The sequence below is a fragment of the Coregonus clupeaformis genome, chromosome 16, assembly GCF_020615455.1.
Source record: "Coregonus clupeaformis isolate EN_2021a chromosome 16, ASM2061545v1, whole genome shotgun sequence".
Taxonomy (NCBI): domain Eukaryota; kingdom Metazoa; phylum Chordata; class Actinopteri; order Salmoniformes; family Salmonidae; genus Coregonus; species Coregonus clupeaformis.
Window position 1 is genome coordinate 44,212,187 of NC_059207.1, and position 136,454 is coordinate 44,348,640.

A 136,454-nucleotide genomic window follows, 5' to 3' on the forward strand; every position below is an offset into this window, starting at 1 on the left:
GTCGTCTTCTCTCTTCCACCCACCCCAGCACAGGACGCAGCTCTGCGTCCTCCTCCTGGCGACGCCTCCACTCCCCGACGTCCACAGCCTCAAGCTCCCGGCACTCTGTCACCCTCAGCTGACTCACCGTGGCGGTGACTCCCTCCTCCATGCACAGTTCCCTCTCTCGCTCCACCCGTTTGGCGCAGTACCCACAGCCGTCCTCAGCACACGGGCGGCGGGACAAGGCGTCTGCATTGCTGTGTCGAAGGCCAGCCCTGTGCTCCACCTGGAAGTCGTAGGGTTGCAGCTCCTCCAACCAGCGGGCGATCTGACCCTCTGGCTCCTTGAAGGAGAGAAGCCACTGCAGGGCGGAGTGATCCGTCCGCACCACAAACGGCAGGCCCCCCAGGTAGTACTTGAAATGGCGTACTGCTGCCACGACAGCCAAAAGCTCCCTCCTTGTCACGCAGTAGCGTTTTTCAGCCTTATCAAAAGTTCTGCTGTAATAAGCTACTACGTGCTCCCCGTCAGAACCACGCTGAGCCAGCACGGCCCCCAAGCCCTCATTGCTTGCGTCTGTGTCCAGGATAAACGGACGGTTCGGGTCTGGTGAGGACAGGACAGGGGCCTCCACCAGGGCACGTTTGAGGGCCTCAAACGCCCGCTGGTGCTCTTCGGTCCACTGAAAAACAGTGTCCTTCTTGAGAAGGTGGTTCAAAGGAGCTGCTATCCCCGCAAACCCTTTCACAAACCTACGATAGTAGGATGCCAGACCCAGGAAGCTCTTAACCTCTTTTTTTCCCCCTTGGAATTGGCCACCCCCTCACAGCCTCCACTTTGTCTGGCATCGTGCTGATACCCTCACCACCCAGCTGATGACCCAGGAACGCCAACTCCCTTTGCATGAAATGGCACTTTTCCGGGTGTAATTTTTAGCCCCGCCCCGAGATCCTCTCCAGCACTCGCCTAAGTGCCCCCAGTGCCCCTCAAACGACGTGCCGTGTACCAATATGTCGTCTAGGTACACGACACACTCGTCTCTCGGAACCCCCGCCAGCACTCTGTCCATGAGCCTCTCAAAGGTGGCAGGAGCATTACAAAGCCCGAAGCACAGCACCTTGAACTGCCAATGGCCCCTATCCGTGGAGAAGGCCGTTTTTCACGTGCCCCAGGCGAGAGGGGCACCTGCCAGTAGCCACTGCGCAGATCAAGGGAAGAGAACCACGAGGACCCTCTGACGTGGTCTAGCGACTCATCGATCCTCGGTATGGGGTAAGAGTCTTTAGTGGTGACAGAATTTAGGCCCCTGTAGTCCGCACAAAACCTAAGTTTACCCCCTTTCTTAGGCACCATGACGACCGGCGCGGACCATGGGCTATCTGATGGCTCAATGAAATCAGCCCGCAACATGTCAGCAATAGCTGTGGCTGCTGCTTCCCTCTTGGCAAGGGGAATGCGACGGGGCCGAATTTTAATGGGTTGGTTGTCCCCAGTGTCGATGTCGTGCTGAACCAGGTGCGTTTGCCCTACCTCCTCTTCTCCCCAAGCGAAGCTATCTTTAAAGTCAAACAGCAGCTGCTTTAACTGTCTCTGTTGTCTCTCGTCCAGACCTTGACAGTTTTTCAGCCACACAGCCTCAACGGCGTCGATAACTTCCTCCTTCCCCCCGTCGGGCTGATGGGGTGAAGGAGCCAGTGTGTTTTGGGCTACTGGGATGCCTGTGCTTGCACCATTATGGGGAGTGAAGGTCGTTGCCGCCGGAGACAGCTGCTGGGATGGCACAACAACCAAGGGAGCAGCCGGGACGACCAGTGGAGTTTCGGCAAGCTTGGAGGAAGACGGAGGGACAGCCCTGCCCCCTGCTGGCCCTCCCGGGCGACATTCCCACTGTAGGCCCCCGACAGCCTCAAAGTGCCCGAAGCTAAGTCCAACTGAGCCCCACAGTTTTTCAAAAAGTCCATTCCCAGTATACAGGGGTCCTGTACCGCTGCTACCCACACCGGACACCCCACAGTTCTCTCCCCCACAGTCACAGACAACCGACACTTCCCTAACATGGGGGCTAGCTCCCCCGTGACAGTCCGTAGCTGGACAAGGGTCGGCTCCACCCGCACCCCAACAGGCAGTATGTCTGGTCTCACCAGGGTTACTGTAGAGCCCGTGTCGACCAGGGCCAAACATTCCACCCCCTCTACCTTGACGATGACATTGCAGAAGTCCCCAATGGTGGTACGTCCCACCACAACTACCGGACTAGGAAACACGGTGGCAGCTACACCCTGGGGAAGCAGGTCCCCACCCTCTTGCCTGCGCTGCTGGGTACCTCTTCTGCTTACTGTGGGTTCGGGGCGGAGGGTGGGCCCGCGCTGCCCCCTGCGCGAGAACCCGCTGTCGTTTCCCTGTTGACTGGAGAATCTGCCACACTCCCGCTGAATGTGGCCAGGCTGGCCACAACCCCAGCAGACAATGGAAGTTGAGCTGACACTGCGATGTTGTCTGGAGCCCCTCTCAATGACAAGCGAAGCGGTCTTGACTAACCCGCCCAACTCGTCGACCCACTCTGGTTTGGTGACCCCCGGCACCCCGGCCGCCGCTGCTTTCACCTCTGGTTGACTGGCAACCTCCACTCTCACTCCCTCACCCCAGATCAGCTCCCTCTTCCTGGCTATCTCCACTGCAGCCCGCAGAGATGCTGGGTCCGACATCTGAACATGCTTACCCAGTTCGGTGGGGGAGAGCGCTCTAATAAAACTGTCCCGTGCCAGCTCGTCTTGCACCCCAATCGGCATGGTTGCATAAGCCCGCCTGGTCAGGCTCAGAATATCACTTGCCAACGCCTTTAATGATTCCTCCTGAAGTCTCTTTTTGTTATTCAGTTCAATCCGCAGCATGTTGGGCTGTGCATCGCTGCCGAAACGGCCCCCCAATGCCTCCACTAGCGCACCGTAGTCGCCCCTCTCGTCCGGGGCTAGCGTTAGCAGGCATTCCGACGCCTCCTCTGCCAGGCTCAGGGCAAGCTGTAACCCTTTCGTCTCGTCAGACCACCTCCCGGCTCTAGCCAACAACTCGAATTGAGTGAAAAAAACTTCCCATTTACCTTGTCCATTGAACTTTGGAAGTTTAGCCGCTACCGTGGCTAATGGCAATAGGGCGCTGCCATCTCTGTTTACATAAGGAGGCCCAGCCATTTCCGCACGCGGTGACGTCGATATCTCCGTCGCCGTGACGTCTGTTCTGGTCGAGCGGTTTGAAGGAAAACCCGCCCGTTCTGCCATCTTGCTGACTGACAATTTAACTTCCGCCATGTGGCTCTCCAGCTCTTCTACAGCCGTCATCGACTGACCCTCCCGACCGGGTACACCCGAGCCCACAACGGACACTTTGTCCGACTCTTCCCTTAACTTTCCGCCTCGCCCCGATCATCATGACCGTAGATGCGAGTCACGCTAAAGCTAACCACGGCCTATACTGAAACAGCTAACTCGCCTAATCTCGATCTATCCCGTCGTTCGAAAGCACTTCTGACACCAATGTAATGACCCAGCTGGGTCATAAAGTAAAAAGAGAGACGGGCACCAGGTGTACAGGCAGAACACAGGTTTATTCCTGAATGGGCTATTGTTCAGGCCACAGCCCACGCCGCTAAACCTCGAACATACACAAATATAACATGTCAAATCAAGGGTCCCGAACAGAAGAGAGAGAGATGAGACCGTAACCCCTATTTAAGCATTCCAAAACTCCGCGGGATTACCCATCATACCCCCCCAACCTTTCCATCTGTCCTGGCATATTTAACCCCTGCTAGCACCCATGAGAACGATAACACACCCATGAACACAGAACACAATACAGGGTCGTTACAATACTTTGTATACCTCATTTACTCAAGTGTTTCCGTTATTTTGGAAGTTACCTGTATGTGCACATACATAGCATAAATCAAATTGTATTGGTCGCATACACATATTTGCAGATGTTATCGCAGGTGCAGCGAATTGCCTACTCCTACCTTGACTAATACACCATTTCAGTTCCTATTTTACAATCCCAACATATTATCTCACTACTAGCCACTTTTCAAAGGATGGGGTAAAGGCATATTCCCAACGTCTCAGCACTTGAGCTTGCAGAAATTGGAAGGGGAGTGGGCGCCTGTCACGTGCCTTTATTTCACTTAAGGAAAATGAAGGGGTAGGGGCAGCGGAGGGGTACATTGAGGACATCCGATTTTTTGTCTGCATTGGTAGGCTATTTGTGGGGAGATCCTATTGGTCAGCTGTAGGGCTTATAAGTAGCAAATGTATTATTTTGTAGAATACCGTAAGCAACATTAGAGCTTCATAAAAATAGTATTCTCACAGAGCTAGACTAATTATGTTTTGGACTATTTTACTTAGCGGAAGCGTAGCGTTTTGGTTCAGTAGTGTTGTTTGGGTGCTATTGAACGAGAGCAGCCAGTGAATTCAGGGGATATCAACGCAAGCCGGCGAGACCCCTATCATTGCACATCATATTTTACTTTTGGGGGCGATTTGGGGACTTGTAATACAATACAACAGTCATTCCTCCTCGTGTCCCCTTCCCCTTTCCTTTTCTCCGGACATTTGAAACATAGAAAGCCTCAAGAATGGCTCAGATACTGCCGATACGATTTCAGGAACATCTGCAGGTAAGAAGACGCTAACAGCCGGGGAAAAAAACATTACAGATGCATTTTCGCGCAGTTCTTCAGCTTTCCAGGCCCGCACATAGAAACACAACTACGCATTTAAATGGAATCTTACATGGGGCTGTAGCCTGCAGGGAGAATGCTCAATATAGCCACAGGCCTAGCTAGCTAGCTTGTGCAGGGCAGATGATGACTTGTAAAAATTGAACAGTCAGATCGTACTGGGAGGCTATAGTCTGCTTATTGCAGACCCGAAAACACAGCCAGTGATTTACGCCGCAGTCTGTTCAAGTGGAAAAACGTCGCTGTCACAACTCAGAGCCTACCGGTTAAAGCCCGAAACCGCAGTGTTTTGACACTTTGATGCAGTGATCTTGGCACTGAAGTGGCAACATTATTACTGAACCCTACATGACACATCAGATGTAACGAATGCGTGTAAAATGTATACAATGTTACTTCATAGAATGAGTTAGAGGAAAGTTAATCGGATCGTAAATCATAGCGCTGTCCACTCAACTAGAATCAAGATCTCGTGATAACGGTTTTGGTCATTGTTCTGAATCTGAATCGATTGGTTATTTAGGCTATGTTGCAAGATTTATGTGCATAATTTAGGTCTAGGCTGTTAGTTAATGAGCCATAGGCCTACACAATTAACTATTGTTAGAATTGAGTGATTTGAGATGAATGCAGTTAGATAAACTGTGTTTAGTATGTGGCTAGATTATATGGTTATATATTTTTGTTGGAGAACCCCCTCATCTACTAACCCGACCGGTAAACCTCTCCATATGCGTAATGGATCACCTCAATGCGGTAATGTCAATTTTGGTTAAGGTTCCGATCTTGCCTTCGGTTTAATCATTCCCCCCTAGCTGCCCCGGCCAGGTTTCTTGGGACCAAAGTGCAAGTTTCTTGTGATGAGCTGGTTCGAGCCCTACTCTGGTCGTTCCCCCCTCATTCATACAAATGCATCAATTGAAAGGCAACACACCATTATTTTAGGTATTTAATTCAGATTTGATCAGCCATATCTATTAATTGATAGTGTATCCATTTAATCCTATCCCATGTATGCTGTGCTTGGTAGGCCTCTGTGATTCTAGGTAGCTCCAGCCGAGAGAAAAATGGCCAGAATAAACGGAGGACTTTGGGCCTCAAGTTGCTTAGCTTTTTTCGCCTGTCTTGGTATTTATGGCCTCTGCGCATTAAACAGTATAGTCTGGGTGGGTTTAGGTCTGAGTTTACATACACTGCCCTGTAGACACAGATGAGACTGGCTTTGTTGTTTTAACTCTATGTAGAACTACTACTATAATACACTATATATGCAAAAGTATGTGGAGACCCCTTCAAATTAGTGGATTCGGTTATTTCTGCCACACCCATTGCTGACAGGTGTATAAAATCGAGCACACAGCCATGCAATCTCCATAGACAAACATTGGCAGTAGAATGGCCTTACTGAAGAGCTCAGTGACTTTCAACGTGGCACTGTCACAAGATGGCACCGTTCCAACAAGTCAGTTCGTAAAATTTCTGCCCTGCTAGAGCTGCCCCGGTCAACTGTAAGTGCTGTTAGAACCGTCGGGAGCTTCATGAAAATAGGTTTCGATGGCCGAGCAGCCGCACACAAGCCTAAGATCACCATGCGCAATACCAAGCGTCGGTAGGAGTGGTGTAAAGCTCACCGCCATTAGACTCTGGAGTAGTAGAAACGCGTTCTCTGGAGTGATGAATCACGCTTCACCATCTGGCAGTCCGACGGACAAATCTGGGTTTGGTGGATTCCAGGAGAATGCTACCTACCCGAATTCGTAGTGCCAACTGTGAAGTTTGGTGGAGGAGGAATAATGGTCTGGGGCTGTTTTTCATGGTTCGGGCTAGGTACCTTAGTTCCAGTGAAGGGAAATCTTAATGCTACAGCATAAAATGGCATTCTAGACGACTTTGTGGCAACAGTTTGGGGAAGGCCCTTTCCTGTTTCAGCATGACAATGCCCCCGTGCACGAAGCGAGGTCCATACAGAAATGGTTTGTCGAGATAGGTGTGGAAGAACTTGACTGGCCTGCACAGAGCCCTGACCTCAACCCCATCGAACACCTTTGGGATGAATTGGAACGCTGACTGCGAGCCAGGCCTAATCGCCCAACATCAGTGTCCGACCTCACTAATGCTCTTGTGGTTTAATGGATGCAAGTCCCCGCAGCAATGTTCCAACATCTAGTGGAAAGCCTTCCCAGTGGAGTGGAGGCTGTTATAGTAGCAAAGGGGGAACCAACTCCATATTAATGCTCATGATTTTGGAATGAGACGTTCGACAAGCAGGTGTCCACATACTTTTGGTCATGTAGTGTGTATGCCAATTTAGCAGACGCTTTTATCCAAAATGACTTAGTCATGCGTTCATACATTTTACGTATGGGTGGTTCTGGGAATCGAACCCACTACCCTGGCGTTACAAGCGCCATGCTCTACCAACTGAGCTACAAAGGACTGTGTAGAACTATTACGCTGCTGGACTTTTCACAATTGTATAAGGCTAGCCATAAACAGAGCACCCTCAATAAACATTGGCCTATACACACACACACACACACACACACACACTGTTAATTAAGCATTGCCAGTGTCGCATTGTGTGGGCTTGTAATTAACACAAAGCTGTGTTTGGCGTAATTCTCCTTTTTCCCAGGCTTGACTGACTGACCCTAATCTAGGCCGTGTGTGTGAGGTAGAGGTCTTCTCGGGTCCAAAAAGTTGGACCCGAGGACAATCAGACCTGGATGGACCCGAGGACAATCTGATCCGGACCAGATCACTTAAAAGGGGGACTCGTACCCGAACAGACCCGAGAAACATCAGACCCGAACCCAAATGGACCCGACAACAATCAGACCTAGACCCGACCCGTACCCTAACTGGTCCAGATTTAGATCGGACCCAATTGGACCCAAGTGACAAAAAATGTGTTTATCAGCCAAGTTGCTCTTCAGGAAGTATTCACACCCCTTGACTTTTTCCACATTTTGCTGTGTTACAGACGGAATTTTTTATTGATAACATTTTGATTTTGTGCCACTGATCTATACACAATACCCCACAATGTCAAAGTGGAATTTTGTTTTTAGAAATGTTTACAAAAAAATTAATACATTCTAAGCTGAAATGTCTTGAGTCAAGTATTCAACCCCTTTCTTATGGCAAGCCTAAATACGTTCAGGAGTAAAAATGTGCATAACAAGTCACATAATACGTTGCATGAACTCACTCTGTGTGCAATAATAGGGGTTAACATGATTTTTGAATGATTACCCCATCTCTGTACCCCACACATACAATTATCTGTAAGGTCCTTCAGTCAAGTAGTGGATTTCAAGCACAGATTCAAGCACAAAGACCAGGGAGATTTTCCAATGCCTGGCAAAGAAGGGCATCTATTGGTAGATGGGTTAAAAAAAAGCAGCCACTGAATATTCCTTTGAGCATGGTGAACTTATTAATTTAGCTTTGGGTGGTGTATCAATACACCCAGTCACTACAAAGATACAGGCGTCCTTCCTAACTCGGTTGCCGGAGAGGAAGGAAACCGCTCAGGGATTTCATCATGAGGCCAATGGTGACCTTAAAACAGTTACAGAGTTTCAAATCAAATCAAATCAAATCAAATTTTATTGGTCACATGCGCCGAATACAACAGGTGCAGACATTGCAGTGAAATGCTTACTTACAGCCCTTAACCAACAGTGCATTTATTTTAAACAAAAAAAAGTAAGAATAAAACAACAACAACAAAAAAGTGTTGAGAAAAAAATAGCAGAAGTAAAATAAAGTGACAGTAGGGAGGCTATATATACAGTAAAATAAAGTGACAGTAGGGAGGCTATATATACAGGGGGGTACCGTTGCAGAGTCAATGTGCGGGGGCACCGGCTAGTTGAGGTAGTTGAGGTAATATGTACATGTGGGTAGAGTTAAAGTGACTATGCATAAATACTTAACAGAGTAGCAGCAGCGTAAAAAGGATGGGGTGGGGGGGCAGTGCAAATAGTCCGGGTAGCCATGATTAGCTGTTCAGGAGTCTTATGGCTTGGGGGTAGAAGCTGGCACTCCGGTACCGCTTGCCGTGCGGTAGCAGAGAGAACAGTCTATGACTAGGGTGGCTGGAGTCTTTGACAATTTTGAGGGCCTTCCTCTGACACCGCCTGGTATAGAGGTCCTGGATGGCAGGGAGCTTTGCCCCAGTGATGTACTGGGCCGTACGCACTACCCTCTGTAGTGCCTTGCGGTCAGAGGCCAAGCAGTTGCCATACCAGGCGGTGATGCAACCAGTCAGGATGCTCTCGATGGTGCAGCTGTAGAATTTTTTGAGGATCTGAGGACCCATGCCAAATCTTTTAGTCTCCTGAGGGGAATAGGCTTTGTCGTGCCCTCTTCACGACTGTCTTGGTGTGTTTGGACCATGATAGTTCGTTGGTGATGTGGACACCAAGGAACTTGAAGCTCTCAACCTGTTCCACTACAGCCCCGTCGATGAGAATGGGGGCGTGCTCAGTCCTCTTTTTTTCTGTAGTCCACAATCATCTCCTTTGTCTTGGTCACGTTGAGGGAGAGGTTGTTGTCCTGGCACCACACGGCCAGATCTCTGACCTCCTCCCTATAGGCTGTCTCATCGTTGTCGGTGATCAGGCCTACCACTGTTGTGTCGTCGGCAAACTTAATGATGGTGTTGGAGTCGTGCCTGGCCATGCAGTCATGGGTGAACAGAGAGTACAGGAGGGGGACTGAGCACGCACCCCTGAGGGGCCCCCGTGTTGAGGATCAGTGTGGCAGATGTGTTGTTACCTACCCTTACCACCTGGGGGCGGCCCGTCAGGAAGTCCAGGATCCAGTTGCAGAGGGAGGTGTTTAGTCCCAGGATCCTTAGCTTAGTGATGAGCTTAGAGGGCACTATGGTGTTGAATGCTGAGCTGTAGTCAATGAATAGCATTCTCACGTAGGTGTTCCTCTTGCCAGGTGGGAAAGGGCAGTATGGAGTGCAATAGAGATTGCATCATCTGTGGATCTGTTGGGGCGGTATGCAAATTGGAGTGGGTCTAGGGTTTCTGGGATTATGCTGTTGATGTGAGCCATGACCAGTCTTTCAAAGCACTTCATGGCTACAGACGTCAGTGCTACGGGTCGGTAGTCATTTAGGCAGGTTATCTTAGAGTTCTTGGGCACGGGGACTATGGTGGTCTGCTTGAAACATGTTGGTATTACAGACTCAGTCAGGGACATGTTGAAAATGTCAGTGAAGACACTTGCCAGTTGGTTTAATGGCTGTGATAGGAGAAAACTGAGGAGGATCAACATTGTAGTGTATATGCGAGATATGGGGGATTGGAAGTGATGCAGACAATTACATTGATGGAAGTTACAATCTACCTGCAATATTAAAGCTGATCTACCCCCAGAAAAAGAAAAATAATAATACATTGTAGTTACTTCACAATAATAACTTAAATGACAGAGTGAAAATAAGGAAGTCTAGGGGAGGGAATGGCCGGCAGGGATGTAGCTCAGTTGGTAGAGTATGGCGTTTGCAACGCCAGGGTTGTGGGTTCGATTCCCTCGGGGGGCCAGTATGAAAAAATTAAAATAATGTATGCACTCACTAACTGTAAGTCGCTCTGGATAAGAGTGTCTGCTAAATGACTGAAATGTAAATGTAAATGTACAGAATGAAAATATTCCAAAACATGCATCCTGTTTGGAATAAGGCACTAAAGTAATACTGCAAAAAATGTGGCAAAGAAATTAACTTTTTGTCCTGAATTCAAAGTGTTATGTTTGGGGCAAATTCAACACAACACATCACTGAGTACCACTCTTCATATTTTCAAGCATGGTGGTGGCTGCATCATGTTATGGATATGCTCGTCATCGGCAAGGACTAGGTAGTTTTTGTAGGATAAAAATTAACTGAATAGAGCTAAGCACAGTCAAAATCCTAGAGGAAAACCTGGTTGTCTGCTTTCCAACAGACACTGGGAGACAAATTCACCTTTCAGCAAGACAATAACCTAAAACTCAAGGCCAAATATACACGAGTTGCTTACCAAGACGACATTGAATGTTCCTGAGTGGCCTAGTTAGTTTTGACGTAAATATATTTGAACATCTATGGCAAGACTTGAAAATGGCTGTCTAGCAATGATCAACAACCAACTTCACAGAGCTTGAAGAGTTTAAAAAAGAATGGGCAAATATTGTACAATCCAGGTGTGCAAAGCTCTTAGACTTACCCAAGAAGACTCACAGCTGTAATCGCTGCCAAAGGTTATTCTAATATTTTAAAAATATATATAATTTTTCTTCCACTTTGACATTACAGAGTATTTTGTGTAGATCGTAAAAAAAGAAGACAAATCCATTTTAATCCCAATTTGTAACACAGCAAAATGTGGAAAAAGTCAAGGGGTGTGAATACTTCCTGAAGGCACTGTAGGTCTTTATATGTTGGCTCGGCCTTCTATAAGTCAATACATTTGCCTTGTTAGCGTAAAATAAATATGCTATAGGCTAGGCAGAGCTGTGGTCGGATCCATTCGGGTTCATCAGCTGTAGTTACATAGACCCGATGACAATCAAACAGGACCCGACCTGGACCGAGGGAAAAGTTTGCATTTTGGACACGGACCCTCTCGGGTGTTTTGGTGGACCCGTGAATACCTCTAGTGTGAGGGAGAAAGAGTGTGTGTCTAAGTAAATTGATTATTGACCTATGCCCTTTGGTAGTTAGTTTACAGTGCAGTACAGTGTGTGCATTAGTCTATTAGCAGATTCATGATTATTCTGGGGCTCTGTCTGGGACAAATTATGTTCTGCATTATGTAGGGCGGGCATTGCTCAAAGCACCCACTCTCTGCTTTAGCTCAGTGGGCTAATGCAGTCATAAGTCTCACAGAAGACCCAAGTTTAATACCCTGTGATTTAGCCGCAGCCTGCTCTAGTAAGACGGAGATACAAGGGGTTTAGCCAATTATAAAAGGATTGGATATAGGGCACTTCGAGCAAATGCCAGATGGGCTGGTCCATCTTTATCCCAGTGTGCTTGTTTAATTATTAAAAAAATTCTGCAGAAATATTGATCATTATTTGGCTAATAATGGGGGCCTTGAGAAAAAATTGTCTGGTGTGTTAGAAATGCCTGGGCCGATTTCTGGTCCCAGTCCGTCCATGTTGCCTGTCCACCCTGCTTTGTGATATTACTCTACACAGAGGCTGGTACGGATAGCCCAGCATATCACTGGGGGCGAGGTCCCAGCCATTCAGTATATACAAACCAAGCGGTGTCTGTGGAAGGCCCGAAAAATAGCCAAAGACTCCAGCCACCCCTGCCATAGATTGTTCTCTCTGCTTCCGTCCGGCAGGCGGTACCAGAGTAACAGGTCTTGGACCAACAGGCTCTGAGACAGCTTCTACCCCAAGCAATGACACTTTTTAAACAGATAGACAATAGCTGCCCACCCCCACCAAAGACTATATGCACTGACTATGCACGCTTACTGGTCTCTACCCACACACTCACACACATAAACTCACATATACACACACACACTCACTACCACGCAGACACCCACCTACCACTTATGCTGCTGCTATATTGTTTATTATTATAATGATTATTAATCCTGATACCAGTCACTTTCTCCTAATCTCTGCCTAGATATGTACATACAGAGTGGGAAATTAACTTTTTGGTGCAGTGGAGTGGCTGGTAAAATTTGGCCATCCACCAGCCACTCCATTTCTTACCAGCCAACACTACACCCCACACTTTCACCACTGTAGCGTTGAGATTCTCTCTTCCAGACTGCCACACACACACATTTGTTATTTTACATGTGGGCTCTGGATTGGAGACAAATAATGCTCCCAAATGCTCTATGACCACCCGCTAATGTGGCTATTTTGTGTGTTTTTTTTGTTTGTTATACTATATTGAATACTGCATTGTTGGGAAGGGCTTGCAAGTTAAACATTTCACTGTACTTGTGCATGTGACAAATAAAACTTGAAACTACTAACAGATGAGCAGCTTCCTGCTCTTGGCGGTTGCTGTTCTCTAATAGACAGATGCGGTAAGCAGGCCCATTTAACCAAGCAAACCACATTAGGGCAGGAAGGGGAGGTGAGATGATCATGGTCATCAGGCCCAGCAGAGCACCTCTGGCAGCACAACTGTCGCCTGGAACTTCTCTGTCTGCACTGCGACTAATGGCTGGAGTACCATCAGTTAGTCATATTGCTGCATACTATCCCCCTGCACAACACCTTGGTAAGCCTAAGTAATGAACCTCTAAAAAGAATGCACACACCACAGTCTCTCAGCTGAAAAAATGCTCCTAACTGGAATGAGCTGTCCTAAAACTATAGTCTGTTATTGTTGGCCTATATATGACTATTATAGCAACAGTGGTGATACTGAAGATGGCTAACATGCCATTAAACTGACAGCTATAGTTTTACTGTCATACAGTAGTCAATCTTTAACTCAAGTGGTACAGCTGCTTACCATTTTACAGCAACAGGGTTGGAGTCCCTAAGGAGCTACTGGGGGGGGTTACATAAACACAATTAAAACCAGAGGAATGCAGCAAACACCTCGTAGCTGTGTTCCTAGTTAACACAATACACACAGGACTAGAGTACATGCACATGTAGGTAGGCCTGCTGCCTCAGAGAGGATATTTTCTTTTTATCTATTTGTTAATTTTCTTTTTAACTGCATTGTTGGGAAAGGGCTCGTAAATAAGCATTTCAAGGTAACACTTGTTGTATTCGGCACGTGACAAATACAATTAGATTTGGGCTAAACAAACACAACGATGGATTACACTCATAACCATGGTCAGCATCAAATGTGAAATTGTAACACAAATGTCAATGGAGGAATGGTGTGTGTGAGACTGTGTGTGTTGGTTGGTTCTTCAATCCATGGAGGGACCTAAAGTCCCCACAAGGATAGTAAAACAAGGAAAATTCTGCCTATTTAGGACATTTCCCATGTCCCCATGAGGACAAAGGCTATTTTAAGCTTAGGGTTTAGGGTTACGGTTAGGGTAAGGGGTTTGGGTTACGGTTAGGGGGAAAATAGGATTTTGAATGGAAATACATTTTAGGATAGAAGAACAAAACGTGTGTGTGCAGGTGCAGGTGCAGGTGCAGGCACTGGGGCTGTGGAAACTGCGTGTGTCAATATGTGCACCACACACAGACTGGGTTCTGACGACACCGGGGGTGTTTCTCAATATGCATACTACCATACTACCATGCATCGATGCAAGCTTCAACTGAAAATAGTTACTGGATTGTTGACGTAATGTGACGCCTAGACGTAACCACGTAAAAACGATGGAAAATGTTATTGAAATCAATGGTGGCTGTTTTGCAGCTGAAGCGAGAGAAAATAAACTCAGACTTCCGAATAAAATGTTGCCCATTCACATCTCATATGTTGCCTGACTACAATAATGTAATCAATTCATAAATACAGACTGCGCTAATTTTGGCATGTTTACCTGCCTACAATACCCACTGTAGTGTGCGTAGATCGCATGACCATAGTAAGTCAATAGGGCTAACTGGCTATCTAGCTACCCATGAAGAATTGACAGCTTGTCATCTACCTTGCATAACATTAGTTTTAGGTCGTTTTTGCCCTTTAAACTAGCTGGCTAGCTAGATGATTACTATTCACATATAGCTAGCTGATAATTATTAAGTAAAACGTTTGCTTTGTGTATGTCTTGTTTAGTCTCTATTGCCATTATCCTGGCTGGAAGAAGGTTCAGTGAATGGGAGGTGCAGCGTGAGGTAACACAGTAGCGGGAGTGTGAGTGCTTCTCAAATGTAATGTTTTATGCGTTCTCCACACTCTCATCCTCACAAGAATGTACTAATGAGAACGCCCTCGGAGAATGCACTCTGAGCATAAGAGTGTGGAGCACGGTAGTACGCATATTGAGAAACACCCTGGGTTGTGGTTGCGAGTGATTTAGTCTGGAATGTTCTATAAAGGAGGAGGGGGGTGCTTCCGGTGACTCAGCCACCCCACCCTAACCCTTAAACAAGCACTGTATTCCAGGAATTCTCTCTCCAGACATGGTATGCAGTGCTTGCATACTATGCACACCCCCCCTCCCCAATTCCCCTAGCTTACTCACCTTCGCTCCCATCTTACTCAATTTTATCCCTCTTCCTCATTCTGGGGTGTATCCCAAATGGCACCCTATTCCCTCTAGTGCACTAGGGTTCCATTTGGAACGTTGCCCTACTCTCACTCCCATCCTGCACCTTTACTGCCTCCCCTCCTCAGCCCAGCTGGCAGCTACTCCCCTGGTCCCTCTTCCCTGTATCATTACCTCTTCCTTTACATCTCTATCCCCCCTCCTCCTGAGAGATCTGGCAGGCAGTGGAGATATCTCCTCTTTTGGTCTCTCCTCTCTGATGTTATCGTCTGATTTGGTGCTCCATCCTAACCCCTGACCCCCTCACAGAGCTAGCTGAGGCCCAGTGGAGACCTAGAGACACGAGTCAGTTTAGTGTTTTTCCCCCATCATGGTTAATGTTAGGATATGGGGAGGGCAAGGTGATCCTAGATCTGTGCCTAAGGTCAAGAACAACTTCTACCTGGAATTTAGCCAGTATCAGTGAATGCTAGTACTGAAAATGGATGAAAACCTTCAGGTGGTATGTTGTGGTTGTAACCAACCATGTTCAGTATTCACTGATATTGGCTATATCTTCAGATCAAGAGGCTTCTTCTCATTAGGACAATGATATGCTAAATGATGGAGCTAATTTACTACAGAGAATCAGGGTTTCCTATCTGGAGAACTGTCTCTCTACAAATTATGACCTGCTGGGAAAGGAGATCACATCTCACGCTAGATCAGATCTGTGTCCCAATTGGCAGCCTATTCCCTATATAGTGCACTACTTTTGAGCAGGGCCCTTGGGGCCTTAACACACTAATGAATAGGGTGCCATTTGGGAGGCACCCTAGAGATCAGGGCACATTCTCAGCCTACTCCGGGATGCCCCCTGTGAACCCACTAGCAGAGGTCTGTGCTGAATCAGTCAGTGCTTATGGTTAAACTGTACATGTATTTTACAGGCTGTTCTTTACATGGTTTTACTTAGAAATAACATAACATGGTAATTACATAATTACATAGTTATTACTGTTCCGCGTCTGAGATTCTCTAAAACAAGCACCACTATGTACAGTTTTGTATTTCGTAGTGTTGGGTTATTTGAATTAAATAAGCAGCAGAAACTACTGCTGCATGTTATGGTATAATGCCTCAGTAAAAGCTAAACGAATAGCAGCTGTCATTGCAAATAAAGCTTTCCAGAGTCAGCCTAATATCCTGTTGTTGTCTATGTCTGCCTGCCGTATGCTATGCCCACACTGTTTCCATGGCCTGACTGTGCTGAATGCCACCACCACCTAACCTTCTTGGAAACAACATTTAAGAAGAAAATTGGACCAGAAGGGAGTTATTTTAATAGAGGTAGCAATTTTGGTACTAACTGTTTTCCCCACCTTAAAGCAAATGTCAGCAACTGGTGCCTTTGTTTTTTCCTATCCTTTTTTCATGGAGGTACGAATCTCACTGTTTTCACAAGCACATGGAGTAGCCAGCCAAATAGAAAAGTAGCCAGGCAGGCTCCCCCGGGTTGGGGGGGTGTTAAGAATTTCTGTTTGCCTAAAAAGCTCTACTTTGGTGGCCTCTGGTACATTCTAATGCTATATTGTATTTTCATCCAGCAACTATCAGGAAATAACACTGATCAAATGTTCACACTTTTCATCAGCTATTGTACAAAAGTTAATTTTGACTGCACTGGGCCTTTAAAGAATCCTGTAAGTCTGATGGCTTCCACAGGCTTCAAGCTTCCTTCTCAGCTATCCACAATACAGGTATGATTGAAGAACGAAGCAGGTGTTAAACATGGGCTTTGCTACACAGAAGGCAGCAGTCGACTACTTAATTGTCAACACTTTGATTAAATCAGTAGACCTATATCAATATCTTTGAAAATACCATAAACTGTAAGTATCATTAGCTTTTAAAACAAATCTGTTTTCTTTTATCATATTTTGTACCAGAGTGAGGCTATCTCTCCACTAGCCTACCTGTTGTTCCTGCAGGGAAGAGGGTTCACCATCTTCATCGAATGTTTTCATAATTTATCTGCAGATAGGCTAATCGCCAAAAAGCCTACCAGTATGAAAATGAGGTGGCCAAATGAACAGCTCTCTTTCTGATGGAATTTGGTAGGCTACTGACTAGTCACTCACTTTAACGCCACTGTCTGGCAAGTCCTGGTGGACTTCATAAGAAAAATACAAATGACATATTTAGTGTACTTGTCCGGATCGATGCCATCAAATCAAATTTTTTCAAATCAAATCAAAATTGATATATAACTACGTTGTATGATTTATGAATGGCAAGGATATATGAGATCGACTTTATTCAGTCAGTTCGACACTTTTTATAAACTAGTCAAGCTTGCTGTTCGTCAATCACGGCACAGTAAATAGCCTATGCAACCCCTCTGTGGCTGCATATGAAACACGCCAGGGTCCAAAGCTATTATTTTTTCCCCCCACTGGCCAGATTGGGCCAGTTGACCAAAAATCTACTGTCCTGAACAGAATTTCTACTGGCCCGGACATGGTGTAGTTCTTAAATGCATTGTGGTCATGCAGTGCCTAAAGGGTGGCATGCGTTCTCTCTATATTCAGCTATTAATATAACATATTAATAACATTTGGTTATTACATGTATTAAAAAGCTGTGCAATATAATTTAGCATTGCAAGTCATTACTCGATTCTTTAGAATTGTATTAATTGCATTCATTTTTGTTTCTAAAGTATGTCATTTTGACATTTGAAAATAGGACGCAGCCCCTTTTTAAGACAAACGTTCCAAAAGCGGTATCGACATGGCTACAGTAGGCTAGCCAAGAGGAATGATAGGTGTCTTTTTTTGTAGCTTTCTTTTTGCAGACTATCAACAGGAGCCAGCACATTGCTAGTATTTTTACTTTTGTAAATCACTTTACCTTAAATAAATCAGCTCAGCGAGTAGATTGCTGGGCGCTTATTTTTGCTCAGGACAGCTTGCATGTGCTGTGTGAAGGCATCAACGCATGACGGCTATTGCTGGTGAAGTGATTTGCGGGGAGCTTGGTGGTGCTTGAATGAACGGCCAATCAATTGCTCAAATACAAATTACATGACATTTACGGGTGTAGTCATCAATGGTTTTCAATGGTAAACTGCGACAGGGCAGGTACATGTTGAACTGGAATGCAAAAATGCGTTGAAAAGTTACTGCCCTGACAAGATCCACTGGCCCAACACATGTTTTTACTGCGGGCCATCATTAACCTCTAAAAGTCTACAATGGATCATTTAGCTAGGCTATTTCATTTGGAATTTTAGGACCTCTTTAGGTATAAAAAATATACAAAACGTATTTGATAAATTATTGAATTTGTGCTTTACTACTATAGCCCATAGAAACGCATTTAATAACACATTCATAAATGGTAAAAAAAAGAAAGTCAGAAAATAAATCATAAGGAATAAGGTTTTGAAGTGTCTGCCCTAAATCTAGGATATATATAAGAAAGCTCAGGAAATATTTTTTGGGGACACATTTTTAACCGCTTATATTTATGTCCCGTGACTGAGAAGGCTGCCCTTTCCACATTGGGGTCATTAATTTGTAGCCCAAACTATTCGGATGCTACAGACAGAAGTTGGCAATAAAGCGTTACCGACTTCAGGCGAGTCCTGTGGGGCTTGTGGGGGTCGTAGAGCAAAACGGAGAACACCATCGTGAAGGCCAAACCATTAGGATGTTACAGACGTTTTCGTGAGAAGACCGATTTTCTGCATGTCTCATGGTCTGAGACACCGCTGTAGCTCGGCCACCTTCCACCGCAGATGCGGAAGGCCGTGAAACGGATTTTAATAGAGATGTTTGTATTATGTTACTTAGATTGATGCACGGGTGCGTCAATAGACTTAAGGATTTAATGTCGGACCCTGCACGCGAAAGAAAATAAATAAATATGCCAGAAAACAATAGGCTAAGTGGATTTCGACTCATCATTACCGCATTATATTAGGCTCTATGGGACGTGCAAATTCATGCTTTCTCCCTCGGTCTAGAAATTCGACTGCAATCACAGCGCGCACAGCACACACACCCAGGTATCCAGAGGCGGGACAGACAGCAGTCTTTCAAACCAGCAGTGTCTCCCTGTTATCACTATTTTTGTGACTGGCAGGCGCCTGTCCTATCAATAGATTACTAGAAGATGCATATCGTTCATTCTAGCGGGAGAGGGCTTTGCAGACTATTTTTCTGACTAGCGAAATGAAAAGTAGCCTAGTTAATTTAAGCTGAAAAGGCCTCGACTCTGTAATTGGCTGTGTAGCCGTCAACCGGTGCTAGTGGAAAACACTGGTGTTCTCTGCAGTTGTACCCTAATCTCTTTACATTGCGCCACTGACTGCACTCCCAATTCCAAACCAAACTCTAGTCTGTATCCCCTACCCCTAAACACTGGTGAAGCCCTAAAGGAGTGGTTAGATATGAGCAATAATGGCACACATTTCAACTATCCCAAAAGAGTTCAAATTATACCCAATCCGTTGAGACGGCTGTGTGTGTTGCGGTGTGTTTCAGCTGCAGAACCTGGGGGTGAACCTGGCTAACATTGGTTTCAGCTACCTGACCATGGAGTCTGACAAGTTCATCTGCATCCGGGAGAAGGTGGGCGAGCAGAACCAGGTGGTGATCATAGACATGGCCGACCCCAATAATCCCAGCAGACGTCCCATCTCCGCTGACAGTGCTATCATGAACCCTGCCAGCAAGGTCATCGCCCTCAAAGGTAGGCTACCACCACGACCCCACAACCTTATGGTTGCCTTCCAAATGGCACTCAATTCCCTATGTAGCACACAATTTATGACCATGGCCCATAGGGCACTATGTAGGGAATAGGGTGCCATTTGGGACTCACACTATGACCATATGACCCCGCTCCCTGACCTGGGCTCCTTATTCCACCGGTGTAATAACAACAACAAAAACGCTCTGTTACAATGCACTCACTAAGTAGTTACTTGTTAATCCAATGCGGTTACTAGAGTAATTGCAGCATTACTACAGTACACAGGTATATGAGCAGCCTATTTCATCATGTTTGTTCTGAAAAAGTTCCCTAAAAACAATAGATGTGTCTGCTTTAGCGTGCATAGTATTCACACATATTTTAACATAGTTGTCAAAAGCAGTGTTGGGTGTATCTGTGTTATAATGCACTATTCCCTCCCATGCTATAAATACCAGGAGTCAGTGCACTCAGACATATTGCCTAAATGTACTAAATTGGTCATGTAAATGGATTTTCCGCCACTGCTTCTAGCCCTTAGAGCCACAACGCAAGCGCTTTAGCCTTCATGTCTGTATCGGTTTGCCTTACTTCTGATGCTTTCTCTTCAGACTTTGCACAACTCTCTCTACCTCTCTTCCCCCTCGTTTTTTCTTTGACTGACTCTTTGCTTTCTTCCCCTTGCTTTCTGTCATCTATCAGAGGGTGAGTCTTTCTTTCTTTCTTTCTTTCTTTCTTTCTTTCTTTCTTTCTTTCTTTCTCTCTTTCTCTCTCTCTCTCTCTCTCTCTCTCTCCATGAAGTCTGCCTATCTCTCCTTCTTCATCTCTCTCTTCCTCTTTTTCTCTGACTGACTCTTGGCTTTCTTTCCCTTGCATTCTGTCTTGTCACCTCTCAGACGGTGAGTTCCTGTCTGTCTGCCTGTCCGTCCGTCCGTGGTGTCTTTGGTCATCATGTCTTTCTCATAAAAGCTTCACCACCTTCTTAACCCACTGAACTCATGTATTCTGGTCACTTCTGACAAGTAACCGGATCAATGAGACTGTTTTGTGGACAGACAGAGGAGCATTCGATTCTGTACATTTGAATCCACACATTGTAACTGTCCCACATGGTAACCCCCCACACCCCCTGACTGTGACCTCTCAAGATTTAGAACTTTTCAGTTTCAGTCAGAGTTCTCCCAAAACAGCCCCCTCCCCCACACGCACACCCTCACATACTTTTATGAGAACCATACACGTGTTAGCATGACCTGTTGTATGCTGGTAGACTGTGTCTGGTATGCACCATCAGATATCATACACACTGGGAGGTGTGTGTGTGTGTGTGTGTGTATGTATGTGTGTGTGTTAGGGCTGGGCAGTAAACCATAAAATAAATGATATAAGGGCATTCATTCACGGACTGGTTTGGATTTTTACTTTACCTTCTATAACTGTATTTTAATGTTTGAATTGTTAGATTAAATAATTCAGTAATGACTCGAAAAAATTATGGCAATCATCTGTTTTTATCGCTGGTGAGAAACTGCTAACAGCTGAGAAGAGAACTGCTAGCTAACTTGCAAGCACGTCAATAACAAACGTCTGACTACCCCTAGTGGCGGAAGTAAGAACTGCAATTGAAGTCAGAGGAGAATGATTGTTCTGTCAAGGATGTTTTGTTGTTGATGGGAATAGCGGCACACTAAGACAATGGAAACATGACACAGTGTGTAAATGATAGCAAATGAGTGCAGGAAATGAATATTTTGCCCATATTGCCCAGCCCTAGTGTGTGTGTAAGAGGTTTTCGTCTCCAGCCCTAGTGTGTGTGTAAGAGGTTTTCGTCTCCAGCCCTAGTGTGTGTGTAAGAGGTTTTCATTTCCAGCCCTAGTGTGTGTGTAAGAGGTTTTCATCTCCAGCACTAGATCTCACTCTACAGTGTACCAGGTATGTCGTACCTCTTCACCTACATGTTATAGTCTCTGTGAAACCAGTTCCGTTCCTTGCTCACTGTCTAAACCTGAAACTACAGTAATAGTTTCATCTTCAAATGCTGTCCCTTAGGCTTAGTTCCATTTAAACTGGTTGTGATATGGGAGGTTAGTAAAGTATGGAGTTTGATTTCCACACTGATTCCTCTCCGCATGCCAGAGACTAGAACAGTTCAGTAGTAGGCATCAACACTGATTCTAGTAGCCTTTTCTCACTTTTTCTTCTAAATAGTCTAAATAGCTATGCCTCTGTTAAGAATACTTGGCCCTGTGTGGCAAATTTGTATGTCTTTATTTATTGATTTACCTTTTATTTCACGACCTAGGAGATTGAGAACACATTCTCTTTTAAAGCAACAACCTGGGGAAGAGTTGCAAATCGGTCATTGAGCGTGTTATCTAGCTATCTCCATCCTCTTTATCCCCACTGCCTTCACTCTCTCACTGGACAGGGAAATAGAACACTTTTGACCCATCATAGAAATCCAGTTTGGCCAGTTTGCTGTGAACTTAAAGGGATAGTTTACACAAACTACAGATTTGTGCAAAGTACAAATCTCATGAATACCTAGAAAGAAGTCCATGATCCTGGATAGGCAGCTAGCAACCCAAAGATAGAGTTCACTAGCTACAGTTTAGTATTAGCTTCATTCAGGTTCAGGGCAAAACAATGTGATGTGTCTCACTGTTTTCCCCCTCTCCCCTCCCTCTGCTCTCAGCTGCTAAGTGCCTGCAGATCTTCAACATTGAGATGAAGAGTAAGATGAAGGCCCACACCATGACTGAGGAAGTCATGTTCTGGAAGTGGATCTCTGTCAACACTGTCGCCTTGGTGACTGAAGTGGCTGTCTACCATTGGAGCATGGAGGGGGACTCGCAGCCAATCAAAGTGTTTGATCGTCACGCTAGTCTGGCCGGATGCCAGATCATAAACTACAGAGCAGACGAACAGCAGAAGTGGCTCCTCCTTATAGGGATCTCAGCACAGGTACACACACACTCTCCTTATGATCAGCCTTCTATTGTCTCACATACACACCCATACTTCACAGTGTGTGCACACATCAGACATACGGTATACGTTTTGTATTCTAAAAGCATCGTACTTCGGTCCTTTTCTAGCATGTTCAGATAGTGATGACATCCCCTCTTCTCTGTCCTGCAGCAAAACCGTGTGGTGGGGGCCATGCAGCTGTACTCTGTGGACAGGAAGGTGTCCCAGCCCATCGAGGGCCACGCTGCAGCCTTCGGAGAGTTTAAGGTGGAGGGCAACACCAAAGCCTCCACTCTCTTCTGCTTCGCTGTGCGCAGCCAGGCTGGGGGCAAGGTGAGAACCGGACACTGGGGGGGTATACAGGCATGGTGAACATTAATTCCATAACAAACCAGGACACCCTCTGTAAGCATTGTTTGTGACTGTAGAAACTGGAGGAAGCTTGTGGTTGACTCTTCTGAAGTCGAATGATGATGATGATTACTATATGGTCATAATGCAAAATGCATACGGTCAGTATGTGTGATTAGTATGTGGTCACTATGTTGACATGTGTGGTCATGTTGTGTTCCAGCTGCACATCATAGAGGTGGGACAGCCGGCTACAGGGAACCAGCCATTTACTAAGAAGGCGGTTGACGTGTTCTTCCCTCCTGAGGCTCAGACAGACTTCCCTGTCGCCATGCAGGTAAGGACCCCTAAAGACCCACCAGGGAAGGACCCACTCAGGGTGCTTCTCTCAATGCCTGAATGAATGAATGAGTGAATGCAGCATATCAGTAGAGCCAGACTGAATCTGCTGGGAGGTTTTCTTTATTAATATTTAACCAGTACAACTGAAGCTGTTTGTTTTCTGTTCTCTTGGCAACACTTACTTACCAGTAACCTGCACACACATCTCTATGTTCAGGATTCTTTAACTATTAATAATAATAAATAATAATATAATAATAATATGCCATTTAGCAGACGCTTTTATCCAAAGCGACTTACAGTCATGCGTGCATACATTTTTGTGTATGGGTGGTCCCGGGGATCGAACCCACTACCCTGGCGTTACAAGCGCCGTGCTCTACCAGCTGAGCTACAGAAGACCACAGAGGACCACTATTAAAACATTTAACTGCCATTCAATAATTTTGATAAGACATTGGTGTTCTACACTGCTATGAAAAGGCCTAGGTGTCTTTGGCCCATACAGAGGGTATAATCTCTGTATCCCCTGTTTCTCTGTCCTCAGATTGGCACCAAGCACGGTGTGATCTACTTGATCACTAAGTATGGCTACATCCACCTGTATGACCTGGAGTCAGGAGTGTGTATCTACATGAACCGCATCAGCGCAGAGACCATCTTCGTCACCGCCCCCCACGAACTCACCTCCGGCATCATCGGGGTTAACAAGAAGGGACAGGTAAGAATGTCAGACCCATTAGAATTACAATATGGATGTATACAACAGGATCTCTGGTTATTTTGTTATGGGTGGATACCAGGGAAAGCATGTACAAATATACACATTATCCAGCTAAATATTTATATTTTGTTTTGTAATGAGTTTTTGTGTCATGTTCTTTCTTACGTTTATTGAAAATCATTTAAAAAAAATAGTTATTAATCCATGATTGATTGATTTGATTCATACATTTTCTGCATCCCCCCTCAGGTGTTGTCAGTGTGTGTGGAGGAGGAGAACATAGTGAACTATGCCACCAATGTGCTACAGAACCCAGACCTGGGCCTGAGGATGGCCGTGCGTTCTAACCTGGCCGGGGCTGAGGAGCTGTTTGCCAGGAAGTTCAACACACTGTTCGCCCAGGGCTCCTACTCCGAGGCTGCCAAGGTGGCCGCATCCTCACCCAAGGTAGGTCAGACCCCAGGACTAGGGGAGATGATCTGTTGGGTTGGTTTGCGCTGAAGGATGGTTGCAAAATTACGGTAACTTTCCTAAAATTTCCCAAAATCCTGGTGTGAAGATTCCTACCCCCAACCAGCATTTCTGGTAAATCTGAGAATTTGGGGAAAGTTACTGGAATTTTGTAACCCTAGGAGGGGAAAATACAGCCTTTTAATGGATGCTCCTTAACTTTGTTATACACTTAGCAACAATAACATTGAACTATCTTATCCTCTTCCTCTCCTCCAGGGTATCCTGCGGACAGCGGAGACCATCCGTAAGTTCCAGAGTGTGACAGCCCAGCCGGGCCAGGCTTCTCCCCTGCTGCAGTACTTTGGCATCCTGCTGGACCAGGGCCAGCTCAACAAGTTTGAGTCTCTGGAGCTGTGCAGGCCCGTGCTACAGCAGGGACGCAAGCAGCTGCTGGAGAAGTGGCTGAAAGAGGACAAGGTAGGACTGACCGGGGATGGAGCAGTGCACTGGGCAGCCTTGTTACAGTGCTCACACACAAGTCAAGACTAAGACTGTATGTAAACAGGAGTCCCTTAACAGGGTCCATAGAGACTTTCAATCGATTCCCTTTGTGCTTGTATATTTAGCCTGAAATTGCAGTATAGCTACAGTTTATTTGCCTAATGTGTGTGTGTGTGTAGCTGGAGTGTTCTGAGGAGCTTGGTGACCTGGTTAAGGCAGTAGATCCTACTCTAGCCCTCAGTGTCTACCTCAGGGCCAACGTACCCAGCAAGGTGATCCAGTGCTTTGCTGAGACCGGACAGTTCCAGAAGATAGTGCTCTACGCCAAGAAGGTACACTTCACTCTGAGAATGGATGGACCTCTCTTTGGATGTGTTGCAAATGGCACCCTATTTCCTATATAGTGCACTACTTTTGACCAGGGTCCATAGGGCTAGTAATGCACTATGAAGGGAATAGGGTGCTATTTGGGACACACAACTCTCATAGTATCTAATAGCATTCTGTCATGATCATGATTGAATAAGACAACACTGTTTTAGTAGAACATTTGATTGATCTGAAGTACCTATTTTAAAAATGTCAGCTTGCCCATTTGTCTTGTCTTGTTGTTATGTGGACTCTCTCTCTCTCTCTCTCTCTCTCTTTCTCCCTCTTTCCTCTCCTAGGTGGGCTACTCTCCAGACTGGGTGTTTCTGTTGAGGAATGTGATGCGGGTCAGTCCAGACCAGGGTCTACAGTTCTCTCAAATGCTGGTCGCAGATGAGGAGCCCCTGGCCAACATCAACCAGGTAACACACGCACATAGCACTGATACACCTACATGCACTGGCCCACATGCACGCACGCCTGCATGAACACACACACTGCCCAGTGTGGGGCCTCCCAGTCTGTTATTCCTCCTTTTAAGGGCATATCAACTTTCCCCTCCTCCTCTGTCTTAACTGGCTCTGGCTAAAAGTTGTCCACAAGCATAGACCTATGGGCCCTGGCCAAAAGTAATGCACTATATAGGGAATATGGTGCCAATTTGGGATATACTCCTAGAATCAGCAGTTTAGAGGCAACTTCATCCAATCTAATCCAGCAATGCACTTCCTTATTCAGCAGGATAATGTCCCTGTGACTCTTGATTACCTCTTTCTCTATTGTTATTGGCTGCTAATGTCCCCCCTCTCTCTTGTGATTGGTGTAGATAGTGGATGTGTTCATGGAGGGAAGTCTGATTCAGCAGTGTACCTCCTTCCTATTGGACGCTCTGAAGAACAACCAGCCAGCCGAGGGACACCTACAGACACGCCTACTGGAGATGAACCTCATCCATGCCCCCCAGGTACACACACACACACCTTTCATAATGTCTGTTGTGTTTCTATTGGTGCAGTATGTGTTGTAACTGGTTCTGTGTGTATCCAGGTTGCCGATGCAATCCTTGGCAACCAGATGTTTAGTCACTATGACCGTGCCCACATCGCCCAGCTGTGTGAGAAGGCTGGGCTACTACAGAGGGCTCTAGAACACTACACTGACCTGTTCGACATCAAACGGGCTGTCGTACACACTCACCTGCTCAACCCTGAGGTACGTAGGTGTATGTGGGGTGGGTTCAAATGTAACCTCTCTTGTTCTCTCCTCTCACTCTTGTGTGTGTGTGTGTGTGTGTGTGTTAACCCTCTCCTCTCTCCCTGTAGTGGCTGGTGAACTTCTTTGGCGCCCTGTCAGTAGAGGACTCAGTAGAGTGTCTTCGGGCCATGTTGTCAGCCAACATCAGACAGAACCTTCAGCTGTGTGTCCAGGTGGCATCTAAATACCACGAGCAGCTGGGAACAAACGCCCTGGTGGAGCTCTTTGAGTCCTTCAAGAGCTACGAGGGTACGTCTGGGTCTTGCTTCTCTTATGTTTTAAAACGTGTCAGCTTGTGGTCCAGCTGTTAGAGCCGCAGACCCAGGCACACATGCACAGCCTAGGATACTAGAGCCGAGGCTACCATATGTTTTCACAGGGAAACTGTGTTCTTCCTCTCCCAGGTCTGTTCTACTTCCTGGGCTCCATAGTGAACTTCAGCCAGGACCCTGACGTCCATTTTAAATACATCCAGGCGGCCTGTAAGACAGGGCAGATCAAGGAAGTGGAGCGCATATGTAGAGAGAGCAACTGTTACGACCCGGACAGGGTCAAGAACTTCCTCAAGGTACGAGGGCTACCCTAGCAGTGTTGGTTGGGTGAACGTTTATTTGTAAGTCGCTCTGGATAAGTGTCTGCTAAATTACTCAGATGTAAAAAAAATAATAATAATAAAATAAGTACAAATGTTTAGCACAGTCGTTAGTCTGGAAGACTACAAACCAGGTTCACTAGCATTCAGTTACATGTAAGATCGGAAATTACATGTACCAGACTGAATTCTCACCTTTCACAGTTGTTTTATGGGATTTCAGCTTCCTTTTACAAATGCAAGAAAATGCTAATGAAATGTAACTATTGATGTTCTGTGTTGCCTCTCTCTCTCTCCCATCAGGAGGCTAAATTGACAGACCAGCTGCCTTTGATCATTGTGTGTGACCGCTTTGACTTTGTCCATGACCTGGTGCTCTATCTCTACCGCAACACTCTGCAGAAGTACATAGAGATCTACGTTCAGAAGGTAAAAGACATCAGCCTGGCAGTAGGCACAGTGAGGAACACAGCACTGCAGGGAAGGAAGATGAGAAATGTCAAGATACCTTTTTGTTGGTTTTACCAATAGCACTATCCCATAATTAATTTTGCTGTAATTACCATTGCCTGACATTGTCATTGCCTCGCATTGACGTTTGTGTAGGTGAACCCCAGCCGTCTGCCTGTGGTGATAGGAGGTCTGTTGGATGTAGACTGTGCTGAAGACATCATTAAGAACCTGATCATGGTGGTGAGAGGACAGTTCTCCACTGATGAGCTGGTGGCAGAGGTGGAGAAGAGGAACAGGTACAGACACATCACTTACGCATGTGGTCTCCAACATTGTCGGCTCCTATACTTCAAATGGGGAGAACACTTTGTCAGAACTTTCAGGCCTGTTCTTTCCCCCTGGTGAGGCAATGCCTCAAAGATCCCAGACAAAATGTTTCAAGAGGGTTTCTCAAAAGGAGATTTTGTGTGTGTTCCAGATTGAAACTGTTGTTGCCGTGGCTTGAGTCTCGTATCCACGAGGGCTGTGAGGAGCCAGCTACCCATAATGCCTTGGCTAAGATCTACATTGACAGTAACAACACCCCGGAGCGCTTCTTGAAGGAGAACACCTTCTACGACAGCGCTGTAGTGGGGAGGTATTGTGAGAAGAGAGATCCCCACCTCGCCTGTGTCGCCTATGAGAGGGGCCAGTGTGACATGGACCTTATCAAGGTCTGAACACACACCACACACACCACACACACCCAAGGGAGATGACTATGATGCACTGATTGATTTGGTTTCATTTTGCTCTGTTGTAGGTGTGCAATGAGAACTCCCTGTTCAAGAGTGAGGCTCGCTACCTGGTCCGACGGAAAGACCCAGAACTATGGGCCAACGTTCTAGAGGAGAACAACCCTTATAGACGCCAACTCATAGACCAGGTAAGTAGAATACCCTCTGATAACACTATGTTGGTATCTCTGATCTGTATGTCCCTGTGTTCTGATCTGTGTCTCCCTGTGTTCTGATCTGTGTCTCCCTGTGTTCTGATCTGTATCTCCCTGTATTTGCCTGTGTTATGACCTGTGTTTCATTGTGTTTCCCAGGTGGTGCAGACAGCTCTGTCAGAGACCCAGGACCCAGAGGAGGTGTCTGTGACGGTCAAGGCCTTTATGACAGCTGACCTGCCCAATGAGCTCATCGAACTACTGGAGAAGATCGTACTGGACAACTCAATCTTCAGCGAGCATCGGTCAGTCACCATGCACGCACACACAAACACTTTTCAAACACTTTACTTGGCCTCACAGTTAAGCGTTGAGGTTGAAAAGACTCAAATATTTCAAATGTTCTACGAATACCTGTAGTGGAAGTCTTATCTAGCCTCTGTGTATCTTCTCTGTTTCTCCCCCAGAAACCTCCAGAACCTGCTGATCCTGACGGCCATCAAGGCAGACCGGACGCGTGTGATGGAGTACATCAACCGCCTGGACAACTACGACGCCCCAGACATTGCTAACATCGCCATCAGTAACGAGCTCTTCGAGGAGGCCTTCGCCATCTTCAAGAAGTTTGACGTCAACACCTCCGCCATTCAGGTTAACAAGATTCTGAATATAATACAAATATTTAGCTAATCATTGTACCCTCTTTATTTCAAAGCACCAATAATACTTTTCTTTACTTTACTTTTCTTTCTGCACCTTACAAATATTTTATCATTGGACCTCTTTATTTACTTTTCTTTGTGCTACTTACTCATTCACACAGCATTTTCATACTGACCAACTGTCTCTCTAGGTCCTGATCGAGCATATCAGTAACCTGGACAGAGCCTATGAGTTTGCAGAGCATTGCAATGAGGCTGCAGTATGGAGTCAGCTGGCCAGAGCCCAGCTCCAGAGAGACCTTGTTAAAGAGGCCATTGACTCCTACATCAAAGCTGATGACCCGTCAGCCTACATGGAGGTGGTCAGCGCTGCCAGCAAGAACAGTAAGACAACCCATCACCATAACTAACCTGCACTGTGTGAGAGACAGGAACATGGAAAAGCAAGGAAACTGAGGCATTAGTCGGGATAAATCCAAAAGGGCAGTAGTGGGGATAAGTCCAAAAAGAGTTCACTTGAAGCCTCCTATGCACTGTATGTGTGCATAATGTATATAATTTATGATGTGTGTGTGTGTATAATGTGTGTATTGTAGATAACTGGGAGGACCTGGTGAAGTTCCTTCAGTTGGCTCGTAAGAAGGCCAGAGAGTCGTATGTAGAGACAGAGCTCATCTTTGCTCTGGCTAAAACTGGTAGACTGGCCGAATTAGAGGAATTTGTCAGCGGCCCTAACAACGCCCATATACAACAGGTAAATGTGTCAAATACATACAAAATGCACATTTATCAACATGTAACGTTTTGTTCACTGAGACCTTTGGTTTCAACTTTGAACTCTCACTCTCCATTGATTCCTCCCTTTCCATCTCACCCTCTCTTTCTCCTCCTGCAGGTGGGAGATAGGTGTTATGAAGAAGGGATGTACGATGCTGCCAAGCTGCTGTATAATAACGTGTCCAACTTTGCCCGCCTGGCATCCACGCTGGTACACCTAGGAGAGTACCAAGCTGCTGTGGACAGCGCCAGGAAAGCCAACAGCACACGCACCTGGAAGGAGGTACATCTAAACATTCTTACACACACATGTTATGCTGTACGTGTAAGTGATAGATGGAATCTCCATTTGTTGGGTTGTGTTTATCATGATTTAGCTCGATCTCTCTCTCCCAAGGTGTGTTGTGCGTGTGTGGATGGGGAAGAGTTTCGATTGGCTCAGATCTGTGGTCTACACATTGTCATCCACGCTGATGAACTGGAGGAGCTCATCAGTTACTATCAGGTGACTACCCTGTACCGTTTACCTGCTGATGCCCTCAATAGTTTACTATCAAGTAAATACCCTGTATCAGTCACCTGCTGATGCCCTCTATAGTTTACTATCAGGTAAAGGGAATGTTTTCAGATAGTTTTGGTACAGTGTCTGTTTGTGGTTAACTCATGTTTGTGTCTATGTGTATCAGGACCGGGGCTACTATGAGGAGCTGATAGCCCTGTTGGAGGCCGCGTTGGGTTTGGAGCGCGCTCACATGGGCATGTTCACAGAGCTGGCCATCCTCTACTCCAAATTTAAACCCCAGAAGATGAGAGAACACCTTGAACTCTTCTGGTCCCGCGTTAACATCCCTAAGGTGTGTCTCTCTCTAAATAAAACTATTGTAAATTATTTATATTTTCCCATATCTGTCATGTCTATGTGACCTCACTTGCTGTGGTTGTCCAATCAGGTGCTGCGAGCGGCAGAGCAGTCCCACCTGTGGGCGGAGTTAGTGTTTCTGTATGATAAATACGAGGAATATGACAACGCTGTCCTCACGATGATGTCACATCCTACTGAGGCATGGAAGGAGGTGCAGTTCCAGGACATCATTGCCAAGGTAACATGACCTCGTCAGTCCTCACTCACAAAATAGTTGAAAACCTCACTGAAGGGCTAAAGGTATTCTAACTACAACTGTAGCCAAGCTCTATCTCATTTTCTAATTCTTTCACCTCTCTCCACAAGGAACTTCATTGTGTTGTATGACTCTTTCTAGGTGGCCAATGTGGAGCTGTACTACAAATCCCTTTCCTTTTACCTGGACTACAAACCTCTGCTGACGAACAGCCTTCTGACCATACTGTCACCACGGTTAGACCACAGCCGCACGGTCACCTACTTCACCAAGGTAATCAATCAAAACCCGGAATTGACTGAAAAACATGATCACACAATACAACACTGCAGATTTAGCAGCAACACAAGACCAAATAATATGACGTGTGTGTCTCCAGGTGAACCAGTTGAAGTTGGTAAAGCCTTACCTGAGGTCAGTCCAGAGTCATAACAACAAGGGAGTCAACGAGGCCCTCAATAACCTACTGACAGAGGAGGAGGATTACCAGGTGAGGGAGTGTGTGTGTGTTATGGTTACGCCCTTATGTTGTCCTATGGCATTATATTTTGTGGTCTCCAGTAAGCATTACTTGCGTGTCTGTGTTGTCCATAGGGTCTGAGGGCGTCTATCGATGCATATGATAACTTTGACACCATTGGTCTGGCCCAGAGACTGGAGAAGCATGAACTGATTGAGTTCAGACGCATCGCAGCATACCTCTACAAAGGTAACAACCGCTGGAGACAGAGCGTGGAACTCTGCAAGAAGGACAAATTATACAAGGTAAACATTTTTGGGGGAATACTAGTTGTTCCTGCCAAACCAGCACCTGGATCCAGACGCACTGCTGTGCACAGGGTTTTTTACTTCTTGTTTTGCATTGTAAATATTTTGTGGGACCCTGTCACACTTCACTCTACTTTGACAAGAGCCTGATGGGGGCACTGTTTCGCTTTGGAGGAGGGAAATTGTGAATATTTAGTCAACTGCAACCTGTTGAAATAAGTGTCTTCCTTCAGTTTTCTCCTCCGTAGCTTTTCAGCTTTGGAATGATATGTAACCACTGGTGCAACATCTGTGAGAATCAAAATGTTCCCATGTTTCATCAATCATTCAATCCATCCATCCATCCATCCATCCATCTCTTCCCCTGTCAGTCTGTCTCAAGATGGGATGCTGTATGCTGCAGAGACACGACTGCGGTCTCAAATCAATCAATCTTTTAATCAATCAATCAACCCCCCTCTTACTGTGTGTGTTTGTCAGGATGCAATGCTGTACGCTGCTGAGTCTAACGATGCTGAGCTGGCTGAGACCCTGCTGCAGTGGTTTTTGGAGGAGGGAAGGAAGGAGTGTTTCGCTGCCTGTCTGTTTGCCTCCTACGACCTGTTGCACCCTGATGTGGTGCTGGAGCTGGCCTGGAGACACAACATCATGGACTTTGCCATGCCATACTTCATCCAAGTCATGAGGGAGTACCTCACCAAGGTCAGTCCTGCTCCAAACACAGCAAGCGCATGGTGTGTCCCAAATGGCACCCTATTCTCTATATAATGCACTTCTTCTGACCAGAGCCCTATTGGCCCTGGTCAAAAGTAGTGCACCATATAGAGAATAGGGTGCCATTTGGGACGTACACCAAATGTTAATTTCAGTGGGTGAAAATGTAGTAAGCTAAATAATGGATTTCTTCCTGCTAACTTAACAGGTACATTTTTGCAGATATCTTTCTCTTCCTTTAAGAAACAGACAGTTGTCCTTGACCTTCTCTCTGTAGGTATTGTAAAAGCAGATAGGGTTTAGAGATTAATAAATACTTTTGGCAATACAAATGAAAATAGTGGAAAGTTTACTTAAATATGGCGATAACGCTGCTAGAGAAAGCTTATTTTGTATTTCTTCACTTTGTGTTTGTAATTAAGTTAAAACATGAGACACTCTTTAAGGAGTCGGGAAGACTAGCATTCCTCTAGAACAATATCTAGTAATGACACCACTTCCTATAACCTTTGACCCCAATATACAGTGGGGGAAAAAAGTATTTAGTCAGCCACCAATTGTGCAAGTTCTCCCACTTAAAAAGATGAGAGAGGCCTGTAATTTTCATCATAGGTACACGTCAACTATGACAGACAAAATGAGAAACAAAAATCCAGAAAATCACATTGTAGGATTTTTAATGAATTCATTTACAAATTATGGTGGAAAATAAGTATTTGGTCAATAACAAAAGTTTCTCAATACTTTGTTATATACCCTTTGTTGGCAATGACACAGGTCAAACGTTTTCTGTAAGTCTTCACAAGGTTTTCACACACTGTTGCTGGTATTTTGGCCCATTCCTCCATGCAGATCTCCTCTAGAGCAGTGATGTTTTGGGGCTGTCGCTGGGCAACACAGACTTTCAACTCCCCTCCAAAGATTTTCTATGGGGTTGAGATCTGGAGACTGGCTAGGCCACTCCAGGACCTTGAAATGCTTCTTACGAAGCCACTCCTTCGTTGCCCGGGTGGTGTGTTTGGGATCATTATCATGCTGAAAGACCCAGCCACGTTTCATCTTCAATGCCCTTGCTGATGGAAGGAGGTTTTCACTCAAAATCTCACGATACATGGCCCCATTCATTCTTTCCTTTACACGGATCAGTCGTCCTGGTCCCTTTGCAGAAAAACAACCCCAAAGCATGATGTTTCCACCCCCATGCTTCACAGTAGGTATGGTGTTCTTTGGATGCAACTCAGCATTCTTTGTCCTCCAAACACGACCGAGTTGAGTTTTTACCAAAAAGTTATATTTTGGTTTCATCTGACCATATGACATTCTCCCAATCCTCTTCTGGATCATCCAAATGCACTCTAGCAAACTTCAGACGGGCCTGGACATGTACTGGCTTAAGCAGGGGGACACGTCTGGCACTGCAGGATTTGAGTCCCTGGCGGCGTAGTGTGTTACTGATGGTAGGCTTTGTTACTTTGTCCCAGCTCTCTGCAGGTCATTCACTAGGTCCCCCCGTGTGGTTCTGGGATTTTTACTCACCGTTCTTGTGATCATTTTGACCCCACGGGGTGAGATCTTGCGTGGAGCCCCAGATCGAGGGAGATTATCAGTGGTCTTGTATGTCTTCCATTTCCTAATAATTGCTCCCACAGTTGATTTCTTCAAACCAAGCTGCTTACCTATTGCAGATTCAGTCTTCCCAGCCTGGTGCAGGTCTACAATTTTGTTCCTGGTGTCCTTTGACAGCTCTTTGGTCTTGGTCATAGTGGAGTTAGGAGTGTGACTGTTTGAGGTTGTGGACAGGTGTCTTTTATACTGATAACAAGTTCAAACAGGTGCCATTAATACAGGTAACGAGTGGAGGACAGAGGAGCCTCTTAAAGAAGGAGTTACAGGCCTGTGAGAGCCAGAAATCTTGCTTGTTTGTAGGTGACCAAATACTTATTTTCCACCATAATTTGCAAATAAATTCATTAAAAATCCTACAATGTGATTTTCTGGATTTGTTTTTCTCATTTTGTCTGTCATAGTTGACGTGTACCTATGATGAAAATTACAGGCCTCTCTCATCTTTTTAAGTGGGAGAACTTGCACAATTGGTGGCTGACTAAATACTTTTTTTCCCCACTGTATGTGAGGTCACCTCTGTGGGTTCTCTTCCAGGTTGATGAGGTTGCGGAGAAGGTGACGGTCTCTGGCTCTCTTTATTTATCTCCTTTTTGTTCTGTCTGTTTTCTGTTCTAACATAGACCCTAGGTTTCTGATGTAGGAACCTAGAATGGACTTGTTTGTAGACTGAGAATCCTTAACTGAGGGCTGACCAGTCCTGGTCCTTTAGAGTGTCACAGGGGGTGTAGGGTTCTGTTCCAGTCCAACACCAACCTACCTGATTAAGCCTTTTTGTCTTTCTAGATTGAAGACTGAATCAGATGTGTAAGAGCAGGGCAACAAAAGCCATGCTCACACTCAACCCCCTAGAACCAGGGCTGGCCACCCTTAGCCTACTGGGACCCCCCCCTGGTCTCTCCTCTAACTGATAATCCCAGACTGTTTGCTCCTGGTTAACAGTAACACATGATAAAGGTCCTGGTTAACAGTAACACATGATAAAGGTCCTGGTTAACAGTAACACATGATAGAAGATGGAACAGTATGATAGAACAGCAACACATGAAAGAAGGTGCTGCACTATAATCCTCCACATCAGTAGTCAGCTAGCCTGAGTGACAATCTGTTTGTTCTACCATGCCAACGCCTTGTCACTTATTTGGCCTGACTAATGACCGCAATGGAGTTGGCAAGAGCACAAACAGATCTGGGACCAGGCTAGTAGTTAGCAGCTCCAGGACTGCAGTGTCTGCTGGATTCCTATGTCTGCCTTTAAACTGATCAGTGATTTGCCAGAGAGCATGCTGTACTCCCCTAGTTAGATGAGCAGCAGATGAAGAGCACCAGACACTTGGCCCTCCCTGGAGGACTTGAGTCGAAGCCCCGTGCTGCACACACAGTTCTGTCGGAGTATTCTCATATAGCTTTAACAGCTATGTACAGTAACACCGTAGTGCACAATACCACATGTTGAGAAGCATCCCCTAAGTATACAGCCACTAGCTAGCTGTACAGCCACTAGAGAACCTAGTGCCCTACTTTTGACCAGAGCCATAAAAGTAGTGCACTGTATAGGGAAAAGGGTACAATTTGGGATACACACCATTAATTAGCTTTCTATACATGTTAATGATGTTATTTATCAGAGGAGGCACATACTCCCTTGTAGTATTATTTTCTGCTGCTGAAATTCTTACCATTCACACTGCCAGTTTATTTTGTAGTTATGACATTCTAATTCTTCAGTTCGTTTTAGTTAATTGTCTGTACAGACAAGTCACATCTTCACATGGAGCTATTATTACTCAAAACAGAGATTCTAAATGGCAAAAATAGACAATTTGGAATAACTTATTTAATTATATGACTTTATTACAATACATGAATTACGTTAAACCATTTCTGTTTGCCTCTTGAATACATCAGAAACCTTGCTTGATTTGCTTTATTTAGCCTTTATTGGACACTGTACTGCTCACACTTCTGAAGCATTGTCTGCGAAGATGGCTGCACGTTTACTTGAGCAACATTACCTCAAACTAGCTTTGGATTAGATAGCAGTTCACTTTACCACTTACAGTTTCAAAAAGATGCATGCTCTTAACCAAGCAAAATACTTTTGATAAACCGCTCTTGATGAGTTGATGAAATATTGCATTTTGTTAGGCAAGGAGTGCCCTGTAGCTGAAGCATGTTAAGTTGTGATTTAGGTTTGTCTGTTTTGCTCCTGGACTGGGATGTATTTGCATTTTCTAGGCTTGAATAAATGTGTCAGCATCTTGGCATGGGCCAAGCTTCTCCACCACAGAGAATACACAATTAACTTTCACAAGCCCTCCTGTATACAGTGCTTCTAGAGTAGTTTAAAGATGCTCCCTCACCTGTAAGGAAAACTGTAGTTTCTCACCAATCCCGCATGGCATCTTCTCTAAGATGTAGAAATAGATACTAGATAGATACTAGTCTATAAATTCTGATATTGAAAGGTGAAGTACAATATTATGCATATTGTTGTCTTCATGACAAAAGTTAACCTCACCAATCAAATATTATCTGAATTGATCTCTGTAGAACATTCAGAGATATTTTTTGTTTTTAGAAAACGCCAGTTTTTTATTGTAGTGAGCCCATCCATTAGGCGACTGACTGGCTTTTCTCTCTGACCTCTGTCTTACCCTCTGTTCTCAGGTGGACAAACTGGAGGAGTCAGAAAGCCAAAGGAAGACAGAGGAAGAAGTTACAGAACCCACTCCCATAGTTTTCGGTAGGTTCGGTAATGCAGTTTATATGATACATTCCAAATCCCAAACACACTCCTGTCCCTCTGCCCTGGTTCCTTCTAGCCTATTAAAAGGATTGGTTAAGCTTTCATATCCATGAGGGGAATCAGTTGGCATAGGGAGGGGAATGAGTATGGGAATTTGAGTGCAACGCAAAAAGCCAGCTGTTTATTATTGATGAAATGGTAACAATTCTGTATGTTTAACCGTGTGTGTGTGTGTGTGTGTGTGTACATACAGGTCAGCAGCTGATGTTGACGGCAGGCTCTGCTCCAGTGGCTCCCCAGCCAGGATACCCAGGAGGCTACGGATACGCTGCCCCAGGCTACTCCCCCCAGCCCCCCTACAGCTACAACATGTAGACCACCTCTACCCCACCCAGCCCCCCTACGGCTACAACATGTAGACCACCTCTACCCCACCCAGCCCCCTACAGCTACAACATGTAGACCACCTCTACTCCACCCAGCCCCCTAGGGCTACAACATGTAGACCACCTCTACCCCACCCAGCCCCCCTACAGCTACAACATGTAGACCACCTCTACCCCACCCAGCCCCCTACGGCTACAACATGTAGACCACCTCTACCCCACCCAGCCCCCTACGGCTACAACATGTAGACCACCTCTACCCCACCCAGCCCTCTAGGGCTACAACATGTAGACCACCTCTACCCCACCCAGCCCTCTAGGGCTACAACATGTAGACCACCTCTACCCCACCCAGCCCCCCTACGGCTACAACATGTAGACCACCTCTACTCCACCCAGCCCCCTAGGGCTACAACATGTAGACCACCTCTACCCCACCCAGCCCCCCCTACGGCTACAACATGTAGACCACCTCTACCCCACCCAGCCCCCTACGGCTACAACATGTAGACCACCTCTACCCCACCCAGCCCCCCTACGGCTACAACATGTAGACCACCTCTACCCCACCCAGCCCCCCTACGGCTACAACATGTAGACCACCTCTACCCCACCCAGCCCTCTAGGGCTACAACATGTAGACCACCTCTACCCCACCCAGCCCTCTAGGGCTACAACATGTAGACCACCTCTACCCCACCCAGCCCCCTACGGCTACAACATGTAGACCACCTCTACCCCACCCAGCCCCCTAGGGCTACAACATGTAGACCACCTCTACCCCACCCAGCCCCCCTACGGCTACAACATGTAGACCACCTCTACCCCACCCAGCCCCCTACGGCTACAACATGTAGACCACCTCTACCCCACCCAGCCCTCTAGGGCTACAACATGTAGACCACCTCTACCCCACCCAGCCCCCCTACGGCTACAACATGTAGACCACCTCTACCCCACCCAGCCCCCTAGGGCTACAACATGTAGACCACCTCTACCCCACCCAGCCCCCCTACGGCTACAACATGTAGACCACCTCTACCCCACCCAGCCCTCTAGGGCTACAACATGTAGACCACCTCTACCCCACCCAGCCCTCTAGGGCTACAACATGTAGACCACCTCTACCCCACCCAGCCCCCCTACGGCTACAACATGTAGACCACCTCTACTCCACCCAGCCCCCTACGGCTACAACATGTAGACCACCTCTACCACACCCAGCCCCCTAGGGCTACAACATGTAGACCACCTCTACCCCACCCAGCCCTCTAGGGCTACAACATGTAGACCACCTCTACCCCACCCAGCCCCCCTACGGCTACAACATGTAGACCACCTCTACCACACCCAGCCCCCTAGGGCTACAACATGTAGACCACCTCTACCCCACCCAGCCCCCTAGGGCTACAACATGTAGACCACCTCTACCCCACCCAGCCCCCTAGGGCTAAACTAAGTCTTCGTTCCTAATGGTACCCTATTCCCTGTATAGTCAACTACTTTTGACCAGGGCCCATATGGCTCTGGCCTAAAGTAGTGCAGTATATATAGGCCATAGGGTGTCGTTTGGGACGCAGATCATGTAGACCTTAAGGTCCCGGTAATTCTACCTGGAGCTCCTAACACACCTCCCTCGGCCAACCTCAGGCCCCAACCTGAACCACACTTACCCTGCACTGGGATACACATACACATAGAGCTTGATTATGGATTCTATATGTATTCCCTGCCTTGAAACCCCTGATACACCTAATCTCACTACTCTGAGACACACCTAGCCCACCTATGGACACTCCTAACCCCCACACCCAAATCTCTCAACCAAAAAGACCTCCACTTTGCTCCCACCTCCTCTCGCTCCCACCTCCTCTTGATCCCCCATCCCTCTCCAATGGACTAGGGTTCTTCAATTCTGGTCCTGGAGGGCCGAAACACCTCTGTTTTTCATCCTCTCCTTCTAATCAGGGGCTAATTCAGACCTGGGACACCAGGTGAGTGCAATTAACTACTAGGTAGAAATAAAAAACAGAAGTGTTTCGGCCCTCCAGGACCGGAATTGAAGAACCCTGGACTAGAGCAAGGCTAACTGACCCCGCTACTTAGGCTGACCTGACCAGCCCACCCGCCATTCACCACCGCACAGCATGACGACAGCGCTTAGCTCCTAGAGAAAATAACTAATAAGACGTAGCTAACGTACAGTACACCTCTCTGTCCAGGTATTCTATTCATGTTCTATAGACTTTATCAACCATAGAACAGCTCTTTTTTTTTTTTTTTTATCATTATTTTTTCTAGAGATTATAATATAGCACTGATGGTACAGAGACTTTGTTACTGAGGAGCTAGAGAGGGGGCGGGTGAAGGGGGCGCAGCACCGAGTGCCCCCACCCTCTCCTAAGCACTGCTAGGCCTTATACAGGAGGAGGTTTCACATTTGAGTCATTGTTCACGTTTGTTTCAAGACTGTTTCTGTGCAATAGAGATCTAAACAGGTACCATGTGTTGGAGATGCAACTCTATACAGTACTATACTGGGGTTATGGTGTACTGACTGTGTGTAGTTTATCAAGCATGTAGGGATCTGTTGACAACACCAAGACTGGGAAGGTTTGCTATGTTCCTCCTCTCTCCTAGAGTCGTATTATCTGATAATAACCAAGTCAAGATGGACGTTGGCTCTCTCCACTTTATACTGTGATGTATGGTACAGGATCCCACAGCTCTGGTTGATGATGATGATGTGAAACATAACTGCGATATGCTGATGTCTGTGCATGTGCTGCCAAACATATAATGCGCTAACAATGCAATCAGGAGCACAATTTCCATGTTACACATATACCAAGTATTACCTATGTTGTGTTCAAAACTAAACAAATGTATTTTGAAGACTTTACTGTCTCACCACTGACAACAACTAACAGAATGGTGAAGAAACTCCAATGTTACACAGAGAATAAAAACATACTAGAGGAATATAACTCGTATGTATCCCTGTACCAGTGAGTCAGAGTTATAAATTCATGTACTGAAAAAACAGTGTATAATTTAAGATATGTTGCGATACTTAAATAATCAAATAAGTCCAACATTATGGAATAACATAGTGTATTGTCTATAGTGTATTGTTGTAGTCTTAAGCATTATTATGATACTTTTTTAAAGAAAATGACAAAATACAAAAAGAGCAGAATGCAAACATAAACTATTCAGCATGATTGCTTGCTGCAGCCATCATCCTGGGGTTTGTTTTCTTCCTGTTCAAGTAGAACCTGTCTGATAAATGTTCTGGAAAACTATCGCCAGGGTTTATGGGTAAATCTGGCCTCATGCATCCGGACAGACAGACAGACAGACGGCCCTGTCCACTGTTGTCCATTGGATCCTGAGCTATACCACGACATTGTAAAAACGTTGGATTGGGGTTTTGTAGGGAAACTAAATCTAAGCTGTGTACAAACACTACCCTATCTGCACAAGTCATGCTCTCTGAAGGGTAATAAAGTTTACACACACATTATCTGTCTGTCATCATTTAGAAGGAACTTGGATGTCTATTTGGTAATATGTGTTTGCATTGTCATTCTATCAACCCTGGGTTTTACAAAGAACCTTTGGTCATAAGGCTGATAAAACACTGTCTGACAGTCACAATGGTTAATCTCAGCTAATGACACTGTTCTGACTGTTCATTAAATGTTATGTCATTTTTATATTATGTGTCCCTTTATGATGAAGGGTTTAAGTCAAGTGTTTGAATGGAGTAAGTTGACAATGCAATCTGACTTACTCAGTTCACAGGTCATTCCCAAACTTCCTTGATCTGGTTTGGTGTTGTTTTTTTCTCCACTTCCTTCTAAGATGTTCTTGCTTCTTTTAGTTTTGACAATGCAATCAATACTATACAATCTATATCTCCACTGGGCACAGACGTCAGTTCAGCATCTACACTGAACAAAAATATAAACGCAACATGTAAAGTGTTGGTCCCATGTTTCATGAGGTAAATAAATTAATCGTAGAAATGTTCCATACTCACAAAAAGCTTATTTCTCTAAAATGTTGTGCACACATTTGTTTACATCCCTATTAGTGAGTATTTCTCCTTTGACAAGATAATCCATCCACCTGACAGGTGTGGCATATCAAGGAGCTGATTAAACAGCATGATCATTACAAAGGTGCACCTTGTGCTGGGGACAATAAAAGGCCACTTTAAAATTACATTTACATTACAAGTTTTGAGGGAGTGTGCAATTGGCATGCTGCCTGCAGGAATGTCCACCAGAGCTGTTGCCAGATAATTACTCTACCATAAGCTGCCTCCAACGTCGTTTTAGAGAATTTGGCAGTACGTCCAACCGGCCTCACAACCGCAAACCACGTGTAACCACGCCAGCCCAGGACCTCCACATCCGGCTTCTTCACCTGTGGGATCGTCTGAGGTGGGGTGGGAGGGGTGCTGAGGAGTATTTCTGTCTGTAATAAAGCCCTTTTGTGGGGAAAAACTCATTCTGATTGGCAGGGCCTGGCTCCACAGTGCAACCCTGCCCAGTCATGTGAAATCCATAGATTAGGGCCTAATGAATTTCTTTCAATTGACTGGTTTCCTTTTATGAACTGTAACTCAGTAAAATCTTTTGAAATTTTTGCATGTTGCGTTTATATTTTTGTTCAGAGTAGTTTTGATTTACATTTGAGTTGTCAACTAACATGAATTCAACAAAACATATTCACCATTTCATTCGATTTAGGTTCAAAGTTGGGTGAAAAAAATATGAAATGCCCTTAGGTTGATGACTTTCTGCAAATCCACGTTGATTCAACGTCATCACATTGTTTTGGGGGGTTGAAATGACGTGGAAACAACACTGATTCGACCAGTGGGTCGGGTGCCAGACTTTCTGCACTATCCAACTTGCCTTGGCGAAATTCTCTGGCAGCCTAGCTACTCCTATGACATGACAACCATAGTCAGGGGAGTTGGTGAAAGCACATACAGTGGGGTCCAACATTATTTGCACCCTTGATAAAGATGAGCAATAATTACTGTATAAAATAAATAATTGTATGCTCAACAAAAATTTTAATTATATTATTTTATACTAATACAATTGCTCAGAGAAAAATTTAGTTTAACAAGTAATACTTTTTTTTCTCAAAAAGGGAGGGGTCAGAATTGTTGACACCCCTAAAGATTCTTATAAATAAAGTATTCAAAAGTTTAGTATTTGTTCCCATATTCCTAGCACGCATTATTTTGTGCCCAACAGAAATGAATAGTAAATCATGTATTGTGTCATTTTGGAGTCACTTTTATTATAAATAAGAATAGAATATGTTTCTAAACACTTGTACATTAATGTGGATGCTACCATGATTACGGATAATCCTGAATTAATCGTGAATAATGATGAGTGAGAAAGTTACAGATGGTTAAAGATCATACCCCCAAGACATGCTAACCTTTCACCATTACCAATAACATGGGAGGTTAGCATGTCTTGGGGATATTATCTTTGACCCTCTGTAACTTTCTCACTCATCATTATTCACGATTCATTCCGGATTATCCGTAATCATGGTAGCATCCACATTAATGTACAAAGTGTTTGGAAACATATTCTATTCTTGTTTACAATAAAAATGACACAATACATTATTTACCATTAATTTCTATTGGGCACAAAATGATCTGAAACCCAACCAAAACAAACAGCAAATGCATCCAATAAGTTTGTAGAGTCACAAGCTTGATGTAGTCATTGCGTGCCAGGAATATGGGACCAAATACTAAACTTAAATACTAAACCTTTATTTATAAGAATCTTTAGGGGTGTTCATTTTGATCCCTACCTTTTGAGAAATAAAAATATTACTTGTTCAACAAAATCTCTTTCTCTAAGCAATTGTATTAGTATAAAATAATATGATGATACAATATAGCTCAGTATTAGAATTATTTATTTTATAAAGTCATTATTGCTCATTTTTTATCAAGGGTGTCAATCATTTCGGACCCCACTGTATGTCTGTGATCAGGCCAGACTACTCAAAGGAAAGTCTTTACTCTCTACTAGCACTGTTCTGGGACCAGTCCTCTGAAACAGTCATGACTCTCCTGATGGTCTGTCTGATGACGGTCTCTGACCAAAACATCAGGTAATGTTTTTAACTTTGGATTTGCAATAAATAATATATTTATATAATGGAGAGAGTGTTGTGCCTCAACTTCTGATGCCACAGTCCTGAGGGTCACTAGTTGGAGCTGAGGAGCAAAACTGTCCCTGGATCAGTGGGGGTAGAAATGTACTGCTGCACTTCGTCCTCATCTTGGGAACAGGATCAGATGGAGAAACGGATTAAACATTCTCTATGTCCACCTGTCATAGTAGGCCTTTATGTACACCTGTGGTAGTAGGCAGGCCTTCTGTACAGGCTACATCACTTCAATTCAAAGTAGCATCTGTTCATCTCCATTATCAGAATATAAAAAAGTGAAGAAATGTGATTATGGTAAATTAATTGTTCATGTAAGCATAGGTCTAATTTGTAAATGAGGTTAGGAACAAAATAAAATGTTTGGTTTGTGGTTAAATTTATTTTGATATGATTTTTCTATTCATAGCAAGGCAAAGAAATCTGTCTCAATATTGTTTTGGTTGCATCCTTCTCATGGATGTAGCATATAGGGATAGATGGATGTCACTGGGGCACACCACTTGATTGATGGTGTTTTGGGTCTGAAGCTCCTTTGTACAGCCTTGACCACATCTCTCTCGCTCTCTCGCTCTCTCTCTCTCTCGCTGAGCAGGGTGACAGCAGGGTTTAGGAGGTTAGTAACATTATGCTTTCTACTGGGGCTGAAACATAATTTACATATCTGTGTTTGTTTGCTGAACTGGGGTATTTACAGTATGTTATGCTAATGTAGCGTTCCACTTTATAGCGAGGTTTGCGCGTGCAAAGATGTGAGACAGACCCGCCCTTCTCCTGGTGTGGAACCAAACTGCCCCGTCTCTCCTCCCTCGGCTACAGGATATATATGCTTTCTCTCCTCGCACGACTGCCAGCTGTGTAGTAGCCTACTGTCCACATACAGCGGAGGTCTGAAGGCTACACACAGCATCACTGGTCAGACAGCATCACAGCGAAATTGATCAGTCCTTGTTCTTGGTTTCCATGCACTGAACGTTATAATAACCAGAAACTAGTTTTGAGGACAAAATAACAGTTTCGTAGACTTACTTTTATATCTAGATAGATATTTGTTAGATTATTTTTTTACAATGGAAGGAAACAGTAAATTCATCAGCCCCTTTCACAGACCACGGTGTCTGGCGGCTGCAGCACCTGGAGGAAAAGCCAAATTAACTCACCCAGGGAAGGCGATTTTGGCAGGTAAGTTTTGTAATCCTTTGTTCAGATAGATATGCTTTTAAATTTTTGTGATACACGGTTTAATGGTTTTACTTGATAGAGAATCGGCGTGGGTAGAGCATCAGCCTGTAGAATAAAGTAACATTGTTTTCAGACCATGTCACTTTCAGTTGACAGCCAGGGGTGGTAAATTATGTGCGGCGGATGGTGTTTCATTGGTTAGTAGCGGTGCAAGAAGCAAGCGCGTCCATGTGATTGAGAACTGTCATGTTGTATTGTGTTCAACAGTTCATTCACAATAAAATATAGAATATGGTAGTCCTAGTTATTAATATCAGTTTCGCATGCAGTGTTTGCATTTCACTAAAGATGGGATTGGCTTGGGCTGCCTGTAGAGCGCATGACAAAATAGTGAGACTGTTTAGACTAGTAGCCTACTGGCTTTATCATTTATTTATTTTAAATGTTCTACTTAATATGATTTAGAATCTAATTAATATGATTTAAAATGGATGATTATGAAATTATCTCATGATCTTTTCTGTAACTGACAGTGGTAACATGCTCTAGCCTACTAATAGTATAGAGCAGAACTGCCTGGTTATGAGAGAACACCACAGAACAAACACTCCTCAGTTTTCCCCCTTAGTGGTAGACAGTAGCCACTCAGTTACAAGGACATTATGTTATGATAGACAATTCATTCATGTTATTGTGCAGTTTAACTGAGATGACAAAAAGCATTTGTTGCAGCTCCATCTGTCCAGTTAGCAGACCAAAGCATGTAGTTCCCACTCTGCAGCCCTGTTCTTTTTAGGCAGCAGATACAGTCATTATTATGGGGTGTGTCCTCTGAAAATGATTCCACACTGTGCAATTCAAACCAATAACCCTACAATTGGACTGGAATGTATTTTAAGTAAAACCACCCAAAACCACCACGTCACTCTCTGAAGGAAGACAAAAACAAGCATTGAATGAGGATCAAATATAGAAACCCAAACACTGTGGACTGAACAGGAGAATGTCTCTAAAATGAGGTTTGAAAAGCTCAGATGTCTACCTAGTAGTAGTAGTAGCCAATGATGTATATAAACCCTGTACTGCTGATGCTATCTATTGGCTGTTGAGAGGCTTTGAAGCCACCAGTCAGCCATATTGGCACAGTAGGAGCAGTTCTCCATAGGAATGGATGGATTTCTACAGTGTTTCAATTAAGTGTTTCAAGGACAAAATTACATGTATTTAAGTATTTTGTTGTTGTAGTGGGGAAAGTAACATTAGTGATCTCCAAAAAATTATACTTGAAAGACCTTTTTATATATATATAAATGTTAACAATGCAAATAGTCCGGGTAGCCATTTGATTAACTGTTCAGGAGTCTTATGGCTTGGGTGTAGAAGCTGTTAAGAAGCCTTTTGGACCTAGACTTGGCGCTCCGGTACTGCTTGCCGTGGGCATTAAGGTATCTGGAATAGAACAAATGTGGCAAAAACTAATGTAGACATGAATAAATGCATTTCTATAGCTTCCAAAATGTTTTTTTTTACAGTGGTGGGGGAGTGCCAAGATGGAGGCACAGTGGCTTCAACAAAGTGTCCCCTAATAGTAATCTAGTGTATATACTGTATAATTAATTTGTAGTAGCCTAGTAGCCTTCATCACAGAAACCTCCATTCCTGTGGCGGATACTGGTGAAGTATACCAAACAAAAATATAAACACAACATGTAAAGTATTGGTCCCATGTTTCATGAGCTGAAATAAAAGATCCCAGAAATGTTCCATACGCACAAAAAGCTTATTTCTCTAAAATGCCAGAGAATTGAATGTTCATTTCTCTACCATAAGCGCCGTTATAGAGAATTTGGTAGTACGTCCAACCGGCCTCACAACCGCAGACCATGTGTAACCACGCAAGCCCAGGACCTCCACATCCGGCTTCTTCACCTGCAGGATCATCTGAGACCAGCTACCCGGACAGCTGATGAAACTGAGGAGTATTTCTGTCTGTAATAAAGCCTTTTTGTGGGGAAAAACTAATTCTGATTGGCTGAGCTAGGCTCCCCAGTGGGTGGGCCTGGCTCCCAAGTGGGTGGGCCTATGCCCTCCCAGGCCCACCCATGGCTGTCCCCCTGCCCAGTTATGTGAAATCCATATATTAGGGCCTACTGAATTTATTTCAGTTGACTGATTTCCTTATATGAACTGTAACTCAGTAAAATCGTTAAAATTGTTGCATGTTGCGTTTATATTTTTGTTCAGTATAGTAGACTTAGGATATGTTCCAAATGGCACCCTATTCCCTGTCACGGTTTACTAAGCCAGAACCCAGAAGCAGACCAGGACAAGGTAAGTGGTGTCAAAGGTGAGTGTTTATTTAACTGATCCACGAGTGCTGCTGAATAATCCAGGGAACAGAGCGGGGCGGCGTGGATGAGTTGTTGAGGGTGCAGTAGTTGGTCCAATGATGGCTCGGCAGCCGCCGACCATCAGGCAGAGGTTGGGTGAAGGTTCCGGACGAGTGACTGCAGGGAGAACAAAACGGAGGTAAGCATACAACAAGCAAACAAGGTGCAAAACAACAAAACTAATGCTCTAAGCTCTAAGACTGATCCGCTGATAAACATACTGTTCATGGCTAACGATCCGGCAGGGAATGGATGTTAGGACAGAGCCTAAGAAGGGTGATGATCAGGACCAGGTGTGCAGATTGCTGATGGGATGCAGGTGCGGAAATCAAGAGAGCTCCCGCCTAGCAACGTTGCCCGGCAACCAGGCAGGGAGCGTTCCAGAACCCTCGGGAAACTGGAGATCCCGAGCAGAAAAACTAGTACCCAGACAGAAACCGACTCAGACTGCAGGGATCGTTACAGTACCCCCCTCCGACAACGCCACCGGGCGGACTCCCCGGAGCGCCAGGATGGAGGCGGTAGAAGTCACGAATGAGGTCAGCATCTAGGATCTGTCGCCGCGGAATCCAACTCCTCTCTTCAGGACCATACCCCTCCCAGTCCACGAGATACTGGAAACCCCGGCCCCGCCGTCTGGAATCCATGATGCGTCGCACCGTGTAGGCAGGACCACCTCCGATCATCCGAGGAGGAGGAGGAGGAGGCGGAGGAGGCAACAGAGGACTGAGGAAAACAGGCTTGAGGCAGGAGACATGAAAGGTGGGATGGACTCTGAGCGTCCTCGGTAGTTTGAGTCGAACTGCCACTGGATTGATCACCTTCTCCACCACAAACGGACCAATGAACTTCGGTAACAACTTCCTAGACTCAGTCCGTAAAGGAAGATCCCGTGTGGCCAACCAGACCCTATCTCCGATGGTATAGGTGGGAGCGGGGATCCGGCGACGATTCGCCTGGAGCTGATACCGGTCCGAAACTCTAAGGAGTGCCTTTCTGGCCCGATGCCAGGTCCGGTGGCAACGACGAATATGGGCCTGAACAGAGGGCACTGAGAGCTCCTTCTCCTGAGAAGGGAACAAGGGAGGTTGGTAGCCATACAGGCACTGGAAGGGAGACATCCCAGTGGCAGATGTAGGGGAGAGTATTGTGGGCATACTCAACCCAAGGCAACTGAGAGACCCAGGAGGTGGGGTTGGAAGAGACAAGGCAGCGTGGCGTGGATTCCATCTTCTGGTTGGCTCTCTCCGCCTGACCATTAGATTGGGGGTGAAAACCAGATGTGAGACTGACTGTAGCTCCAATGGCCAAACAGAAGGACTTCCAGACAGCAGAGGTAAACTGAGGGCCACGGTCGGAAACGATATCACTGGGCAAACCGTGGACCCTGAAAACCTCCCTGACCAGGATCTCGGGACGTCTCCGAGGCAGAGGAAGCTTGGCAATTGGCACAAAGTGGGCGAACTTGCTGAATCTGTCCACGATAGTCAGAACGACCGTGTTCCCCTCAGAAGCGGGCAACCCAGTGACAAAGTCCAGGGCCAGATGCGACCATGGTCGCCGGGGAATAGGAAGGGGGTGAAGTAGTCCAGAGCTGGGCCGATTGGTACTCTTATTCTGCGCACACACTGGACAGGCAGCAACAAAACCCCGAGTATCCTCGGCCATGGCAGGCCACCAAAAACGTCTGCGAAGAAACGCCATCGTCCGAGCCACGCCAGGGTGACAAGCCATCTTGCTGGCGTGGGACCATTTGAGGACAGCAGAACGAACCGACTCAGGCACAAACAACCGACCGGGTGGACCGTTACCGGGACCGGGCTGCGTCCGAAGGGCCGCCATCACCTCCTCCTCAATCTTCCACATAACTGCTCCCACGACGCAGTTCGGGGGAGAATTGTCTCGGTCTTGGACCCACTCTCTTCCGTCTTGGAGAACATCCGGGACAAGGCGTCCGCCTTGCCGTTCTTAGATCCAGGTCGGAACGTCAGGGAAAAAATTGAATCGTCCGAAAAACAACGCCCACCTGGCCTGGCGGGAGTTGCGGCGTCTAGCCGATTGCACGTAAGCAAGATTCTTGTGGTCAGTCCAGACAATAAACGGTTGCTCCGCCCCCTCCAACCAGTGGCGCCACTCCTCCAAGGCAAGTTTCACCGCGAGAAGCTCCCGGTTACCCACATCGTAGTTCCTCTCCGCAGGCGAAAGGCGACGAGAGTAGTAGGCGCAGGGATGGAGTTTACTGTCCGTGGAGCATCGCTGCGACAGGATGGCGCCAACTCCCACATCAGACGCGTCCACTTCAACGACACGAACTGACGGGCCGTGTCCGGTTGAGAGAGAATCGGTGCGTTGGTGAATCGCCTCTTCAAATCCAGAAACGCTCGATCCGCCTCCGGATTCCACTTGAAGGTCCTGATACTGGAAGTCAAGGCAGTTAATGGAGCGGCCACACGGCTGTAATCCCGGATGAATCTGCGGTAGAAATTCGCAAACCCCAAAAATCTCTGGAGCTGCAATCTCGTACCGGGCTGGGCCCATTCCAGAACCGCTCTAACCTTCTCCTGGTCCATCCTAATCTCTCCCCTGGAGATGATGTACCCGAGGAAGGATGTCGTGTGGGCGTGAAACTCGCACTTCTCGGCCTTCACGAACAGGCGATTCTCCAACAATCGCTGCAGAACCTGCCGGACATGCTGGATGTGGTCGGAAGGTTCCTTCGAGAAGATCAGAATGTCATCCAGGTAAACAAACACAAAGAGACCGATCATATCTCTCAGGACGTCGTTCACCATACTCTGGAATACCGCTGGAGCATTGGTCAGTCCAAACGGCATCACCTGATACTCGAGTGACCCATCGGTGTATTGAAACCCGTCAACCACTCGTCCCCCTCTCTGATCCGGACCATGTGATACGCATTGCGTAGGTCTAGCTTGGTGAACACCGTAGCACCCTGTAAGGAGTCGAAGGCAGAACTCATCAAGGGCAGGGGATACTTGTTCTTGACCGTGATGTCATTCAACCCCCGATAATCAATACACGGTCGAAGAGAGCCATCCTTCTTACCCACAAAGAAGAATCCTGCCCCCAGGGGTGATGACGAGGGCCGAACGAGACCAGCAGCTAGGGACTCCTTGATGTAGGTCTCCAAAGCCTCACGTTCAGGTCGGGAGATACTGTATAACCTTCCCTTGGGGTAGACAGCTCCAGGGAACAGGTTGATGGCACAATCATATGGTCGGTGGGGAGGGAGTGACAGAGCCTTCTGCTTACTGAACACTTCCCCCAAATCGTGATATCTCGGGAACCAGGGACAAATCTGGGGGTTTAGCCTCAATCACCTGACTGGGAACCGAATGGGGACAGGCAGTCTTGAGACAGTTAGCATGACAATCAAGGCTCCAACTCGTTACCTTGCCCGTCACCCAATCGAACGTGGGATTGTGTTCCTTCAGCCAGGGGTATCCAAGGACCAGAGGAACATGGGAAGACGGCAGAATGAAGAATGAAATCATCTCAGAATGATTCCCCGACAACAGCATCTTAACCGGTTCAGTCCTCATCGTGATACGTGCCAGACTACTGCCGTCCAGAGTGGTAGCTTCAATGGCTTCCGGCAATTGCTCCTTGGAAAGCCCCAGCTGTTCCACCAACTCGGCATCCAGAAAGCTTCCATCGGCACCTGAATCGATAAAAGCGTTAATCGCTAAGCTCTGATTCCTGTTCATAAGGGTAGCCGGGAAACGGGGTCTGACAGAGGTATTGAGAGGTCGAAACTGGCTCGCTAAAAGTCCTCCCAACTTTAGCGAGCCGCGCAGTTTGACGACCGCCGGGAACAAGTGGCGAGGTAATGTCCCGAACCACCACAGTAGAGGCAACAGTTAGTCCTACGTCTGTGTTGGCGCTCCTCCTTGGTTAACCCGTGCCGCCCCACTTGCATGGGTTCAGAATCGGGAGACAGGACCTCTCCACTAATCCTGTGTGGTGGACGATGATCGACGTATTCTGGTCCAATCCCCGACCCGACTGGAACCTGAGAAGCTGATCGGTTGGACGGAACCCATTGCTTCTCCCTCCTTCGCTCTCGGACTCGATTATCCACCCGAATAGACAAGGCTACCAAGCTGTCCAGGTCACTAGGCTCCGGATAGGAGATCAACTCATCCTTGAGCTGCTCCGACAGACCCTGGTAAAAGGCCGCTTGCAGAGACTCCTCATTCCACCCACTCTCCACAGCCAACGTCTTGAACTCGATCACGAAGTCGGCCACGCTGCGAGTTCCTTGGCGAAGCGAAAACAGGCGCCTAGCTGCGTCCCTCCCTCGGACGGAATGGTCGAAGAGCTTCCTCATCTCGGCCGTGAACCCCTGGTATGAAGCCATGCAGGGATCCTGTCGTTCCCAAACGGCTGAAGCCCACTCCAGCGCTCGACCACGCAGCAACTCAATCACAAAGGCTATCCTAGCCTTGTCTGTGGCATAAGAGTAGGGCTGTAGATCGAACACTAACCCACACTGCATAAGGAAGGAACGGCATCTTCCCAGCTCCCCCTCATATTTATCCGGCGTCGGAACCTTGGGCTCACGGAAGGACACAGCTCCAGAAGCGGCAGGCGAGATGGGTGACACCGGTAGTGGATCCTCCACCGGAAACTTGCGCTGGTTCTGGACCTCCGTCAGACCGGTAGAAAGGTTCCGAACTGACAACGCGATCTCCTGTAGTACCGTGCTATGATGGCCCAACATCTTCTCCTGATGGGTAATGGCATGGCGAACAGAGTCCAGGTCCGCTGGGTTCATTACTGGCCGGATCGTTCTGTCACGGTTTACTAAGCCAGAACCCAGAAGCAGACCAGGACAAGGTAAGTGGTGTCAAAGGTGAGTGTTTATTTAACTGATCCACGAGTGCTGCTGAATAATCCAGGGAACAGAGCGGGCGGCGTGGATGAGTTGTTGAGGGTGCAGTAGTTGGTCCAATGATGGCTCGGCAGCCGCCGACCATCAGGCAGAGGTTGGGTGAAGGTTCCGGACGAGTGACTGCAGGGAGAACAAAACGGAGGTAAGCATACAACAAGCAAACAAGGTGCAAAACAACAAAACTAATGCTCTAAGCTCTAAGACTGATCCGCTGATAAACATACTGTTCATGGCTAACGATCCGGCAGGGAATGGATGTTAGGACAGAGCCTAAGAAGGGTGATGATCAGGACCAGGTGTGCAGATTGCTGATGGGATGCAGGTGCGGAAATCAAGAGAGCTCCCGCCTAGCAACGTTGCCCGGCAACCAGGCAGGGAGCGTTCCAGAACCCTCGGGAAACTGGAGATCCCGAGCAGAAAAACTAGTACCCAGACAGAAACCGACTCAGACTGCAGGGATCGTTACAATTCCCTATATGGGTGACAAGTAGCCTAGAGGTTAAGAGTGTTGGGCCAGTGAAAAATCTGTCGATATGATATGCCCTTGAGCAAGGCACTTAACCCTAATTGCTCCTGTAAGTCGCTCTGGAAAAGAGTGTCTGCTAAATTACAAAAAAATGTAAAATGTAAAAATATAGGGCCTATAGGGCTCTGGTCAAAAGTAGTGTACTATAAAGGGAATAGGGTGTAATTTGGGACAGAACCTTAGAGCGAGGTCAGAGGATTTACTGCATTCTCAAGCACTGGATAAATGAACCTGTTTTCTTCTTGTGTCCTTATCCTGCCTGACTGGCTGGCTTGGTCTTTGTAGCCCCAAACTGCCACAGTCAAATCATTGCACTGACATGATCATATTACTCTGATCTAGTCTAGTGATCGCTGCTGGTGCACTTTAACTACAGGTGTAGGAGGCTTTGATTTTATTGTCAAACAGATGGAAAAGGGGTCTTAGAAAACGAAAAAGTCTTAAAAGGAATTAGAAATACATCAAAATAAAATAATGTTGAAGTAAAGACCGCTTCAAACTACTCTGAACAAAAATATAAACGCAACATATAAAGTGTTGTTCCTATGTTTCATGAGCTGAAATAAAATATCCCAGACATTTTCCATACGCACAAAAAGCTTATTTCGTTCATATTTTGTGCACAAATTTGTTTACATCCCTGTTAGTGAGCATTTCTCCTTTGCCAAGATAATCCATCCACCTGACAGGTGTGGCATATCAAGAAGCTGATTAAACAGCATGATCATTACACAGGTGCACCTTGTGCTGGGGACAATAAAAGGCCACTTTAAAATGTGCAGTTTTGTCACACAACACAATGCTACAGATGTCTCAAGTTTTGAGGGAGCGTGCAATTTGGTATTTGGTATATTATTAGGATCCCCATTAGCTGTTGCAAAAGCAGCAGCTACTCTTCCTGGGGTCCACACAAAACATGAAACATGAGATAATACAGAACATGAATAGACAAGAACAGCTCAAGGACAGAACTGCATTTTTTTTTAAAGGCACATGTAGCCTACATATCAATACAAACACACAAACTATCTAGGTCAAATAGGGGAGAGGCGTTGTGCCGTGAGGTGTTGATTTATCTGTTTTTAGAAACCAGGTTTGCTGTTTATTTGAGCAATATGAGATGGAACGGAGTGCCTTGCAGAAGTATTCATCCCGATTGACGTTTTTCCTATTTTGTTGCATTACAACCTGTAATTTAAATGGATTTTTATTTGGATTTCATGTAATGGACAAATTTCAAAATAGTCAAAATTGGTGAAGTGAAATGAAAAAAATAACTTGTTTCAAAACATTCTAAAAAATAAATAACGGAAAAGTGGTGCGTGCATATATATTCACCCCCTTTGCTATGAAGCCCCTATATAAGATCTGGTGCAACCAATTACCTTCAGAAGTCACATAATTAGTTAAATAAAGTCCACCTGTGTGCAATCTAAGTGTCACATGATCTGTCACATGATCTCAGTATATATACACCTGTTCTGAAAGGCCCCAGAGTCTGCAACACTTTAAGCAAGGGGCACCACCAAGCAAGCGGCACCATGAAGACCAAGGAGCTCTCCAAACAGGTCAGGGACATCCCACGGAGCACCATTAAAACCATTATAAAAAAATTGAAAGAATATGGCACCACAACAAACCTGCCAAGAGAGGGCCGCCCACCAAAACTCACGGACCAGGCAAGGAGGGCATTAATCAGAGAGGCAACAAAGAGACCAAAGATAACCCTGAAGGAGCTGCAAAGCTCCACAGCGGAGATTGGAGTATCTGTCCATAGGACCACTTTAAGCCGTACACTCCACAGAGCTGGGCTTTACAGAAGAGTGGCCAGAAAAAATGCCATTGCTTAAAGAAAAAAATAAGCAAAAATATTTGGTGTTCGCAAAAAGCCATGTGGGAGACTCCCCAAACATATGGAAGAAGGTACTCTGGTCAGATGAGACTAAAATTGAGCTTTTTGGCCATCAAGGAAACGCTATGTCTGGCGCAAACCCAACACCTCTCATCACCCCGAGATCACCATCCCCACAGTGAAGCATGGTGGTGGCAGCATCATGCTGTGGGGATGTTTTTCATCGGCAGGGACTTGGAAACTGGTCAGAATTGAAGGAATGATGGATGGCGCTAAATACAGGGAAATTCTTGAGGGAAAACTGTTTCAGTCTTCCAGAGATGTGAGACTGGGACGGAGGTTCACCTTCCAGCAGGACAATGACCCTAAGCATACTGCTAAAGTAACACTCGAGTGGTTTAAGGGAAAACATTTAAATGTCTTGGAATGGCCTAGTCAAATCCCAGACCTCAATCCAATTGAGAATCTGTGGTATGACTTAAAGATTGCTGTACACCAGCAGAACCCATCCAACTTGAAGGAGCTGGAGCAGTTTTGCCTTGTAGAATGGGCAGAAATCCCAGTGGCTAGATGTGCCAAGCTTATAGCGACATACCCCAAGAGACTTGCAGCTGTATTTGCTGCAAAAGGTGGCTCTACAAAGTATTGACTTTGGAGGGGTGAATAGTTATGCACGCTCAAGTTTTCTGTTTTTTTTTGTCTTATTTCTTGTTTGTTTCACAATAAAACATATTTTACATCTTCAAAGTGGTAAATCAAATGATACAAACCCCCCAAAAATCAATTTTAATTCCAGGTTGTAAGGCAACAAAATAGGAAAAATGCCAAGCAGGGTGAATACTTTCGCAAACCACTGTAATACTGTACGCTTTCTTGAATTTGTTCTGGATTTGGGGACTTTGAAAAGACCCCTGGTGGGATGTCTGGTAGGGTAAGTGTGTGTGGCAGAGCTGTGTGTAAGTTGACTAGGCAAACAATGTTTCTTATAAAAAGAAGAAGTGATGCAGTCATTCTCTCCTCAACTCTTAGCCAAGAGAGACTGGCATGCGTAGTATTTATATCAGCCCTCTGATTACAATGAAGAGCAAGACGTGCCGCTCGGTTCTGGGCCAGCTGCAGCTTAACTAGGTCTTTCCTTGCAGCACTCGACTACAGGACTGGACAATAATCAAGATAAGACAAAACTAGAGCCTGCAGAACTTGCTTTTTGGAGTGTGGTGTCAAAAAAGCAGAGCATCTCTTTATTATGGACAGACGTCTCCCGATCTTTACAACCATTGAATCTATATGTTTTGACCATGACAGTTTACAATCTAAGGTAATGCCAAGTAATGTAGTCTCCTCAACTTGTTCAACAGCCACACCATTCATTACCAGATTCAGCTGAGGTCTAGAACTTAGGGAATGATTTGTACCAAATACAATGCTCTTAGTTTTAGAGATGTTCAGGACCAGTTTATTACTGGCCACCCATTCCAAAACAGACTGCAAATCTTTGTTAAGGGTTTCAGTGACTTCATTAGCTGTGGTTGCTGATGCGTATATGGTTGAATCATCAGCATACATGGACACACATACTTTGTTTAATGCCAGTGGCAGGTCATTGGTAAAAATAGAAAAGAGTAGAGGGCCTAGAGAGCTGCCCTGCGGTACACCACACTTTACATGTTTGACATTAGAGAAGCTTTCATTAAAGAAAACCCTTTGAGTTTTATTAAATAGATAGCTCTGAATCCACAATATGGCATAGGTTGAAAAGCCAATGGTTATGGTCAATAATATCAAAGGCTGCACTGAAATCTAACAGTACAGCTCCCACAATCTTCTTATTTTCAATTTCTTTCAACCAACCATCAGCCATTTGTGTCAGTGCAGTACATGTTGAGTGCCCTTCTCTATAAGCATGCTGAAAGTCTGTTGTTAATTTGTTTACAGAGAAATAGCATTGTATTTGGTCAAACACAATTTTTTCCAACAGTTTGTTAAGAGCTGGCAGCAAGCTTATAGGTCTGCTGTTAGAACCAGTATTTGTATTTGTATGTATTATGGATCCTTGGCAGCAGCTACTCTTCCTGGGGTCCAGCAAAATTAAGGCAGTTATACAATTTTAAAAACATTACAATACATTCATAACAGATTTCACAACACACTAAGTGTGTGCCCTCGGGGCCTACTCCACTACCACATATCTACAACACACAATCCATGTGTGTTTATAGTGCGTATGTTATCATGTGTGTGTAAAGGTCAGTAAAGGCCGCTTTACCACTCTTGGGTAGCGGAATTACTTTGGCTTCCCTCTGGGCCTGAGAACAAAGACTTTCCTCTAGGCTCAGATTAAAGATATGACAGATAGGAGTGGCTATAGAGTCAGCTATCATCCACAGTAGCTTTCCATCTAAGTTGTCAATGCTAGGAGGTTTGTCATTATTGATCGATAACAATAATTATTTCACCTCTCCCACACTAACTTGACAAAATTCACACTTGCAATGCTTTTCTTTCATGATTTGTTTTTTTATGCATGAATACGATGGCTCACTGTTCGTTGTTGGCATTTCCTGCCTACGTTTGCCGACTTTGCCAATGAAGTAATCATTAAAGTAATTGGCAACATCAAATGATTTTGTGATGAATAAGCCATCTGATTCGATGAAAGATTGAGTTGAACTTGTCTCCAAAGTTTTTTTCCATCATTATTTATATAATTGATCTTAGCTTCATAATAAAGTTTCTTCTTCTTTTTGTTGAGTTTAGTCACATAATTTCTCAATTTGCAGTAAGTCAGCCAGTCAGATGTGCAGCCAGAATGATTAGCCACTCCTTTCACCCCATCTCTTTCAACCATACCGTTTTTCAATTCCTCATCAATCCATGTAGCCTTAACAATTCTAAAAGTCTGTTTCTTAACAGGTGCATGTTTATCAATAATTGGAAGAAGCAATTTCATAAATTAATTAATAAATTAATTAAGTGCAGCGTCTGGATGCTTATTAATCACATCAGACCAACAAATATTTTTTACATCATCCACATAAGAGTCACAGCAAAACCTTTTGTATGATCTCTTATACACTATTTTAGGCCCTGCTTTTGGAACTTTGGCTTTCCTGGATATAGCCACTATATTGTGATCACTGCATCCAATGGGTACGGATACAGCTTTAGAACAATGTTCTACAGTATTAGTAAAAATGTGATCGATACATGTGGATGATTCTGTTCCTGTAGTGTTTGTAAACACCCTGGTAGGTTGATTAATAACCTGAACCAGATTACAGGCACTGGTTACAGTTAGAAGCTTCCTCTTGAGCAGACAGCTTGATGAAAACCAGTCAATATTCAGGTCTCCAAGAAAATAGACCTCTCTGTTTACATCACATACACTATCAAGCATTTCACACATATTATTTAGATACTGACTGTTAGCACCTGGTGGCCTATAGCAACACCTCAAAAGAAAAGGCTTTAGATGTGCCAAGTGAACCATATAAATAAGGCTACATATATGAATATGGGCTATTTTCAGCCCTTTCCTGGGTAGCTTATCAGACATAGACATAATATAGAAAAGAGCAAACAAAGTAAGATAAAAACATATACATACAGCAGTCCATTCATCAATTGGTGTGTGTGTGTGCTGAGGAGTTGAAGCTACGAACCCATAGGCTTGGCTCGCTCGTCCCTTCCAGGCTTCTGGGAAGGAGGATGGACAATGAGCCTGTCATTGCGGATGTAAGCAATGTCCCCACGCACTCTGGCAGCTTTCATGGCTGGGATAAGTTATTTCCTCTTCTGGCGCACAGCTTCAGGAGAGTCCTCGTTGAGGAAGATACAGTGCCGTCTGAAAGTATTCAGACCCCTTGACTTTTTCCACATTTTGTTACATTATAGCCTTACTCTAAAATAGATTACATCGTATTTCCCTCATCAATCTACACACAATACCCCACAATGACAAAGCAAAAACTGCTTTTTATAAAAAAAATAGAAACAGAAATATCACATTTACATAAGTATTCAGACCCTTTACTCTGTACTTTGTTGAAGCACCTATGGCAGCGATTACAGCCTCGAGTCTTCTTGGGTATGACGCTACAAGCTTGGCACACCTGTATTTGGGGAGTTTCTCCCATTCTTCTCTGCAAATCCTCTCAAGCTCTGTCATGTTGGATGGGGAGCATCGCTGCACAGCTATTTTCAGGTCTCTCCAGAGATGTTCGATCAGGTTCAAGTCCGGACTCTGACTGGGCCACTCAAGGACATCCAGAGACTTGTCCTGAAGCCACTCCTGCGTTGTCTTGGCTGTGTGCTTAGGGTCGTTGTCCTGTTGGAAGGTGAACCTTTGCCCCAGTCTGAGGTCCTGAGCGGTCTGGAGCAGGTTTTCATCAAAGATCTCTCTGTACTTTGCTCTGTTCATCTTTCCCTCAATCCTGACTAGTCTCCCAGTTCTGCAATTCCATCCACAACCATGTTGTTCCGCCTTGATTGTCCCTCGAGATTTATCCGTCATTGTTATCATGGATTCACACACAGAACTGATATCCTCTCTCAATGACTTACAGATTGCTGTCATCTTGCCATTCTCATGTTTCAACTCATCGAGCTGACCCTGGGAGAACTGCAAACTGTTCTTCAGGTCCTGGACCTCTCTGGTCAGGTCGTCCATTATTTTATTAGTTGAATCCACCAGTATTTGGAGAAAACACTTGAAGCTATTTTGTTGTTATTGTAACAACTGCTTGTAGAACTATATTTGTTCGTTTAAAAGATCCTTAGCGTGTGATAGATAGACACCACTGTCCTCAACGGTACTCCCTCCAGATTTGGTCTTTGTCATGGTAGCTTAGCAAATCAAATCAAATTTTATTTGTCACATACACGTGTTTAGCAGATGTTATAGCGGGTGTAGCGAAATGCTTGTGCTTCTAGCTCCGACAGTGCAGTAATATCTAACAATTTCACAACATATACCCAATACACACAAAACTAGTAAGGAATGGGATTTAAGAATCTATACGTATATGGACAAGCAATGACAGAGCGGCATGGACTAAGATACAGTAGAATATTATGGAATAGAATGCAGTATATACATATGAGATGAGTAGTGCAAGATATGTAAACATTAGTAAAGTGACTAGTGTTCCATTTCTTAAAGTGGCCAGTGATTTCAATAGGCAGCAGCAGCCTCTAATGTGCTAGTGATGGCTATTTAACAGTATGATGGCCTTGAGATAGAAGCTGTTTTTAATTATCTCGGTCCCAGCTTTGATGCATCTGTACTGACCTCGCCTTCTGGATGATAGTGGGGTGAACAGGCAGTGGCTCGGGTGGTTGATGTCCTTGATTATCTTTTTGGCCTTCCTGTGACATCGGGTGCTGTATGTATCTTGGAGGGCGGGTAGTTTGCCCCCAGTAATGCGTTCGGCAGACCGTACCACCCTCTGGAGAGCCCTGCGGTTGTGGGCGGTGCAGTTGCCGTCCCAGGCGGTGATACAGCCCGACAGGATGCTCTTAATTGTGCATCTGTAAAGGTTTGTGAAGGTTTTGGTGCTAAGACGAATTTCTTCAGCCTCCACTGTCTGCGTGGGTGGACCATTTCAGTTTGTAGGTGATGTGTACGCCAAGGAACTTGAAGCTTTCCACCTTCTCCACTGCGGTCCTGTCGATGTGGATAGGAGGGTGCAGCCTCTGCTGTTTCCTGAAGTCCACGATCATCTCCTTTGTTTTGTTGATGTTGAGTGAGAGGTTATTTTCCTGGCACCACACTTATTTTCCAGAGCCCTCACCTCCTCCCTGTAGGCGGTCTTGTCATTGTTGGTAATCAAGCCTACTACTGTTGTGTCGTCTGCAAACTTGATGATTGAGTTGGAGGCGTGCTTGGCCTCCAACTGGCCAGTGATGTACTGAGCCGTATGCGCTACCCTCTGTAGTGCCTTGCAGTGGGAGGCTGAGCAGTTGCCATACCAGGTGGTGATGCAACCGGTCAGGATGCTCTCGATGGTGCAGCTGTAGAACATTTGGAGGATCTGAGGACCCATACCAAATCTTTTCAGTCTCCTGAGGGGTAATATGTTACAGGAGGGGGTCGCAGTTCCGGAGCGACCCACTAGGTGTCATCCTCCGACAACCTTAGGCACCTCCTCACTCACAGTGTGGACTAATCATGATCCTATTGGTGTCACCTGTGTCTACCTGTTCACCTGTGTATTAATGCCCTCACTTAGTATTTCGTATTTTGACTGTCAGCCTAGTTTTTGGAGTCGTATTTGCTCCGCCTTTCTTTTTCGTGTAAAGTCTGTTATTTTGTATCCTGGATTCGGGACCATCAGTAAAGATCCTTGTTTTGCCATCTCTGCCTACTGCCTACTGTCTATCCTGCACCACACCTGGGTCACACCTCACACCAACCCTTACAGAAAACTGAGCACATATGGACCCAGCGGAGGCAACACAGTATCATAGGGCATTGGCAATGTTTGGAGCCATGCTGAACGAGTATGACCGCAGCCTGCAGCAGATCACCGAGAATCTCCGCCAGCTGACGATCGTCGTGCAGAGCCGGGTGGACACCCGACCAGCCCCGGCAGCCGGCGGAGCGGAAGCCGCGTCAGCAGGCGAGACAGGAGACGCGGGAATTCCTCACCCAGTGTTCCCTGATATTCAGCCTACAATCACTCTGTTGATGGGTCGGGCCCTTTCCTGGGCTACCGCAGAGTGGGAGAGCCAAACTCTGGCGTGCTCCGATTCCTACCTATTCACCCGGGAGCTACGCAAGGTGTTCGACACCTCTCGGGTTGTGTCGGGGCACAAGGCCGGGAGGCGGCTCACAGCCTGTCGGCACGGTGACCGTTCGGTGGCGGACTACTCCGTGGAGTTCCGGACCCGGGCTCGAGAGGCAGGATGGGACGAGGCCGCCCTGGTTGTCCTTTATGCTCAGGGGCTATCGGAGGGGATAAAGGACAAACTCTCCTTCAGGGAGCTGCTTGAGCGAGTGGACGGCCTTGTCGACCTCTCGGTGCGGGTAGACAATCGGCGTCGTGAGAGGGCGCACGAGAGAGGCATGACGCAAGGCGCTCCTCCGCCTCCCCCTATCAGCCCGGAGAAGCCGGATAAACGGAAGGACTCGCTAGTATCGGGAGGGGTGCTAGCGAGCCTTAACCGAAACTCCAACTCCAGAGACTCCCAGACTTTTCTCCCCGTCAGGGTTCAGTGAGCCCGCGCTGCATGTCGGGCGCATGCACTGGTGGATTCTGGGGCCGTAGGAAACTTGATGGACACGGGACTGGCCCAAGGGTGGAGCGTTCCGTTACTCTCACTTTCCGAGCCGGTTCCGGTCATGGGTCTGGACGGCTGGCCGGTGGGGTCGGCCTTCGTCACCCCGCGCACTGTCCCTGTGCGTGTCTGGGTGACAGGGGGGCTATGGGAGGATATCCAGTTTTTCATTGTGGACTCTCCGTAGTGTCCCCTCAACCTCGGGCACCCCTGGCTGGTTGCCCACAAACCCCGGATAGATTGGTCTACGGGGCGGCTCATCCTGGAGGGAGGCTCCGCACCTGTCCCGTTCCGGTCTCCACCGACCACTCATCAGCCCAAACCACCGTCCCAGACCACCTACCAGTCCTCACCTCTTCCCCAGGTCCCGCACTCCGAACCGCCTACCGCCCTAGCGGCGGTTGCCAAGGGGACGACGGCGGCTACAGACTCCGTCACCAGCCCAGACCTGGCAGGTGTTTCCCCGGGAGTATTGGGATCTGGGGGAGGTGTTTAGTAAGAGGTGTGCCAAGGGCCTACCTCCTCACAGGTCATGTGACTGCGCGATCGATCTCCTGCCGGGCACCATGCCCACACAAGGGCGATTGTTTTCCTTGTTCTGGCCGGAGATGCTGGATGGCTGGAATTGATAGGCTGGTCAGAGCAGCGCTACGGTGGGAGCCCGATCCGGGCGGAGGTCCATCGGGGAGGATGTACATACCCAAGGCTGCGCGCTCGCGTATGCTTCAGTGGGCGCACGCGTCTGACCTCACCAGCCATCAGTAGGAGGCAGTTCCTGCGTAGGAGGTTCTGGTGGCCATCTGCTGAAGGGGATACACGTGCCTTCGTGGCTGCTTGCCCGGTGAGCGTGTGCACGAAGAGCTAACGTCAGCCCGTGGCAGGGCTGCTCTGACCCCTGCCTATCCCCAAGCGCCCCTGGTCCCACATCTAGCTGGATTTTATTTATGCCCTACCCCCCTCTGATGGATACACAGTCATCCTGGTTGTTGTGGACCGGTTCTCGAAGGCTGTCCACTTCATTCCCCTTCCCAAACTCCCGTCGGCCCGGGAGACGGCTAAGTTGGTGATGCAGCACGTTTTCCGGGTCCATGGCCTTCCCCAAGATGTGGTGTCAGATCAGGGCCCTCAGTTCGCCTCCAGGTTCTGGAAGGCGTTCGCCACCTGCCTCGGCGCCTCCGTCAGCTTGTCTTCCAGTTTCCATCCCCATTCGAATGGCAGACGGAGCGCGTCAACCAGGATCTGGAGGGGGTGGTGAGGTGCTACGCCTCCAGCAACCCAGCTACGTGGAGTCAGCGACTGGCGTGGGCAGAGTACACCGACAACACCCTTCTCTGCTCGTCCACCGGCCTGTCCCCCTACCAGTGCCAATACGGGTACTAACCCCCCCCTATTCCCCGAGTAAGAGGAGGCAGCGGCCCCGTCGGTCCAGGCCCACATCAGTCGCTGTCGCCGCACCTGGAGGCAGGTGCGGGCGGCGCTTAAGCGGGCCTCGGTCAGGTCTCAACATCAGGCCAACCGCAGGTGTCACCCGGCCCCGGTCTTTCGCCCGGGATAGAGGGTGTGGGTCTCCACGTGGGATCTTCCCCTCTGCGTGGAGTCCAGGAAGCTGTCCCCCCGGTTCGTTGGGCCATTCAGAGGGATCTTCCCCCCACCATGCGAGTGCATTCCACATTCCATGTGTCCCTCCTCAAGCCCGTCGCCATCTGTCCCCTGGCTCTCCCTCCTCGTCCTGTTCCCCCGCTGCACCTTGTCGGAGGGCAGCCGTCTTTTACTGTGGACCGGATCCTGGACTGCCGGCGGGTGGTGAGGGGTCTCTAATTTCTGGTGGACTAGGAGGGTTATGGGCCGGAGGAGCAGTCCTGGATGCCCAGGAGGGACATTCTGGACCCAGGGCTGATAACAACATTCCGTCGCCTCCACTCGGAGGCGCTGAGGTGAACGACTGGGGCCGTTCATCGAGGGGGGTACTGTTACAGGAGGGGGTCGCAGTTCCGGAGCAACCCACTAGGTGTCATTCTCCGACAACCTTAGGCACCTCCTCACTCACAGTCTGGACTAATCATGATCCTATTGGTGTCACCTGTGTCTACCTGTTCACTTGTGTATTTATGCCCTCACTTCCCTGTGTTCCCTTGCTCAGTTTTCTCTGCTAGTTTCACTATGCCAAGCAGTACTAATCAGTGTCTGATGACGGGACGTATGGACAGGTACGTGAGAAGTGTTCTCCCTGTTTATTTATTATTTCAGTCACAGTTAGTATTTAGTATTTTGGCTGTCAGCCTGTTTTTTGGAGTCTTATTTGCTCCGCCTTTCTTGTTTGTGTAAAGTTTGTGCATCCTGGCTTCGGGACCATCAGTAAAGATCCTTGTTTCGCCATCTCTGCCTACTGCCTACTGTCTATCCTGCACCGCACCTGGGTCGCACCGCACCTGGGTCACACCTCATACCAACCCTTACAGAATAGGCTTTGTCGTGCCCTCTTCACGACTGTCTTGGTGTGTTTGGACAATGATAGTTTGTTGGTGATGTGGACACCAAGGAACTTGAAGCTCTCAACCTGCTCCACTACAGCCCCGTCGATGAGAATGGGGGTGTGCTCGGTCCTCCTTTTCCTGTAGTCCACAATCATCTCATTTGTCTTGGTCACGTTGATGGAGAGGTTGTTATGCTGGCACCACACGGCCAGGTCTCTGACCTCCTCCCTATAGGCTGTCTCTACTGAGCCCTACTGTGCTCTACTGTGCTGTACTTTGTTGACCAGACTTGTGAATAGACGTCTATGATTGGTTCAAATTTGGTCTTGTTTAGTGGCAGAGCTCATTAAAATAAAAGCCAGTGTGTAGAATAATACCCATATATGCAAAGGAGGATATTGTATATTTCTATCTTTGTGTACCTATTTAGGATACATCACCATGAAGAGAATTACATTCATATCCATAATTATGCATTTTTGTGATGAAATTCTGTTAGCGCAATTCTGTTACCGGGTGTAAATCCACTAAATTTACTGTAGTTCAATAACCAAAATAGATTTTTTTTACTTCAAGGTGTCATGTCATAGCTGACACCCCATGCTTTCTGCAGACATCTTTGAATCTTAATTTGGAGCAGATATTTAAGAGTTTTTTGAAAATGTGGTCACATTTTAACTAAATTCTGTTACCAAAGTTGTCATCTGCACAGTTCTTCCAGTAAATGTGTTTTTGTAAAATTGTCTGTGTCAATTGTTAAAAGTAGTCCTTGTGCATAGAGTTGTATGGTTTGTTAAACTTTAATTAATGTTTTAGTGAAGACATCAAAACTATGAAATAACACAAATTGAATAATGTAGTAACCAAAAAAGTGTTAAACAAATCAAAATATATTTTAGATTCTTCAAAGTAGCCTTGATGACAGCTTTGCACACTCTTGGCATTCTCTCAAACAGCTTCACCTGGAATGATTTTCCAACAGTCTTGAAGGAGTTCCCACATATGCTAAGCACTTGTTGGCTGCTTTTCCTTCACTCTGCGGTCCAACTCATCCCAAACTATCTCAATTGGGTTGAGGTCGGGTGATTGTGGAGGCCAGGTCATTTGATGCAGCACTCCATCACTCTCCTTCTTGGTCAAATAGCCCTTACACAGCCTGGAGGTGTGTTGGGTCATTGTCCTGTTGAAAAACAAATGATAGTCCCACTAAGCGCAAACAAGATGGGATGGCGTATCGCTGCAGAATGCTGTGGTAGCCATGCTGGTTAAGTGTGCCTTGAATTCTAAATAAATCACTGACAGTGTCACCAGCAAAGCACCATCACACCTCCTCCTCCATGCTTCACGGTGGGAACCACACATGCAGAGATAATCCGTTCACCTACTCTGCGTCTCACAAAGACATGGCGGTTGGAACCAAAAATCTCAAATTTGGACTCATCAGACCAAAGTACAGATTTTCACCGGTCTAATGTCCATTGCTGGTGTTTCTTGGCCCAAGCAAGTCTCTTCTTCTTATTGGTGTCCTTTAGTAGTGGTTTCTTTGCAGCAATTCGACCATGAAGGCCTGATTCACGCAGTCTCCTCTGAACAGTTGTAAGGCAACAAAATAGGGAAAATGCCAAGGGGGGTGAATACTTTCACAAGCCACTGTAGGTCTTGTATAGGCCTGGAGGGGGGAAGTGACATGTATAGAACAGAGAAAGTCATAGCTTAATGGGAAAAAAATCCTACATCTCTTACAAACCCAGACAGTGGCTTTGAGGCACATTTCTACATGATGGGTGTTTGAGCTCTTTCTACTCCCTCTCCTGCACTCCTAGCAGCTAATGGCAATGGGTGATGTTGAGAGGTGGAGGCTGTTGATATGAAGCAGGATTGGCCTGGGGCTGAGAGCTTTAAATGGGTTTCTGGTTCTGATGGGTTTTCTGTGTGTTTGTGCGTTCCTTTGTAGTGGAGGCTTTTATTGTCATACATTGTGTGTGTGTGTGTGTTTGCATGCGTGTGTTCATGCTGCTTGCGTGTGTGTGAGTGTGTGTGAGGTCTAAGAAAGTACATTTGTATTGCTCTGTACTTGCATGGCTGTCTGGAGCAACTTTTCTCTCTCTCTCTCTCTCTCTCTTTTACTTTCTCTCTCTCTTTTACTTTCTCTCTCTCTTTTACTTTCTCTCGTGCTCCAGTTAAGTTCTTTGAGTGGCTGTCTCCTCTCAGACTTAGAGGGCTTGTCAAAGTGTGTACTCACTCCCTGCTCATTCACACTCCACTGCACCCAATACACTAGGTAATAGACTCTACACTCTCTCTGAATCTGACTCACGACCCACCAGTGCCCTCGGGGGCAAGACTTCAAATCACGAAACCCCTGCTGCCCTTCCTGTCAGACACACACACTCTCTCTCTCTGCCTCTCTTTTTCTCTTCTACTTCTCTCTCTCTCTCTCTCTCTCTCTCTCTCTCTCTCTCTCTCTCTCTCTCTAGTCTCTGATGTTGAAGAACATATTTCATTTTAATATGACTAGCCTGGATAAGTAAGAATACATTATTTTCCAATGTTTAGTATTTTTGGTGTTCTTGCACATTATGGTGTCATGGTCCATAAACTGTGGGGTTGCAAGATTGGGTTATGTTTATTGGTTGCCAGGTCTGGTGATTTGGAAAGTTTTGTTTTTCTCAGTGAAGTTGTCATCAGGAGCAGATGTGGCCAACACTCATTAGAGTTACCTCAACAGCAGGCAGATAGATAGCACTTCAGAGGTCTTCTCTCTTCTCTATCGCCCTCTCTGTTCTTGCACTTATTTTCTCCCTTGCTCGCTCTCCATCTGTTGCTATCCCATTTATTCCCAATTGTCTGTCTAACTCTCTCTTTCTCACCCCTCTTTGTCTCTCTTTTCCTCTCCCTATCTCTACCTCTCTCTGTCTCCCTCCCTCTCTGTCTGTCCCTCTGTCTCTGTCTCTCTCTCCTCCATGGTTGATCTAACATGTTCTGGACTATGACGATCAGCCCCAGTGGTGTGTTTGTGTGTTTTTTATTTTAATTTGTTTACCTTTATTTTATGTGTATGTGTGTGCGCGAGTGGCTGTGATACAAGCAGGAACCCAGATGTGAAGTCAGAAGGGTGTTGATTAAACTATACAGTGCCTACATTTTGTTGTGTTACAGCCTGAATTAAAAATGTATTAAATTCAGATTTATTTGTCACTGGCCTACACACAATACCCCATAATGTCAAAGTGGAATTATGTATTTCAAAATTTTTACAATTTAATTAAAAATGAAAAGCTGAAATGTCTTGAGTCAATAAGTATTCAACCCCTTTGTTATGCAAGCCTAAATAAGTTCAGGAATAAAAATGTGTTTAACAAGTCACATAATAAGTTGCATGGACTCACTTTGTGTACAGTAATAGTGTTTAACATTATTTTTTTCAACAACAACAAAAAAGAACGGAATGGAGCTAAACACAGGCAAAATCCTAGAGGAAAACCTGGTTCAGTCTGCTTTTCACCAGACACCGGGAGATTAATTCACCTTTCAGCAGGACAATGACCTAAAACACATCTAAATCTACACTTGAGTTGCTTACCAAGAAGACAGTGAATGTTCCTGAGTGGCAGAGTTACAGTTTTGACTTAAATCTACTTGAAAATGTATGGCAAGACCTGACAATGGTTGTCTAGCAATGATTAACAACCAATTTGACAGAGCTTGAAGAATTTTGAAAAGAATAATGGGCTAATGTTGCACAATCCAGATGTGGAAAGCTCTTAGACTTATCCAGAAAGGTTCACAGCTGTAATCACTGCCAAAGGTGATTCTAACATGTATTGACTCAGAGGGTTGAATACTTACACTGTATCAAATCAAGAGATTAGTTGTTTATTTTTATTTTTTACAAATGTGACAATTTGTCTTCCAATTTGACATTACAGAGTATTTTATGTAAATCGTTGACAAATGACAACTCCATTTTTATTCCCACTTTGTAACACAACAAAATGTGGAAAAAGTAAATGGGTGTGAATACTTTCTGAAGGCACTGTATATGGCCACTAACGTTAGCTTGTAAACCTAGTCCGAGACATTATTCAGTTGAGATTGAATGGATTGATTATGCGTGCACATCATGGTTCACCAGCATCCCTAAACATCTAAAGAATAAGCTACAGACCAGCCAAAACAAGCTGGTTAGAGTTGTACTTAAAGTCCCCCTTCGTACTTTTCTGGAGGTCGAGCATTTTAATCAGATATGCTGGCTATCTGTAGAGAAAAGGGTAATATTAATTCAACTTGGTCTGGACCATATAATTATTACTGACTCAACCCCCAGGTACCCATCGAATTATTTTACTTATATTAGAGATGTCCACCAATACAACACCAGAGCCAGAGAATCTGATATTGCCTGTTTTAAATTTAAGAGTAAATCTGGTAAGAACACCTTTTTATATACCGGCGCTATTGAGTGGAACAAACTACCACAGCAACACAAAGCCATGCAGACCATAACTTCATTTAAAAAGAATGTCAAAAGCTGGCTAGTGATCGAGCAATATAATTGTTTTTTTCATGTCTGTATGTAACAGTGGAGGCAGGTGGGAGGAGCTATAGGAGGACGGGCTCATTGTAATGGCTGGAATGGCATTAAAGGAACGGAGTCAAACGTGGTTTCCATATGTTCCACCAGCCTCCACAATGTCGTCTTGTCCTTTTGTTTTGTTATATGTGTAACCAAAGTACTGTGTTTTAAATTATCTATCTATCTATCTATCTATCTATCTGTCTATCTATCTAATCTGTGCATGCTCTGTATTTGATAGCCACTGTGTCTGTCTCTGCAGAGCCTCTCTCCCAGTGACAGCTGGGTAGGAAATGGTAAAATGATCCCCACTAATAACAAGTGTCAGTGTGGTATGAAAACACTAAGATTTTGTGACCTGACACAGAGGTAGAGCAGCCTGGTCTCATAGACTAGATAACTATTTCACCCCTCTGCAAAACATGACTTAGTACTTGGTGGCAAAACTCTTGTTGGCAATCACATAGGTCAGACGTTTCTTGTAGTTGGCAACCAGGTTTACACACATCTCAGGAGGGATTTTGTCCCACTCCTCTTTGCAGATCTTCTCCAAGTCATTAAGGTTTCGAGGCTGACGTTTGGCAACTCGAACCTTCAGCTCCCTCCACAGATTTTCTATGGGATTAAGGTCTGGAGACTGGCTAGGCCACTCCAGGACCTTAATGTGCTTCTTCTTGAGCCACTCCTTTGTTCCCTTGGCCGTGTGTTTTGGGTCATTGTCATGCTGGAATACCCATCCACGACCCATTTTCAATGCCCTGGCTGAGGGGAGGAGGTTCTCACCCAAGATTTGACGGTACATGGCGCCGTCCATCGTCCCTTTGATGCGGTGAAGTTGTCCTGTCCCCTTAGCAGAAAAACACCCCCAAAGCATAATGTTTCCACCTCCATGTTTGACGGTGGGGATGGTGTTCTTGGGGTCATAGGCAGCATTCCTCCTCCCCCAAACACGGCGAGTTGAGTTGATGCCAAAGAGCTCCATTTTGGTCTCATCTGACCACAACACTTTCACCCAGTTCTCCTCTGAATCATTCAGATGTTCATTGGCAAACTTCAGACGGGCCTGTATATGTGCTTTCTTGAGCAGGGGGACCTTGCGGGCGCTGCAGGATTTCAGTCCTTCACGGCGTAGTGTGTTACCAATTGTTTTCTTGGTGACTATGGTCCCAGCTGCCTTGAGATCATTGACAAGATGCTCCCGTGTAGTTCTGGGCTCATTCCTCACCGTTCTCATGATCATTGCAACTCCACGAGGTGAGATCTTGCATGGAGCCCCAGGCCGAGGGAGATTGACAGTTCTTATGTGTTTCTTCCATTTGCAAATAATCGCACCAACTGTTGTCACCTTCTCACCAAGCTGCTTGCCGATGGTCTTGTAGCCCATTCCAGCCTTGTGTAGGTCTACAATCTTGACCCTGACATCCTTGGAGAGCTCTTTGGTCTTGGCCATGGTGGAGAGTTTGGAATCTGATTGATTGCAAACTGAGATTAGGAGTGCTCCTAATCTCAGCTCGTTATCTGTATAAAAGACACTTGGGAGCCAGAAATCTTTCTGATTGAGAGGTGGTCAAATACTTATTTCCCTCATTAAAATGCAAATCAATTTATAAAATTTTTGACATGCGTTTTTCTGGATTTTTTTGTTGTTATTCTGTCTCTCACTGTTCAAATAAACCTACCATTAAAATTATAGACTGATCATTTCTTTGTCAGTGGGCAAACGTACAAAATCAGCAGGGGATCAAATACTTTCTTCCTTCACTGTACTTACTACTTTTTAGCTACTTTGCAACTACTTAGCATGTTGGCTAACCCTTCCCCTAACCCTAACCTTAACCCTTTAACCTAACTCCTAAACCCTACCCTAACCTTAACCCTAACCCCTAGCCTAGCTAACATTAGCAAGCTAGCTAATGTTAGCCACCTAGCTAGAATTCGTAACTTATCATACGTTTGCAAATGTATAACATATTGTACGTTTTGCAAATGTGTAACATATTGTAAGTTTTTTCAAATTCGTAACATATCATACAAAATGGGTGATGGACATCCACAAATTAATAAATGCCATACTCGGATTACATACAGAATAATACAAAATGATCTGAGACCAGGTTGTTTACCAAAAAAAGCAGATAAAAATCAAGTATCAATCAAAATGTATTTTTTGCTTAAGTTTTCATGTAACAAATAAAAATAAAAATGTCAATGTGTTTCCATAGCATTTTCAACTCTACCGATAGTTTTGCCTTAAATAGCAAATGTGCCTAGTCTGGTCTTGGCATGTGCACTCTAGCCAACAGCTCGCAGATCAGCCTGGTTTCATAGACTAGATGTAACATTGTCACGAATTCCGCCGAGGCTGCTCCTCCTCCTTGTTCGGGCAGGCTTCGGCGTTCGTCGTCCCCGGAGTACTAGCTGCCACCGTTTGATGTTATCAATGTTTGTTTGGTTCTGTCTGATTAGTGCACCTGTTCCATATCACGTCTTGATTATGTCACCTATAAGTTTCCTTTGGTTTTGTTTGTAGTTGTGTGTCGTTGTACGCCTGTCTGTTGGTGTAGGTTATTTTGTTTGCTTATTGTTAGTGCTGTTCGCACTTTACGCATTGTTTTGCGTATTCGCTCGCCTCCTGTTTATGAGGCCCGTTTGGATTGTATTTTGCTCCTGTGACTATTAAAAGTCGGATCGACTAAGCTTCTGTGTCCTGCGCCTGACTCCAACACCACATCCACATCAGCCCATGACAGAACGACACACCATACATGGAGTCAGCAGGAGCAGCGGCGGCGACCGAGTCGCTGGAGGATCGGGTCAGCTGCCAGGACGCCATGATCCAGCAACTCGGCTCCGCCATGCAGGAGGTTATGAACACCCTGCGCCGATGGGAGAGGGGAGGCCTGCCCACACCTCCTCCTACATTACCACCACCATCGGCCAGCCCCACCAGACCAGCTCCGGAATCCAGTGGGATTCGGCTCTCGCTCCCGAGGGCGTATGATGGCACCGCAGCCGGGTGTCAGGTGTTCCTCCTTCAGGTGGACCTCTACCTGGCCACCATACACCCGGCGCCCTCGGGACACGAGAGCGTTTCCGCCCTCATCTCCTGTCTCTCCGGCAAGGCGTTGGAGTGGGCCAACGCCGAATGGAGGGGAATAGACGCCGCCACCATCAGCTACGCGGAATTCTCCCGCCGCTTCAGGGCAGTTTTCGATCACCCTCCTGAGGGTAAAGCGGCGGGGGAGCGTCTGTTCCACCTCCGACAGGGGAAGAGGAGCGCACAGGAGTTCGCCCTGGATTTCCGGACGCTAGCGGCGGATGCGGGGTGGAATGAGAGGGCCCTCATCGATCACTATCGGTGTAGCATGCGTGAGGACGTTCGTCGAGAGCTGGCCTGCAGGGACACCAATCTGTCCTTCGACCAGCTAGTGGACATGTCCATCCGTCTGGATACCCTGCTGGCCACCCGCGGACGTCCCGAGATGGGGCCATCCATTCCATCCCCCAGCACCTCCGAGCCGAGCCCTATGGAGCTCGGGGGTGCTGGCGCCAGAGAGAGTAGGAGAGAGAACCCGAGGAGGGCCATCCCCTGCACCAGCTGTGGCCGTGGAGGACACAATGCGGCTAGGTGCTGGGGAGGGTCTCCGAGGAATCGAGGCAACAGGTCGCGCACTGGGGAGTCATTTCAGGTGAGTAGGCGCCCCACTCACCCAGAGCTCTCTGTTGTTCACTTGTGTATACCTGTGGTATTTCCTCAGGTTGCATCTCATTCCCAGCATAAGGCGCTAGTCGATTCAGGCGCAGCTGGGAATTTTATTGATCGGGAATTTTGTTCTAAGTTAGGGATTCCCCTCCTGCCCGTTGATGCACCCTTTCCTGTCCATGCCCTAGATAGCCGTCCGTTGGGATCTGGGTTGATTAGGGAGGTCACAGCGCCACTAAAGATGAAGACGCAGGGGGGTCATGAGGAGATTATTCAGTTGTACCTCATTGACTCTCCTGCGTATCCCGTGGTGCTGGGGCTTCCTTGGTTAATCACCCATGACCCCACCATTTCGTGGCAACAGAGGGCTCTCAAGGAATGGTCTGGCCAGTGTGTTGGGCGATGTTTAGGTGTTTCCGTTGGGCGACCCACGGTGGAGAGTCCGAACCAAGTGCCCGCAATGCACATTCCCCCCTGAGTATGAGGATTTGGCACTCGTGTTCAGCAAGACGAGGGCGACGCGATTGCCACCTCATAGACAGGGAGATTGTGCGATAAACCTCCAGACAGGTGCGGCACTTCCCGCGAGCCATGTGTATCCTCTGTCTCAAGAGGAGACTGCGGCTATGGAAACATACATAGCGGAGTCCCTGAGACAAGGATACATACGGTCCTCCACTTCCCCTGCGTCCTCGAGTTTCTTTTTTGTGAAGAAGAAGGAAGGAGGTTTGCGCCCGTGTATTGATTATCGTAGTCTCAATCAGATTACTGTGAAATATAGTTACCCTCTACCTCTGATTGCGAGTATGACTGAATCATTACGCGGAGCGCGTTTCTTCACAAAACTGGATCTCAGGAGCGCTTATAACTTGGTGCGCATTAGGGAGGGGGATGAATGGAAGACGGCATTTAGTACCACCTCAGGTCATTATGAGTATCTTGTCATGCCATACGGGTTAATGAATGCTCCTTCAGTCTTCCAATCATTTGTGGACGAGATCTTCCGGGACCTGCATGGGCAGGGAGTGGTAGTGTACATAGACGACATCCTAGTGTACTCTGCTACACGAGCCGAGCATGTAGCCCTGGTGCGCCGAGTGTTGGGTAGGCTGTTGGAGCATAACTTGTATGTCAAGGCAGAGAAATGACTGTTTTTCCAGGAGTCCATCTCCTTTTTGGGTCATCGGTTGTCCGCGTCAGGGGTGAAGATGGAGATTGACCGGGTGTCAGCCGTGCGTAACTGGCAAACCCCAACCACTGTTAAAGAGGTGCAGCAGTTTTTGGGTTTTGCCAATTACTACCGGAGGTTTATCCGGGGTTTTGGACAGGTAGCAGCTCCCATTACGTCCCTGCTGAAGGGGGGCCCGGTGCGTTTGCAGTGGTCGGCTGAAGCGGACAGGGCGTTTCGTAAACTGAAGGACCTGTTCACTTCGGCTCCGGTGCTGGCGCACCCGGACCCCACTTTAGCGTTCCAGGTAGAGGTGGACGCGTCAGAGGCCGGTATTGGGGCAGTACTATCGCAACGCTCCAGCACGCCTCCTAAGCTCCGTCCTTGCGCCTTTTATTCCAAGAAGCTCAGCCCGGCGGAGCGTAATTATGACGTAGGGGACAGGGAGCTGTTAGCCGTGGTTCAAGCCCTAAAGGTGTGGAGGCATTGGCTTGAGGGGGCTCAACACCCTTTTCTCATTCTGACTGACCATCGCAACCTGGAGTACATCCGGGCAGCGAGGAGATTGAACCCTCGTCAGGCTAGGTGGAACATGTTCCTGACCCGGTTCGTTTTTAAGATCACTTACATCCCCGGGTCCCAGAACGGTAAGGCAGACGCCCTGTCCCGACGATATGACACAGAGGAGAGGTCCATTGAGCCCACTCCCATACTGCCGGAGTCTTGTCTGGTGGCACCGGTGGTGTGGGAGGTCGATGCGGAAATTGAGCGGGCGTTACGCACCGACCCTACTCCCCCCGAGTGTCCAGTGGGTCGGACGTACGTGCCGCTCGAGGTCCGTGATCATCTCATCTATTGGGCTCATACGTCACCCTCCTCTGGACATCCAGGTATTGGTCGGACAGTGCACTGCCTTAGTGTTAAGTACTGGTGGCCAACATTGGCTAGGGATGTGAGGGTTTATGTCTCCTCCTGCTCGGTGTGCGCTCAGTGTAAGGCGCCTGTCACGGACCTTCCCCCCTCTCAGGGGAATACCACTATTCTGGTCGTTGTGGATCGGTTCTCTAAGGCCTGTCGTCTCATTCCAATGCCGGGTCTCCCTACTGCCCTACAGACCGCTGAGGCTTTGTTCACCCACGTCTTCCGGCACTACGGGGTTCCCGAGGATATAGTGTCTGATCGGGGTCCCCAATTCACCTCTAGAGTCTGGAGGGCGTTCATGGAACGCTTGGGGGTCTCGGTTAGCCTTACCTCGGGTTACCACCCTGAGAGTAATGGGCAGGTGGAGAGAGTGAACCAGGATGTGGGTAGGTTTCTGAAATCCTATTGCCAGGGCCGGCCGGAGGAGTGGTCGGGGTATATCCCCTGGGCAGAGATGGCTCAGAACTCTCTCCGCCACTCCTCAACTAACCTGACCCCTTTTCAGTGTGTGTTAGGTTATCAGCCGGTTCTAGCACCATGGCATCAGAGCCAGATCGAGGCTCCTGCGGTGGATGAGTGGTTTCAGCACTCGGAGGAGACGTGGAACGCTGCCCACGTCCATCTGCAGCGGGCCATCCGCAGGCAGAAGGCGAGCGGCGACCTCCACCGCAGTGAGGGCCCAGTCTACGCCCCAGGAGATCGAGTCTGGCTCTCGACTCGAAACCTGCCCCTTCGCCTGCCCTGCCGGAAGCTTGGCCGGCGGTTTGTGGGGCCATTTAAAGTCCTGAGGAGATTGAATGAGGTGTGTTACAGGTTGCAACTGCCTAATGACTATCGCATTAACCCCTCATTCCATGTGTCTCTCCTCAGGCCGGTGGTAGCTGGTCCACTCCAGGAGAGTGAGATAAGCGAGACCCCTCCGCCCCCACTGGACATCGAGGGGGCTCTGGCGTACTCAGTCCGGTCCATCGTGGATTCGAGACGTCGGATGGGGGGTCTACAATATCTCGTGGAGTGGGAGGGGTACGGTCCGGAGGAACGGTGCTGGGTGCCTAGGAGGGACATTCTAGATCCATCCCTCCTGACTGAGTTCCATCGTAGTCATCCTACGCGCCCTGCTCCACGTCCTCCTGGCTGTCCCCGAGGTCAAGGGGGGGGGGGTACTGTCACGAATTCCGCCGAGGCTGCTCCTCCTCCTTGTTCGGGCAGGCTTCTGCGTTCGTCGTCCCCGGAGTACTAGCTGCCACCGTTTGATGTTATCTATGTTTGTTTGGTTTTGTATGATTAGTGCACCTGTTCCATATCACGTCTTGATTATGTCACCTATAAGTTTCCTTTGGTTTTGTTTGTAGTTGTGTGTCGTTGTACGCCTGTCTGTTGGTGTAGGTTATTTTGTTTGCTTATTGTTAGTGCTGTTCGCACTTTACGCACTGTTTTGCGTATTCGCTCGCCTCCTGTTTATGAGGCCCGTTTGGATTGTATTTTGCTCCTGTGACTATTAAAAGTCGGATCGACTAAGCTTCTGTGTCCTGCGCCTGACTCCAACACCACATCCACATCAGCCCATGACAAACATAGTAAATCCGGGAGACAAATTAGTATGATATGTTACGGTTGGTATGGTTACATAAGACAGAAGGTTACTTAAGGCAAAAACAAAAGGAGGGTGGTTGCATGTTCGAGTTTCATCACAGACAACTTTAGCATTTTAGCTAATTAGCAACTTTTCAACTACTTACTACTTAGCATGTTAGCTAACCTTTCCCCTAACCCAAACCCTTTTAGCTAACCCTTCCCATAACCCTAACCTTAACCCTTTAACCTAACTCCTAAGCTTAAACCTAACCCCTAGCCTAGCTAACGTTAGCCAGCTAGCTAATGTTAGCGTTAGCCACCTAGCTAACGTTAGCCACAACAAATTGTAATTCGTAACATATCATACGTTTTGTAAATTTGTAATATGACTGCTTAACCAATAGCCTTCACATATAAAACGGTAGTGCTGTCTGAGATGAATCAAGCCTATTGTAGACATACTGACCTGTACATCCTGGGTCAGTGTGTTAGTGTGAAATGTAGTAGACCTCATGTGATCTGCTGAACCTTACTTAACACATGACTCAGCTTTCTAGACTGTTGTACAACCTTATCTTGGCTGTGGAAAATACTGTGCAAATGCATTAGGCCCTTGTTAGGGCAATTTGCTTTTCTGAATACTCTCACACAACCATACATCAATGTGTAATTTAACTGAAATATAACCAGCAACCACTTAAAATCCTTCTATATCGTCTGTATATGTAATGGGTTAAATACAGTGGGGAGGACAAGTATTTGATACACTGCCGATTTTGCAGGTTTTCCTACTTACAAAGCATGTAAAGGTCTGTAATTTTTATCATAGGTACACTTCAACTGTGAGAGACTGAATCTAGAAAAATCCAGAAAATCACATTGTATGATCTTTAAGTAATTAATTTGCATTTTATTGCATGACATAAGTATTTGATCACCTACCAACCAGTAAGAATTCCGGCTCTCACAGACCTGTTAGTTTTTCTTTAAAGCACCCTCCTGTTCTCCACTCATTACCTGTATTAACTGCACCTGTTTGAACTCGTTACCTGTATAAAAGACACCTGTCCACACACTCAATCAAACAGACTCCAACCTCTCCACAATGGCCAAGACCAGAGAGCTGTGTAAAGCATCAGGGATACAATTGTAGATCTGCACAAGGCTGGGATGGGCTACAGGACAATAGGCAAGCAGCTTGGTGAGAAGGCAACAACTGTTGGGGCAATTATTAGAAAATGGAAGAAGTTCAAGATGACGGTCAATCAACCTCGGTCTGGGGCTCCATGCAAGATCTCACCTCGTGGGGCATCAATGATCATGAGGATGGTGAGGGATCAGCCCAGAACTACACGGCAGGACCTGGTCAATGACCTGAAGAGAGCTGGGACCACAGTCTCAAAGAAAACCATTAGTAACACACTACGCCGTCATGGATTAAAATCCTGCAGCGCACGCAAGTCCCCCTGCTCAAGCCAGCGCATGTCCAGGCCTATCTGAAGTTTCCCAATGACCATCTGGATGATCCAGAGGAGGAATGGGAGATTAGCTTTTTGGTCTAAACTCCACTCGCCGTGTTTGGAGGAAGAAGAAGGATAAGTACAACCCCAAGAACACCATCCCAACCGTGAAGCATGGAGGTGGAAACATCATTCTTTGGGGATGCTTTTCTGCAAAGGGGACAGGACGACTGCACCGTATTGAGGGGAGGATGGATGGGGCTATGTATCACGAGATCTTGGCAAACAACCTCCTTCCCTCAGTAAGAGCATTGACGATGGGTCGTGGCTGGGTCTTCCAGCATAACAACGACCCGAAACACACAGCCAGGGCAACTAAGGAGTGGCTCCGTAAGAAGCATCTCAAGGTCCTGGAGTGGCCTAGCCAGTCTCCAGACCTGAACCCAATAGAAAATCTTTGGAGGGAGCTGAAAGTCTGTATTGCCCAGCGACAGCCCCGAAACCTGAAGGATCTGGAGAAGGTCTGTATGGAGGAGTGGGCCAAAATCCCTGCTGCAGTGTGTGCAAACCTGGTCAAGACCTACAGGAAACGCATGATCTCTGTAATTGCAAACAAAGGTTTCTGTACCAAATATTAAGTTCTGCTTTTCTGATGTATGAAATACTTATGTCATGCAATAAAATGCAAATGAATTACTTAAAAATCATACAATGTGATTTTCTGGATTTTTGTTTTAGATTCCATCTATCACAGTTGAAATGTACCTATGATAAACATTACAGACCTCTACATGCTTTGTAAGTAGGAAAACCTGCAAAATCGGCATTGTATCAAATACTTGTTCTCCCCACTGTATATGTCCTATCACCTCCAGAATAATTTAATTCTAAGTGCTGCAGGGAAGAGAGAGAGGTTTGGCCTACAATAACGGTAGAAGTTGGATGGATGCCAAGCTGTCACACAGTTGGATGACATACAGTGCCTTGCAAAAGTATTCATCCCCCTTGGCGCTTTTCCTATTTTGTTGCATTACAACCTGTAATTTAAATGGATTTTTATTTGGATTTCATGTAATGGACATACACAAAATTGTCCAAATTGGTGAAGTGAAATGAAAAAAATAACTTGTTTAAAAAAAATCGAAAAAATATATAACGGAAAAGTGGTGCGTGCATATGTATTCACCGCCTTTGCTACGAAGCCCCTAAATAAGATCTGGTGCAACCAATTACCTTCAGAAGTCACATAATTAGTTAAATAAAGTCCACCTGTGTGCAATCTAAGTATCACATGATCTGTCACATGATCTCAGTATATGTACACCTGTTCTGAAAGGCCCCAGAGTCTGCAACACCACTAAGCAAGGGGCACCACCAAGCAAGCGGCACCATGAAGACCAAGGAGCTCTCCAAACAGGTCAGGGACAAAGTTCTGGAGAAGTACAGATCAGGGTTGGGTTATAAAAAAATATCTGAAACTTTGAATATCCCATGGAGCACCATTAAATCCATTATAAAAAAATTGAAAGAATATGGCACCACAACAAACCTGCCAAGGGAGGGCCGCCCACCAAAACTCACGGACCAGGCAAGGAGGGTATTAATCAGAGAGGCAACAAAGAGACCAAAGATAACCCTGAAGGAGCTGCAAAGCTCCACAGCGGAGATTGGAGTATCTGTCCATAGGACCCTTTTTAAGCCGTACACTCCACAGAGCTGGGCTTTACGGAAGAGTGGCCCAAAAAAAGCCATTGCTTAAAGAAAAAAATTACAAACACGTTTGGTGTTCGCCAAAATGTATGTGGGAGACTCCCCAAACATATGGAAGTAGGTACTCTGGTCAGATGAGACTCAAATTGAGTTTCTTGGCCATCAAGGAAAACGCTATGTCTGGCTCAAACCCAACACCTCTCATCACCCCGAGAACGCCATCCCATGTTTTTCATCGGCAGGGAAACTGGTCAGAATTGAAGGAATGATGGATGGCGCTAAATACAGGGAAATTCTTGAGGGAAACCTGTTTGTCTTCCAGAGATTTGAGACTGGGATGGAGGTTCACCTTCCAGCAGGACAAGCGTGCCGTCTTTAGCCAAGCGAGCGTGCCGTCTTTAGCCAACTCTCTTGCTATCTCTCTCAGAATGACCTTCTTGATCCAAACCAGTCAGGTTTCAGGACTGGTCATTCAACTGAGACTGCTCTTCTCTGTGTCACGGAGGCTCTCCGCACTGCTAAAGCTAACTCTCTCTCCTCTGCTCTTGTCCTTCTAGACCTGTCTGCTGCCTTTGATACTGTGAACCATCAGATCCTCCTCTCCACCCTCTCCGAGCTGGGCATCTCCGGCGCGGCTCACTCCTGGATTGCGTCCTACCTGACCGGTCGCTCCTACCAAGTGGCGTGGCGAGAAGCTGTCTCCGCACCACGTGCTCTCACCACTGGTGTCCCCCAGGGCTCAGTTCTAGGCCCTCTCCTATTCTCCCTATACACCAAGTCACTTGGCTCTGTCATATCTTCACATGGCCTCTCCTATCATTGCTACGCTGACGATACACAACTAATCTTCTCCTTTCCCCCTTCTGATAACCAGGTGGCGAATCGCATCTCTGCATGTCTGGCAGACATATCAGTATGGATGACGGATCACCACCTCAAGCTGAACCTTGGCAAGACGGAGCTGCTCTTCCTCCCGGGGAAGGACTGCCCGTTCCATGATCTCGCCATCACGGTTGACAACTCCGTTGTGTCCTCCTCCCAGAGTGCGAAGAGCCTTGGCGTGACCCTGGACAACACCCTGTCGTTTTCCGCTAACATCAAGGCGGTGACCCGATCCTGCAGGTTCATGCTCTACAACATTCGGAGAGTACGACCCTGCCTTACACAGGAAGCGGCACAGGTCCTAATCCAGGCACTTGTCATCTCCCGTCTGGATTACTGCAACTCGCTGTTGGCTGGGCTCCCTGCCTGTGCCATTAAACCCCTACAACTCATCCAGAATGCCGCAGCCCGTCTGGTGTTCAACCTTCCCAAGTTCTCTCACGTCACCCCACTCCTCCGCACACTCCACTGGCTTCCAGGTGAAACTCGCATCTGTTACAAGACCATGGTGCTTGCCTATGGAGCTGTGAGGGGATCGACACCTCTGTACCTTCAGGCTCTGATCAGTCCCTACACCCAAACGAGGGCATTGCGTTCATCCACCTCTGGCCTGCTGGCTCCCCTTCCTCTGCGGAAGCATAGTTCCCGCTCAGCCCAGTCAAAACTGTTCGCTGCTCTGGCACCCCAATGGTGGAACAAGCTCCCTCACGACACCAGGACAGCGGAGTCACTCACCACCTTCCGGAGACATTTGAAACCCCACCTCTTTAAGGAATACCTGGGATAGGATAAAGTAATCCTTCTACCCCCCCCATCCCCTAAAAAATAAAATAAAACATATTGTAAAGTGGTTATCCCACTGGCTATAGGGTGAATGCACCAATTTGTAAGTCGCTCTGGATAAGAGCGTCTGCTAAATGACGTAAATGTAATGTAAATGACAATGACCCTAAGCATACTGCTAAAGCAACACTCGAGTGGTTTAAGGGGAAACATTTAAATGTCTTGGAATGGCCTAGTCAAATCCCAGACCACAATCCAATTGAGAATCTGTGGTATGACTTAAAGATTGCTGTACACCAGTGGAACCCATCCAACTTGAAGGAGCTGGAGCAGTTTTGCCTTGAAGAATGGGCAAAATTCCCAGAGGCTAGATGTGCCAAACTTATAGAGACATACCCCAAGAGACTTGCAGCTATAATTGCTGCAAAAGGTGGCTCTACAAAGTATTGACTTTGGGTGAATAGTTATGCATGCTCAAGTTTTCTGTTTTTTTGGTCTTATTTCTTGTTTGTTTCACAATAAAACATATTTTGCATCTTCAAAGTGGTAGGCATGTTGTGTAAATCAAATGATACAAACCCCCCAAAAATCAATTTTAATTCCAGGTTGTAAGGCAACAAAATAGGGAAAATGCCAAGGGGGGTGGATACTTTCGCAAGCCACTGTATCTGGACCCTTCCCATTATTTCTTTATACAGATGGGCCTCTGGGATTTGAATGTGTGTGTGTGTGTGTGTGTGAGAGAGAGAGGGGGGAGATGGATGGGGAGAGAGAGAGAGAGGGGGAGAGAGCGAGAGAGCGAGAAGAAATGAAAATTGGGAAATTCTGTGTGTGTGTCATTGAGCTAATGGAGGGTCTTGGCCTGTATAATGGAGCCCCTCCCTCTGGACAGAGCAGATAATTTAATTGTCAGCCTTCTCTCCTCCCTCTCTCCTCTCCTTCTCGCCCTCCCTTCCCTCTTTTCCAAGTGACTCATCTGCACATATTGCTGCTCTTAACACTCTCATCCCCATCCTCTGAACTCATCCACAATATAGAGCTTCCCAACATCCTACATCATTCTTTTGTTCTTCGTTAGTTGGATCAAGTACAGTGGCTTGTGAAAGTATTCACCCCCCTTAGCATTTTCCCTATTTTGTTGCTTTACAACCTGGAATTAAAATGGATTTTTTTGGGGGTTTGTATCATTTGATTTACACAACATGCCTACCACTTTGAAGATGCAAAATATGTTTTATTGTGAAACAAACAAGAAATAAGACAAAAAAAACAGAACTTGAGCGTGCATAACTATTCACCCCCCCAAAGTCAATACTTTGTAGAGCCACCTTTTGCAGCAATTACAGCTGCAAGTCTCTTGGGGTATGTCTCTATAAGCTTGGCACATCTAGCCACTGGGATTTTTGCCCATTCTTCAAGGCAAAACTGCTCCAGCTCCTTCAAGTTGGATGGGTTCCGCTTGTGTACAGCAATCTTTAAGTCATACCACATATTCTCAATTGGATTGAGGTCTGGGCTTTGACTAGGACATTCCAAGACATTTAAATGTTTCCCCTTAAACCACTTGAGTGTTGCTTTAGCAGTATGCTTAGGGTCATTGTCCTGCTGGAAGGTGAACCTCCGTCCCAGTCTCACATCTCTGGAAGACTGAAACAGGTTTCCCTCAAGAATTTCCCTGTATTTAGCGCCATCCATCATTCCTTCAATTCTGACCAGTTTCCCAGTCCCTGCCGATGAAAAACATCCCCACAGCATGATGCTGCCACCACCATGCTTCACTGTGGGGATGGTGTTCTCGGGGTGATGAGATGTGTTGGGTTTACGCCAGACATAGCGTTTTCCTTGATGGCCAAAAAGCTCAATTTTAGTCTCATCTGACCAGAGTACCTTCTTCCATATGTTTGGGGAGTCTCCAACATGCCTTTTGGCAAACACCAAACGTGTTTGGTAATTCTTTTCTTTAAGCAATGGCTTTTTTTTGGCCACTCTTCTGTAAAGCCCAGCTCTGTGGAGTGTCCGGCTTAAAGTGGTCCTATGGACAGATACTCCAATCTCCGCTGTGGAGCTTTGCAGCTCCTTCAGGGTTATCTTTGGTCTCTTTGTTGCCTCTCTGATTAATGCCCTCCTTGCCTGGTCTGTGAGTTTTGGTGGGTGGCCCTCCCTTGGCAGGTTTGTTGTGGTGCCATATTCTATCCATTTTTTAATAATGGATTTAATGGTGCTCCGTGGGATGTTCAAAGTTTCAGATATTTTTTTATAACCCAACCCTGATCTGTACTTCTCCAGAACTTTGTCCCTGACCTGTTTGGAGAGCTCCTTGGTCTTCATGGTGCTGCTTGCTTGGTGGTACCCCTTGCTTAGTGGTGTTGCAGACTCTGGGGCCTTTCAGAACAGGTGTGTATATATACTGAGATCATGTGACAGATCATGTGACACTTAGATTGCACACAGGTGGACTTTATTTAACTAATTATGTGACTTCTGAAGTTAATTGGTTGCACCAGATCTTATTTAGGGGCTTTGTAGCAAAGGGGGTGAATACATATGCACGCACCACTTTTCCGTTATTTATTTCTTTGAATTTTTTGAAACAAGTTATTTTTTTCATTTCACTTCACCAATTTGGACTATTTTGTGTATGTCCATTACATGAAATCCAAATAAAAATCCATTTAAATTAAAGGTTGTAATGCAATAAAATAGGAAAAACGGCAAGGGGGATGAATACTTTCGCAAGGCACTGTAGCTACATGTTCATGCATAGAGAAAATGTCTCTATACATCTTTATCCAGTACACTATCTTTTCTCACGCTCTCTGGGCTTTTAAGGTTTATGGATGGCAGCCATATTTAGGGGTCATTGTTATGATCCATGGTGTACTGGCTCTGCCCAAAGTGAATGCCTGCTTTAGCCAACCTGTCATTGTAGAAGGCAATTTGTTGGTACAAACAGTCTGGTACCAAGGCTAGCTACCCGAAGATTCATAAAAGGAATAAGCTTTAGCCGACCATTGTTCTCTGTTTTCTGCGTAGTTCAGACTCATCCGCTACAAAATTATGATGACATACAGAACCCCAGCAAGCACAGACGGTTTGACAACGTTTGCGTTTGGTTGAAGTTCGATGCTATTTCTGAGATCAACCCTGGCCTGAATGTGGGCGGTTTACAGTAACTTTCCTTTCTGTCTATCTATTCTACAGGTTGTAAATCTTTATCTGACCTCTGCTCTGTGTTTTCTACAGGTGGTATAGCAGGGGGTATAGAGATCTGTATCACCTTCCCTACTGAGTATGTGAAGACTCAGCTACAGTTGGACGAGAAGGCCAACCCTCCCAAATACAGGGGCATCGGTGAGTGTCTGACTGTGTGTGTGTCCTCTCACAACCCAAACCCTTTCCCTATCCATCTCCCTTCATACCTCTCTACCTCTTCTTCCCCAATGCATCTAACCTTCCTGAGATACAGGGTCGTCAGTGTGTCTACCAAATCAATGAACCTCCATCTAGCTCTATCTCTTGCTCTCCCTCCATTTCTTGTTCTCGCTATCTCTCTCCCTCTCTCTCTTTCTCTCTCTCTGTCCCTCTTAGGATCTAATTATCAAATTACCCATCATCCTCAGGTGCATTAGTGATTCTGGCAAGCTGTCACGCTACTTGTTTGTATGAGACACACACACACACACACACACACACACACACACAGTCAGTCTGGCTTCTCTTGGCTGGAGCTCTGAGGATCTGAGACCATCTTAATGAGCCCTGCACACAGCTGTCTCTGCCTCATACTAACTAGCTATGTTCATCAAGGAGTTTTCATACTGTTGTGTCTCTCCATGTGTGAATATGAAGTTATTTTAATACTCTCTGTGTGTCTGTAGCTGGTTGTGTGTTTATGTAATGATGTGTGTGTGTGTGTGTGTAGGTGACTGTGTAAAGCAGACGGTACAGGGTCATGGGGTGAGAGGACTGTACAGAGGACTCAGCTCACTGCTCTATGGATCCATACCCAAATCAGCTGTCAGGTATGTGGATGGCATCTAGCCCTATACACACACACACACACACACACACCAATTATTTTGGTCCATTACCCACAATGCATAGCTGAAATGTCACGCTGGTCTCCTGTGTAATTATGTTATTCTTTCCCAGAGATTATATTTATTCTCCTACCTGCTTTATTCCACATTCCACCGTTCTATGGAGAACTCAGTGTCAGACAGGGGCATTTAGCATCTCTCTTTCTCTGAATGTGTTTGTTTGTGTGCATGTGTGTTAAAGGGCAGAGCCTGTCTGTAGAGTGAACCGACAGACCCAGCCATGCGGAGCAGAGCTGCCAATTCATGTATCAGTGGAGATACAGAGAGGAAGACCTGTTGGTGTGTGTCTGTGTGTCAGTCAGTCAGCCTAGGGGAAGGGCTCAGTAAGGAAACAGGGTATAGAGATGATCAGGGCAAAAAGAGTAGGCCACATCATCTGTCTAGTCTGACAGCTATGTGTGTTTGTGTGTGTGTGTGTGTGTGTGTGTGTGTGTGTGTGTGTGTGTGTGTGTGTGTGTGTGTGTGTGTGTGTGTGTGTGTGTGTGTGTGTGTGTGCGAGTGCTTTTCTTCTCCCAAACTTATTTTCCCATTCCCTCTGTCCCCCTCCCACTACCAATCCATCATTTTCTCCCCTTTCCCACCATCTCCCCCATCCCATTAGCTGATTGCCTGTTATGTACAGTGTGGAGCAGTGGGGGGAGGGACAGGGGAGTGAAGGAGATAAGAGAGTGGTGACGTTGAGGCCAGAGAGACACTGGGCTTTAGTGGAGAGAGACTGACCTTTTTCATCCACCCATTTAACTCCACCTGCTTTCTCATCCACCCCTTTCCTTTTTCCCTCATCCTTTCTTTCCCATATACCTCCCTCCTCCCCTCATCTCTTGGCGAGGAGCGACTGACCTTGCAGATAGAGCCCTAATGGGGTTGAGGAGACGTTCCATGGTCTCTGTGACGACCAAGGTGCCTCTGACTCATTCTGGACTTTGGCTGCTGGCCCGGCTGTTATCCATCATGTTGGGATGATAACGTTTTTTCTGTCCATTTGAATTGGCTAAAGAGAGGAGGTAGTTTAGCCTTAGCACATTGAAGTCAATTTAATCATTTTAATGGGATAATGTAAGGTATAGTATAGTGAAAAAAACACTATACAGCCAATTCCTTGCAGTCCAATTAAGGTGGATGAGAGAGAGAGAGAGAGACCTGTTTTGAAACTACATCATTGCCTTCTGTTTGCCAGTCGAGTCTGTGTGTTCCTGCACGACAGAGAGAGAATGTGAGTTGTGAAGCGGCTATCACTCAAACAAACAAACATGATTCTTGAGTAGAGACAGAGAAACAGATGCTACATTTTAATGAACAAAAAAATATGAGGTGAGAAAAAGAGAGCGAAAGAGAGTGAGAGCAAATGGAGGGGTAGAGGGAGAAGATATGACGAAATAAAACAGCGAGACACACCCAGAGATGGAGACAGACATCGGTCAGACCAGACACTCTCAGGTTAGAGGGCAGAGGCACAGGAAACCTAGCCTCGTGAAACCCGCCTGATCTTGCAATATTTATTTGTCACATGCAGCGAATATAACAAGTGTAGACTTTACCGTGAAATGCTTAATTACAAGCCCTTTCCCAACAATGCAGTTAAAAAGTATGAAAATTAAATTTACAAAATTAACAACAAGAAAATAGTAACACAATAAATTAACACAATAAAATATCAGTCTGTTTTACCAGGCTACAAGAAAACAAACCGTTAATCAACACTAAGTGGCAAAGTGTCTTTCCTCCCCCTCAACACACACACACTCCTGGGGGGAGACAGAACACTCAGCTCGCTTTCATGGTAGCAGTTGCTGGGCGTCCGCTGCTTCCTGAGTCATCAGACTTTATGGCTACATCTTTTAACAAGGATGTGCCTTACCTGCTGGGTAGCAAAACATTCTGCATCATTAGCAGTTTGTTTCACTTCACCTTGGCATCGAAGGAAGTCGTTTGCCTCTTGCCTCGAGGTGTATCTATGTGTCCACTTCCATAGGACTGGGGCAAGACTTCTACTAAGATTAATAATCTGTTTTATGGTGCTCAGACAGGAAACTGGTGTGAAATTCAGCTTATCAGTAGTTTAGCTGATTAAACCCAACCTGGCTTCCTCTAAGGTGTCCAGTGGGGTTAGAACTCGTTGAAGACTCTTTGTTGTTTCCATATCTCATCCAGAGATATCAGTAACTCTGACCCTTCTCATCTTCACAGTTATACAGTATCAGTTTCTGTGTTTTACTGTCACCTAGGTAACAAGGAGCCAGGCTAGAGGGAGATTGTATTGAGAGTTTTCTAGATTCATGTTTCTAGTCTGATATTCTATAAAATTCTAGGATGAGATTTTAGACTATTCAAGTCTAGAATCAAGCCTAACTCCTCTTCCTGATATCACTGTACCACACTCAAACCTGAGCAACAACAGCTCTGCTTGTTATTGATGACTCTCACTCATGAGAACGACATTGATTGAACTAATCAACTGGACTGGACATTATACTAACATGTTCTCTCCTCCCCCTATCTCAGGTTTGGTGTGTTTGAGTATCTCAGTAACCATGCCCGTGACGAGGCAGGGAAGTTGAACAGCACCAGGGGTCTGCTATGTGGGCTTGGTGCTGGAGTCATGGAGGCTGTAGTCATAGTCTGTCCCATGGAGACTGTCAAGGTACGTCTGAGACAGAGCATCTCTATAGCCTCCTTTATAGTCTCTCTCCTCCTCTCCTCTCCTCTATAGCTCTGTCTCCTTTTCCTGTCTCTCCTCCTCCTCTCCTCCATACCCACCTCTCCTCTTTCTCTCACTCCCCCGCTCCTCTCCCTTGTCTTTATCCCCCTGCTCCCCTCCTCTCAGATTCGGTGTCACTGATACCCCCTACCCACTGGTCTGGGGTCAGCTGTCTAGCTGATAATTGTTTTGATCTGACCTGATCCCAAATCAGTCTCTATATTTGTTACTTATCTAATCCAACAGCTGAATGAGGGTTGACCCAAGCCTTCCAGGAATGTATTCCCTTCAATCATACTCTTTGATATGATCTGAATTAAAGGCCAGACAGACAAAAACATCCCTCAAGGCTGTCTGTCTGCTCTCAGTGCTCTGTCAAACTGATAATAAAATAAAGGATCAGAAAAAAACATGATAATGCAATTTTTCCAGGTGCACGATTGGGTTTGGGTAATAATACTGTCTGTCAGTGTGTGTGTGTGTGTATGTTTGGTGATTAAGCTGTCCCTGTGTTCTCTCTCAAGGTTAAATTCATCCACGACCAGTCTTCAGCCAACCCCAAATACAGAGGCTTCTACCATGGAGTCAGGGAGATCATCAGAACCCAAGGTAAGGAAGGAGGAGGGGGAAGTTGCCCTAGCCTAGACACTGATTTAAGGCTATTGTTTAGGGAGGGTAATCTGGTCCTTCCACCCTAACCTTGAGCGATCAACAAAGGCCATGTATGCGTCCCAAATGGCACCCTATTCCCTATATAGCCCCCATAGGGCTCTGGCCAAAAGTAGATGCAGATTACCTTATGTGTGGATTCACACTGACAGTTATTGTTTAAAGCTGAACTGAACTTGAGAACCAACTTCTCTCATTGAAAACGGCTTATGTGACATCGATTTTGGTCAAACATTTCCAGTGCCAAAATTGACTAAAAAGTGCAAGTAGGTTAATTTTGTAGGGTCAAGTGCTGCAAAGAAATACCTAGTTAAGCTGCAGCTGGCCCAGAACAGAGTGGCACGTCTTGCTCTTCATTGTAATCAGAGGGCTAATACTATGCATGCCAGTCTCTGTTGGCTAAGAGTTGAGGAGAGACTGACTGCGTCACTTCTTGTTTTTATAAAAAACATTCATGTGTTGGAAATTCCAAATGGTTTGCCTAGTGAACTTACACACAGCACTGACACAAACGCTTACCCCATCAGACATGCCACCAGGGGTCTTTTCACAGTCCCCAGGTCCAGAACAAATTCAAGGAAACGTACAGTATTATACAGAGCCATGAGTGCATGGAACTCCCTTCCATCTTATATAGCGCAAGTGAACAGCAAACCTGGTTTAAAAAACGAATGAAACAACACCTCACGGCACAACGCCTCTCCCCATGTGACCTACTTGTTGTGTGTATGTACTGACATACAGTGCATTCGGAAAGTCTTCAGACCCCTTTACTTTTTCCATATTTTGTTACCTTACAGCCTTATTCTAAAATGGATTAAATAAATAAAAATCCTCATCAATCTACACACAATACCCCATAATGACAAAGCAAAAACAGGTTTTTAGAAATTTTAGCAAATTTACTAAAAATAAAGAACAGAAATACCTTATTTACATAAGTATTCAGATCCTTTGCTATGAGACTCGAAATTGAGCTCAGGTGCATCCTGTTTCCATTGATCATTCTTGAGATATTTCTACAACTTGATTGGAGTCCACCTGTGGTAAATTCAATTGATTAGACATGATTTGGAAAGGCACGCACCTGTCTATATAAGGTCCCACAGTTGACAGTGCATGTCAGAGCAAAAACCAAGCCATGAGGTCGAAGGAATTGTCCGTAAAGCTCAGAGACAAGATTGTGTCGAGGCACAGATCTAGGGAAGGGTACCAAAACATTTCTGCAGCATTGAAGGTCCCCAAGAACACAGTGGCCTCCATCATTCTTAAATGGAAGAAGTTTGGAACCACCAAGACTCTCCCTAGAGCTGGCCGCCCGGCCAAACTGAGCAATCGGGGGAGAAGGGCCTTGGTCAGGGAGGTGACCAAGAACCGATGGTCCTCTGACAGAGCTCCAGAGTTCCTCTGTGGAGATGGGAGAACCTTCCAGAAGGACAACCATCTCTGCAGCACTCCACTAATCAGGCCTTTATGGTAGAGTGGCCAGACGGAGGCCACTCCTCAGTACAAGGCACATGACAGCCCGCTTGGAGTTTGCCAAAAGGCACCTAAAGAACTCAGACCATGAGAAAAAAGATGATCTGGTCTGATGAAACCAAGATTGAACTCTTTGTCCTGAATGCCAAGCGTCACGTCTGGAGGAAACCTGGCACCATCCCTACGGTTAAGCATGGTGGTGGCAGCATCATGCTGTGGGAATGTATTTCAGTGGCAGTGACTGGGAGACTAGTCAGGATCGAGGGAAACATCAACAGAGCAAAGTACAGAGAGATCCTTGATGAAAACCTGCTCCAGAGCGCTCAGGACCTCAGACTGGGGAAAAGGTTCCCCTTCTAACAGGACAACAACCCTAAGCACACAGCCAAGACAATGCAGGAGTGGCTTCGGGACAAGTCTCTGAATGTCCTTGAGTGGCCCAGCCAGAGCCCGGACATGAACCCGATCGAACATCTCTGGAGAGACCTGAAAATAGCTGTGCAGCGACGCTCCCCATCCAACCTGACAGAGCTTGAGAGGATCTTCAGAGAAGAATGGGAGAAACTCCCCAATACAGGTGTGCCAAGCTTGTAGCATCATACCCAAGAAGACTCTAGGCTGTAATCGCTGCCAAAGGTGCTTCAACAAAGTACTGAGTAAAGGGTCTGAATACTTATGCAAATGTAATATTTCTGTTTTTTATTTGTAATACATTTGCAAAATTCTCTATAAACCTGTTTTTGCTTTGTCATTATGGGGTATTGTGTGTAGAGTGATGAGGAAAAAAAAGAATTTAATCAATTTTAGAATAAGGCTGTAACGTAACAAAATGTGGAAAAAGTGAAGGGATCGGAAAACTTTCCGAATGCACTGTATATAACTGATAGATGCACGCACACACACACTACATGTTGTTTTTAAATGTATGTATATTGTAAAGTATTTTGTCTGTAATGTCTAAATCAAATCAGTATCGTCCAAAACTGAGAATTGTGAGATTTGTGTATAAGAGTTCGTCATGACTTACACTGAGTATACTAAACATTAGGACACCTTAATATTGAGCTGCACCCCCTTTTGCCCTCAGAACAGCCTCAATTCATCGAGGCATGGACTCTACAAGGTGTCGAAAGCGTTCCACAGTGATGCTGGCACATGTTGACTCGAATGCTTCCCACAGTTGTGTCACGTTGGCTGGATGTCCTTTGGGTGGTGGACCATTCTTGATACACACAGGAAAATGTTGAGCGTGAAAAACCCAGCAGCGTTGCAGTTCTTGACACACTCATACCAGTGCGCCTGGCACCTACTACCATACCCCGTTCATTGGCACTTACATTTTTGGTCTTGCCCATTCACCCTCTGAATGGCACTAATACACAATCCATGTCTCAATTGGCACACATATACAATCCATGTCTCAATTGTCTCAAGGCTTAGAAATCCTTCTTTAACCTGTCTCCTCCCCTTCATCTACACTGATTGAAGTGGATTTAACAAGTGACATCAATAAGGGATCATAGTTTTCACCTGGATTCACGTGGTCAGTCTATGTCATGGAAAGAGCAGGTGTTCTTAATGTTTTTATTACTCATTGTACTTGAGGGTTGGGTTTTGATTTCGACAATGCCCAATTGCCCACTACCATGGGATAAACAGCTACGGTCATTGCGGTCTATTTAATCGTACGGCAGAACACACAGACAGTGAGACAGACCTGCCCAGCAGCACAGTGGAGACGACATTGTTTACATAAGACAACACGTCACACATTTTTGAATTTGAGAAATACTGCACCAAACACATTAGCTAGATGTAAAATAGCGCAACTAAAAGTTCCTCGGCAAAAATGTCAAAATGAATTACAGATTTATTGAGTTATCTTAGATTAATTCTGACTATTTTGAGGAAGTGATACTGGCTTTGTTCCTATGGTGTCTCATGGGGGACAAACATCAGTAACTGCCACATCGAACAACAACCCCAAGACTGAAATCTCGTTTTTCTTAATGAGCAACAGAAAAACACATGCAGAATCGGTGTGTTCAGTCGCTCTTTAAAGTGGGTAGTGCATAATGCTGCTACTACATCCAGTGATGCTAACTGCTGCTAACTGCTGCTGTCTGCTACTGTACCCCAGGTATTAGGGGGACGTACCAGGGCCTGACGGCCACCGTCCTGAAGCAGGGCTCCAACCAGGCCATCCGATTCTACGTCATGACCTCCCTCAGGAACTGGTACAAAGGTACGGGAGTGTCAGCTAACATTATCAGGATTCCAGGGGCCATATGTATCAAGTGTCTCAGAGTAGGAGTGCTGATTTGGGATCAGCTTAGCCTTTAGATCACAATGAATATGATTACATCGACAGAGGGGAGCTGATCCTGGGCCCTGGATGCATGTTTACAGGTCTACACCACACAGACAATGCTGACCTCTAGTGGTCACTTGTAAAAAGGCACTCTCTTTGACAAGCGTACTGTGTGTATCCCACTTGGGTGAGTGTTAAAGATCATTCTGTCTTGTGTGTCTCCTCTCCCCAGGGGATAACACCAATAAGGCCATTAACCCCATGGTGACGGGAACGTTTGGAGCCATCGCAGGAGCAGCCAGCGTGTTCGGGAACACCCCCCTAGATGTCATCAAGACCAGGATGCAGGTACAGGATAGGGTACCGTTATAGGCACTTGTGTACATCTGAAAGAATTGAATGTGTTAGAAATACATGTATGGCGTAACTCCACCTCTGCCTAAGTGAATAACCCTGTGTCTTTCTCTTTCTAAGGGTCTGGAGGCTCATAAGTATAAGAGTACGCTGGACTGTGCCTTGAAGATCATGAGACACGAGGGTGTACGAGCGTAAGTGCACCACTATACTCTTCTATACAATCAAACTTTATGTATAACTCCCTTAAGGAACATAATGGTACTATTTACTGCTCATTCCATCTCATTCCTGAGGTTCTACTCCATAGAGATCCTGAGTTCTACATATATGATGTTCTACTCTCCTTGTTCTGTGTTCTCTAGGTTCTATAAGGGGACGGTTCCTCGGCTGGGTCGTGTGTGTCTGGATGTGGCCATCGTCTTCATCATCTATGAGGAGGTGGTCAAGGTTCTCAACACGGTCTGGAAGACGGAGTGAGGGGGCAGGGCTTGAGCCACCTCTGACCACACTGGGCCAAACAGGATGTGACTGGACAACTGAGCTTTCTACCAGTCTACGTCTCAAATGAGACCTTATTCCATATATACAGTGGTGCGCTACTTTTGACCCATCAGGCTCTGGTCAAAAGTAGGGTATTGTGTAGGGAATAGAGTGCCATTTCAGACGCAGCCTACCCATAACTGTACTCACCGGCTGAGCTGTAGGCGGAGTGAAAGTTGTCATATGAATAATATTTGGATGCAGTGGTCACAAACCCTGGTCCTGGAGAGCTACAAAGTGTACAGGCTTCTGTTCCATCCCTGCACTAACACAACAGATTCTTTCAAACAAGGCCTCCATGAGTTGAATGAGGTGTAGTGCTAAACTGGGACAAAATCCTGCACGTAATGTCACTCTCCAGGACCTGGACTGAAGAACACCAAAATATGTTTTTTTTTTATACACTGCTCAAAAAAATAAAGGGAACACTTAAACAACACATCCTAGATCTGAATGAATGAAATAATCTTATTAAATACTTTTTTCTTTACATAGTTGAATGTGCTGACAACAAAATCACACAAAAATGATCAATGGAAATCAAATTTATCAACCCATGGATGTCTGGATTTGGAGTCACCCTCAAAATTAAAGTGGAAAACCACACTACAGGCTGATCCAACTTCGATGTAATGTCCTTAAAACAAGTCAAAATTAGGCTCAGTAGTGTGTGTGGCCTCCACGTGCCTGTATGACCTCCCTACAACGCCTAGGCATGCTCCTGATGAGGTGGCGGATGGTCTCCTGTGGGATCTCCTCCCAGACCTGGACTAAAGCATCCGCCACCTCCTGGACAGTCTGTGGTGCAACGTGGCGTTGGTGGATGGAGCGAGACATGATGTCCCAGATGTGCTCAATTGGATTCAGGTCTGGGGAACGGGCGGGCCAGTCCATAGCATTAATGCCTTCCTCTTGCAGGAACTGCTGACACACTCCAGCCACATGAGGATTGTCTTGCATTAGGAGGAACCCAGGGCCAACCGCACCAGCATATGGTCTCACAAGGGGTCTGAGGATCTCATCTCGGTACCTAATGGCAGTCAGGCTACCTCTGGCGAGCACATGGAGGGCTGTGCGGCCCCCCAAAGAAATGCCACCCCACACCATGATTGACCCACCGCCAAACCGGTCATGCTGGAGGATGTTGCAGGCAGCAGAACGTTCTCCACGGCGTCTCCAGACTCTGTCACGTCTGTCACATGTGCTCACTGTGAACCTGCTTTCATCTGTGAAGAGCACAGGGCGCCAGTGGCGAATTTGCCAATCTTGTTGTTCTCTGGCAAATGCCAAACGTCCTGCACGGTGTTGGGCTGTAAGCACAACCCCCACCTGTGGACGTCAGGCCCTCATACCACCCTCATGGAGTCTGTTTCTGACCGTTTGAGCAGACACATGCACATTTGTGGCCTGCTGGAGGTCATTTTGCAGGGCTCTGGCAGTGCTCCTCCTGCTCCTCCTTGCAAAAAGGCGGAGGTAGCGGTCCTGCTGCTGGGTTGTTGCCCTCCTACGGCCTCCTCCACGTCTCCTGATGTACTGGCAAGTCTCCTGGTAGCGCCTCCATGCTCTGGACACTACGCTGACAGACACAGCAAACATTCTTGCCACAGCTCGCATTGATGTGCCATCCTGGATGAGCTGCACTACCTGAGCCACTTGTGTGGGTTGTAGACTCCGTCTCATGCTACCACTAGAGTGAAAGCACCGCCAGCATTCAAAAGTGACCAAAACATCAGCCAGGAAGCATAGGAACTGAGAAGTGGTCTGTGGTCACCACCTGCAGAACCACTCCTTTATTGGGGGATGTCTTGCTAATTGCCTATAATTTCCACCTGTTGTCTATTCCATTTGCACAACAGCATGTGAAATGTATTGTCAATCAGTGTTGCTTCCTAAGTGGGCAGTTTGATTTCACAGAAGTGTGATTGACTTGGAGTTACATTGTGTTGTTTAAGTGTTCCCTATTTTTTTTAGCAGTGTATCTACGTAAATGATTTACAGTATCATTATGAGTTTACTGTATGGTAGTGGATGCCATATCATCCTGAGATAAAGCATAGTGGTTCTGCTTATGCTTCAACAGTTACAGTAGCAACTACAGTGGGGAAAAAAGTATTTAGTCAGCCACCAATTGTGCAAGTTCTACCACTTAAAAAGATGAGAGAGGCCTGTAATTTCCATCATAGGTACACGTCAACTATGACAGACAAATTGAGATTTTTTTTCTCCAGAAAATCACATTGTAGGATTTTTTATGAATTTATTTGCAAATTATGGTGGAAAATAAGTATTTGGTCACCTACAAACAAGCAAGATTTCTGGCTCTCACAGACCTGTAACTTCTTCTTTAAGAGGCTCCTCTGTCCTCCACTCGTTACCTGTATTAATGGCACCTGTTTGAACTTGTTATCAGTATAAAAGACACCTGTCCACAACCTCAAACAGTCACACTCCAAACTCCACTATCGCCAAGACCAAAGAGCTGTCAAAGGACACCAGAAACAAAATTGTAGACCTGCACCAGGCTGGGAAGACTGAATCTGCAATAGGTAAGCAGCTTGGTTTGAAGAAATCAACTGTGGAAGCAATTATTAGGAAATGGAAGACATACAAGACCACTGATAATCTCCCTCGATCTGGGGCTCCACGCAAGATCTCACCCCGTGGGGTCAAAATGATCACAAGAACGGTGAGCAAAAATCCCAGAACCACACGGGGGACCTAGTGAATGACCTGCAGAGAGCTGGGACCAAAGTAACAAAGCCTACCATCAGTAACACACTACGCCGCCAGGGACTCAAATCCTGCAGTGCCAGACGTGTCCCCCTGCTTAAGCCAGTACATGTCCAGGCCCGTCTGAAGTTTGCTAGAGTGCATTTGGATGATCCAGAAGAGGATTGGGAGAATGTCATATGGTCAGATGAAACCAAAATATAACTTTTTGGTAAAAACTCAACTCGTCGTGTTTGGAGGACAAAGAATGCTGAGTTGCATCCAAAGAACACCATACCTACTGTGAAGCATGGGGGTGGAAACATCATGCTTTGGGGCTGTTTTTCTGCAAAGGGACCAGGACGACTGATCCGTGTAAAGGAAAGAATGAATGGGGCCATGTATCGTGAGATTTTGAGTGAAAACCTCCTTCCATCAGCAAGGGCATTGAAGATGAAACGTGGCTGGGTCTTTCAGCATGACAATTTTCCCAAACACACCGCCCGGGCAACGAAGGAGTGGCTTCGTAAGAAGCATTTCAAGGTCCTGGAGTGGTCTAGCCAGTCTCCAGATCTCAACCCCATAGAAAATCTTTGGAGGGAGTTGAAAGTCAGTGTTGCCCAGCGACAGCCCCAAAACATCACTGCTCTAGAGGAGATCTGCATGGAGGAATGGGCCAAAATACCAGCAACAGTGTGTGAAAACCTTGTGAAGATTTACAGAAAACGTTTGACCTGTGTCATTGCCAACAAAGGGTATATAACAAAGTATTGAGAAACTTTTGTTATTGACCAAATACTTATTTTCCACCATAACTTGCAAATAAATTCATTAAAAATCCTACAATGTGATTTTCTGGATTTTCTTTCCTCATTTTGTCTGTCATAGTTGACGTGTACCTATGATGAAAATTACAGGCCTCTCTCATCTTTTTAAGTGGGAGAGCTTGCACAATTGGTGGCTGACTAAATATTTTTCCCACTGTACATGAATTGTAACTTATACCACCTGATGGGAAAAGTTTTTCCTTTTGAGAATTTATTACCAACCCTTTTATGCAATCATTTTACTTGTGTGATATGACATTTATTTTTATAATAAATATTATGGTTGACTATTAATATTTAATTGCAGAGTATATTGTTTTACGCAGTTCCAGATGCCAAGCCCATCCAGTAGCAAGCTGCCAAGTTGTGACAAAGTATACAATTTATTGTCACAGTTCTACTGTAATACCACTAACCCTTTTGGGCTGGCCATGGCTAACGGCTTTTTCCTCAAGTGAGAGGTATACATAGAGTAATATATTCTGACCAAGAGAAGAGAAATTGGTAAATAATATATTGATTCATAATATATTGATCAGAGTCTTTATCAATGTATTTATTGAATGTTGAATGTGTAGTAATCTCTGTGTTTGAGACTTGCTGTTATACTGTGCAGTGTTATGTACTAACTCGTAAGCGAATGCTTCATGGTGTTACATTACAGTACTGTATGGATTGGGTGGGTGCAAGAGGTCGACGCTTTTTTGTTCCTGTACAGTATATCACTGCTGGTCTCCATTCTGGCTCAACCATACAGTAACTCAGTTTCCCAGCTCAGATGGCATCCTGCCACAGATGGTTGTGTTCCAGACAGATCAGCATTGTTCTGAGATGGAAACTTAGGTGAACATTCCCATTCCATTCACACACATTCATATCATTTGGTGCCATTTTGGGGGTTGTTTTAGTTTTAAATTCATGAGGAAAACAACAATTTTGAAACCATCACAATGTATTTTCTTAATCAATCTCATCTAGGTTTTCAGGTTCTTGATCATAAAGTGTATTGCTATGTGTTGTAGTCATGTACCATATCTTATTATGTAAGAGCATTCTGAATCTGCACAAATATCTGCCCTGACGATTGTGGTCAAATCTATAACAAGAAAATATGGCTTTATTTTGCATCGGTGGAATAGAAAATGAAACATGCTTTTAGAGCCCAATGCCTTTGTGTTGTTGGTAACGGTATACTGACTGTTTTGACTCTGCTTTTACAGTGTTGTATATACAACATGTACTGTAAGGTGTGGGAGGCCTCAGTCTCCTCCTCAGCATATTCTGTCTAAATTATCTTAATCTCACCATAAAAATTAAATGGATGTCATTCCAAATTCCTAGAGGAATGCACTGTGTTTCTTACGTTATTATAACCTCTAAATCTAAGGTGGTATTACACCAAGGACCAATAAATAACCCCTTTGCATGCCTTTATTTTCAATTTTGCACTCTCTGCTCTTTCTGAGGGAATCTTTTGCCATCGCTACACTGTCTGTCACAAACCCCAGATTCTGTATTACATTTTCCAGTCTTTTTCGATCTTTCCCCAGCTCCATCAAAGCCTCCTCGTATGCTTCCTTCTCTTTCTGTTTCTCCTCCTTCATTCTCTCCTTCTCACCTTCTGTTATCCCTCTCACTCTCTCCTTTTCATCATCTACCTCTTCTCCATGTACTCCCGCTCTCTCTCATTCTATTTATTTTCCTTCTTCACCAACGCCATCTCTTTTTCAATCTCTTCATACCACATCTTTTTCACAATCTTCATCTTCTCCTTTAATCCTTCCAACTCCTTCCTCAATCTCTCCACCTCTTCCTCCTCTTTCTCTCAATCTCATCTCTGTCATCTTCTCCTCCACTCTCTCACGCTCTTCATCTCAGTCTTCCACTTCTCAACCACATCTAACTTTATCCTCTTCAACTCCTCCATTACCCCCCCCTCTCCAGCATCACCTAATTAAACATTTCCTCTCTCGCTTTCATCTTCTCCATCACTCCTTCCAACTTCTGTCTGACACTGTCCACATCCTCTTCTCTCTTTATCGATCTCCTGTCTCCCGTTTATTTGATCTTTAACAATCAATTCTTTAAGTCTCTCCATTTTGACCTTCCACTTTTCCTCTGTCCCCACCTTCACCTGCTCAACCTCCTTCTCCTCCATTTCTGCTGTTACCCTCTCTACCTCCATCTTCAGCATCTTCTCCATATCCAACTTCACCTGCTCCACCTCCCTCTATTTCTGCTGTTACCCTCTCTACCTCCACCTCCAGCTTCTCTGCCATATCCAAAATCACACGCTTCACCACCTCCTCCTTCCTATGCCCAAACTCCTCCTCCTCTCTCCATTTCTTTCTCTCATTTTCTCCATCTCCTTTCCCTTTTTAATCTTCTCCTTCAATCCCTCCAACTCCTCTTTCACTTTCTTCACCTCTTCCTTTGCGTTCTCTTCCACATCTATTTTAATTTGATCATCTTTCTTTTTAATCATCTCCTGTTCTTGCCATTTTCTTCCATCTCTCATCCACTTTTAACCTTTCCACTGTTATTCTTCCTCTCCAACTTATCTTTCTCCTTTCCAACTCCAACTTACTCCATCTGTGGAGCTGGTTAGGGGCGTTCTGGTGAACTGATCTGAGGAATCCCAGGTCTGTTGTGCCTTGGAGCACTAAACCTCTACACTGCTCCAGGACCACTGCTCCGGGGTTGACTCTCTTGTGTAGTCCAGTCTAATCTAGTCCAGTCCAGTCTAATCAAGTCTAGTCTGTCCAGTTAAAATTAACCCATTTATCTTAACATGGCAAAGTTAAATTTACTCAACCTAATAAAAAAAAACAGCATAACATAATTATAGCTACATTGTTTATGCAAATAGCCCACCAAAATACACACCAAATAGGCTATTTAATAACAGAATGTTGATATGTGAACTCAAAGCGTAGGACGTTGTCCAGTGTCCTCTCTGGTTTATCAGGTCAGTGGGGAACAAAAGTGAAATTACTATTAATTTCCACCTGATGAGCTTAAGTATCTAGACTTATTGGTGTCACTCAGGCCAATAGGTCACTAATAGATTTGCTTCTGTTCTGTTCCAAGTGTTCAGCAGAAGTGAAAGAGAAATTGAATTAATTTGTGCAACATATGGATCGTTGGGTATGTTGGCATGACAACAGCACTATGACGCTATAGACTGATGTCCCCAGAGGTCTGCTACTGTCATGTCAGTGCCTAGGCCTACTTTTCTGCCTAATCCCCCATGTGACCAGACTGGACTAGATTACACTTGTCTGGACTGAATATAATATAATAACGTATCTAAGAAGTTCCTTCACATGACAAATAGTTATATTATATTCAGTACAATCCAGTCTAGTCCAGTCTAGTCTAGTCTAGCCAGTTAAAATGTATCCCCATTTCCCTTAGCATGGCAGTCAGATTCATTGAGAAATGTTAACATTCAAAAGTGGGGAAGTTGTTTAAGATCATTATAACATCTACATTGTTTAGGATAATAGCCCACCAAAATACCCACCAAATAGGCTATTTAATTACAGACTACTAGCGGCATCCCTCAGATCACTGGAAATGAATAGTTGGATTCAATGCAATTCCCTCCTCCAGTTTACTGTATTATAATATAGATTGATCAGGGAAAACTCACAGCATACTGTAGGACGTTGTGTGTTGTCTTCTCACTGGTTCTTCAAGTCAGTTGGGGAAACAAAGAGATGAAAAAGGACAGTAAGTTCCTTAATTTCCACCTGATGAGTTTAAGTATCTAGACTTATGGGTGTCACTCAGGTCAATAGGTTGCTGATAGGTTTGCTTCTATTCTGTTCCAAGTGTTCAGCAGAAGTGACTGAGAAATTGAATTTATGTGTGCAACATCTGGATTGTTTGGTACGTTGCCATGACAACAACACTATGACGCTCCAGAATGATGTCCCCAGAGTTCTGCTACTGTTACATTGCTAAATTCCCTGCCTAGTTTAGTTTAGTTTGTTATGATCCCCATTTGCTACTGCACATGCAGCAGCTACTCTGCCTGGGGTCCACATAAAATGTACAAATACATGACAAAGTACAGAACAGTTATAGACAAGGACATATATTTTTTTTTTAATAAGAGTTATATATTTTGGTAAGAAACCAAGAGACAACAAAAATACTATTTACACACTATTCATATATACATTTAATATTCCCAGTTAAATTAGATCTTTAGAAAGAGGAGAGGTGCTGTGATAAAATAATATTGTATCTGTTTTATCTGTGCTAAATTTGCAGAGCATTCTATCCTATCTATTATATTTTAATCCTAGGCCTACTGTGCTGGCCTAATGCCCCATGTAGGCTAGTTATACCATTCTGCTATGTAATGGGTGTTGCTGCTATTTCGGGACAAGTATCAAAAATAGAGATTCTGGATCTCAATGAGATGACCTGTATAAACAAAGGATAAAAACAAATGATCTACAGCCAACAATGATGAAAAGTCTTGACATCAGGACATTTTATTCAAAGACACTTTTGGGAGATGAGTGTTTGAAAGAACATTTACACAAAATAAATACATTTTTAAGTTCACTCAAAAACAAGAGACAAAGTCTCTAGTGTTTAGATGCACTTGAGACAGAGCCAACTACGATGGGTAACTCAATCACCATAGGAACATCCAGGTAGACCTGAAAAGAAGAAGAACCCATATTAGTCTTTCACATTACTGAGCCCTTACTGTTGGGAAGTGCATCATAAACTCAGGAAAATTGGAATAACATGATAAACACATAATGGGCCTGATTTACTAACACGTGAACTTCAGCTGAATGGCAGAACAAGCAGTGTTCTTCCTGGGAAACATTTGTTCTTGCCCACCACTAACACTCCTAGATTAATCTTATCAAGGGCATGATGATTAGTTGAATCAACAGTTGGTGCTGGGCTAGAGCAAACATGTGCACAGCCTGTGTATCATAGGACCAGAATTATTCAGAAAACCTGTCCTGGTACGTACCCTGAGCTTGCACTCCACTTTGATGATGGAACAGTGGAGGAGAGAGGGGGCCAGGTCCCCTGGGGTCAGCAGCTCCTTGGTTAAACTATGTTTAAGGAATGACTACCCCACCTATTTTATTATCAGCATGTTGCGGACGTGCATCTTACATGTGGAAACAAAGATCTGCCTCTGATCCAGATCTATCTTTAGCGTCAGGAACCGTTGAAGATCTCAGTTGTGAATTTCAACATCTCACATGCAGTCACAATGAAAAAAGTCGAATGTTTTTTTGTTTTGCCTGGAATGAGTCTCTATGGTCATCCATCTGTGCATGCAAAGTAAACTAGTGTCTTTCTCACACACCTATGACAACTGATTCCAAGTCACTTCTTTGCAGGTAAATAACTCATTTTATCTCATCTAATGTATAAACTCAAATCATAAGGCTGATGAAATAAATGGAACCTGGCAGGTAGTACATCCTGTCCATTTTGACACATAGTGACGTCTCCGGACATAGGAAAACTCAATTTCTTCTCCATGGTGCCATCCTGGTTTGAGACAAAGTTGAAAGTAGCTTGGGCTTTGCTTGTAATCCGCATAGATCTGCTCAGTTCAGCCTTCACTGAGTAGACAACCTCTCCATGAAGACATTTATAGGATGATGGTCTCTGATGATGGAGGTGAAAAGTACATTTTAGTATATTATGTAGGCAACATTGGGAAAATGTAGACTTTTTCAATATAATCAAATCAAATCAAAAATCAAATTTGATTGGTCACATACACGTGTTTAGCTGATGTTATTGCAGGTGTAGCGAAATGCTTGTGTTTCTAGCTCTGACAGTGCAGTAACATCTAACAAGTAATATCTAACAATTTCACAACATTTACATTTACATTTTAGTCATTTAGCAGACGCTCTTATCCAGAGCGACTTACAGTTAGTGAGTGCATACATTTTCATATACCCAATACACACAAATCTAAGTAAAGCAATGGAATTAAGAATGGCCAGTGGCCAGTCATTTCTAATCTATGTATATAGGCAGCAGCCTCTAATGTGCTAGTGAAGGCTTTTTAACAGTCTGATGGCCTTGAGATTGAAGCTGTTTTTCAGTCTCTCGGTCCCAGCTTTGATGCACCTGTACTGACCTCGCCTTCTGGATGATAGCGAGGTGAACAGGCAGTGGCTCGGGTGGTTGTTGTCCTTGATGATCTTTCTGGCCTTCCTGTGACATCGGGTGCTGTAGGTGTCCTGGAGGGCATGTAGTTTGCACCCGGTGATGCGTTAAGGCAGACTGCACCACCCTCTGGAGAGCCCTGCGGTTGTGGGCGGTGCAGTTGCCATACCAGGCGGTGATACAGCCTGACAGGATGCTCTCAATTGTGCAGAAGAGTTTCACTTTGAATGAATTCAAAGTGAATTATAGGGAGTGAATAGAACTTACTTTGTAGGAATCTGAAAAGAAAAGGGGTAGCCTACTCATGGCGTCCAGGTTCAAAAATGTTTCTGCCTGTAAAAACACACACACACACATCACTGCTCATAAGACATTTTATGCAGAAATATGACATTTACATAAGTATTCAGACCCTTTACTCAGTACTTTGTTGAAGCACCTTTGTCAGCAATTACAGCCTCCAGTCTTCTTGGGTATGACGCTACAAGCTTGGCACACCTGTATTTGGGGAGTTTCTCCCATTCTTCTCTGCAGATCCTCTCAAGCTCTGTCAGGTTGGATGGGGAGCGTTGCTGCACAGCTATTTTCAGGTCTCTCCAGAGATGTTCGATCGGGTTCAAGTCCGTGCTCTGGCTGGTCCACTCAAGGATATTCAGTTGTAGAAACATCTCAAGAACCTTCAATGCTGCATAAATGTTTTGGTACCCTTCCCCAGATCTGTGCCTCGACACAATCCTGTCTCTGAGCTTTACGGACAAATCCTTCAACCTCATGGCTTGATTTTTGCTCTGACATGCACTGTCAACTGTGGGACCTTATATAGACAGGTGCGTGCCTTTCCAAATCATGTCCAATCAATTGAATTTACCACAGGTGGACTCCAATCAAGTTGTAGAAATATCTCAAGAATGATCAATGGAAACAGGATGCACCGGAGCTCAATTTCGAGTCTCATAGCAAAGGGTCTGAATACTTATGTAAATAAGGTATCTGTTTTTTAATACATTTGCTTAAAAATGTCTATAAACCTGTTTTCGCTTTGTCATTATGGGGTATTGTGTGTAGATTGCTGAGTTTTTTATTTATTTATTCTATTTTAGAATAAGTCTGTAATGTAACAAAATATAGAAAAAGTAAAGGGGTCTGAATACTTTCCGAAGGCACTGTAGGCGTTTGACCGTTACTTCCCAGCAAAGAAAATCCTCTTTACCCTCAGCTTTAATCAATAAAGACTGTATTTCGACCTCTTTGGGCATCTCCAAATAGACCTTTCCTGATATGACATCTCCATTTAAAAAAGTATTAGACTCATGTATTGCCTCATTATGACATTGAGAACCAGTTGCGGAGTGGGACCAGAAATCAGCCCTGGCATTTCTAACACACTGGCTACATTTTTTTCCCTTGAGGCCCCCACACCAGCCCATGTTTTTCCTCGAGACCCCCACACCAGCCCAATTTTTACCCTTGAGGCCCCCCATTATTAGCCAGATAATGATCGCAAAAAAGACAAGTCAGACAGGTCCACTGGGCTAAAGATGGACAAGCCCATCAGGCATTTGCTTGAAATTCCAGATGGCCAGTCCGCCCCTCTTTCACTCTGGATAACATTATTGATGCACAATGAGACTATCCTGCCAATGAGTAATTGTAGACTTCTGTATACCTGATGCTCTTATACTGAATGCTACTGTATAGGCTACTTGATGTAATGCTTGCTCTTTGAGAGAAGGAATAAAACACCTGATCCTAATCTACATACAGTGCCTTCAGAAAGTATTCACACCCCTTGATTTTTTCCACATTTTGTTGTGTTACAGCCTGAATTTAAAATGGATTACATTTAGATTTTTTTTTGTCACTGGCCTACACACAATATCCCATAATGCCAAAGTGGAATTATAGTTTTAGACATTTTTTACAAATTAATACAAAATGAAAAGCTGAAATGTCTTGAGTCAATAAGTATTCAACCCCTTTATTATGGCAAGCCTAAATAAGTTTGGAGTAAAAATGTGCTTAACAAGTCACATTATAAGTTGCATGTGTTCACTCTGTATGAAATAATAGTGTTTAACAATTTTTGAATGACTACATCATCTCTGTACCCCACACATACAGATAATTTTAAGGTCTCTCAGTCGAGCAGTGAATTTCAAACACAGATTCAACCACAAAGGTTTTCCAATGCCTCGCAAAGAAGGGCACCTATTGGTATATAAAAAAGCAGACATTGAATATTCCTTTAAGCATGGTGAAGTTATCCTGTTTGCAACAAGGCACTAAAGTAATACTGCTAAAAATTTGGCAAAGCAATTAACTTTTTGTCCTGAATACAAAGTGTTATGTTTGGGGCAAAACCAATACAACACATTACTGAGTACCACTCTGCATATTTTCAAGCATAGTGGTGGCTGCATCATGTTATGGGTATGGTTGTAATCATTAGGGACTGGGTAGTTTGTTTGTATAAAAAATAAACGGAATAGAGCTAAGCACAGGCAAAATCCTAGAAGAAAACCTGGTTCAGTCTGCTTTCCACCAGACACTGGGAGATTAATTCACCATTCAGCATTTAGGACAATAACCTAAAACACAAGGCCAAATATACACTGGAGTTGCTTACCAAGACATTGAATCTCCCTGAGTGGCCGAGTTACAGTTTTGAAAATCTATGGCAAGACATGAAAATGGCTGTTTAGCAATGATGAACAACCAATTTGACAATTTGAAAAATAATAAATGGGCAAATGTTGCACAATCCAGGAGTGGAAAGCTCTTAGAGACTTACCAAAAAAAACTCACAGCTGTAATCGCTGCCAAAGGTGCTTCTACAAAGTATTAACTCAGGGGGTTCATTTGTAAACATTTCTAAAAACATGTTTTCACTTTGTCATTATGGGGTATTGTGTGTAGATGGTTGAGAAAAAAAATGATTGAATTCATTTTGATCTCAGGCTGTAACAAAACAAAATGTGGAATAAGTCAAGGGGTACAACTACTTTCTGAAGGCACTGTAGACTCTAGTAATAACTAATGTGGGGATGAAGATCTGGTTTAACAAGCTCAGTTGCCAAGGTGAACTGTTACCTGTTCTGAGAAAAGAGACACCTGACCTGAGTCACACCCGAGGGACCTACACTGAGTGTACAAAACATTAGGAACACCTGCTCTTTCCATGACATAGACTGACCAGGTGAATCCAGATGAAAGCTATGATCCCTTATTGATGTCATCTGTCAAATCCACTTCAATCAGTGTAGAGACAGGTTAAAGACAGATTTTTAAGCCTTAAGACAATTGAGACATGGATTGTGTATGTGTGCCATTCAGAGGGTGAGTGGGCAAGACAAAATATTTAAGTGAGTTTGAACAGGGTATGGTAGTAGGTGCCAGTCACACCTACTAGTGTTTCGAGAACTGCAACGCTGCTGGGTTTTTCACACTCAACATTTTCTCGTGTGTATCAAGAATGGTCCACCACCCCATAGGACATCCAGCCAACTTGACACAACTGTGGGAAGCATTCGAGTCAACATGTGCCAGCATCCCTGTGGAACGCTTTCGACACCTTGTAGAGTCCATGCTCCAATGAATTGAGGCTGTTCTGAGGGCAAAAGGGGGTGCAGCACAATATTAAGGTTTTCCTAATGTTTTGTATACTCAGTGTATATCTGGTCACAAGACCGTGATTAGCCTGATGATCACTCACTTGTGATTTATAACTCTAGCTGTGATTTTAAAAAATTGCTCCACTCCACAATTAAAATGGATTGGAAAACAAACCACTGTGTATGTGCTCAGGATAGACCTACTGGTTGTAACAATCAGAAGGAAGAGGCTACATGTACCTGCAACCTGATGCTACAGATAAGATGAGCCATGGACATTTTCCATGAAATGAAATAGCCTACTTTTGAAATATTCAAAGGACATCTAATGTAGGACCCAAATGAATACCCACTTGACCAGGGCAGAGATACTGGATATAACAATGGGATTTGTTGTCCACAGAGCGGAACGGCAGCTGTCAAGCTTCCGCCTATTCCTCTCTTTGGATTGGTGATAAATCTCGTTATATGAATACTTTGTTGAATATTCGATGAGGGGTGTTGACGTCAACCACCTGTGTTCAATGGAGAGTGAGATGCTAGCCTCATAAATACGCATAGACTGTCTTGAATTTCAACTCGGACAATTCCGATATAAAACATTGTTTTCTAAAAAGTTGCCGGGATGTCAAGTGCATCACAGTTATATTAGTATACTCGTAACAATCTAAACATTACGAAACTTCTATTAGATCCAATAAGCCTCATGTATGAAAATAGTAATGAATTTATATCTTGACAAAATTCGACACTCATTGCCCCCATATAAAAACTCATAATTTGCTTAATAATGAACGATCTGCTTAACGTGGACAGATTTTTGGGGGAGTAAACCCTCTCGCTTCGCCTCTTCCTGACCAGGGTCAGAGATTTAATGGGGCAATCAGCAGTTGAAACAATAACAAAGCGTTACCCCCGCCCGTTTCTGTAAAAAGCTGATGGATGGGGCTGAATAAATGTAACCACTCAATTTCATAGACAGAGATATGGATGCAATGACTGACCATCCATGATATACAAATTATAATATGCCATTTACAGTTGAAGTCGGAAGTTTACATACACTACCGGTCAAAAGTTTTAGAACACCTACTCATTCATGGGTTTTTCTTTATTTTTACTATTTTCTACATTGTAAAATAATAGTGAAGACATCATAACTATGAAATAAAACATTACATTTACATTTACATTTTAGTCATTTAGCAGACGCTCTTAACCAGAGCGACTTACAGGAGCAATTAGGGTTAAGTGCCTTGCTCAAGGGCACATTTACGTCATTTAGCAGACGCTCTTATCCAGAGCGACTCACCAATTGGTGCGTTCACCCTATAGCCAGTGGGATAACCATTTTACAAAAAAATTTTTGGGGGGGGGGGTAGAAGGATTACTTTATCCTATCCCAGGTATTCCTTAAAGAGGTGGGGTTTCAAATGTCTCCGGAAGGTGGTGAGTGACTCCGCTGTCCTGGCGTCGTGAGGGAGCTTGTTCCACCATTGGGGTGCCAGAGCAGCGAACAGTTTTGACTGGGCTGAGCGGGAACTATGCTTCCGCAGAGGAAGGGGAGCCAGCAGGCCAGAGGTGGATGAACGCAATGCCCTCGTTTGGGTGTAGGGACTGATCAGAGCCCGAAGGTACAGAGGTGCCGTTCCCCTCACTGCTCCATAGGCAAGCACCATGGTCTTGTAGCGGATGCGAGCTTCAACTGGAAGCCAGTGGAGTGTGCGGAGGAGGGGGGTGACGTGAGAGAACTTGGGAAGGTTGAACACCAGACGGGCTGCGGCATTCTGGATGAGTTGTAGGGGTTTAATGGCACAGGCAGGGAGGCCAGCCAACAGCGAGTTGCAGTAGTCCAGACGGGAGATGACAAGTGCCTGGATTAGGACCTGTGCCGCTTCCTGTGTAAGGCAGGGTCGTACTCATAACATAAGTGTTAAACAAATCAAAATATATTTGAGATTTGAGATTCTTCAAATAGCCACCCTTTGCCTTGATGACAGCTTTGCACACTCTTGGCATTCTCTCAACCAGCTTCACCTGGAATGCTTTTTCAACAGTCTTGTAGGAGTTCCCACATATGCTGAGCACTTCTTGGCTGCTATTCCTTCACTCTGCGGTCCGACTCATCCCAAACTATCTCAATTTGGTTGAGGTCGGGGGATTGAGGAGGCCAGGTCATCTAATGCAGCACTCCATCCCTCTCCTTCCTGGTGAAATAGCCCTTACACAGCCTGGAGGTGTGTTGGGTCATTGTCCTGTTGAAAAACAAATGATAGTCCCACTAAGCGCAAACCAGATGGGGTATCGCTGCAGAATGCTGTGGTAGCCATGCTGGTTAAGTGTGCCTTGAATTCTAAATAAATCACAGACAGTGTCACCAGCAAAGCACCCCCACACCATCACACCTCCTCCTCCATGGTTTACGGTGGGAAATAAACATGCGGAGATCATCCGTTCACCCACACCACGTCTCACAAAGACACAGCGGTTGGAACCAAAAATCTCAAATTTGGACTCCAGACCAAAGGACAGATTTCCACCGGTCTAATGTCCACTGCTCGTGTTTCTTGGCCCAAGCAAGTCTCTTCTTCTTATTGGTGTCCTTTATTCGTGGTTTCTTTGCAGCAATTCGACCATGAAGGCCTGATTCACATAGTCTCCTCTGAACAGTTGATGTTGAGATATGTCTGTTACTTGAACTCTGTGAAGCATTTATTTGGGCTGCAATTTATGTGGCTTGTAACTCTAATGAACTTATCCTCTGCAGCAGAGGTAACTCTGGGTACTTCCATTCCTGTGGTGGTCCTCATGAGAGCCAGTTTCCTCAGAGCGCTTGATGTTTTTTGCGACTGCACTTGAAGAAACTTTCAAAGTTCTTGAAATGTTCCGTATTGACTGACCTTCATGTCTTAAAGTAATGACGGACTGTCGTTTCTCTTTGCTTATTTGAGCTGTTCTTGACATAAAATGGACTTGGTCTTTTACCAAATAGGGCTATCTTCTGTATACCTACCTTGTCACAACACAACTGATTGGCTCAAACGCATTAAGAAGGAAATAAATTCCACAAATTAACTTTTAAGAAGACACACCTGTTAATTGAAATGCATTCCAGGTGACTACCACATGAAGCTGGTTGAGAGAATGCCAAGAGTGTGCAAAGTAGTCATCAAGGCAAAGGGTGGCTATTTGAAGAATCTCAAATATAAAATATATTTTGATTTGTTTAACACTTTTTTGGTTACTACATGATTCCATATGTGTTATTTCATAGTTTTGATGTCTTCACTATTATTCTACAATGTAGAAAATAGTACAAATAAAAGAAAAACCCTTGAATGAGTAGGTGTTCTTTGGATTAAAGTGTCTGCTACAGTTGAAGTCGGAAGTTTACATACACCTTACCCAAATACATTTAAACTCAGTTTTTCACAATTCCTGACATTTCATCCTAGTAAAGATTCCCTGTCTTAGGTCAGTTAGGATCACCACTTTATTTTAAGAATGCAAAATGTCAGAATAATAGTAGAGAGAATTATTTATTTCAGCTTTTATTTCTTTAATCACATTCCCAGTGGGTCAGAAGTTTACACACACACTCAATTAGTATTTGGTAGCATTGCTTTTAAATTGTTTAACTTGGGTCAAACGTTTCGGGTAGCCTCACACAAGCTTCCCACAATAAGTTGGGTGAATTTTGGCCCATTCCTCCTGACAGAGCTGGTGTAACTGAGTCAGATTTGTAGGCCTCCTTGCTCGCACACGCTTTTTCAGTTCTGCCCACACATTTTCTATAGGATTGAGGTCAGGGCTTTGTGATGGCCACTCCAATACCTTGACTTTGTTGTCCTTAAGCCATTTTGCCACAACTTTGGAAGTATGCTTGGGGTCATTGTCCATTTGGAAGACCCATTTGCGACCAAGCTTTAACTTCCTGACTGATGTCTTGAGATGTTGCTTCAATATATCCACATATAATTTTCCTTCCTCATGATGCCATGTATTTTGTGACGTGCACCAGTCCCTCCATGTCGTCAAGCAAAGAGGCACTGAGTTTGAAGGTAGGCCTTGAAATACATCCACATGTACACCTCCAATTGACTCAAAATATGACATAATTTTCTGGAATTTCCCAAGCTGTTTAAAGGCACAGTCAACTTAGTGTATGTAAACTTCTGACCCACTGGAATTGTGATACAGTGAATTATAAGTGAAATAATCTGTCTGTAAACAATTGTTGGAAAAATTACTTGTGTCATGCACAAAACTATAATTTGTTAACAAGAAATTTGTGGAGTGGTTGAAAAATGAGTTTTAATGACTCCAACCTAAGTGTATGTAAACTTCCGACTTCAACTGTATACCAGTTAGGCTCAACACCCGTTGTAAAGCAGATTAATGTTATTTGGCCACTTTAGTTGTAATACAAACCTTATCAAAACATATAGGCCTATGAGCTAGGCTACATGAGGTGTGCGACTATGATTTGAAAAAGTCGCAAAAAAAAGCCTGCACTGTTTCTTGCCTTAAGCTGGGCATCATTCACAAGTGATAATATTTCATTCACAAGTGATAGGCTAATATTGTCACCCATCACACTATTCTTGATTTAATCTTGTCTTTACATATACTAAATAATATATGTGTGAAATTTGTTTTGATTTAGAATGGACCATTATCGTGCACCCGTCTGGAAACCGGAGCAGCGGGTAAAATGTCATCTATGCACTTAAATAGCGAATGGAGGACGCTTTTCCCGTGGTTAATTTTCATGCCAGCCAGGTAGGCTATACTCCTGTTGTAAAGAGAAGCAATGTGCTTAATATTAGGAAAGTTGAGAAATAAATATAGTAGGCCTAGCGTATAGAAAGCTGATGGGATCCTCCACTTTTTAAAGAGGCCATTACTCTGTTTTTTCATGCAACTGCATAGCCTATAGAAATGTTGCGCAACATGAGCTCATGGGCTCTCATTAAAGTGTTTGATTAGATTTTCGATTACATTTGAACTGATGTCAGAGTGATTAGAGGGACAATAGAGTGCTGAGTAGAAGGCAGTTAGTGATGTATATTCTTTAATAAATTAGAAGATAGAACTGGGTTAATCACGAACATTGAGTTAGAATTGTTTGTTACTGGGCTAGGAATTGTATTGGGGCATTTCACTGTGTGTGTGTGGGAGAGTAGAGGAAAACTGTCCTAGGGTCAAAGTGCTTGCTCTTACTTAAATCCATGGCTGCCTTTTGTCTCTCTCTTCAAACACAGTGAAGGGAGCGGCACCAGGGTTGAATAGAGTTTGGGCTAGACCTTTGTCTCTTTGGTATCTCCTTGATTGATTACAGCTTGAGGGGGTGAGGTACAGGGGAGCGGGTGATTGGTTGGAGTAATAGTTCAGCCGTCCTCAGGGACAAAGGAAGTGGGCGGAGCAATAAAAGAGCGGGAAAACTGAAGCGGACTAGTTAAGATGGAGAAAGACCTTAAGAGGGTGTGCTCCTCTGCAGACGAGTATCGGCTTTGTTGGAAACTTTAATAAAGTCATTTCTTGGTGCAACAAAAACTCTGTAAGACCTTATTTGTAATAAAGTATGGTGGTTATTTTCCACAACATTAGCAAGTTTGGTAGGCTACTAATGATCATCGGCAGCATCAGAGCTTGGAGAAGCCTAATTACCTTGACTAAACGGTCACGTGTAATTTGACTGCCGTCATTACTCGTGACTGCCAGTGTGGCGGTAATATGGTCACCTTAACAGCCCTATCAGTGGTTTCAAGTTTGTATCCGTACATTTCTTATGACCTGATCATAGCGAAAAAGCAAATACTTTAGCATTTGCTGCTATGTAAGGGTCAGATCAAAAAATATTTTAAATTGTTCCATGTTGAGTTTATATTTTTGTTCAGTATAGATTATGTAAATCTCGACAAACATAAAATACATCCCTCCCTACCTTGTAGGCTTAACCAATATCGAAGACTTCACCAATTGCTGCTGCACAGTTTGGATTGATTGATTTTATTTGTCAATAAATTAAAAAATACATACTGGCTGGCAACGTTCTTATCCCTTGCTTGCTAGTTAGCCAACTACGGCTAATTTACAGTCACGTCAAAAAGTGCAGCCAGAATAACAGCAAAGTAGCTGCATTTGCATTTGTTTAAGCTGTTTTCTAGTGACATTTATTTGGATACACCCATAACAATGAGCTAATGAGGCGTGATTTCGCCTGGCATAGAAAATGTGCTCACTCGTCAGGACACTGTTGTTCAGAGGAGCTAGCCAACAACACAGCTACAGTAACACAATCACTTCAGACTGAAGCTGGAAAGACTGCAAATTAGCTGCATTTCATTGTACCTTTTTTAAATTGACATTTTTTGGTATATATCCATAAAAATGCCAGCTGATTCATGATTTCGACTGGCTGAGAAACGCTGCCTGCCTGTCTGTCTCGTCCCGACTCCCGACACATTCATTACTATGGGACAGCAGGAGATTTTATTTCAATATTGAAACAATGTTGCAAATGTCAGAGAGACAGACAGCAAGGTTTATACAAATCTCCGCTGTTGAAAACTAAATGTTAGTCTAAAAGAAATGTGAGATAATGTCTAGATGCTTTTTAAAGTGGAGATCAAGTTTATAAATTGCCTGTCTGGGTTGATGAGACAGTGGATTGCGCAGTCAGATGGAACATAGTAAATAGGCATTTTAACATAATAGATTTAGCCGGTGGCAACTTGTGGAATAGACACCGTCTGGAATGCGGTTTTAACCAATCAGAATTCAGGATTAGACCCATCCGTTGTATAAGCTATGATAGACAATTTGATCCGCTACAATTTTATTTATTGGCTTTACATTTTTTTAGCGGTCAAAAGCCGCATCTACCGGCTAAGGGAAACACTGGCGCATTTTCCCATCAGAGTTGTGTTGCCATCAAATTGACTTGTTGCAGATAAAAGTCTGTGCGTAAATACGTAGTGCACAGAAAAATTACTTCAGGTTAAATTCCCATGTACTGAATAAAAAAATACAAGTTAAATGGGTTTCCATCGCATTTTCAGCTCTAGGCCTATTGATGGTTTTGCGTAGGTATAGTGAATGTACCCACTCAGGTATTGGCACGTGCACTCTAGCCAACAGCTTGCCGATACAGTGCAGGTATAGTCTACTACATGATGAGATTATCACGGACAAAGGTGCAAGATTATTATTTATTTTGTCAAATGGCAGCCAAGCATCGATCATCATGTCATATTTATTGAAAGGAGCATCAACCTCATCACTGTGCACTTTCACCACCCTGTAAAGTTAATCATAATGTACTTAATCTGTAGCCTAATAAACTGCATGCTTTCCCATGATGTCGTGACATTTTTTATCCAACATTTGGGCTACTTCACTGCATAAATAGGTTTGATGGAAAGCCATTTTGAGGATGCTGGAATAATATTTTGGATGAATGTGTGCATGCCTACAGGAGCCTTTTGAAGTAGCCTAATCAGATTTTAAAAAACATTGTGACTGGTTGTTTATGCCACATATCAAAATGTAAATCATTTGAAGTTAAATTATAAATATTTAGGCTATATTGAAGCCTTAGGTTCTAGGTGCGCGAGGTACAGCTGCTCGGATTGGAGAGATGGCAGAGCGCGTTTTAAGCTTTCCTGAATAACTGGGCCTGCCGGGAGCATATGTGGCCACCTTATTATAGGACAATTTGGGAGAATGATGATCTGCAACAGACAGAGCATTCAGTATCAGAAGTAAGACTAGCCTGCTGTGCCTTTCTAGACCTGTGCCTTTCTAGACCTTATAAACTGTTGAAAGTAGACCCACAACTGATCCAAATCGAATGAAACATTCAAATCACAGGGCTTTTGCACCATTATTACATTTACATTTACATTTTAGTCATTTAGCAGACGCTCTTATCCAGAGCGACTTACAGGAGCAATTAGGGTTAAGTGCCTTGCTCAAGGGCACATTTACGTCATTTAGCAGACGCTCTAGTCCAGAGCGACTCACAAATTGATGCATTCACCCTATAGCCAGTGGGATAACCACTTTACAAATTTTTTTTTGGGGGGGGGGGTAGAAGGATTACTTTATCCTATCCCAGGTATTCCTTAAAGAGGTGGGGTTTCAAATGTCTCCGGAATTTTCACTGCAGCCTAGAGTAGAATTTTGTACTCACTTGAAAACAATAATGCAATTATTCATTGCCTTGTGGTGTTGTAGGCTGCTATATTCTAGGTAGGATACTCCCTAAACAAGATCAATAGGGGAGCTTTTTGAGCTGTGTGTTTCATGTCTTCACTGTTCTTTCATGCGCAATGATGCACCTGGCCTGTCTGCTGCCTATCAGCTATTCCTATTTGTACTTGTCAATTCATATTGAAAATTGATGCAGCTTTAAATGCTTTTATGTGTGGTATGATTGCTAGTTAGCCCATCTGCAACAATCCACCTACCAATATGAATGGTTGATAGATGGCAGGATAGACTTAGACTGGTAGACTATACTGACTGTGGTATAGTAAAAGTTAGCACATGGAAAAGCGTAGTGCATAAGAGAAGTACCAAAACATCTTGATATAGGGGAGGCGCATGCAAGCAGAAAAGGAAATTTGGCTAGGATGGAAAAAATTATATAGTAAAACCTGCAAAAGAGCTAATGTTAACCAGGAAAAAAAATGCACTAACCTCCTCTGTGCCCAATAAAAAACACACACAACCCTCCCCAAAGCAACAAAAAAAAAGTTTGACAACCCTCCCCTATTTTGGGCCACCCTTCCACCCCAGTAAATGTGATCTGTCCCTAAACACATTGCAAATAGGCTCAGGATAACTCATCCTGAAAGAGTTATTGATCCTGTCTGCCCCCCATCTTTTTATGGTGTTTTACAAACAGTAGGCCTACCACATAGATGGGCATTCCTAAAATTACATTTCAGGCGACACTGTAGGCTATACCTCAGTAAGCACGGACCGACGCTGACGCCTTTTGGACGTCTTTTTTTGGTCCTGTCCAAACTTATTTTTTTGGTGTAGTCCAGACTGGCCTTGATGTCCACGGACATTGGATCTTTGTCCGGTCCGGACCAGCCTTGACTTGGCCCAAACATAGACGACTATAAATGACGTCTTTTCAACTTTCATTCACAACCGAAAATGAACCTGATTTCAACGTCTGGAAAATACATATTTTCAACTTTCATTCCGAACCGAAAAGGAACCTGATTTCAAGAACCTAAATTCAAAATACATATTTTTATCATTTTGCTTATTGGGACTATTCTAGTTTTGCGAGGGCAGACATTTTTTTGTCTTGCCTAGGGCAGCGGAACGGCCTGGCCCTGAATATGAGTAGTCTCTAGCCAACTCTCCTGCTATCTCTCTCAGAATGACCTTCTTGATCCAAACCAGTCAGGTTTCAAGACTAGTCATTCAACTGAGACTGCTCTTCTCTGTGTCACGGAGGCTCTCCGCACTGCTAAAGCTAACTCTCTCTCCTCTGCTCTTATCCTTTTAGACCTATCTGCTGCTTTTGATACTGTGAACCATCAGATCCTCCTCTCCACCCTCTCCAAGTTGGGCATCTCCGGCGCTGCTCACTCTTGGATTGCGTCCTACCTGACAGGTCGCTCCTACCAGGTGGCGTGGCGAGAATCTGTCTCCGCACCACGTGCTCTCACCACTGGTGTCCCCCAGGGCTCAGTTCTAGGCCCTCTCCTATTCTCTCTATACACCAAGTCACTTGGCTCTGTCATATCCTCACATGGTCTCTCCTATCATTGCTACACAGACGACACACAATTAATTTTCTCCTTTCCCCCTTCTGATAACCAGGTGGCAAATCGCATCTCTGCATGTCTGGCATACATATCAGTGTGGATGTCGGATCACCACCTCAAGCTGAACCTCGGCAAGACGGAGTTGCTCTTCCTCCCGGGGCAGGACTGCCCACTCCATGATCTCGCCATCACGGTTGACAACTCCATTGTGTCCTCCTCCCAGAGTGCAAAGAACCTTGGCGTGACCCTGGACAACACCCTGTTATTCTCCGCTAACATCAAAGCGGTGACCCGATCCTGCAGGTTCATGCTCTACAACATTCGCAGAGTACGACCCTACCTTACACAGAAAGCGGCACAGGTCCTAATCCAGGCACTTGTCATCTCCCGTCTGGATTACTGCAACTCGCTGTTGGCTGGGCTCCCTGCCTGTGCCATTAAACCCCTACAACTTATCCAGAATGCCGCAGCCCGTCTGGTGTTCAACCTTCCTAAGTTCTCTCATCACCCCGCTCCTCCGCACACTCCATTGTCTTCCAGTTGAAGCTCGCATCTACTACAAAACCATGGTGCTTGCCTATGGAGCTGTGAGGGGAACGGCACCTGCTTACCTTCAGGCTCTGATCAGACCACACCCAAATGAGGGCACTACATTCATCCACCTCTGGCCTGCTAGCCCCCCTACCTCTACGGAAGCACAGTTCCCGCTCAGCCCAGTCAAAGCTATTCGCTGCTCTGGCACCCCAATGGTGGAACAAGCTCCCCCACGATGCCAGGACAGCGGAGTCACTGACCACCTTCCAGAAACACTTGAAACCCTACCTCTTTAAGGAATACCTGGAATAGTATAACAGTAATCCTTCTACATTTACATTACATTTTAGTCATTTAGCAGACGCTCTTATCCAGAGCGACTTACAGTTAGTGAATACATATATATATATTTTTTTTACACTGGCCCCCCCGTGGGAAACTAACCTACAACCCTGGCGTTGCAAACGCCATGCTCTATCAACTGAGCTACATCCCTGCCGGCCATTCCCTCCCCTACCCTGGACGACGCTGGGCCAATTGTGCGCCGCCCATGAGTCTCCCGGTCGCGGCCGGCTGCGACAGAGCCTGGATTCGAACCAGGATCTCTAGTGGCACAGTTAGCACTGCGATGCAGTGCCTTAGACCACTGTGCCACTCAGGAGTTCTACCCCCCACCCCCCCATTAAAAAAAAAAAGTTGAATGCACCAATTTGCTAAATGACTTAAATGTAAATATCAAAAGTCAGTCAAGTGGATTACCTATATCCACATGAGGGAATTATATGAGGATGACATTTAGCTCAATGATATTAGGTTGGCCTAGTGCCCAGGTAGGTTCACATACAGTGGGGGAAAAAAGTATTTAGTCAGCCACCAATTGTGCAAGTTCTCCCACTTAAAAAGATGAGAGAGGCCTGTAATTTTCATCATAGGTACACGTCAACTATGACAGACAAATTGAGAAAAAAAAATCCAGAAAATCACATTGTAGGATTTTTAATGAATTTATTTGCAAATTATGGTGGAAAATAAGTATTTGGTCACCTACAAACAAGCAAGATTTCTGGCTCTCACAGACCTGTAACTTCTTCTTTAAGAGGCTCCTCTGTCCTCCACTCGTTACCTGTATTAATGGCACCTGTTTGAACTTGTTATCAGTATAAAAGACACCTGTCCACAACCTCAAACAGTCACACTCCAAACTCCACTATGGCCAAGACCAAAGAGCTGTCAAAGGACACCAGAAACAAAATTGTAGACCTGCACCAGGCTGGGAAGACTGAATCTGCAATAGGTAAGCAGCCTGGTTTGAAGAAATCAACTGTGGGAGCAATTATTAGGAAATGGAAGACATACAAGACCACTGATAATCTCCCTCGATCTGGGGCTCCACGCAAGATCTCACCCCGTGGGGTCAAAATGATCACAAGAACGGTGAGCAAAAATCCCAGAACCACACGGGGGGACCTAGTGAATGACCTGCAGAGAGCTGGGACCAAAGTAACAAAGCCTACCATCAGTAACACACTACGCCGCCAGGGACTCAAATCCTGCAGTGCCAGACGTGTCCCCCTGCTTAAGCCAGTACATGTCCAGGCCCGTCTGAAGAGTGCATTTGGATGATCCAGAAGAGGATTGGGAGAATGTCATATGGTCAGATGAAACCAAAATAGAACTTTTGGGTAAAAACTCAACTCGTCGTGTTTGGAGGACAAAGAATGCTGAGTTGCATCCAAAGAACACCATACCTACTGTGAAGCATGGGGGTGTAAACATCATGCTTTGGGGCTGTTTTTCTGCAAAGGGACCAGGGCGACTGATCCGTGTAAAGGAAAGAATGAATGGGGCCATGTATCGTGAGATTTTGAGTGAAAACCTCCTTCCATGCAAGGGCATTGAAGATGAAACGTGGCTGGGTCTTTCAGCATGACAATGATCCAAAACACACCGCCCGGGCAACGAAGGAGTGGCTTCGTAAGAAGCATTTCAAGGTCCTGGAGTGGCCTAGCCAGTCTCCAGATCTCAACCCCATAGAAAATCTTTGGAGGGAGTTGAAAGTCCGTGTTGCCCAGCGACAGCCCCAAAACATCACTGCTCTAGAGGAGATCTGCATGGAGGAATGGGCCAAAATACCAGCAACAGTGTGTGAAAACCTTGTGAAGACTTACAGAAAACATTTGACCTGTGTCATTGCCAACAAACGGTATATAACAAAGTATTGAGAAACTTTTGTTATTGACCAAATCCTTAATTTCCACCATAATTTGCAAATAAATTCATAAAAAATCCTACAATGTGGTTTTCTGGATTTTCTTTTCTCATTTTGTTTGTCATAGTTGACGTGTACCTATGATGAAAATTACAGGCCTCTCTCATCTTTTTAAGTGGGAGAACTTGCACAATTGGTGGCTGACTAAATACTTTTTCCCCCCACTGTAGACAATGGGAGGACATGCCCTTACCAGAAGATGTGGTTGGTTGTCATCTCTGTGGCTGGCAAAGTTGAACTCCTTCTCTAACTCCTTGGTTAGATGCCAGGGCCTGTGTATCGCCACCTTCATTGAGTAGATTATACTGCCATGCACCCCATGGAAAGAAGAGGAGAAGTTTCTGAATGAAAATGAGTGCTACAATAAAGGTCAGACCTTGAGTATGCAACAGTGAATAAAGCAAACAACTACTGTACTAGACTTCATACAAACCCTTGTGGAATTTGGCATGTGACCGGGTACACATGGGTTCCTGGTTGAAGTGTGGTGTTAGGGACCACTGAAGGTGGAAAACAAAACAGTTTTAACAATTTAAACACAATACCACAGTTATGATCATAACTCCAATGTGATCACAGATACACGCGCGGGCACGGACACACGGGTGTATCAGAATTCAGATTACTTTGTAGCTAAGTAGCTACCGTTATTTTCTTGCAATACGTATTGAGAGACGTTGAAGAATTCCAGCTTTGCCGAGTGGACTCGTCGATGCCTTCTGCGTCGTCCTCCACCTCCCCTTTGTGTTGTTCACTGTACCTTTGCTTTTCCATTAAATGTCATTGTTATGGAAGTGAGCTTTGTTTCCTTCGAAAGATCAAAGGAAATCTGACCTGTCATGAAGTCTCAACGTTTCTCCAAACATTTTGCACAATTAAAAATATAAATCTAAATTGCTAGAGGCTCTATGTTTTAGTTAATTGTAACATAAATTAAAATGTTGACTTGTGTCACGAAGAAATAGCAACAATTACAGTGGTGGGTGTCGATAGTTTAGATCAAACTGCGCAAGCGCAAAATATGCAGACGGGCGTGTCTTGTGGTTATTGAATGGGAATGTTATCCCGTTCATGTCCCTTCACTCAATCAATTTATATCCAAAAACGTGGAACAAGTGCCGTCCCACGGTTTAGTTAGTTATGGCGATTCGTTGAGTGTAGCATGATTTAGAGATGCGAAAGTAATGAGATGTGGCCAAGTTAATTAAGTTCGATTCACTAACTGCACTGACAATTACAGCCAACTACGAGTACGAATAGCCACAACGTAGCTAGCTAACTCTAACTGTTAACTATAGCTAGCTCAGTTTTTCCATCCTTCAAAACATCATTAATTCCATGGAGAGCAGCCTTTGAGTGAGTATTTTGAGTGAAACTTATGAACTTCACATGCGCTGGTCAATTTCTATTGTCGAGCTACGGTGGTTTGATTTGCTTTGTTTGTGAGAAGTTACAGCTAAGTGACTAACTACTCAAACGTGCACTGAGAAGGCCAAGGTCAAGACACACCTGTCAACGCGATAGCTAACAGATGGCCCTCGCCAGAAAAGCTAGCTACTTCGGCCTGGAGTAGTGTCAACACTAGCCTGGGCAGCGGCTAGTAGGTTTCTAGTGTGAAGCCCACTAGCGGCTGCCTAGGCTATGTCAACACCTGGGCCTTGTTCAGTAGGACACAATGAGAACATTCATTCAGATAGGAATATAACCGACAGACATGCCTTTGACATGTAGAGTAAGGAATCTTGTCAGTACTGCAGATGGAATTTACTTTACATGTCAGAGAGGTGTGTCAGTTCTACAAAATACACTACATGACCAAAAGTATGTGGACACCAGCTCGTCGAACATCTCATTCCAAAATCATGGGCATTAATATGGAGTTGGTCCCCCCTTTGCTGCTATAACAGTCACTTTCCACTAGATGTTGGAACATTGCTGCGGGGACTTGCTTCCATTCCGCCACAAGAACATTCGTGAAGTCAGGCACTGATGTTGGGCAATTAGGCCTGACTCGCAGTCTGCGTTCAAATTAATCCCAAAGGTGTTCGATGGGGTTGAGGTCAGGGCACTGTGCAGGCCAGTCAAGTTCTTCCACACCGATCTCGACAAACCATTTCTGTAAGGACCTCACTTTGTGCACGAGGGCATTGTCATGCTGAAACAGGAAAGGGCCTTCCCCAAACTGTTGCCACAAAGTTGGAAGCACAGAATCGTCTAGAATGTCATTTTATACTGTAGCGTTAAGATTTCCCTTCACTGGAACTAAGGGGCCTAGCCCGAACCATGAAAAACAGCCCCAGACCATTATTCCTCCTCCACAAAACATTACAGTTGGCACTATGCATTGGGGCAGGTAGCGTTCTCCTGGCATCCGCCAAACCCAGATTTGTCCGTTGGACTGCCAGATGGTGAAGCGTGATTCATCACTCCGGAGAACGCGTTTCCACTGCTCCAGAGTCCAATGGCGGCGAGCTTTACACCACTCCAGCCGACACTGCTCGGCCATGGAAACCCATTTCGTGAAGCTCCCGAAGAACAGTTATTGTGCTGACGTTGCTTCCAGAGGCAGTTTGGAACTGTAGTGAGTGTTGCAACCGAGGACAGATTATTTTTATGTGCTACGTGCTTCAGCACTCGACGGTCCCATTCTGTGAGCTTGTGTGGCCTACCACTTCGCGGCTGAGCCATTATTGCACCTAGTCGTTTCCACTTTACAATAACAGCACTTACAATTGGCCGGGACAGCTCTAGCAGGGCAGAAATTTGACAAACTAACTTGTTGGTAAGGTGGCATCCTATGACGGTGCCATGTTGAAAGTCACTGAGCTCTTCAGTAAGGCCATTCTACTGCCAATGTTTGACTATGGAGATTGCATAGCGGTGTGCTCGATTTTATACACCTGTCAGCAACGGGTGTGGCTGAAATAGCTGAATCCACTAATTTGAAGGGTTGTCCACATACTTTTGTATATATAGTGTATTTCCATGTGAATGTTCCACAACAGTGGCCTAATGAACACAATCTGATTTAAATACCAACCTCCCCTCTGATCTTATCGGTTCAGGTGCATTCTCAGACCAACCAGGAGGTGACAGACAGCAGTGTCCAGCTCTAGCCCAGCAGTAATGGCTCCCCCTACCACTGGTGCTGCTTCTCCCAGCCCTCAGGTCAGAGAGAACCCCCCTCCCAGGCAGGGCAGGACTCGCCGGGCCCGTGGAGGAGGAGGAGGAGGCCACAGCCGCCGACGCCTCCTCCGCTTCAGTGTCATGCTAATGACGGTAAGACGCATGGTTACCAGCCACACCAGCCTGGTCAGACGCTTACTCCCCTTCCTGTCCTCCATGTGCTCTAGCCTGGAACGCATCGCCGTGGCAGCGGAGGGGTACACCACCACCAGTACTCCCTCCACCAACACAAACGCTCCCTCTATTGTGTCCTCCTCTGCTCGTGCTGCCTCCACCACCCCAGCCACTGCCAGCCATGCGCTCTCTAACCCACCCAATCCACCCAGGGCACTCTCCACCTCCCAGATCCGCAGTCGTACTCGCACAACCGGCGCCCGTCGATCCCTCATCCGAGCCCGGACCAACCGCAGAATGGGCCTGTCTCGTATCATTGAGAGCCATCTGTCCAGACAAGGCTCCCTCCGTGAGAGGGACAGATGAGAGCACTGAGGAGTGAGGGACTCAGATGGGGTTTCTGTTTTCTATGTTGCCTACCTTGTTTTTGGTGACCTGTTCCTTGGTTTGTTTTAATAAATGCCACCTCTGAATGTAGATGGGTTTTGTTGACCTGCTAGCATTGCTGGCTGCACGTACAGTGTTATCTAAGCCCAGCGATGTTTATTTTTGGTGAAATGTACAGATTCATTACCCTTACAGTACATTTAATTTTCATGTGGGTTCAACGAGGTTCTACTCCAATTTATTTTCCTGGTGATATTGGAAATGATGGTGTTTATATTGTTAACTAAAATCACTGTTTCCCTTAGCCTCATTCATAATTGCAGACTATTCCTCAATGGTTAATGATTTATCATTGTTTAGTCCAGTGAAAGCACTGACTCTGTACTTGCAGTAATAGTATGTACTTCTAAGGCATTGGTTGTTTTTTGGTTGTTATTCGATGCTGTGGCACTGGTTCTTTACAAATTACAGTAGTGCTACTGTGCAAGCCAAGCACTGGCCCTCTAATGGTAATGGTGTTTAATGCAGTGCTACAACACTCATTCTTCTGAGACAGACTCTGACTCCACTCTCATGTAGAAACTGCCCTGTCCTCTCTGCAGGTTTGGTGCCCATCATCTAACTATACCTATAATGATGGCAAGAATCGCTAATGGACAACATCACATGGTTATTTTCTGAGCAATAACATTGCAAGAGATTGGGGAAGGTACCACACTGAGAAAGGATGGGAGAGAGCTTTTGTGTGGTGTTAATTTGCTAGCTTAATTTGTTATGTGCATCTGTCAATGTCAAAATGGGCATCAAAGTGATTTATAAACCAAATAATTTGTATATTTACTACTATTGCATATCATATATTTGAGATTACTTTTGTTATATGTTAACTTGTTCATTTGTAAGTTCCTGACATCAAATAAAGATTTCACTTGATTTTGTCAATGAATTTGTTGAACAGTGTTGCACATTCAGAGATGGTGACAACTAAGGTGTAGGGTTCTTTTCTTGCCACTAGATGGTGATAGTTCCTTTTTTAAATCATATGACGTTCAGTGTTTCATCTGAGTAGCTCAATGAAGACAACTTTAATAGTCCTAGGTTGTCATCCTTTTAGACAAGTCAGAAGGGGTATGCTAAAAATCTGTGCAGGCTGCAATGAGATGCACACACAAAGCCATTTTGATTGTGCGGTTGTTGAAGGATGAATGTGTTTAATCTTACAGGGAGCCTATCGGTAACATTTAAATATTAATATTTTCAATTTCATGAGTCAATCTGCAGTTGTATTTTCATAGCTGCACTCTGCACTCTGGTTTTCAGAGACAAAACAATATCCACGTAATGTTAAATAGTCTATTAGATAAACATTTTTAGGGACATAAAATCACTTGATGCAAGTTTACTTTGAGCACATTTATATCTTTCCATTCCCATTGTCTCGTTCTTCATGATGAACTTAGCAGAGAGAAATCATACTGCCACTGCTCTTGTCTTCAGTGTGAGTATACTATGGTTGCATCCCAAATGTCACCCCATTCCTCTGGTCAAAAGTAGTGTACTGTTTAGGGAATAGGGTGCCATTGAATCCTTCTCACTGGAGGGCAGTGAAGTACAACAGTGAACAAATGACTTGTCAGGGGTCATGCTGTGTTGTGTAGATGTATGGAGGCCATGCATTACAAGACGTAAAGCATATCTTGGTCTTGTAACAATGAGAGTTACTAGACAGCTATCGTACCACACTGCATGGCTCACCGATCAATGCTGTCAGAACACTGCATCTTGACAGTTACACACCACTACACACAAATGCATGGATTCTATTCTATTGAGTCCTCTTAAAGGCCCAGTGCAGTCAAAAACATGATTGTCCTGTGTTTTATATATCGTTTCACACTATGAGGTTGGAATAATACTGTGAAATTGTGAAAATGATGATAATGCTCTTTTAGTGTAAGAGCTGTTTGAAAAGACCGGCTGAAATTTCAGCCTGTTTTGATGGGAAGGAGTTTTGGCCTTCCATGGTGACATCACTATGCAGTAAATTTGTTAAAGGTGCTTCACATGGGATGTTTTTTAATTTTCACAGTATTACTGACCCGCCAGTGTTGTGATTGGCTGTGATATTTGCCTATTGTTTTCTCCAGCTGGAGTGGCATCTGTTGTCAAACTGGGACAGCTGTTCTAACTTTGGCTGTGTTATCTTGTGGAAATCGCTCTGTCATTTCCTGGTTGCAAGAATTCTACACTGTTTATGTGCGAAAACAAGCACTGAATAGTTTTTACAACTGTTTGAGGTTGGTGGATCAAAACCAAAAGTTACTTTCGGTTCGGTTTTGGTCCACCAGCTTCAAACAGCTGTAAAACGATATTTTTTGTTATTGAAAATATATTTTACAGCAATTTAGATGGTACGATTCCCTCCGCTAGACAACACAGCCACAAAGTCAGAACAGTTTTCCCAGTTTGACAACAGATGCCGCTCCGGCGGGAGAAATTAATAGGCGAATATCAGCCAATCACAACACTGGCAGGTAAGTAATACTGTGAAACATTATCATTCCACTATTAGCGACAGATATATTATGGACATTTTCTGAAATTACAATGCAAAAATTCTAAATAATCCTATGTGTAGCACCTTTCATAGACCAATAAGAAAGAGAGTTCCAAACATCTCTGCCAATAACGGCACATTTTCAGAATTCCCCTTCCAACTCAAACCACTCCCAGACAGTCCTAGCAAAATTCTTGCTTGAGAAATTGCTCTTTGCTAAGAAGCTATTTTTGATTCTTTCTGACCATTTTCATTGAAAACAATCACAGTAAGGTATTTAGTTATTATCCAGAAATGATTTAATATTGTGTGAAAAATTGGAACTTTAAGCAAAGGAGAGAAGGATTGAAGAATGAGATCTTTAGAATAGAGCTGTTTAGGATATTTTTTTGAATATGTGAGGGAAAATATATCTTTATGGCATTTGTATGATATTTAGACCATAACTCTTCAAGAGCATTCCAAACCCATCTCAAAATAAGAGTTATATTCAACATAAGAGCAAGCTGTCATCATTCATTGAGGAAAGCGTCTTTACCTGGTGATCTTACCCTTGAATTGTCCATTAGACGTGATGACTCCTCTCTTGTTCCCTTTTATCTTGAAGGGATAGTTCCCTTGCAAGCAGTCTATGCACAAGGTATGACAGCAATTCATGCTTTGGTTTTTGCGCATCATATCCAAATAATCTATAAGTGATTTTGTTGAGCTACACAATCAATTTGTGATACTTCAGAATGGTTTGGACATGACGCACGAAAGATGCTAATGCAGAGAAATGCTAATATAGAAAGAACCCAATTCAGATTTTTCTTTCTGAGTGTCCACACCCATATTCAATTTGCGCATTTCCACTGATCTATGCTTTGGTTTACTGCCACTAATGTAGCGCACAGATGCAATGCTAATTCCAAAGCATTAAACCTGTTATTGGGGGTATCCCTTTAGGAAAGGATGGGAGGGCCAAGAGACCAGAGGTCGCAAAACGGAGTACTCGGGTTGGGATGTAGGGTTTTAGCAGAGCCTGAAGGTAGGGAGGGGCAGTTCCTCTTGCTGCTCCATAGGCAAGTACCATGGTCTTGTAGGGGATGCGAGCTTTGACTGGAAGCCAGTGGAGTGTGGAGAGGAGTGGGGTGACATGGGAGAATTTGGGAAGGTTAAACAACCAGGCAGGCGTGTTCTGAATAAGTTGCAGGGGTTTGATGGCACAAGCGGGGAGGCCAGCCAACAGTGAGTTGCAGTAGTCCAGATGGGAGATGACAAGTGCCTGGATTAGGACCTGCGCCACTTCCTGTGTGAGGTAGGGTCATACTCTACGGATGTTGTGGAGCATGAACATGCAGTAGCGAGTCACTGCTTTTATGTTTGCAGAGAACGACAGGGTGTTGTCCATGGTCACGCCAAGGTTATTTGCACTCTGAGAGGGGGACACCGTAGAGTTGTCAACCGTGATGTCAAAGGGGTCAAGTGTTCGTTTCTTGAGGAGGGGAGCGACTCGGGCCATTTTGAAGTCAGAGGGGATGCAGCCAGTGGTCAGGGATGAGTTGATGCGGGAAGTGAGGAATGGGATGTCTCCAGTGATGGTCTGAAGAAGGGAAACGGGGATGGGGTTGAGCGGGCAGGTTGTCGGGCAGCCGGACCTCACTACTTTGCAGGATTTCATCAGGAGAGAGAGGAGAAAGAGGTCAAAGCATAGGGTAGTTTTCTGTGAGTGGGACCAGTGGACTCAATAGGCTGAATGAATGAGGAGCGGATGTTGTCAACCCTCTTTTCAAAGTGGTTGACAAAGTCTTCCCCAGAGAGAGGGAAGGGAGTGGAGGATTAATCAGGGAGGAGGTGGAAAAGAGTTTCCTACACTCTAAAAATTAGGGGTTCAACAAGGGTTCTTACATTTACGTCATTTAGCAGACGCTCTTATCCAGAGCGACTTACAGTTAGTGCATACATTTTTTTTTTCATACTGGAATCGAACCCACAACCCTGGCGTTGCAAATGCCATGCTCTACCAACTGAGCTACATCCCTGCTGGCCATTCCCTCCCCTACCCTGGGCCAATTGTGCACCCCATAGGTCTCCCGGTCTCGGCCGGCTACAACAGAGCCTGGATTCGAACTAGGATCTCTAGTGGAACAGCTAGCACTGCGATGCAGTGCCTTAGACCACTGCGCCACTCAGGAGGACGCAGATATCTTCTGATATCCTCAAAGTTCTTTGAAGATGGCCCCCAAAATGGCCCCCCAAAAGGTTCTTACAAGAGCCCCATATGAGGTGGGGTTCATCGAGGAACCTCCTTAGTTGGTGGGGGTTCTTGCAGGAACCTAACTGCCCAACTGAAACATTTGTATTTGAATTTGAAGGGACAGAAGGTGCAGGCACAATTTAAGGTAAGGTTTGAACCTTGTATGATCTAAATTAATCTATCTTTTCATATTTTCTAAAACAGAAAATGGACACAATTCAATGGATATCAATTAACAAAGAGGTAAGAATATGTAGGCCATAAGAATATGTTAAAGGCTAGCTTTATTGGGTGCAGATGACTGAACTATTCACTTTTGTGTCTGTGTCTGCAGCTATACAGATGAGCCATACAAAGGTATTATCAAAACAGTTTTTATTCATTCAACACAAAAACCAAGGTATGAATACTGTCGTGTGCATGTTTTGTTAATGATCTGTATAATTACTATTTTTTGTATTCACAGACTTCACCCTCTGATGAATATAACAGGAAACCTGTTCGATCACATTAACATCAACACGCCAGAGGATATGCCCTTGGACTTGGGGCTCTGCTGGGAGTTTACCTCATATTTAGATTTTTTCATTCTGCTTTGCCACTAAAATCATAATAAACACTGAGAACTAAAATATTGGTTTATTGTTGTTATTGTTATGTGTATTATTATTATTATTATTATTATTATTATTATTATTAATAATAATAGGGGAGGGGGGGTAGTTCAAACATTAACCCCAAAAGGTTATTTGAGGATCCATTAAAAGGGGTTCTTTGAAGAACCCTTTTAAAGGGTTCTTCAAATAACTTTTAGGGGTTCCCCCACAGTTTCCATTTGAAGAACCCCTAAAGGATACTCCATGAATCTTTTATTTTTAGAGTGGCTTTAGCAGTGGAAACAGAGGAAGAGAAGGTAGAGAGGAGGGAGTGAAAGGATGATAGGTCCTCCAGAAGTTTAGTTTTCCTCCAATTTCGCTCAGCTGCCCGCAGCCCTGTTCTGTAAGCTCGCAATGAGTCACTCAGCCACGGAGCAGGAGGGGAGGGGAGGGCCCAGCCGGCCAGGAGGAATGGGGACAGTGCGAGTCATAGGATGCGGAAAGGGAGGATAGTAGGAAAATATTATTGAAAATATATTTTACAGCAATTTAGATGGTACGATTCCCTCCGCTAGACAACACAGCCACAAAGTCAGAACAGTTTTCCCAGTTTGACAACAGATGCCGCTCCGGCGGGAGAAATTAATAGGCGAATATCAGCCAATCACAACACTGGCAGGTAAGTAATACTGTGAAACATTATCATTCCACTATTAGCGACAGATATATTATGGACATTTTCTGAAATTACAATGCAAAAATTCTAAATAATCCTATGTGTAGCACCTTTCATAGACCAATAAGAAAGAGAGTTCCAAACATCTCTGCCAATAACGGCACATTTTCAGAATTCCCCTTCCAACTCAAACCACTCCCAGACAGTCCTAGCAAAATTCTTGCTTGAGAAATTGCTCTTTGCTAAGAAGCTATTTTTGATTCTTTCTGACCATTTTCATTGAAAACAATCACAGTAAGGTATTTAGTTATTATCCAGAAATGATTTAATATTGTGTGAAAAATTGGAACTTTAAGCAAAGGAGAGAAGGATTGAAGAATGAGATCTTTAGAATAGAGCTGTTTAGGATATTTTTTTTGAATATGTGAGGGAAAATATATCTTTATGGCATTTGTATGATATTTAGACCATAACTCTTCAAGAGCATTCCAAACCCATCTCAAAATAAGAGTTATATTCAACATAAGAGCAAGCTGTCATCATTCATTGAGGAAAGCGTCTTTACCTGGTGATCTTACCCTTGAATTGTCCATTAGACGTGATGACTCCTCTCTTGTTCCCTTTTATCTTGAAGGGATAGTTCCCTTTGCAAGCAGTCTATGCACAAGGTATGACAGCAATTCATGCTTTGGTTTTTGCGCATCATATCCAAATAATCTATAAGTGATTTTGTTGAGCTACACAATCAATTTGTGATACTTCAGAATGGTTTGGACATGACGCACGAAAGATGCTAATGCAGAGAAATGCTAATATAGAAAGAACCCAATTCAGATTTTTCTTTCTGAGTGTCCACACCCATATTCAATTTGCGCATTTCCACTGATCTATGCTTTGGTTTACTGCCACTAATGTAGCGCACAGATGCAATGCTAATTCCAAAGCATTAAACCTGTTATTGGGGGTATCCCTTTAGGAAAGGATGGGAGGGCCAAGAGACCAGAGGTCGCAAAACGGAGTACTCGGGTTGGGATGTAGGGTTTTAGCAGAGCCTGAAGGTAGGGAGGGGCAGTTCCTCTTGCTGCTCCATAGGCAAGTACCATGGTCTTGTAGGGGATGCGAGCTTTGACTGGAAGCCAGTGGAGTGTGGAGAGGAGTGGGGGTGACATGGGAGAATTTGGGAAGGTTAAACAACCAGGCAGGCGTGTTCTGAATAAGTTGCAGGGGTTTGATGGCACAAGCGGGGAGGCCAGCCAACAGTGAGTTGCAGTAGTCCAGATGGGAGATGACAAGTGCCTGGATTAGGACCTGCGCCACTTCCTGTGTGAGGTAGGGTCATACTCTACGGATGTTGTGGAGCATGAACATGCAGTAGCGAGTCACTGCTTTTATGTTTGCAGAGAACGACAGGGTGTTGTCCATGGTCACGCCAAGGTTATTTGCACTCTGAGAGGGGGACACCGTAGAGTTGTCAACCGTGATGTCAAAGGGGTCAAGTGTTCGTTTCTTGAGGAGGGGAGCGACTCGGGCCATTTTGAAGTCAGAGGGGATGCAGCCAGTGGTCAGGGATGAGTTGATGCGGGAAGTGAGGAATGGGATGTCTCCAGTGATGGTCTGAAGAAGGGAAACGGGGATGGGGTTGAGCGGGCAGGTTGTCGGGCAGCCGGACCTCACTACTTTGCAGGATTTCATCAGGAGAGAGAGAGGAGAAAGAGGTCAAAGCATAGGGTAGTTTTCTGTGAGTGGGACCAGTGGACTCAATAGGCTGAATGAATGAGGAGCGGATGTTGTCAACCCTCTTTTCAAAGTGGTTGACAAAGTCTTCCCCAGAGAGAGGGAAGGGAGTGGAGGATTAATCAGGGAGGAGGTGGAAAAGAGTTTCCTACACTCTAAAAATTAGGGGTTCAACAAGGGTTCTTACATTTACGTCATTTAGCAGACGCTCTTATCCAGAGCGACTTACAGTTAGTGCATACATTTTTTTTTCATACTGGAATCGAACCCACAACCCTGGCGTTGCAAATGCCATGCTCTACCAACTGAGCTACATCCCTGCTGGCCATTCCCTCCCCTACCCTGGGCCAATTGTGCACCCCATAGGTCTCCCGGTCTCGGCCGGCTACAACAGAGCCTGGATTCGAACTAGGATCTCTAGTGGAACAGCTAGCACTGCGATGCAGTGCCTTAGACCACTGCGCCACTCAGGAGGACGCAGATATCTTCTGATATCCTCAAAGTTCTTTGAAGATGGCCCCCAAAATGGCCCCCAAAAGGTTCTTACAAGAGCCCCATATGAGGTGGGGTTCATCGAGGAACCTCCTTAGTTGGTGGGGGTTCTTGCAGGAACCTAACTGCCCAACTGAAACATTTGTATTTGAATTTGAAGGGACAGAAGGTGCAGGCACAATTTAAGGTAAGGTTTGAACCTTGTATGATCTAAATTAATCTATCTTTTCATATTTTCTAAAACAGAAAATGGACACAATTCAATGGATATCAATTAACAAAGAGGTAAGAATATGTAGGCCATAAGAATATGTTAAAGGCTAGCTTTATTGGGTGCAGATGACTGAACTATTCACTTTTGTGTCTGTGTCTGCAGCTATACAGATGAGCCATACAAAGGTATTATCAAAACAGTTTTTATTCATTCAACACAAAAACCAAGGTATGAATACTGTCGTGTGCATGTTTTGTTAATGATCTGTATAATTACTATTTTTTGTATTCACAGACTTCACCCTCTGATGAATATAACAGGAAACCTGTTCGATCACATTAACATCAACACGCCAGAGGATATGCCCTTGGACTTGGGGCTCTGCTGGGAGTTTACCTCATATTTAGATTTTTTCATTCTGCTTTGCCACTAAAATCATAATAAACACTGAGAACTAAAATATTGGTTTATTGTTGTTATTGTTATGTGTATTATTATTATTATTATTATTATTATTATTATTAATAATAATAGGGGAGGGGGGTAGTTCAAACATTAACCCCAAAAGGTTATTTGAGGATCCATTAAAAGGGGGTTCTTTGAAGAACCCTTTTAAAGGGTTCTTCAAATAACTTTTAGGGGTTCCCCCACAGTTTCCATTTGAAGAACCCCTAAAGGATACTCCATGAATCTTTTATTTTTAGAGTGGCTTTAGCAGTGGAAACAGAGGAAGAGAAGGTAGAGAGGAGGGAGTGAAAGGATGATAGGTCCTCCAGAAGTTTAGTTTTCCTCCAATTTCGCTCAGCTGCCCGCAGCCCTGTTCTGTAAGCTCGCAATGAGTCACTCAGCCACGGAGCAGGAGGGGAGGGGAGGGCCCAGCCGGCCAGGAGGAATGGGGACAGTGCGAGTCATAGGATGCGGAAAGGGAGGATAGTAGGGTCGTACAGGCAGAATCAGGAGACAGGAGGGAGAAGGATTTATCAGAAGGGAGAGATGATAGGATAAAAGAGGAGAGAGTAGTGGGAGAGAGAGAGCGAAGATTGCAATGGCGCATGACCATCAGGGTAGGGGCTGAGTGGCTAGGGTTGGAGGAGAGGGAGAAAGAAAAGGAAACAAAGTAGTGATCAGAGGCCTGTAGGGGGGTTTCCGTGAGATTAGTAGACGAACAGCCTCTAGTAAATATGAGGGCAAGCGTGTTGCCTGCCTTGTGAGTGGGAGGGGACTGGGAAAGGGTGAGGTCAAAAACATTTTAGTCATTTAGCAGGCGCTCTTATCCAGAGCAACTTACAGTTAGTGAGTGCATACATTTTCATACTGGCCCCCCGTGGGAATTGAACCCACAACCCTGGCGTTGCAAGCGCCATGCTCTACCAACTGAGCTACAAAGGTTGAAGTTGCTCAGTATTGTGACGTCACGAGAGGCTGTGTCCTGGAGGGACGTTACATCCCCCTGAGGTGGCTGCAAACCCAGACAGCTATGGCTCCATCTGCTGGTATGGTCGGGAACTCCACCCCTCTATGGCCAATCTTCCCACGCAGCTGAAACAAATGAGGAGCTGATGAGCTGAAGGTTTGGGAAGGGAAGAGACACACTGAGGGAGTGTGTGGGGGGTGAAGAGACACAGTCTCCAACCTGGGCTCTCTGGAGGACAAGAGTGCTGCACGTCCCCTTCCATGAGGAATATAAGGATTTGGAGATACTTACCTTTGGGAAATACTCACCTTTGGATATATGCACCTGTGGAAATACGTGAGAGACATTTGGAAGGACTTTTTGCTGGGTTGGCCACTAGCTGCAACGTGGACTACAGTAAGGCTGGGGGAAAGTTATCTGGGCGAGTGAGAATTATGATTTTGGATGTGGAAGAGACATCCCTGAACTGTTAACCCTTAAAGAGCCACAAGAGAACAGAATTTTGTTATATTTTCGTTAATTTCCCAAGACCTATAATAAAATCCTTGTTTTGTTTGAACCTTGTCTCCTTGCACTACTTGAGCAATCCCGCTGAAAGCTGTGTAGCCTCTCGTGACGTCACAGATGGTGGAGAATACGGGCACGCTCAAGCGTTAATAGTGCATGTCAGAGGAGGATACCGAAGGTTTGATCACCCAGTTTTCCAAGTTGGCCGTAGGCTCCCCGCCGACTGAAATGGAGGACATATTGAAAGCCCTTGTTGCTGGCCAGCAAGCCCAGATGCAAGCAAACGTGGCTCTCTTGGAGGAGCAAAAGAAAGCCAACCTTCTGAAGGCAGAGGAATTGCAGTTGCAGAGACAGAGGGTGGTCCAAAATACCCGCCCAATAAAGGCAAGTGACTTTATATCTAAGATGGGAGCTACCGATGACATTGAGGCATACCTGCATGCATTTGAGGCCACGGCCACTAGGGAAGCCTGGCCCAAGCAACAGTGGGTTGGTCTGTTAGCCCCCTTTCTAACAGGGGGAATCGCTGAATGCTGTCCGGGACCTGGGCCCTGACCAGGTTACTGACTATGATGCCCTGAAGTCTGAGATCCTCAGCAGATATGGACTCACAAAGTTTGGTATGGCCCAGCGCTTTCACAGCTGGACCTTCCAACCAGACCAACCTCCTCGGGCGCAGATGCATGAACTTGTCCGAATCGCAAGGAAATGGCTGGATCCGCAGAGGAATACAGCAGCGGCGGTGGTGGAGGCCGTTGTGGTGGATCGTTACCCACGCGCCCTGCCTTATGAGGCAAAACGGTTCATCAGTCAACAGGCCTTGACCACGGCTGATCTGACCGTGGAAGCTGTGGAAAAGTACCAGGCCACAGCGGAGATGCTGAATGCTTCCCGAAAAGACCCCAGGAGTGCGGCCCCACCACAAATGGGAAGAACCCGTCCAAAGGGACCCCAAGGTCTCGAACCCAGCCACGTCAGGACTTATCCCGGCTCCAGGGGGAGCCAGAAACCAGGCGGGTCCAAGAAGAGTACACCAGGAGGGGGAAACTCGACAGTGTTACCGGTGTGGGGAGATGGGACATATCTCCTGGCAGTGTGGGAAACCAGCCGATGAACCTATGCCCACTGCGGAGTCCTCCAGCTCAGCACCCACACACCGTTTTGCCTCGCTCTTGGGAGTCGTAGATGGCGGCCCAGATCGACCCCCACCTGCCCGGTAACTGTGAATCACCATGATGTGGAGGCCTTACTGGATTCTGGTAGCCGGGCCACCCTGGTGCGTAAGGATTTGGTGGGCCCAACGTGTCTGACCCCGGGGAAAGTCCTCCCAGTTTCCTGTGTCCATGGGGACACCAGAGAATACCCCATTACTGAACTTACAATGACCAGCACACGGGGAACCATACACACGACGGCGGGGGTGGTTGATTCCCTCCCGTCCCTGTCCTAATTGGACGAGACTGCCCAGCCTTTTACCCACTCTGGAGAGAGTCTCAGGAGAGGATAACCCGAGTACCTCGGAAACGGAGAGGCAAGACTCATCCTGGGAAGGCTCCGGTGCAATCCTCCGAGTTACTCACTCCCCGCCCGGGCTCTGATAGGGATGGCAGGTGCCCAGACCGACACAGAGACGGAGCTACAGAATCTGGACAAAGAACTGTCTGGTCTGAAGGGGACCGCTGAGAGGTATCGTTTGTTAAAGCAACAGTTAGACATGAAGACAGAAGAGTTAGATATCCTCCAGGCTAAACTCCAACAGAGCTCCTTCCATAAGCAACAGGAGGAGCTGGAGAGGCTGCGCAGGACCATCGAGGAGTGTGAGGAGACCCTGCGCAGTAGTAAGGAGGTCCAGAAGAAGGCAGAGGAGAAGTACAAGGTGTTGGAGAACAAGATGAAGAATGCGGAGGCAGAGAGAGAGAAGGAACTGAAAGCTGCTCAACAGAAGCTAAACTCTGCTAAAACCAAGGCTGATGCGTTCAGTAAGAAACTCAAGGAGAGACAACAGGAGGCTGAGTCCCTGGTCCTAGAGGTGGAGGAGTTGAAGAGAGAGCAGTCTGGCAAGCACCACGGCAATGCGGACGCCCTCTCCCGGCGTGATGCCTTCTTCGCTGCCTTTACCCGACGAGGACGTCGGTCCCGAGGAGGGGGATGTGTGATGTCACGAGAGGCTGTGTCCTGGAGGGACGTTACATCCCCCTGAGGTGGCTGCAAACCCAGACAGCTATGGCTCCATCTGCTGGTATGGTCGGGAACTCCACCCCTCTATGGCCAATCTTCCCACGCAGCTGAAACAAATGAGGAGCTGATGAGCTGAAGGTTTGGGAAGGGAAGAGACACACTGAGGGAGTGTGTGGGGGGGTGAAGAGACACAGTCTCCAAGCTGGGCTCTCTGGAGGACAAGAGTGCTGCACGTCCCCTTCCATGAGGAATATAAGGATTTGGAGATACTTACCTTTGGGAAATACTCACCTTTGGATATATGCACCTGTGGAAATACGTGAGAGACATTTGGAAGGACTTTTTGCTGGGTTGGCCACTAGCTGCAACGTGGACTACAGTAAGGCTGGGGGAAAAGTTATCTGGGCGAGTGAGAATTATGATTTTGGATGTGGAAGAGACATCCCTGAACTGTTAACCCTTAAAGAGCCACAAGAGAACAGAATTTTGTTATATTTTCGTTAATTTCCCAAGACCTATAATAAAATCCTTGTTTTGTTTGAACCTTGTCTCCTTGCACTACTTGAGCAATCCCGCTGAAAGCTGTGTAGCCTCTCGTGACGTCACAGTATGAAGAGCGGTGAGCCATCCTCAGGAAATTAGCTTATCAAGGTGTCAAGCTCAGGAACTCTCTAAGTGCACCTGGTGGGCGATAGATGACAACAATGTTAAGCTTGAGAGGACAAGTGACAGTGACAGCATGGAATTCAAATGAGGAGATGGATAGGTGAGTGAGGGAGAAAAGATAAACGTTTTTGGATGGATTATCAATATCAAACGGATTATCAATATCTGTTCAAATATTTTTTATTGAACACACACAAGAATGGTGTATAGGTATGAAAGACATGTGTACAGTTCTTATCTAAACATAAGAGAACAGACATGAACAACAAGACCCAGAGTTCTGGACACAAAACAAATATTACAAAACACGACATACAGAACAGGGACAGGTAGAAAGAAAAAGGGTAGATGTAACCCCCCCACTTATACCCCCCTCTTATTCCACCCTATTCCCCTCCCGACTGCTCGAGTGTCGGGGCCAGCACACGCT

At 45.3% G+C, this 136,454-nt stretch overlaps 2 protein-coding genes and 2 long non-coding RNA genes across 7 annotated transcripts; 2 read left to right on the plus strand and 2 right to left on the minus strand.

Moving 5' to 3' along the window:
• The first annotated feature begins 4,327 nt into the window (after positions 1–4,327).
• Positions 4,328–39,320, plus strand: LOC121584982 (clathrin heavy chain 1-like). 4 transcript variants are annotated; one of them, XM_041901269.2, is made up of 35 exons: positions 4,328–4,654; positions 19,422–19,629; positions 20,335–20,337; positions 20,529–20,531; positions 22,328–22,596; positions 22,774–22,935; positions 23,177–23,290; positions 23,843–24,016; positions 24,269–24,466; positions 24,749–24,949; positions 25,153–25,305; positions 25,642–25,764; positions 26,169–26,306; positions 26,390–26,554; positions 26,665–26,845; positions 27,001–27,164; positions 27,492–27,617; positions 27,795–27,937; positions 28,120–28,354; positions 28,444–28,566; positions 28,732–28,877; positions 29,040–29,223; positions 29,426–29,618; positions 29,831–29,988; positions 30,130–30,294; positions 30,409–30,516; positions 30,698–30,865; positions 30,962–31,111; positions 31,271–31,402; positions 31,509–31,619; positions 31,724–31,894; positions 32,378–32,599; positions 34,772–34,798; positions 36,905–36,980; positions 37,237–39,320. In XM_041901269.2, the coding sequence occupies exons 1-35, from the start codon at positions 4,613–4,615 to the stop codon at positions 37,356–37,358; spliced, it is 5,058 nt and encodes a 1,685-aa protein (XP_041757203.1). In that variant the 5' UTR covers positions 4,328–4,612; the 3' UTR covers positions 37,359–39,320. The 4 variants fall into 4 exon arrangements, with proteins under 4 accessions (XP_041757203.1, XP_041757205.1, XP_041757204.1 ...); XM_041901271.2 differs by lacking the exon at positions 34,772–34,798; XM_041901270.2 differs by lacking the exons at positions 20,335–20,337; positions 20,529–20,531.
• Positions 39,321–44,152: 4,832 nt separating this feature from the next.
• On the plus strand, positions 44,153–93,585 carry LOC121584983 (tricarboxylate transport protein B, mitochondrial-like). Its single transcript, XM_041901273.1, has 9 exons — positions 44,153–44,776; positions 84,233–84,340; positions 84,912–85,011; positions 87,592–87,730; positions 88,312–88,396; positions 92,076–92,180; positions 92,479–92,594; positions 92,721–92,794; positions 92,966–93,585. The coding sequence occupies exons 1-9, from the start codon at positions 44,665–44,667 to the stop codon at positions 93,078–93,080; spliced, it is 954 nt and encodes a 317-aa protein (XP_041757207.1). The 5' UTR covers positions 44,153–44,664; the 3' UTR covers positions 93,081–93,585.
• Positions 86,019–100,506, minus strand: LOC121584985. The gene is made up of 3 exons (XR_006003779.1): positions 100,335–100,506; positions 86,230–86,282; positions 86,019–86,080 (listed from the first exon to the last, which is right to left on the minus strand). It is a non-coding gene; the product is annotated as an uncharacterized LOC121584985 (long non-coding RNA).
• Positions 100,507–102,863: 2,357 nt separating this feature from the next.
• On the minus strand, positions 102,864–120,054 carry LOC121584986. The gene is made up of 4 exons (XR_006003780.1): positions 119,710–120,054; positions 119,498–119,564; positions 119,258–119,369; positions 102,864–103,186 (listed from the first exon to the last, which is right to left on the minus strand). It is a non-coding gene; the product is annotated as an uncharacterized LOC121584986 (long non-coding RNA).
• Between the last annotated feature and the right edge of the window lie 16,400 nt (positions 120,055–136,454).

Bases quoted from the DNA above. Each gene is read 5' to 3' on its own strand.
- LOC121584982 (XM_041901269.2), top strand. From the start codon at position 4,613: ATGGCTCAGATACTGCCGATACGATTTCAGGAACATCTGCAG. The intron at 24,950-25,152 runs GTAGGACTGACC...GTGTGTGTGTAG, and splicing joins AGTGGCTGAAAGAGGACAAG to CTGGAGTGTTCTGAGGAGCT. The intron at 26,846-27,000 runs GTACGTCTGGGT...TTCCTCTCCCAG, and splicing joins GTCCTTCAAGAGCTACGAGG to GTCTGTTCTACTTCCTGGGC.
- LOC121584983 (XM_041901273.1), top strand. From the start codon at position 44,665: ATGGAAGGAAACAGTAAATTCATCAGCCCCTTTCACAGACCACGGTGT. The intron at 87,731-88,311 runs GTACGTCTGAGA...TTCTCTCTCAAG, and splicing joins GTCCCATGGAGACTGTCAAG to GTTAAATTCATCCACGACCA. The intron at 92,795-92,965 runs GTAAGTGCACCA...TGTGTTCTCTAG, and splicing joins AGACACGAGGGTGTACGAGC to GTTCTATAAGGGGACGGTTC.